This window comes from Canis lupus, chromosome 26 (assembly GCF_048164855.1).
Source record: "Canis lupus baileyi chromosome 26, mCanLup2.hap1, whole genome shotgun sequence".
Lineage (NCBI taxonomy): Eukaryota > Metazoa > Chordata > Mammalia > Carnivora > Canidae > Canis > Canis lupus.
This window is the reverse complement of record NC_132863.1, coordinates 45,438,121-45,579,328: the sequence shown is the minus strand read 5'-3', so window position 1 is coordinate 45,579,328 and position 141,208 is coordinate 45,438,121. Positions and strand designations below refer to the sequence as shown.

The following is a 141,208-nucleotide window of genomic DNA, read 5'->3' as shown; positions in this document are numbered from 1 at the left end:
TTTTTGAGACCTATTCATTTTGTAGTATGTTTCAACAGATCATCTCTTTTTATTGCTGAGCAGTATTCCGTAGTATGGGTATTCCATATTTTGGTTATCTGTTGATGAGTTGATGAACGTCTGGGTGGTCTCCAGCTTGGAGCTAGTATGACGATCTTTCATGAACATTTTGGTTCAGAGTTTTTGTGCATATACATTTTCATTTCCCTGGATGAATATCTAGGAGTGGAATGGCTGGATCACGGGGCAAATGCACCAGAGAGTTTCCCAAAGTAGTTGTACCATATTCCATGACTTTCTGAATGCCTCCCCTCCTAGTCACGTACCATATGTTGACTGGGTCCCCACCATGTTCATTCTTGTATTCCAAAATATTTATTGATTACCTGTATGTGCCAGGCACGGTTCAAGGCATGAGGAATTCAATAGGAAAAAAGGACTCCTGCTCTTATTCTAGCAGGTTATTGTTTTTTCAAAGAAATTGGTGAATTTATATGTTCATGCTAATGTCCAAATTTAGAATACCCCAAAACATTTTGAAAAAAGAAGCATAGTGTTGGAACACTAACGCTACCTGATTTCAAGACTTACACAAAGTTTGTTTGTTTCACAAAAGACAGCCATTGAGATTGTGCATGTCATCAGTGAATGAATAGATCCAGGGAATCAATGAACAGAGAGCTCAGAAAAGACAGCCTTTCCACAAGTGGTGCTGGAACGTTTCTGGCTCTGTCTCAAGCCCCTCACAGCCCTAAAGTACACACACAAAATACCTTTACCCATACTTCATATCACATATAAAAATTAACTTGGAATGGATTATAGACCTACTTCTATGAAAAAAAAATAGGAGAAACTCTTTGTTACCTTGGGTTGGAGAAAGATTTTTTAAAAAAGAATAGGATGCAAAAAATATGAGCCATAATAGAAAAAAGTTGATCAATTAGACTCCATTGAAATATAGAAACTTCTGTTCTTGAAAAGACACCGTTAAGATCACGAGAAGATAAGCCACAGACTGGGGGAAAAGATTTACATGACTGATAAAGGGCTCGTATCTGGAATATATAAAGAATTTTTGCAGCTCAAGAAGAAAACAACACAATTTTTTAAATGGGCAAAAGATTTGAACAGACTCTTAATCAAAAAAGACAGTAAGACAATAAGCACGCTTTGAAAAGATGCTCAACATCATTAGTCATTAGGGAAATTCAAATTAAAAATTAGAACGAGATGCCACTACACACTCATTAGAATAGCTAAGATTTAAAACCAAAACACCAAAAACTTAATACCGAGCACTGGGAAGGATGCAGAGCAGCAGGAGCTCTCAATCATTGCTGGCAGGAAGGTAAAATGGCAGAGCCACTTTGGAAGATGCATTGGTGGTTGCTTAATAACATTAAATGTTCACTCCCCACCTGACCCCCCCATTCTGCTCCCAGGTATTTGCCCAAAAGAAATGGGAAGTTAGTTCCACACAGAAACCTGCACATGAATGTTTACGAACATTTGCTCATAATCACTGATAACTAGAAGTACCACAAATGCCCCATTAACTAGTGAATGCAGAGATCGTGGTACACTGTAGAAGGGAGTGGATTGCTCACGCGGGCAGTAACGTGGAGAGCCCCCAAAGGCATTCTGCTGGACACGAAAAGGTGACACACTGGGGCCATTTACATGATATTTTGGGAAAGGTGATGCTATAGGGACAGAAACCAGATCACTGGTTGCCTGGAGGTTGGCAGGAGGGCGGTAGATTGACTGGAAAGGCACTTTTGAGGGTGATAGAAACATTTCGTGTCTTGATTGCGGTGGCGGCAACAGGACTTGTACGCATTTGCCAAAACTCGAAGAACTACACAGCTAAAAACAGGTAATTTCACCCCACAAGAGTTGTACGTCCATAAGCCTGGCTTTAGAAAGCCCCTGGCGGGGCAGCCCCAGTGGCTCAGTGGTTTAGCGCTGCCTTCAGCCCAGGGCCTGATCCTGGAGACGCCAGATCGAGTCCCATATCGGGCTCCTTGCATGGAGCCTGCTTCTCCCTCTCCCTGTGTCTCTGCCTCTCTCTTTCTCTCTCTCTCTCTCTCTCATGAATAAATAAATAAAATCTTTAAAAAAAAAAAAAAAAGCCCCTGGCCTCAGGGAGCTTCCTATCTGTGGGCACCGTCCTGGGTCTCTGGGGTTCTGTAGCTCGCCGCCTCTCTCTCCCCTCCACCGATGTACATGTGCCTCGATTTTTAAGATGACCTGTGGGGGTGTGTTTGTGTCTGTCAAAAGGACATCATCTTTGCTTTTCACTTCCCTCTTCAATCCTCCAGGTCCTGTTTGGACGTGGTGGAAGTTGCTGGGGTTTGGTATCGTTTCTGGTTTGTGCTTTGCCTGGTGTTTCTTGCAGGAATGACCTGGCTCAACGTCTTGGCTGCTGGGCACCTGGTGGCCTTTGGATATTCCGAGCTGCGTGGAAGCCACCTTCTCCTGAGGCCTGTGAAATTCATCGTCTGGCCATCGGACCGCCTGCTCGCTTACTGGGCATGGGTGGTTGCCGGGAAGACTTCCCTGCGGTAGGGGATAGTCCTCCTTTCAAGGCTGCTCTTTGTTTTCCTAGCCTGACTGTCTTAATACCCTAAAAAAAGGTACTGCCAAAACCAACAGTCATCTTAAAAGGCCTTTTTCAAAGATATGTTTACCAAAGGTGGACAAATGTAAAACGATCTTCCATATGTCATGCATGATGCAGCCTGTGCTTTGGGAGTTGCTTTTGATGTTGAAGAGCTGTGAGCTTAAAGGAAACCAAGAGGCAGAAGGAAACGCAAGAGAAAGCATGCTTTCTGATCCAGCTAATATCCCGGGACGATGCCCCAGTGAATCTGCTGTTTGTTCACCATCCTAGAGGGTGTCCTGTTAGCCTGGTGTCTTTCGAAGTGCAGTCACATTTGAATAATACAGAACAAAGTGGATTAATCCAGCAGACCGAAGGCTAGTGGAGTCATGGGTCTGAAAACTGCAAGGGACTGTAGGAGAGGCCTCCTACAGGTGCCTCCCTCCCTCTCCCGTCTTGGGTCGGTAAGACTCGAGGTTTCCACGGGTTGGAGACAGAGAGGTGAGGGGCCAGCCCAGCACCGTCAGCTAGTCCCAGAGACCCTGGGCTCCCATGTCCAGACTCCCAGCGCTGGTTCTTTGCGTCATCTGCCACTCTCTGTGCACAACTCCTCACTCAGCCACACGTCAGGACTCCACTCGGCGTAGTGGGGTCATTCTGCGGAGGCCTCAAAGCCTCGGGTCGGCCCTCAGAACACTGGCCTTCCTTGGCCCGAAACTTCTGAGTGATTGCCTGTCAAATAGACCAGCCTTTACTGTAATGGTGACATTCATATTACCAATTTATCTTATTGCATCTCCGTGGGCGGCGACACCACAGTGTCCTTTACTGTAATACATCTTAGAATTTCATCCTCCTAATGGCCAACAGGACTTCCCAGATAAAAATCACTGGTCACGAGGGTGGGAAGGAGTCTTCAGAGATGACAGGGTGCTTTGCAGATGAGCACACCGAGAAGTGGGCAGGAGAAAGGCAGTGAGTGGCTCCTGGTCCCTCCACTCTTCTGCTCCGTCCTTGACACAGAAGATTCCTCTGTGGGCTCCAGGTTGCTCATCACGTTCCTTGGGGAGGAGCGTGATCAGATCTCGGCTGACGAGCATCCATGAGGCCGTGATGACAGAGGAGCGGAGACGGTGCAGGCTGGTGAGGCCGGGAGGGTCGCCGACCAAGGGCTGGCCCGTCTTTCCACCTTCTCTGCGCGGGCAGCGCGTGTGCGTCCCCGGGCGCGTCTCTCGCCCCCCACTGCCAGATGGTGCACGGTCTCAGCAGGTCCCGGCAGGTGTCGGCGAAGCCCCTGGAATGCTCGCCAGCTCAGCCCAGGTGTGGACCGGGGGAGCCGAGGATGCACAGCCCACGTGGCATGTTAGGGAAACAAGGCCAAACACACAGGAAAGCTGAAAGAGCAGCGCCCGCTTACTCAGATCGTCACTGGTGGTGCCACGTTGCTCTCCCTGCATTTGTCCACGTGTGTGTATTTTCGTTAAATCACTGGCAAGAGAGGAGCGGACCCCAAGGCCTTCTACGTGACCCAATGGTCATCAGCACACCCTCCGAAAGGTCACTCCAATCCCCAGCGTCGTCTGGGACCCGGGGCACATTCTGACACGGCTGCTCCTAGACTACTGTGGACCGTGGACAGCTGTGCCGTGACCACTGGCGTCTGGGCCCAGGATGCCATCCCAGGTCACGTGCCACATTTGCCTGTTTTGCTAGACTCCTCATTAAAGGGACATTGAGGAAAGCCCTAGTAAAAATTGGGAAAGCATCATTCCCTCCCAGGGAGAATCCAGGACCCGGTGAAAAAGGAGGAGGGGGTACAGGCCCCGGAGTCTCCGCCCTGCGGCCCAAGGTCAGGTCAAGGGCGGGGTGTCCTCCAGCCCAGCCTCCCGGCCTCAGGGCCCTTCTGCGTCTGGGCCAAGGCACTTCCGCAGCGTGCGTGGCTCCGGGCCTGTTTAGCGAGGGCGGCGCCCTGGGTTCTGCCCCAGTGCAGCTCTCACTGGCTTCCTTTTATGAATGAAGGAAAAGGAGAAATGTGTTTATTTGAACTCTTGCCTCTGAGTGACAGCCTGGGTCGGGTTCTCCTGCTTTCCTGCTCTCGCTCAGTTTGTTAAGAAAATATGTGAGAACACATCTCTCATCTCTCGCAGACAAGTTCAGAGCTCCGGGGCTTAGCGCTGGGGCCGCGGGGGTGGGGGCTGTGATGGAAGGTTCTCAAGCCCACGGATTACCTGTCCCACCCCTGTCAATCACCTCCAGTTTTTACCCCACGGGGAAGGCCAGGGCGGCTCTTGGCATGAGTCACCTCAAGGCATCAGGACAAGGGGAGACCACGGCTCCAGGGAGCTGCAGATGGAAGGCCTCAGCCTCCTCGTTCCCCTAGAAAGCCACCAGTTTGGCAGGAAGGGGAGCAGAGAACAAAAGAGCCCCAAAGGATGCAGAGCAAGGTTGGCCCAAAGGAGACCTGGCCCTTCGCAAACAAAGAGGTGGCCTCCCCAGGCACGGGCCACAGGACTCCTGGCTCCTCTGGCCTGCCATGCAGCCCTCCCAAAGGACATACCCTGTGAATTCCTGGAAAAGGAAGGAGGGGGGGGGGGCCCTTGGGATGCCGTGCGTTTTGTCTTTCTGCTAGTCCAGTGACAAATCTTCCTGAGCTCTTAGGCCCGTCTACACGGTAGCTGATCTGGAGGCCACCAAAGCCTCAGCATCCAGGTGCCAGAAACCAAGGAGAAAGACGTCTGATTTCAGGGGCTCAAATGGACAAAAAGGGATCTTCAGCCACAGGATGACAACCCTTTAGAAATCACAGAAACCTCAGATCACATCTCACCCCTCTGCTGGATGGAGGAGGAGTAGAGCTCCCAGTGGGTCACCTGCCAGGGGGCCGCTCCACCGGCTGGGCACAGGGCAGGACTGACCCCAGCCCTTCTTCCCGGGGCCTTTTCGGTGTGGCCACATCCTCCAGAGTCAGGAGCTTAGTTTTTTTATCCCCTCAGAGTCTCAAATCGTGTGGCACGATGAGATCTTGAGTGACGCTAACTTTGTAAACACAGAGGAAGGGCAAGGGCAAAAGACCGGCCACAGTCTCTGCCCACCTCTGGGTGAGTGGCAGCAGCCCTGTGGCCATGGGGGACAAGTTCAGCCGAGAGTCCAAAGGAGAGGCTGTGTAACTTCTGTGCAGAATCGGCTCAGCCCTGCTGAGGTGCAGAGGTGCAGGCCACCCCATGCAACTCCTGTCCACCGGCCTTAAGCTCGCATCCTTGTTCAAACGTCTGCTCTCCTGGCTTGCCGGGTAGCCTGACAGTGACAGATTATTCATCTGGTACTGAACGGGTCACCCAACAGCCCTGGGTCCATTTTCCTTCATTGATGGAAGCAACGGCCCAGAGAAAGGACCTCACGCTGTACTTTAACCCTGTGCCAAGGGCAAGGGACAGAGTCGGTTTCAAGGGGATAGCACCATCCATTTCGGTGGTGTGGACCAACATTCCAGAATTCAGATATGCCACCCCCCAGCAAACTGCGTCCCTTCAAACTCCACAGCCTCTCCCCCGGAGATCGTGTCCAGCACCGCCAGGCTTCCAGCACCTTGTAAGCATCTGTTCCCCTACAGGGTTTCCATGGTTTGTTGAGTGTTCTGTCCTCAATCTGTTGAGCTAAACTTGGTTTCTATGCTCTGCAGGTTTACGCTCTTTTGGAAGAAAGGGGGGTGGGGGGTGGGAAAGGATTCCTTTTGAGCAGCTTGCTAGACCTGTCTTGTTATATGAATGATCAATGCAATTCATCTTGAATTTTGATGCAAAAACTGATAGTGACATTTTACCAACAAAGATGTTACCACAAAGTTGTTACCTAGGCTAAGATGATTCCTTCAATTTATTTTTTTGCACACGGAGGGGTGCTGGGCTGTTGGAGCTGTCTTTAGGCAAGGTGTTGGAGCACTGGCAAAAAGATCAAGTCCCAACTGGCCACCATGAAGCCATTAAGTTGGCTCTGCTTTTCCCACCCTGGGAGCACAGGCCTCCCAAACAATCTGCCATCTTCTTCTTGCTCATTTCTTTCTTTGATACAGCTCTCCCCCTTTTGCTTCCTTTCTCTTATTTTTGAATTTCACCATGAGGAAGAGCCTGGGTAAGACTGGACCTATGCCAGTGTTCAGAGTGTGGGGAGCTAAGTAGCTATACATGCAGGTCGATCAGTGGATGGAAGTGACAGAAATTGCAGGGCTGATTCTTCTAGCTCAGAAAACAAAGTCAGAGCTCTTGAGTGTGGTGGGAACATGAGTTTCCCCTGGGATGACCCATCACCTGATGTAATTCATAGATGAGAAGGTGATGCTTTGAGCCTTGACAGCTCAGACCCCCTTTGGTTTGCTTTGGTTGAACTCACTGTCCCCCAAAAGTCCACTTGCTTTCCTGGGTCTGAGCCCGAGTCCAAGCTGTCCTGGTGCTACTCTAGTTGGCCAGCACCATGCCCCGTTCTCCGACGCTCTATGACACATGCACCCCTGGCTGTACCCAGGAAGGTGTCCGGTGGCACACATATGAGTATATTTTTGCTTAAAGGTCCGGTTAATTATCTTAATGCACATTTGAGGGGGGATATTTAGACCATCTAGATAGTGATTTCAAGGATTATCGCTTAGGATGAGGCTAAGTTTAAAAGGCGAATTGACTTTCATCAACTTTAAACAGTAAATAATATTGGAGAAACCATAGTGTGTACATGATTGAAGTTGGGGGTGGTGGTTACTGCTTCGCTGCTGGCTTAGGTGTGAATTCCCAAACTGTCTAAGCTCATGAAGACTCCCCAACCTGGACCCCCCCCCCCAATCTGAGGTTACCAAACCCTGCTTGTAATGTGCGCCCCATCTTCTGGAGCGGACAGCAGGTTGGCGCTCTCGTTTCCCCCACCGCCGATCCTGGGCAGCCCCTAGGACAGCATCCTGTCCACCTGGGTGCACGAGATGTTGGCTGTTGGGCACGGCGGCTGCTCTGTGGCTCTCTCTAGCTAAGGGGAACTTGGCAGCGGACGTCCGGGCGTCTCTTGCCCTGCCCCGGGATTAGGGGAAAAGGCAAGCACAGAGACTGACAAAATGGCAAAGGTGTTTTGACTGGTGGAGAAGAAAATGGCTTTCTCTGTTTGTCTTCAATTGCCAGGATGGAGAAAATCAAAGCAAAGCAAAAGAAAATTGCTGCTCTGCAGTGAGCCCGCAGGAGTCCTGACGGCTTGGCGGTTACTGTGAGCCGCCTGGCCGCAGAGGAGGCTGCGAGAAGGGTTTGCGTCAAAGGCGACCTGCCCCCAGTGGTCCTGAAACAGGGACATTACACCGACCCGCCCAGCCCCCAGCCCCTCCGGGAGCCAACAGGAACACGGCTCTCTCCCTTCAGGACCGGAATAATGGAAGTGCCCTTTTGTCTGACGCATCTCAAGGCTTCAGATTTGAAATTGTGCTTTGAGGTGAAATTCTGAACCCAACCTGAAGTCGCAGTAGGGACCCCTCCCCATTTGCAAAATAAAAACACCCCTGCTCCACAAGTGTTCTTTCTGCTCGAGCCCTGGCTCTCTGGAAATCTGTGGATTACTTAAATAACATTTTCTGCCTTCCAGTTTTGAGGTTTTTCAGAAACACGATTTCCCCAAAGGGCCAGGTGGCTAAAGAAGAAAGGCGTTTCATTTTTTATCGGTCACGAAATAAATAAAATATCTTTCCAAAGTTGTTACTTTTAAATTGGACTGGATTTTTCTTTTTCTTTCGGTTGAACAAGTTGAAGAAAATAATGTCATCTCTTGGCTACCGACCACTAAGATGATTCTGTTTTATCTGGCAATTTATATGCAGAGTGTGATGTATGGTTTAACCTTCCTAATTGGGGGACACACTGTCTGAATTAGTGACAAGTCTGAATTATGGTGCTTTTAAGAAAAAAAATATTCCATTTGAGTACTTTCAAGTCCATGAAACCATTAGAACTGGTCTTCCGAAGTAGTGTCCAGTGAAGTCTCCCTGCGAATTTTCTTGAAGCAAGGAAAAGAAGAGCTTGTCAGCTTACATGCCAGGCAGAGCACACACTTGAAAACAGCATATTATTTTAGGGTGTTTGAACAACTCCTTTCCAAATTTTATTTGCATGAACTCATTTGTCCAAATGACTAATTTGGTGAGGTGGGCGGGTGGGGGGAAGGGTGGTTAATAAGCTCCCCTGTGCTGGTTCTGATTTCTTCAGTAGAAGAGTGAATTGTATTCCAGTCCCCTTCTGAGCGACCACAACCTGATCCAGTGTGGTAACGGCCGATAGCTTTTGGGGGTCACCTTTACTGAGGTGATGTCAGCGTGATGGAAGATGCTCAAGAGGAAGCATGGCAGCAGCCTTGGGTGAGGCATCCTCCCAGTAAGGCAGGGAGTGTTCACGGTTGCCTGGAGCCGAGCCCTCTGGAAGACCCAGTACTGGGGGCCAGTTGGGCCAAGTGGTTCTCCTCCGCACCAGCGTTCCCTGACGAGGGCCCACTCTCTGGGAAATGCCTGTCATTTTAAACAAGGATGTGGCAAGGAGGCAGCCAGGTGGCTCACGCTTGCCGCCCTGCCAGGGCTATTAGAAACAAGAAGCTGAGCGCCTGCCGTCGGGGGCGGTGGGGGAGCAGGACCCCCTCCACCTACCGGGGGCCGCGTGCTGTCCTGCCGTGAACGATGTGTGCTCAGTGGCTCTGAGCTTACGCAGCAGAGACCAGAGGTCGGAGATTCCACGGCTAACAAGGTGGATGGATAGTAAAGGGAAACAGGAGTCCACAGGGGTCTAATGTGAAATATCAATACTCATACATAATTTAAATCCAGTTAGGGAAAAAGGTAAACCCGTTTTGATGGTGCTCACTTCTGCTGTAGAACGTGCCAGAAGGGAGGAAGTCTTACGCTCAAAACGACATGCCCACCGTGTCGTCGAGACATCCAAACTTGTCTCAGGCACGGCCGGACTTGTCGTGAGGTCTGTGGGCAAAGGAGCAGGAGGGAAGGTGTTCCAAGGCTTTTGAGGACACATTTCCAAGCGATCCAGGGGGTAGCCACGGCTTCTCTGCGACCCATGGCAAGGAAGAAGAACCAGCTGGAGGAGCCGAAGCAGAAATGAAAGACAATTAATTGGCCAAAGTCCAAAACAGCTTTCCAGGTGACTTTCCTTTGAACCGGACTCCAGGGCGTGTGTCCATGCAGTAGGATGCCTCTTGTGGTTTGAGGGGCAGTGAGTGAGCATCCCCCTACCATTCGGCGTCAACTGAAACGTGTGTGTGTGTGTGTGTGTGTGTGTGTGTGTGTGGGTGATTGGATCCACACGTAGATGTCAGACATTGTCTGAACAAAAGGCCAAGAGCTGAACTTCAGCCTGGGTTTATCTGGATTCCATTGGGGAATTTCTTTTTTTTTTTTTTTTTAATTTTTATTTATTTATGATAGTCACACACAGAGAGAGAGAGAGGCAGAGACACAGGCAGAGGGAGAAGCAGGCTCCATGCACCGGGAGCCCGACGTGGGATTCGATCCCGGGTCTCCAGGATCGCGCCCTGGGCCAAAGGCAGGCGCTAAACCGCTGCGCCACCCAGGGATCCCTCCATTGGGGAATTTCTAATGGTAAAAAGAACCACCGTTGCTCTGGAGGCCTGCCACGGTGGGTGCTCGGGGTGTGACGTTGACGGTGCCTTCCCTCCGAGGGGCTCCTTTCCAACTCTTGGGAAAAATCGGAGGCATCATGGGGAAGCAGATCAACTGGTCGTCTTGGTGCAAATGACTCATTGTCAGGGACACATGCAGGACCCCGTGGAGATCAGGGGGGTCATCCACCATTATCTTTGGGGTTATTTCAGACAGAAGGATAAATTCTTTGAAGAAATGTTTTAATCCTCTTCTTTGCTATGCCTTGGTTGCATGTCTCTGTTGCACTTTTACTATTTAGGGTCTTTTTTTTACTTAAGTGTGCATTTGGTCAAAAGTAATCACTCAGAAAAATATGGAAGAAAGGGAAAAAAATTCCATGTATTACTTGCTCTTTTCTCCTGTCTTAAAGGATCCCTTTTACTATTTTTTTGCAAAGCCAGAACTACTTAAAGCAGACCCAAGAAAGGCTGTCACCCCGTTTTAGCCTTTATACCAAACAGCGCTGGCTTTTCCGGGAATGAAGAGAGAGGTCATGCAGCGAAATTCCGTTTGGGGTTGACTTTGATGCTCCGACGTCTAGATGCAACTGTAAACATCTTTTAAATTCACAAACCACTCCTAAGAGCCTTTTCTCTTCTAAAAGGAAATTACTTGCAACAAATATGACATGGATTTTCCATCTCCCTTGATTAGTCTCATTTGGTCTGATTTTTATTATTTAAGGCTTACCGACAACGAGAATATACAGTTAGCAATGGTTCTAATTAGATTTTGTGACCTTTAAGGAAGAAAAGGCGGGTCTGGGTCCGGCTGGGCCTGAAACCGCCCGAGAACAGAGCCGGGTTTATGACTGCGTGTCCGCCAGCTCCCGCGGGGCGCTCCGTGTCGGCTCCCAGGACGAGGAGGGGTGCGGGAGGCGAGGGGAGAGGTGCGGGAGGGCCAGGGCGGCGCCGACGCCGAGGTGCTGTCGCCAAAGCGGGGCTTGTGTGCTGACTCCCGTCAACAGATGGTCCGCTAGGAAACAGTGGCGTCAAACAGATCTGGCTTGTGACTGGGTCCATTGAGAGCAAGTGGACTGAGCAGGAAAGATGAGGTCATGGGCACATATAGGAAGCATAGGGAATCTTTTATACGCGCTGATGAAGGGGGGGCATTATGGAGGTGTCCCCACAGCTGGGACAATGGGATATTTGCTGAAGGGCCAACTTGTTAGTCTGAGAGACTGGGGTTGGGGGTGGGATATGCATTTTTCCAAGCCTGTTTTCCATAATGGCTTGAGCTTTGGAACGCATTGACCGGACCCAGCGAGAGATAAATATGTGGTCTGTCGAGGGTCCAATCTTTCCTAAGTGAGGCATTCACAGGAGTTTCAACCCTGGGCCCCGACGAGCAGTAGACAGGAGCCAATACAAATTGGAAAGGCTTTCCTCTTTAGACAGACCTGCTTTTCCTAGCATCTGCAATGACGCTCAGGTGATTCAACATTAATGCCTGCAGGGTACCAGCGCCCCCCCAAAAAGTGCCCACGGTGTTACGTATGGCTAAGGTGGACCGTGATCTCCACGGCCCATCGACACACCCGCCCTGGACATACAGATAGCCCTGTTGGGATGGAGCAGACGTTTATGAAAACGTAAACCAAAAACAGATAAGAATCCCTAACCTGGCCACCTATCTTTGTTTTTCTTTGGTGTGATTCAGGGCTGACAAAGTCATGAGGCCGAAGCTGAAGCTGGAGCACAGAAGTCAGATGAACCCAGTAGACGTGTCTAACACAGAAGTAACTACAGAAGAAAAGGCACGTTTTTAAGCCCGTGCAGACCTCTGACAAGCTCACTCGGGGATAAACCTGGAAGATAGAGTTCAGAGACACAAGAACCAAGTAAAACCTGATCCTAAATACAAAACTATTGAGCTTTCCAGAAGGCACTCAGCTGAGTGTGCCCCAGTGTTAGCAAAGTAAGAGAAGAGAGGGGCACCCCAGCCCTTCCCAGCGTGAGGTGGGCCTTTGTTTCTGTAAAACGTGGTCTTCAGGGGCCAGAGTGGACCTTGGCTCCCTCAAAGTGCTTTCCCACTCACAAACCCATAAGAGAGAGGGCCGAAGTCACCCATGTCCCTGGGCTTGAGGAAGATGAGCGCATCTTCATGCGAAGATGGCAGCACTCAACCCAACAGCTGGCCTCACCCCGGGCCTCCCATTCACGATCTAGACAACCCCGGATTCTCCGCCCAGGTAAGGACGGTGATCCAGAGGTTAAGGAGGTTAAGTAACGGCTCAAGACCCCTCAGCTGGAACGTGCTGGATCCAGACTCAGACCCGGGACGGAGCACCAAGGTGGGCCTCCTGCTGGACACGCTCTTCTTCTGGCTCATCCCTGCCCATCTATGAGTCAGCCTTCCCAGAGTATCCCATTCCCGCTTCGTGATCTCCTAGGATCCTTCCCTCAGAGCGAGTTTGGGCGGCCCGGGATCAGATCCACCTCCACCCTCACTGGCTGGTGTGATCTTGGCTGAATCACTTAATTCTCTGCACCTCAGCTTCCCCGTCCGCACAAGGAGGCTTAACGAGTGACGCTAAGTCAGAGGGGGCTGCTGTAAGATTAGAGGGTCAAAACAGAACCACCCCAGCACCCGGTAGACAGTAAGTGGCCAATCAGTGTTACTTATGATGCAGACCTTCCCACAGCCGCCCTGTCCTCAGGGGGCGGGCGGGGTGAGGTTGGCTAAGGGCACCCCGAGAATGTCTCTCAGTTCTGTCCCGGTGCCCGCGGGCTTCACCTCAGCTCCCACTTTGGACAGGAGCCTGGGTCGTCCAGGGAAATTCCTCCCAGCACAGGGGCCCCCACCCAGCGCTCCCGGGTCCTTAGCCGGTGGACCCGACGGATGTCATTGCTCTGTCTCTGTGAGGCAAGTGGACAAAAAAGAAATAGTGACGGGCTTGGTGGGCGTCTCATGGGCAGATTGTCACCGATCCCCTGGGCCGGGTTGGTTCTGTCACCAGCAGTGGCAAGTTGATGAGCCTCAGGAGGCTCCCTGGGATCCCTCTTGCCCTCTGCCCGCAGAGATCGTGGCCCGCAGGCCGATCCCCGAGGTGCTCCCAGGCGCAGGGTGGGAAGGGGGGTCCCGGGGTCCCGTGTCGCTGTCGCGGTGGCCTTGCTGGGGAAGCATCGTGTGTGGTGGCGAGCTGTCAGGAAGGCAAGCCTTGCAACGGCAGACATGGCTTTCTCTTACGATATCAATTTCTTTTAATTATTCCATTCCAACAACTTTGAAAGTCACTCTGTAAGCTGACAGATGATTTATACCTCGCATTAGCTCCTGGCGATGATGGCTGAAGGCCTGGGCCACCGCCCTGCCGGCTCTGTGCGCCCTCCCCTCGGAGGGCTGCAGCCCCGGGGAACGGCCACCTGACGCCAGGCCTCCTGGACCCGTCCTGGGGGCCTCCCTGGGGTGGGGGGTGTCCCTGTGATGGAAAGGAGACCTCCCCCCTTCCTTCCCCTCCTTCTCTTCACTGGCTTCTCTCCATGGTTTTCCTTAAGGTTATGAAGATCTGAAATCTCTCTGAAGGGAAGAGGCTTCCACGGAGAGCCCCCTGAGACGCGGAGGCTCCCCCTTGCAAGAGGGGCCACAGCAGACCTGGGACAGGAGGTGGGGTGCACCTAGGTACTCAGGGAGTTACCTGAGTCTCAACACCTGCTCCAGGAAGACACTCGATCGCCTGACAACATGGAAACATAAAGGGCCATAGAAGAGCACCACAGACACAAACGGGACTACAGGCTGGCCCCCCAAGAGCCACCGGGGGGGGGGCCCTGATGGTGGCAGCAGGTACCCGCTGCCCCAGGAGCCTCCCTGCCCCTGGAGGGTCGCAGGTGAGGGGCCCCCTGAAATCTCTGTCTCCCTGAAGGTCAAGACTGTTTTGTGGGCCAAGGACGTTTATAGAGCTGTAAAAGGGATCATTTTTGCTAATGCCATGAAATTACCCTCTGAGTCGAGTAACAGTGGCCCACGGCAGGTACAGAAGTCATTTTCCTCGAATGTGAAATCTGGCTTTTAGAGAAGTTGGAAGCGGCTCCAGCTGATGTTGACGGGGTCCCTTTTTCTGTGCACTTTAAGTGATGCAGACGAGAGCTGTAACTTTGTAAATGGGCCACTTTAAAAAGTTGCCCGGGAGGGCTGGATGGAGCAGGTGCCATGTGCACACCTAATGGTAGAGCACGAGAGAGGGCCGTGGGGAGCAAGGGGGCCTGTCCCGGAACCTTCCTTCTGTTGCTCGGTGGCCAAGCGTGGCCGAGGCCTTGCAGGATGGAGGGAAGTGCAGACACCTGGCCACGAGGAGCCCACCCTGGGTGGGGATGTGTGCGGGTCCCCGGAATCAGGGCAGGAGCATGAGAGGAAGGCAATGATGTTATCTCTGTTTGACAGTGGAGGAAACTGAGGCCAGACAGCACCTGTTGGCTTGCCCGAGGTCACACCACCACCATACCCTGCTGCCTCAGTGCCTCTGGGGGGTGGGGTGTCTGGGGGCTCCGGGCTGCCTGTCCCCCAAACCAGGCCACCACCTGGTGCCCAAGGACGCTGGAGAAATGTGTCTGCCCGGAGACCGGAGCCGCTGCTCCCTAGGAGGCCAGCTGGCTCCCAGCCCATCCCGCGGCTGCCGCCCCGATCCCAGCTCCTGCTCAGGCCCCGGGCCCTCAGCTGGCTCACGAGCCCTTCGTGCGCTGATGGGCATCTTACTCCCGGGGAGCTCTGAGTTCTTCGAATTGTGAAATGATTCAACTTGTGCCTGGAGTGTCCCATCCCCAGGCGTCTCTGCCCGGTGGGGCTTCCACCCGGCCTTCTGGACCAATCCAGTCCCCCCTCCAGGAAGCCTCCGGGCTCTCTGCTCTCCTTTGAAGTTCCGTGCCATCTCAGCAGTGGCTGTCATCCAGACCTGGGGCTCCAGACCTTTGCGTGTCCCCAGGACGCCTCTGCTCTCGGCGACGTGCGCCTGTGCAGACAGCGGCCTGCTGTGTTCGCGCCTGTGCCTCCGGCGTGCGGTGCCCGGTCTAGGACACAGCAGCCTCTCGGTGTCAGCTGGTGGCCTCGTCAAACAAAGTGATGCAGTGTCCGTGGATAACGCAGGAATAAACCTCAGACCGTCTGAGCGATCACAATCTCCAGATGAGAGAGCCTGGAATCATTTAAAAAGTTCAGAATGCCCTTTGATGCGAGTGCAATGGATGGGCTATCAAAGGGTTAAAAAAAAAAGATGTCTTTAGGGTCTAGAGAGGCCACAGGGATGGTAATGCACGTTTTCTGGGGGCCAGCAGGGGGGGGGCGGCCCCAGCAAGAAGATGAGGAGGAGCCGACCCTGGGCAGGATGTCCCTTGCAGGCTGCAGGCCAGTGGGTCTCAGAGGCCCCCTGATAACCGGCGGCTTTCCCGTTCCCTCCCACCCATTTCGAGAATCCAAGACCGGCAACACTAGCAGAAAGGCTCCTTTCAGGGTGTTGCCAGCTAGTGATGGGAAACTGAAGAGGCAAGAGTGATCTGTGACCCAGGTCAGGGACCAGCACGTTTCTCTCGTCCAGTGCGGCAGCCCAGACTGCCGTCCTTGGGTTGGCCCGTTAAGCTAGAGGCTGTAACGCTAGACACGCTAGCAGGCAAAGCAAGTGGTTCTTTGAACTTGATTACTTGTTTGAAAATACTTTACTCAATAGAGAAATTGTGAGCAATTGAGCTTTTTTGCAAATCACATATTTTTTTTTTAAATGCATCTGGGGAGTGCCTGTTAAATAGAAAACTTTATGGCTGAGTGCTCCGGGAAAGTGAAAAATTGCTCCCCGTGTAGAGTTTGGGAAAATGGTTATGTTTACTTGTTGGGGTTTCTCAAGGTGGGGCCGTGCCCGCCTCAGCGAGGGCAGGGGGCCTGTCTTTGCCGGAGGACTCTGCACCAGGTGGTTGTGTCCAAGCCTGAGATGCTGTGCACGATGCCGAGCTATCCCGTGACCCTTACGGGTCGCATGCTCCAGGCTTCCTCCGTCCTCTGTCTTCCCCCCACCCCCACCCAAGGGGCCACACTTGCAGGCCCAGGGCCCTCCAGATGCTTTCGGACGGCAGCAATCCCTTACACAGGCAGGTGCCAAGGGGAGGGTCCCTCGCAGACACAGCTCCCGCCGACAGACGAGGGACGCCACCTACCACCGTCCCCAACACCCCGCACACCTTCAACACGACCTCACAGCTGCGGGTCTAGTGCTGGAATCGAGTTAGGATGCGGAGGGGCAGAGTCCTCAGGCTGTCTCCCTCCAGTGCTCACGCTCTCCCAAGAGTATGTTTGCTTTCGGGAGTCCGAAGGAAGTGATTTAAGGTGCTCCCGCGGCGCCCTGCACACAGGAGGTGCTCAGCAAACATTTGCTGATTGATCCCAGTGGGCTCTGGCCACGCGTGTTTCTAATATTTTGATTTAATTTTATGTTTTGGCATCTCGGACATGATTTACCACCTGCTTTCTCTCTGGTGTACTTTCTGACTCAGATGCAACATTTGTAAACTTGAAGACAGCTTGTCCGCGAAATTAATTAGAGCAAAAGTTAAGTGCCAGTCATTAGGTTCTTTCTCCCATCACATCATTTTTATAAGGCTGTCTGAATGAACTATTGGTCCCCTGCCCCCAAGCGTCCTGGGCGGGGAGGAGGGGGCGCCTCCTGGATCTGAGGCCCCTCCTTGGGAGTCACTGGAAAACCCTCGCAGGGGCAGCCACTAGCCCTGGCTCTCTCTGCTCAGGCTCCTTATGCTCCGATACCCTAGCACGGCATGAGGTAGAAGCAAGATTTGCACTGAAAAAAAAAAAAAAGAATAAATGCCATCACAAAGAATATTTTAATCCGCTGGAAGGAATGTGCTTTTAAAAGTCCGTGCTATGTTTTTTTTATTGTTATATATAAATAGATCCTCCTAATTACAAATGAAACATCTAATTTGATTTACTGCCTATTGCTAATTCCAATAAAATTTAATTCACCTAAAAGTACTCCTATAATTTTGACTTTTGGTTCATACCCTCTCTTGGTCTGGCACATCTGCATGGTTTCATGTCCTGCCCCGTCCTCTGTCCCACTGGGGTCTCTGCACAGGGGTGTGTCCCAGGTTGTCAAGAGAGGGGGCAGCGGGCCTAGCAAGAGGCGGCTGAGGTCGTTGACTGGGGTCCACATCCCCTGCCACCACGTGGATGGACAGCTGCCAGGGGTCGACAATATCTTGACATGCGTGGCCTCTTCCTAACCCCCCACGGGACCCTGGGGCAGTGGCCGAATCACCCCAAGTCCTGCCAAATCCGAGGTGGTTCTCAGGGTGAAACCCACCTGCTCCTGCCCAGGGCCCGGGAAGCTTCAGCTACTGTGCGCGGGGCCCAGCTCCGGATGGAGAGCACCGAACAGGGTGTTTTGTGGAGAGGGACCCACAGACTCCTGTCCCAGGAGGTGCCCCGTCGGGGGTTTGTGGGCCCAGAGACGGCTGTGGCGTCTCCGTTCATGGTTCACCTGAACTAGGGGGCTGATTGTCCTTCCCTGCGTGGACTGACCAGCAAAAATATGTGTTTCTGCTTAAAGAGTGATGGAGGGTCCCAATGGCAAGTGCCCCCCAGGCCCTCCAGGCCCACCCCCTGATCTTACAGACGAGGAGGCCAACAGGCAGAAGGTAAGACGGGGGCCTGACCCCACCGGAACAGGGGCTCTCCACCTGCAGGCCTGACCCCACACGGCCCAGTGCCTCCCACCCCTGAGGGGGGGCCCCCTAGGCATGAGGCAGTCTACCTGGCTAGAGAACCTGAACTTTTAGAAGTTTGTAAACTGAAGCATTAAAGAAATCCCAAGACGCTGCGTGTGCAGCTTTCCCTTCCCTGGTTTGGGATAAAGAACGGCCTCCCTCCCTGCGATGCGTGACAATCCAGCAGCGTTACCAGGTTGGGAACTTGGGGGTGAGCTTTTCCTCTTGCCAAAGGAAACAAAGCCACTTTTGAGCATTTTCAGCATAAAAAAGACAATCTCTTAAAATCACTACCCCGAGACTCGCTTGGGAGAGGGGACGGGCTGGGAGCACCGACTTAATCTGCCTGCCATGCATCAAATTGATTTAGCAGGCAACAAATGTCAGGAGAAATTAGAAAGCGGGTAATAGCTCAAAGAAATGAAAGAAGGCTGAGCGGCCTTCAGCAGCGTCGCATGGGGCCAACTTGTGTATTCACGGTGGTTTCTGTTTTTTTTTTTTTTTTTTAATTCCCCTTTAATCTCTAGCCTCTGCTGGCCACCAGAACGATCCCTTATGTTTACGAGGCCCGCCCGCACACACCAGGTGCTTTCCCGGGCCCTCACTTGTTCCAGGGCACGTGTGCGTGCATGCGCGTGTTTGCATCGGGCTGCTTGCCAGGAATTTATCTCTTTCTTCTTTTCTTCGTTAGGCCATTGTTGCGGTCAGATATTTTTTGCAGTTTGGACTCTTTCCCTGGACCACAAAACGACATGCTGGCCTCACCAGGGAGGAGCTATTCTCTCTGCCAGGCCTGGTGGGGATTGGACGGGGGGTGGCTGTGGTCGCTCACCTGCTTGCTGCCGCCCCCCTGGGCTTCCATTCTTCCCGGGCCGTCGTCTCTGGTCACCGAGGCGCGAGCTGGACCGACCAGGGCCAGAGTAGTGGTCCCGGTGCTGCCGATGAGGAGGCCCTGCCCCGGGGCCACCGCTGCAGACACTGTGCGTCCTGCGTGCCTGGTTCAGCATCTGGCTGCGCTGTTCCCGGTTCCAGGGTCTTCTCTCTTAAAGGGAGTTTTAAATGATTAGGTTTGAGGCTTTCCTGATCCCTGGCACATGCCTGCAGGAGTCGGAGCATCTCACCTCGTGCGGCCCTTGCCCGGTGCCCGACCCCGGGAGCCGTCCTTGCACCCCAGGGGGCGCCTGCCCCGCCGGTCTCCGAGCCCCCGGCTCCCTGCCCATGCACTGAGGCCCTCTGCCCGGGTCCCCTTCCTGTCCAGGGACCTATTTCATGCCTCTCTCCTCTGCATCCTCCCCACCGAAGCCTGCATGGCACCGGGAGCGAGGCTGGTCTGAGAGGTTGCCCTGTTGCACAGAAGGCGGTGCGCCCCCCGTTTCTGGAGCAGCCTGCAGAAGCGTCCTCCTGCTTCTGGGTCCTCCTTCCTCTCTGGCCTTACCGCCTCCCAGTTCCTCCCAGGCATCCCCCGGCCAGCTCTTCCCTGCAGGTGCCAGTCTAGGTGTGGGGACACAGCCATGAGAACAGTTCACCATCAGCTCCTAGGTTGCTGGAATCCCAGTGTCGGGTCCCAGGAGCGGAGGGTGAACCTGCACACCTCACACCTGTTCATCATCCGGGGACCCTCCTGCGGCCACATTCCGTCTGTCTGGTTTTGGAGCAGCCCCCAGAAGAACGTTTTTACGAGACTCTTAGAGCCTTTGCTGAGCATCAGACTAATTGATTGTTGACTCTGTGGGTGGCCAGGGTGGAGAGGCGGCCGGGCTCTAAGGCCCCCTGAGCCCTGAGGCTGAGGCCTGCTTGCCGGCCCCTCTGCCTGGCAAGGTCTGCTTCTGCGAGGGGTTCAGGGCCTTAGAGCCGCCCTTGTCCCTAAGAGGCAGGGTGCACATCCTTCTGATCCTTTCTCCCTCCCTCCTGCAAATGCCCCTGTGTCCCTGGCTGGCATCCTTCTGGCCCCTGGCTGGCTTGGGAGCAGGCGTGTGTGGTCTGCGCCCCATGCGGTAGTGGCAACGCCCCACCACCTGCCTCATCCCTCCAGGGCTTGGTGCTATGGGACCAGCCGCTGGCTGACCAGGCTTGTTGCAAAGAACAGAAAAGAACAGAAGGAAAGGAAGCAAAGCTGGCAGAGGGGCTCCAGGTGGTGGCCGCCTCCAGAGACAGGCCAGGCAGGACCAGTCATCCCAGGAACTGCCACGGCCGCTGCCACGGCCACTGCCAACCCACTGCTGGGCTTCCTGTGGGGGACAGTGGGCCATGCAAAGCAGGTGTAGGTTTGCCCTGAGCCCCTGACCTTCAAGGTCTGGCCCAACGAGGAACACTCATTAGTCTCAACCCACTTGTAGAGTCTGGAAGAGTGTGGGCCACTGGGACCCCCAAGCCCCTGGGCTGGGAGGGGTCTGTTGGCCACCGCAGACTTCCTCCTCGCCCCATGACATGTCTGTCTGCCAGCTTCCCCACCCCACCAGGCTTCTTCTCTCTAGCCTGTGGTCCAGACCAGACCCCTTGGGATCAGGGGAGGCAACAGAGCAAGCTCCTGTCCCCAGCCCAGATGCTCACGGAAGCCATGTGGCACCGGTCCCCTTTCTCCCAGCCTAGGGTGGGGAGCAGGATGGTCCTGGCTAAAGCAGCTTCTGAAAGAAAAGGTCAAGGGGAAGGTCTGTATCATTGTGTCTTGCCAGAGGTTCCCCAAGACCCAGGATCCAGGAAGAGATGGGGCCTCGTAAGGAAGTCCCCATTCAGACAAAAGCAATCCAGTAGAAGGATGCTGATCTAGAAGCCACTGGAGAAAGCCAGGAAGCTGATCATTAAAAGGTGATTAGGAAAGCTCATTCAGGAGCGGTGGGAGAGCCGAGTCTAAGAGGAAGCCGATGAGGTGGGAGTCTCCCCCTTCCTCACGAACCCCTGGCTCTAGGTAGAACTGACCTGAAAAGCAGAGGTCCACAGTTACCACGGAGCCAAGTGCTCCTGGGAGGAAGACCTGGGCCCTCAGGTCTTAGAGATGGAGTGGAGCTGGGCCATGGGAAGAGCAGACATGGGAGTCAGGTGCTAGGCTTGCATCTGCTGTTACTGAGAGCACCCACCCTTCTGTCTTGCTGGGCCCTCTGTAGGACTGCAGAAGACCATGTGTTCATCTTTGTTTTTGTCCAGGCCTTTGTCAATTCGTACTTGTCTCCTTCTGTCTGTCCAATCATTCATCATCTAACCGTCTTTGATCTGGGCAACCACCCTCCTTCTATCTTTCCATGCTTCCTCTCTTTCACTGATCTATCATCTCTATTCCAATCCAACCATCTATCCATCTCCCCAACCACTGGGCCACCCACCTTCCCTTGCACTTGCCCACCAATCCATCCATCCATCCATCCATCCATCCATCCATCCATCCATCCACTCCTCCTTCCATCCAGCCATCCACTCATCCATTCATTCATCCATCCATCCATCCATCTACTCACCTTCTATCCATCCACTCATCCATCCATCTATCCATCCATCCATCCATCCATCCATCCACTCATCCATCCACCCACTCACCTTCCATCCATCCACTCATCCATCCATCCACTTATCCTTCCATCCATCCACTTATCTGTCCACCCATCCACTCATCCTCCCACCGGGTTCCCTGTCTGCCACCCTCATGTTCATCCATAGGAGTTCCTGTATATTGCAGATAATCACACATGTGCATAGTATTTTCTCATTTCTAGTGCTGTTTCGTATTGACTCCAAAATATTATCTTCAAAGCCACCCCATGGCATAGTCAGGTCAGGGCTCATCATCCTCATTTAGCTTGGAAATAGAACAACTTACTTAGTTTCAAACAGTAAGGGTTAGAATCTGGTAGCATCCTACCACACCAGGCTGCATCTGACTTGCCTTTGGGTGAGACCCTAGAGATTTTGTGGTTGGGTTAGTTATGAGGTTTGACTAGGAGCAACCAGTCCTCATGGAAATGAAGGTATTACGAGAAAGAAGCCTAGCATTTGCTCAGAGGTTGGTCCCTGAAACCAGAGCAGCTTCCTTCTGTGCTCTTTGGAAATAAAGGTTTTGGGAAAATGAATCAGCTTTCCCACCCATCAACCAGCCTGGTGTGCAACATGTGTGTCCTCATGTTTTTGGTGGAGGCACTCAATTTTGCCATTATCCTATTTGGCTACTGGGCCTTCAAGGTAAGCCAGTAAGCCCTGGGCCCACGCATCTCTCCCCAGACTGCTAAGCTTAGCACTTTGGTTTTCTGGGAACAACTGCCCAGAACTCTGGGTTCACGGAGCTGCACTTCCCCTCTGTTGTTGGGGGGCAGGGTGGTCATCAGTTGTCTTTAATAACCCAGGAAATGACAGTACAGCTTTGCCATTGGCTGTCTTAATAGCAGAGAGCGGTCTCTCTCTCTCAATCTCTTTCTCTCTTGAATAGCAATTCCACTGACTCTATTACCGAGATGGCTCTTGCCTTCCATGTCCTGTCCAAGTTGCTATGTCGTTCTTTTATTGTTTCTCTGAAAAGCTCTCTCTAATTAAGGTAAAAGCCAGACACAAACCGGGCTGGGCTGCGTTGTGAGGCACCTGGACTGAGCTGACTGCACAGGCTGCCTTAGGGGCCCTGCAGCTGTCACTTCCTCTTTGTCCAGCGCCTCTGGCCTCCCTTGAGGATCCATTGAAGCCTGGGCCGTCACCCCAAGATGTGGGGGGCATTGGCCAGCCAGAGCGGGTCTGCTGGAAGAGACCGGACTGCCTGTAGCACCCTCCACTCTGCCTGTGTTCTGTGGCCAGAGGGCAAGGGGGGCGGTGACCATGGGAGCAGACAGGGTCCCCTCCAGCTTTGGATCTCAAGTGTTATGTCCTGTTCTATGTCTTGAGGTTCAGAGAAGTGTCAAAGGCACTGAACTGAGGAAATGGGACAGGTGTCTGGGAACAATAAGCCAACAGTCCAAGCTGGAGAGCATCCAGCACCCTAGGGCCAGGAGGCTGGTCAAGGTCCTGGGGCACTCAATGGATGATGGCTCTGCTTAGGGACAGGAGAAGAAAGGTCAGGGGTTTTTCTGGAGTCAGGAGACATTAGAAGAAGACCTTGAAGATCAAGTCAGGAGAAAGAGACAGAGAGAGCACGCGAGAGCAGGAGAAGGTGTGAGAAATGGATCCCCAGCAGTTTTTAAGGAGCAAGGGAAGGACCACACGCATGAAGGCTCATAGGGCAAAAGACCAGCAGGAATTGGAGGTTGGTGCCCAAGCACAGGTTGGAGGGCGGTGGGGACTCCAAGAATCCAAGATAAGAAGGGGACGTCTTCTGAGTCAGGAAGGTGCACTCAGCCCCGGGTTCCACTGCTCAGCCGCAGCCCCCCTCCTAGGCCAGCCCTCTGGTCCTGGTAGAAATACTCAGCCCGACATGGCCGAGTCCCCTTGGAGGACAGGGTGGCTGAAGCATTCCTGGTGATGGTGCTCATCCAGTTTGGCACAATGCTGGTGGGCCAAGCCCTCTACCTGCAGAAACCCTTGCTGGGGAAGTATGCGTCCCAGGTCACCCCAACCTCAGCACCCACTTCCGCTCTCCCTCCTGCCCCGTGTCACTGGGAGGTATCTTTGCTGGCCTGTCGGTCCTCCCTGTTCCCTGTCCCCGGGAAGAAAAAAAGAGACGAGACCCACCTGCCAAGGAAGCATCTTGTAATTCCAAAGGAGTGAAAAGCCAAAGGCTCGCTGCTCATGTGTCTCTGCAGCTCCCCCAGCCCCAGCAGCTTTGTAAATAAGCCTGAGGAATATTTATCAGGCCTCGTAAACTTCCCCCAGAGAGATTCCCCCAGGGACCACCCTGGCTCGGCCCAGCTGCACGTTGCTCCCTCCCTACAAAGCAGGCTGGCTGGGGACACAATGAGCTGTCCCCGGGTCCCAGCAAGGAAGCGGTGGGGGGACGCAAGGTGGTGTCACCTGCTGCCCTCCTCCTCCTCTAAGCCCAGATTTAGAGGAGCAGTGCTACAAACCCTCCCTGATGGGGGCCCCCGGGGCCTCACCCTAAACTCCTCTCAGGGGGAAAAAGATATTTGCAGGGAGCTTACTGGGGGGCTCGTTCCTCCCACTTGTCCGGAGCTTCCTGAAGCCCCTCCGATCAGATGGTGTCCATTGGCCCAATGAAGAAGATTTAAGGATCATCTTAATAATAAATCAGCAACCAAGCAGCAGACAGCCCCGTAGCGGCGAGGCTTTAGCACCTGCGGCCGGGGCTGCGGCTCCTTTGTCAAGAGTAGATGAGGGGGAATAAAAACTCGATTTTTTCAGGAAAGCAAAGGGAGCCCAGGTGTCCCCAGGGGCCATCTGCCAGCTGAATCATTTGGGGAAAGGTAGTTTTATGGTTTTTCTTTCTCCTCCAACTAACAATTACTCTTGAAAGCAAAACCTCCTTTTCCCTCTCGGCTTGGCTGAGCCCAGTGAGCTACGGGGGTTCCCGAGGGGTCAGGACAGCGGAGCACCGAGGCCCCGAGGCCCGGGCCCTGGGGGGAACCTGAAGGCCCAGTGGCAGTGGGATCACCAGCTCTCCGGGGCATGTGCAGGGCCTTAATCTCGACTGTGTGGCTCGGATCTGCACGGGATGAAACGCATCCACTGCGGCCAGTCTGCCCCTGCAGCCACCAAGCTGGATCCGTGGCAACTTCCTGACCCAAAACTTCAACTTGGTCAACCTCGTCTCGTTCCGAAGTGGAGGGGAGAACCAGCTTCAGATGCACCGGCTGGGACCTGCCAGGGGTGCGTGTGGCCTTCCCCGGGGCCACCTCTGGGCCCAGGTCTGGACGACTGGGGTCTGTTTGATGGGGTCCTGGCCTGAGCAGGACCCGAGACCTGAGCGCAGGCTGAACCGCAAGAGGGAGAGGCCCTGTTCCCATATCTTCTTGCACTGATTGTCCCCCTACTGGATTCAGACTGGGCGCAACGTGTCCTCCACGCCCAGAGAAGCCACCAGGCATCAATCAGTTCCCACCTCGGCATCTCTTCCCCCTACATCCCTACCAGCCATTTACACTTGATTAACACCACAGTTATTCAGGTGGGATGGGCTCGGCCCAGGAAAGGGGCCGCATCGTGCCCTGAGGCAGGGTCCCCCCGCTGCCACGCAGCTCCTAGCAAAGGACAGACCAGAGGACATCATTCTTGCAGATATCATCAGCCACGCCACCGGCCACTGGCCCCGCCAACCGAGCAGCAGCGGTCGGGCATCCCACGCCACCCCATCCACATCAGCACCTTCTGGACCAGTTGGAGGAAAAGGCATCACCCAGACCCTCAGTCCTGTTGCGACTCCCCAGCCGAGGAGTTCTGAGCCCGCGCGTGGGCAGGAATCACAGGGACTGACCTTGAATGAGGCCGCGCGGGGCTCAGGCACCGAGTCGGGCCATCCGCGCGTCCTTCCTTTCTCCGCTGCTCTTCTCTCCTCTTCCTTCTTTCAAAAAACAATTTCTATGTTAAATTTATCTGCCGTTTGCCAAACCTTTCTCTATGGTTAACTTTGGAGGATTTGTTCTATTTTAAATTCTATAATAGTTGAGAACCATGGAGTCAAGTGTATATACACTCATGTATGCATAGATATATAAAGTAAGTGCAAAGGGGGATGCATTTCCACAGGCCGAGCACACGTCGTAACTGGCACCCAGGCCCCGAAACAGACCTTGGCCATATCCCGGAGCCCCAGTCGTGCTCCCCTCGGCGGCTACCTGCCCCTCGCGATGGAACCCACCGCCCCGACTTCCAACAACGCAGATTAGGGTTTGCCTGCTTTAAAAAAAAAAAAAATCAGTCGCTATGTTTTGCTTTGTTTTACTTTGTGAGACAGAGTACCATTTGTTTTCTTTTTAATTACACGCTTAGAAAGAGCACGTTTTAAAAATGGACTTTCTGAGGGACAAACAATATGTTACTTGTCCCCAAAATACGTGGGCAATATGTTAATAGACATTTTATTATCGTTTTGCTCTATGATCTGTTTTGTGGCTTGTCGCAGATTTTCTGAGCAGTGAATCTGGAACATTAAAGGGGGTGCGCGAGGGTGCGGTGGGGCTCGCTGCAGGGGGAGCAGCAGGATGTATTTGTGGTAGCTCTTTTATCCAGGCAAGAGTTACAGGCAGTAAATCCACACACAAGTGCACAATTTAATGAGTTTCGAGTAATGCGAATGCCCGTGCACCACCACTCCCAGCAAGCCAGAGAACATTTCTATTGTCCCAGAAAGTGCCCTCGTGGTCCTTCCGGGTCACACCCACCACAACCACTGCTCCCATTTCCATCGCTGTTGATCACTCTCCCTGCGCATGAACCGCATCCACGTGTAACCAGAGAACAGGTGCTCATTTACTTTCAGACTCATCCCTACTGTTGCATGTATCAGTTTATTCTTTTTTCTTCTACATTGAGTATTTCATTGTATGAACACATACAATGTGTTTTACGTTAATAGACGTTTCAGTTGTGCCCATTTTTCGGAGGGACGTATATTCTTTTCTCTTGATGGGATGAAATTGGTCCGTGATGGGCTGGTTGTGCGTCTACCCTTGTAAGAAGCTGAGCAACAGTCTCCAGAGTGGGTGGGCCATCCTGCAGTCCTACCAGCACATTCTTGGGGAGTTGTTCCCCATCCTCACCAGCAAAACATACGATCCGTCACTTGGATGTCAACCATTCTGACCGATGCTGAGACTGTCTCATTGTGCTTTTGTGTTTGCCCGGTGACCGGTGAGACCAAGTGAGTTTGCATGGGCTTATCGCCCATTTGCGTGTCTTCCCTGTGAAGTGTCTACTCAGGTCTTGTTGTGTTTTTGTTCTATTTCTCATTGAATTTTAGGAATTCTTTATTCTGGATAGAAGTTCCTTATCAGATACATGGATTGCAAATGTTTCCTTCCTCTCCGTGACTTGCCTTGTTACATACTCGGTGTTGACTTTGAGTGAGCAGAGGTACTTGTCATTCTGAAGAAGCCAAATTGGTCAATACTTTATTTTGATGGTGAGTGCCTTTTGGATCCTCTCTAAGAAATCTGCCTGCCTCAAGATCATGAAGATACTCTTGTATGTATTCTGCTAGAAACTTTATAGTTCTAGCTTGTGTGTGTAGGTTCTCTGATCTGCTTCAAATTAAATTTTATATGTGGTGTGAACTAGAGGTCAAGGCTCATTTTTTCCTATATGTTTCCTGCTTTTCCTAGTCCATTTGCTGAAAAAACATTTCTTTCTCATTGAAGGTGCCACTGCCCTGACACCTCTGTAAAAAAATCAATTGACTGAATACATACAAATCTATCTCTGGATTCTTCATTATGATCCATTGATCTATTTCTCTGTGATTCCATCAATACCACACCATCTTGATTACGGTAGCTTTGGATGCATTTTGAAATCAGAAAGTGTGTGTTCCCCAGCTTGGGTGTTTATTTTCAAGATTGTTTTGGCTATTCTAGGTCCTTTGCATTTCCATTTTAGAAACAATTTGCCAGAAATATTCTACAAAATGTCTCACCGATATTTGGATTGGAATTCTGTTGAAACTATAAATCTCCATAGTTCGGTTTGAAAGAACTTGTGCCTTGGCAATACTGAGTCTCCGAGCCATCCACATGGTTTATCCATTTAAGATTCTTAATTTCTCTTAGCATTGTCTTCTACTTTTTTATATGCAGATGCAGGTTGGGACAACTTTTTAAAAAAAATATTTATTTATTTGATAAGGAGAAGGAGTGGAAAGAGAATGGGAGAGAAAGAAGCATGAGCTCTGGGTAAGAGGCAGAGGGAAGGGGAGAAGCAGACTCTGCCACTGAGCAGGGAGCCTGATGTGGGGCTTGATCCCAGGACCCCATAATCGTGACTTGAGCTGAAGGCAGACATTTAACCGACTGAGCCACCCAGGTGCCCCTGGTGCCCAACTTTAAAGTCATTCTCAAGTATTTCGTGTTTTTTGATGCTATTGTCAATGGAATTGTTTCAAAATTTCATTTCCAATTATTTGCTGCTAGGATAAAAAATATAATTGAAGGATCCCTGGGTGGCGCAGCGGTTTGGCGCCTGCCTTTGGCCTAGGGCACGATCCTGGAGACCAAGGATCGATTCCCACGTCGGGCTCCCGGTGCATGGAGCCTGCTTCTCTCTGCCTGTGTCTCTGCCTCTCTTTCTCTCTCTCTGACTATCATAAATAAATAAAAATTTATTAAAAAATATATATATAATTGATTTATATATTTGTATCCTATGGCCTGACTAAAAGTACTTATTAGTCCTAGTGGTTACTTTCACATATTCTTTTAAAAATTTTTTAAATTTAGGGAACCCTGGGTGGCGCAGTGGTTTAGCGCCTGCCTTTGGCCCAGGGTGTGATCCTGGAGACCCGGGATCGAATCCCACGTCGGGCTCCCGGTGCATGGAGCCTGCTTCTCCCTCTGCCTATGTCTCTGCCTCTCTCTCTCTCTCTGTGTGTGACTATCATAAATGAATAAAAATTAAAAAAAATTTTTAAAAATTTTTTAAATTTTAAATTCAATTAATTAGCATATAATGGTTATTGGTTTCAGAGGTAGAGCTCAGTGATTCATCAGTTGCATGTGACACTCAGTGCCCATTACATCATGTGGCCTCCTTAACACCCATCACCCGGTTACCCCATCTCCCCGCCCACATCCCCTCCAGCGACCCTCAGTTTGTTTCCTATGATTAAGAGTCTCTTATGGCTTTGTTTCCCCTTTGATTTCTTTTTTTTTTTAAAGATTTTATTTATTATTCATGAGAGACACACACAGAGAGAGAGAGAGAAAGAGAAAGAGAGAGAGGCAGAGACACAGGCAGAGAGAGAAGCAGGCTCCATGCAGGGAGCACAATGCGGGACTTGATCCTGGGACTCCTAGACCACACCCGGAGCTGAAGGCAGGTGCTAAACTCCTGAGCCGCCCAGGGATCCCTCCTTCTCTGATTTCATCTTGTTTTATTTTTTCCTCTCTTCTATGATTCTCTGTTTTGTTTCTTAAATTCCCCATATGAGTGAGATCATATGATAATTGTCTTTCTCTGACTTATTTCACTAGCCTCTAGTTCCATCCATGTCATTGCAAATGGAAGATTTAATTTCGTTTTGATGGCTGAGTAGTAGTCCACAGTGTGTGTGTGTGTGTGTGTGTCCCCTACATCTTCTTTTTCCGCTCATCTGCAGATGGACATCTGGACTCTTTCCATAGTTTGGCTATTGTGGACGTTGCTGCTATAAACACTGCGGTGCAGGTGCCCCTTCAGATCACTACATTTGTATCTTTGGGGTAAATATCTTAGTAGTGCAATTTCTGGGTCACAGGGTAGCTCTATTTTGAGCTTTCTCAGGACCCTCCACACTGTTCCAGAGAGGCTGCATCAGTTTGCATTTCCACCAACAGGGTAAGAGGGTTCTCCTTTCTCTGCATCCTCGCCAACATCTGTCATTTCCTGACTTGTTAATTTTGGTCATTCTGACTGGTGTGAGGTGGGATCTCATGGTGGTTTTGATTTGTATTTCCCTGATGCCGAGTGATGTGGAGCATTGTTTCATGTGCTTGTTGGCCATGTGTAGGGCTTCTTTGGAGAAATGTCTGTTCATGTCTTCTGCCCATTTCTTGACTGGATTATTTGTTCTTTGGGTGTTGAGTTTGATAAGTTCTTTACAGATTTTGGATACTAGCCCTTTATCTGACCTGTCATCTGCAGATATCTTCTGTTCTGTAGGTTGCCTTTTGGTTTTGTCGACTGTTTCCTTTGCTGTGCAAGAGCTTTTTACCTTGATGAAGTCCCAATGGTTCATTTGGCATTTACTTCCCTTGTCTTTGGAGACGTGTCTAGCAAGAAGTTGCTGTGGCTGAGGTCAAAGAGGTTGACACCTGTTTTCTCCTCTTGGATTTTAATATTTTCCTGTCTCACATTTAGGTCTTTCATCCATTTTGAGTCTATCTTTGTGTATGGTGTGAGGAAATGGTCCAGTTTCATTCTTCTGCATGTGGCTGTCCAATTTTCCCAGCACCATTTGTGGAAGAGACGGTCTTTTTACCATTGGATATTCTTTGCTGCTTTGTTGAAGATTAGTTGATCATAGGGCTAGGGTCCATTTCTGGGATCTCTATTCTGTTCCATTGATCTCTGTGTCTGTTTTTGTGTCAGGACCACACTGCCTGGATGATTACAGCTTTGTAATAGAACTTGAGGTCTGGGATTGTGACGCTACCAGTTTTGGTTTTCTTTTTCAACATTCCTCTGGCTATTCAGGATCTCTTCTGGTTCCATAGAGATTTTAGGATTATTTGTTCCAGCTCTGTGAAATAAGTTGATGGTATCCTCATAGGTATTCCACTGAATGTACAGACTGCTGTAGGTAGCAAAGATATTTTAACAATATTTGTTCTTCCAACCCATAAGTATGGAGAGTTTTTTCCATTTCTTTGTTTCTTCCTCAATTTCTTTCATGAGTATTCCATAGTTTTCTGAGTACAGATCTCTTGCCTCTTTGGTTAGGTTTATTTCTAGGTACCTTATGGTTTGGGGTGCAAATGAAAATGGAATTGATTCCTTGATTTCTCTTTCTTCTGTCTCATTGTTAGTGTATAGAAATGCCACCGATTTCCGTGCATTGATTTCATATCCTGCCACTTTGCTGAATTTCTGTATGAACTCAATTTTGGGGTCAAGTCTTTTGGGTTTTCCACATAGAGTATCATGTCAGCTGCGAAGAGTGAGAGTTTGACATCTTCTTTGCGAATTTGGATGCCTTTTATTTTCTTTTGTTGTCTGACTGCTGAGGCGAGGACTTCCAGTACTATGTTGAACAGCAGTGGTGAGAGTGGGCATCCTTGTCGTGTTCCTGACCTTAGTGGAAAAGCTTTTAATTTTTCCCCATTGAGAATGATATTCACTGTGGGCTTTTGTATATGGCTTTCTTGGTATTGAGGTGTGTTCCCTCTATCCCTACACTGTGAAGAGTTTTAATCAAGAAAGGATGCTGTACTTTGTCAAATGCTTTTTCTGCAGCTATTGAGAGAATCATATGGTTCTCGTCTTTTCTTTTATTAATGTAGTGTATCACATTGATTGATTTGTGGATGTTGAACCACCCTTGCAGCCCAGGAATAAATCCCACTTGATCGTGGTGAATAATTCTTTTAATGTACTGTTGGATCCTATTAGCTAGTATTTTGCTGACAACTTTTGCATTCATGTTCATCAGGGATATTGGCCTGTAATTGGCGAGGTCTTTCGGATCAAGGTAATTCTGGCCTCATAGAAAGACTTTGGAAGCTTTCCTTCCATTTCTATTTTTTGAAACAGCTTCAGAAGAATAGACATTAATTCTTCTTTAAATGGTAGAATTCCCCTGGGAATCCATCCGGCCCTAGACTCTTGTTTGTTGGGAGGTTTTTGATTACTGCTTCAATTTCCTTACTGGTTCTGGGTCTGGGCAGATTTTCTATTTCTTCCTGTTTCAGTTTTGGTAGTTTGTGCATCTCTAGGAATGCATCCATTTCTTCCCAATTGCCTAATTTGTTGGCACATAGTTGCTCATAACATATTCTTATAATTGTTTGTATTTCTTTGGTGTTGGTTGTGACCTCTCCTCTTTCATTCATGATTTTATTTATTTGGGTCCTTTCTCTTTTCTTCATAAGTCTGACCAGGGGTTTATAAATCTTATTAATTCCTTCAAAGAACCAGCTTAGCTTCGTTGATCTGTTCTACTGTTCTTTTGGTTTCTGTTTCATTGATTTCTGCTCTAATCTTTATTATTTCTCTTCTCCTGCTGGGTTTAGGCTTTATTTGCTGTTCTTTTTCCAGCTCTTTGAGGTGTAAGGTTAGGTTGTATATTTGAGATCTTTCTTGTTTTTTGTTTTTGTTTTTGTTTTTGTTTGAGAAAAGCTTGTGTTATTGTATACGTCCCTCTTAGACCATCTTTGCTGCATCCCAAAGGTCTGATTATTTTCACATATCCTTTAAAAGTTTTTTACATGGTCATGACATCTATATGCATAGTGACGTTTGTGTTTTCTTTCCAATCTACACAACTTTTATTTTTTCTTGCTTTATTACACTAACGGGGAATGTCAGTACAATGGTGAACAGCCAATGGTGAGGGCAGACATTCTTGCCTTGCTACCAATCTTAGAGGAAAAGCCTTCAATGTTTCAGTAATAAATAAAATGTTAACTAGGATTTTCATATATGTGTATCCCTTATCAGATTGAAAAGGTTCTCTTTTTGTCCAATTTTGGGAACAATTTTGGCCATGAATAAGCACTGAACTTTGTCAGATACCTTTTCTGTATCTTTTGAAATGATTTTACCCATTTATTTTGTTAATATGGTGAATATTGGTTGATTTAAAATCCTATACCAGCTTTGCATTCTTTGAAAAGACTCTACTTAATTATGATGTATTATCATTCTACATGTCACTGAATTCAGTTTGCTAACATTACGTTGGGATTTTTGCATCTGATGCATGAAGAATATCATGTGTATAGTTTTCTTACAATGCCTCTGTCAGGATTTGGTGTCAGGATTACACTGACTTCCTAAGATGATTTGATAAATATTTTTCTTTTGTTTTTTTCTAAAGGAGTCGTGTAAAAGTTGTATTTTTTTTTCTTTGTGTGTTTGGTAGAACTCACCAATAAAGCACTTAGGGCCTGGAATTTCCTTGTGTCATCTACATATCTTCTTTGGTAAAGTATGTGTTCAAATATTAAAGCTATTTAAAAAAATTTTTGTCATATCATTAAAGAATTATGAGTCTTGGGGATCCCTGGGTTGCTCAGTGGTTTGGCACCTGCCTTTGGCCCAGGGCGTGATCCTGGAATCCTGGGATCAAGTCCCGTGTTGGGCTCCTGGCATGGAGCCTGCTTCTCCCTCCTCCTGTGTCTCTGCCTCTCTCTCTCTCTCATAAATAAATAAATAAATAAATAAATAAATAAATCTTTAAAAAAAAGAAGTATAAGAGTCTTTATGTATTGTGGATAAGAGTCTTTTGTCAATGATGTGTTCTGCAAATATTTCTCCCAGGCCATGACTTGCCTTTGCCTTTTCTTAACAGAGTCTTTGGGGAAACAAATGTTTTAAATTGTGATGAAACCCACTAGGATAATTCTCTCGTGATCCAAGCTGTGGTGTGTTTCAACAGCTAGGTCCTTTTCACTGCTGAGTAGTATTTCACAGTATGGACATACCACAGTTTATTTAACCATGCTTCCAGTGAAGCCCATCTACGTTGTTTTCTTTTTTTTTTAAAGTAGGCTCCACACTGAGCTCAAATGTGGAGCTAAAACTTACAACCTGAGACCAAGACCTGAGCTGAGATCAAGAGCCTTCACCAGCTGAGCCACAGAGGCATCCCCATGTTGTTTCCTTTTTGTCTAGTATGAATAAATCTGCCATGAACATTTTTGTACAGGTTTTTGCATAAACGTTAAGTTTTCATTTCTCTGGGTGAACAAACGTCCAAGTGTGCGACTGCTGGGGCATGTCGCAATCAAGGTTCGTAAGAAACTGCTACATCGTTTTCCAGATTGGCCGTACCATTTCGCATTCCCACCATTGAAGTACGAGTGACCTGGTTTCTCTACATCCTTCCCAGCATTTGATATTATCACTATTTTTTAAGCCATTCGGATAGATACACCATGATAGCTCATTAGAGGTTTCATTTGCATTTCCCTAATGGCTAATGGCGCCGAGCAGCTTTCCATGTGCTTATTTGCCATCTATATACCCTTTTCAGTGAAATGTCCATTTATGTCTTTGGCCTATATGATAATTGGACTGGTTGCTTCTTACAGTTTCAAGGATTCCTTATGCATTCTAGATACAAGTCATTTGCTGAATATGTGGTTTGCAGTTATTTCCTTGCAGTGTGTAGCCCGTCTTTTTATCCTCTTAACAGTCTTTTGCAGAGGAAAATTTTAAAATTTTGATGAGGTTCACTTTATCAGTTTTTCCTTTTACAGATCATGCTTTTGGGATCAATTTGAGGAACTCTTTGCCTAGTGCTAGACTCTGAAGATTTTTCTCTTCAGCATTTTTCTAAATGCTTTATGTATAGTATTTAGCTCAATGTTCATTATTTTGCCCATGGAGATCTAATTGCCTGTCTAGCACCATTTGTAGAAAGGCTGCCCTTCCTCTGTGAAACAGCTTTTTCACCTTTGTCAAAAGTCAGTCAGGCATGCATGTGCGGGTCTATTTCTGTGTTCTCCATCCTATTCCACTCATCTATGTGCTTTTCCCTCCACCGATCCCACACTGTCTTCATTCTGTAGCTACAGCACAAGCCTTCATATCCGGTAAAGTAATTCCTCCCGCTTCGCTCTTCATTGCTGTTTTAGCTACCCAGGGCCAGTACCTACGTAAATTTTAGAATATGCTTTTTTTTTTTATGTCTATCACACAAACTTGGACTTTGATAGGAATTGCATTAAACCCATAGATCAGTTTGGGGTGAACTGACATCTTTATTACATTGAATCTTGCCATCCATAAATATGGTATGTTTCTCCATTTAGTTAGGTCTTTATTTCTTCAGCATTTTATAATTTTCAGCATATAAATCATGCCCAGGTTTTGTTCCGTTTCCACTAAGGATTTGGTTTTCCTTGGAGCAATTGTACGTACTACTGTATCGTAAATACTTTTTTCTAGAGCAGTTTTAGGTGCACAGCAAAATCAAGCAGCAGGTGTAGAGTTCTCATGTGACCCCCCGCCCCCGTGCCTGCTACACACCCCCGCTACACGCACAGCCTCCTTCATTGCCAATATCTCCCAAGAGTAGTACCTTTGATGCAGTTGATGAGCTACCCTGGCACGTCCTTACCACCCAGCATCCACAGTTTATAGTAGGTTTACTCTCAGGTTGTATGTTCTATGGGTTTAGACAAATGTGTAATGACCTGTACCACCACCCTAGTATCATACAGAGTAGTTTCACTGCCCCTCAAATCCTCTGTGCTCCATCTGTCCATCCCTCCTTGCCCCCAAGCCCCAATAACCACTGGTGCCTCCATAGTTTTGTCTTTCCCAGAATGTCATATCGTTGGATGTAGCCTTTTCAGATTGGCTTATTTCACTTAGTAATATGCATTTAAATTTCTTCTTCGTGGCTTGATAGCTCATATCCTTTTGGCCTTGAACAATATTCCATTGTTTGGATGTACTACAGGTTATTTATCCATTCCCTCACTGAAGGACACCTTGGTTGTTTCCAAGTTTTGGTCATTATCAACAAAAGCTGCTACAAATAGTTGTGTGCAGGTTCTGTGTGGAGGTTTTCAACTCATTTTGGGTAAAATACCAAGGATCATGATTGCTGGAATGGACAGTAGGAGTACGTTTAGGTTTCTAAGGCACTGCCTACCTGTCTTCCAAATGAGCTGAGCCATTTTCCATTCCCACCAGCCGTGAGCGAGCGCGTCTACTGCCCCACATCCTCGCCAGCATTTGGTGTTTTCAGTGTTCTGGATTTTAGTCTAAGAAGTGTGCAGTGGTATCTCACCGTTTCAATGTACATTCCCCAGATATGATGTGGAACATGTCTTCATACGCTTATTTGGGCGTATGGCACCTTCGGTCAAGGTCTTTGGCCCATTCTGAAAACAAGAGGTTTGTTTTCTTACTGTTGTGTTGTAAGAGTCTCCTGTATATTTCAGAGAACAATTCCTTTATCAGACATGCCTTTTGCACATAATTTCTCCCAGCCTGTGGCTTATCTTTTCATTCTTTTGGCAGTGTCTTTCACAGAGCAGAAATTTTTTAATTTTAATGAAATATAGCTTGTCAGTTTTCTTTTTATGAATTATCCTTTGGTGAACTTCAGACATGCTTCTCCTTTCCCTCCCTGCCCCCCCCCCCAAGTCCCCGTCTACCAGTGGGACAGAATGGCTCTTTTGGGCTGGAGTCAGTTATTCCCTTCCTCCAGATCAGCAAGGCTCAGGGTAAAACCCCAGCAAGTTAGGCTCCGGTTAAGTCGTTTCTCAGAGGGCTCGCGTTAGCGAGGAGAACACGAAGCTCTGTCTTATTTTCAAATGATTCCTACCCCTGCCAGGAGGATGAGGACATTTGTCTCTGATACTCACTGTGAGGACCTGGCTGACCTGAAGATGGAACACACAAAAGTGGGGGTGCCCCCAGCGACTAGATCCCCTTGGAGTCTTTATCTCTAAGACTCGCCCACACGGAGTCAATCATAGCTTGGTTTTCTTTACTTTGACCATGTCTCCTGTGGGGGTTTGTGGTTGCGGGTTTCTGCCCTGGTGAGTTGTGATGCTCCCTACTTGCCTGTTGGTATCTTCAGTTTGGGGGGGGGCCCTACAGTTTGCCCTGTGACCTCACTTCTCTAACAGATCAGAGAAGACTTGTTGATCAGTCAGCCTGTTCATCTGGGTCCTCGGTGTAGGACACAGTGGCAACTCCCAGCTTCTCACTGCCACGCTGGAAACCAGGAGTCGAGCGTTCTGTTTTAAATTTTGGTTTCCACGCGTCCTCCGTTAACGTTTACAAATGTCATTGATTTTTGCACGTAGATATTGTATCTTGCAATATTGCTGAACTTATTTATTGCTATTCAGAGGTTTTCGGGGGTGGGGGTTGGAGTTGGTTTCAAAGGTTATACTCAGATGCTCAAGTCATGTGCAAATAGAGACCGTGTCATTCATTTTTTGCACTCTGTATGCCTTTTCTTTCTTTTCCTTGCCTTATTACAGTAGCTTCAACACCCAGCACTATTTTAATCTTAAGGAGGAAACCCATCTTTTACTGTAAATTATGATGTTAGCGAAAGATTTCTGTTGTTCCTCATTGGGTTAATATCCCTTCTATTCCTAGGTGGCGGAGAGTTTTTACTGGGTATGGATATTGAATTTTGTCCAAGGCCTTTTGTGTACCTGTTGAGATGATCATATGCTTTTCGTCTATGGTCCATGGATATGAATTATGTTGATTTATTTTCTAACATCAAGGCAGGCTGAGTTCCCAGGACAAGTTTCCCCTCGTTATGAGATATTACATGTATATATGAATGGATTCAATTTGCAAGGATCTTGCAGGGGAGTTTTGCGTCTATGTTTATGAAGGATATTGTTCCGTCGTCCTCTGTTCTTGTAATGTTTGTCTGGTTCTGATTGCAAAGCACCGCTGGCTGCATACATGAGCTTTGACGTGCGTGCTCCTCTTCTATTTTCTGGATGAGTTTGCATGGAATTGGTATTATTTCTTCCGTAAATGTTCAGTAGAATTCACCAGCAAAGCTATTTGGGCCTGGAGTTGTCTTTGTGAGAAGGTTTTAAAGTTCAAATTCAATTTCTTTTAACAGTTCCAAGACTGTTCAGGCTCTGTTTCACCTTGAGTGAGTTCTGTGGTTTGTGTCTTTTAAGGAATTTGTCCATTTGATCTCAGTTACTGAATTTACCGACAAATCGTTGCTCCTAATATTCACTTGATGACATCCTTTTCACCTCTATGGGATCTCTAATTTTGATATTCTGATCTCTAATTCTGATTTTTCTCTCCCAATCAATCTGAACAGAAGTTTATCAATTTTACTGACTCAAAAAATAAACTTTTGATTTTATTGACTTTTCTATATTGTTTTTCTCCTTCCTCTTATGCTTTGGGTTTAATTTACGTTTTTTAAAAAAATGTTTTTAAGGTGGAAATTTAGGTCATTCAAGTTTTTTTCCCCACTTTTCTCATATATATTTGAAGTTTTCTTCTCAGTTCATAAATTTTAAGTCATGTTTTTTCATTCAGTTCAAATATTTTATCCTTTCTACTGTGAAATTTTCTTTAACCCATGAATTAATTAAAAGTATATATTATAGTTTTAAATATTTGTGATATTCCAGGTATTTTGATATTTATTTCTAATTTAAGTCCACTGTGGTCAGAGAAGATCATTTGTATAATTGCAATCTTTCTAAATTTATTGAAAGTTGTTTCATGGCCCACAGTGTGGTCTAATTTGACAAATGTTCCACATGCCCTTGAAGGGAACATGAATCCTACTGTTATTACTGACAGTACCATTCAAGTGTTCTAGATCTTCACTGACTTTCTGTCTGTTTTACCAATTATTAAGAGAAGGCTGTTGAAAACTGCAATTAACTCTGGATTTGCTTATTTTTCCTTGAAATCTGTCAGTTTTTGAAGCTCTGTTCCTTGGTGCATACATATTCAGGACAATTAGTTTTTCTGGGTAAATAGTCCTCCTTAGGGGCGCCTGGGTGGCTAAGCAGCTAAGCGTCTGCCATTGGTTTAGGTCGTGATCTCAGGGTCCTGGGATCAAGTCCTGCATCAGGCTCCCTGCTCTATGGGGAGTCTGCTTCTCCCTTTGCCTCTGCTCCCCCTGTCTCTAATGAATAAACAAATAAAATCTTAAAAAAAAAAACCAGTCCCCTTTATCCTTTAATATTCCTCACTCATCAACCCATGTTGTTATATTTAACCGGGAAGCTCCAGCTTCCTTTTGGTAAATTCTAGAATTGCTTCTTTCTCCATCCTTCCATTCTTCTGCATAAATCTTGCAGTAGGTTTTTTACAGTCAGTACAGAGTTGAAATTTTTTTTATATCCACTGCTACAGTCTCTTCCTTTTAACTGCTGTGTCTAGACTATTTGCATTTAATGTGAGAATTGGTGTGGTTGAGCTTAAATGATCTTGCATGTTTTTCCATCTACCCTCTGTTTGCCATTTCTTCTTCCTCCTTTTATTTATTTATTTATTCATGAGATACACACATAGAGAGGCAGAAACACAGGCAGAGGAAGAAGCAGGCTCCGTGTGGGGAGCCTGATGTGGGACTCGATCCCAGGACCCCAGGATCACGACCTGAGCCAAAGGCTGATGCTCAAGCACTGAACCCCTCAGGTGCCCCTTCTTCTTTTCTTGTGGCTGGGGAGCCTCAGGGTCACAGCACAGGGAATGGGGATGCAGACAGCAGTCCTGCTCTCCATGAGCTGAGCAGAGTTTGGGGATCAGGGAGGCCAGGTGGTGAGAATCTGTTCCAGAAGAGGGAGAGAAAGGAGAACACGGAGAACACATCAGGCATCAGGAGGGGGTTCCCCTTGAGCCTAGCCAGGAAGCGCTGGAGGCGGTGGAAAGCCATTGGGGGAAAGCCTCAGGGAGATGAGTGCCTGCAGCTCAGGCACGGCCCCCACCATGGGAACAGTCTCACGGTTGCGCGGGGCCCAGAGTACGGCACCGTGGACCACCGTCTTATTGGTGGCTTGTTTCTACGTGACCGGTTTCTGCCTTTGTTACTACTTTCTTTATCCTCTGACATGGCAGTAATTTGCTCTTCTTTTTCTAGCTTCCTGAAAGGTAAAATATATCACAGATTTTTAAACCTTTCTCTCTTTTCCAGTACGAATGAAAACAAACAGGTGTCCCTCTACCCCCTGCGCAGCCACGTCCGACAAGTTTTGACATGTTGAATTTTCATGACCATTCAGTCTAGTATTTAAAAATTTCCTTTGTGATTTTCATCTTTGATCCACGTGTTATTTAAATATGTGTTGTATCAGGGCACCTCGGTGGCTCAGTCAGCAGAGCATCTGCCTTTGGCTCAGGTCATGATCCCTGGGTCCCAGGGTCGAGCCCCACATGGGGCTCGCTGCTCATTGGGGGGTCTGCTTCTCTCTCTCCTCCCTCCTTGTGCTCTATCACTATCTCTGTCACTATCTCTCTCAAATAAATAAAAAAATCTTTAAAAAATTAAAATAATAAATATGTCTTGCATCGTTTCCAAATATTTGGGAGCTTTTCTATCTTTTTTATTGATTCCTAATTATGCACTCTGATTTCTATGCACTCTGTTCATAGAAAAATAAGACATCTGCGCAAGTTTTCAATCTTTTGAAATTTATGGAGACATTTTATGGCCCAGCATAGTGTCTATCCTGATGCATAGGCTTTGCTTGCCTAGGTCTTTCCACATCTACAAGGAAAGAACGTATATTCTGGAGTTGCTGGGTATGCTGTTCCACAAATGTCAAATAAGGAAAGGTGCTTGATAATGTTGGAATCTTTAATATGTCGATTTTGGGGGTCCAGTGTTACTATCAGTTTCAGAAAGCAAGTATTAAAAATCCATCTATGAAAAAAAATCTATCTATGATTGCGGACTTCTCTATGCTTTTGGTTCTGCTGAATTTTTCCTTCATGTATATTGAAATTTTGGTATTAGGTGCACATGCATTTACGGTTGTTATGCTTTCCTGATGGACTGTGAAATGTTTTCATTATCATTATGAAATGTTCCTTTTTATCTCTGGTAATCTTTCCTGTAGCCTACTTTGTGTGATATTAATGTGACCAGGCCAACTTAATTGTGCTCACTGTTTGCATAATCTATTTTTTCTATCCCTTTACTTATAACCTGCCGTGTCTTTATGTTTTAACTATTTCATGTACACTACATACGGTTGGATCTTGCATCTTTAAATCTAATTGAACAAGATTTGCCTTTTAATTGGAGTGTTTAGTCTACCTGTATTTTAATATAATGATTGATAAGGTCGGTTTAAATCTACCCTTTGCTAATTTGATTTTAATGTGTCATTTTCTCCCTTCTCTGCTTTTTGCCTTCTCTTGGGTTAACAACATTTTAAAAGAATTTTTAATATTCCATTTTAGTTTCCTGTTATTAAAATATGCATCTTTACACTTTGTTTTTAATGTTTTTCCAGGGATCATAATATGCACTTTTTCCCCTCAATTTTTAAAATTTATGGTAAAATATACAAGCATAAAACCATGTATTCATTTTTAAGGGCACAGTTTCAGTGGCATTAAATACATTCCTAATGTGCTATGGTCACCACCATCCACCTTCAGGGCTTTCTTCATCTGCTAAAATGGAAACTCTGTCTTTTACCACTAAGTACCATGTTAGCAGTAGTTTTATTTTGTTTTGACTTTTGTAGATGCCCTTTACTGGGTTAAGGAAGCACCCCTCCATTCCTTGTTTAAATAATTTTTGCCAAAAGTGGATGTTAAATTTGTCAAATACTTTTCCCTCAACTATTGAAATAGGACTTTCCTTCTGTAGTCTGTGAATATGGTCAATTGCATTGATTTATTTTCTAAAGTTCAACAGTCTTGCGTTCCCAACATAAACCTCATTTGGTAATTTGGTATATTATCAATATTATCATTTTATATATTGCTGGATGTGATTTACCAATATATATTCTTTTGATCCACCAATATTTTGTTGATCTTTTTGTGCATATATATTCATGAGGTACATCGATCTTTAGCCTTCTTCTAACGTCTTTGGTGGTGACATCAAGGAGATGCTGGTGCTGCAAATAAGTTCGAATGTGTTCTCGCCTCTTCTATTTTCTGGAAGAGCTTATGCAGAATTGGTATTATTACTTCATTAAATATTGGGAGAACTTGCCTTTGAAATAAGCTGGGCCTGGAGTTTTCGTTGTTGGAAGATTTTAATCTAAAAATTCAATTTCTTTAGTAGATATAGGCATATTCAGGTTATCTCTTTTGTCTTGAGTGAGTTTTGGTGTTTTGTGTCTTTCAATTAATTTGTTTGCTTCATCTAAATTGAATTTATGGCATAGAGAGATCACCTTACTATCTTTTTAATATCTGTAGCGCCTGCAGTGATATCCCATCTTTCATTTTTTTATATTTACAATTTATGTCTTTATTTTGTTCAGTTTGTCTAGAAAGTCATCAAGTGTACTGATCTTTTCAAATAACTTTTGGTTTCACTTATTTTCTCTATTTTTTGAATTCTCAATTATATTAATTTCTGCTCCTATATATTGTTTTTTCTTCCTTTCTTTCTTTGGATTTAATTTGCTCTTTTTCTAGTTTCTACAGTGGCATCCTAGATTATTTACTTAATACTTCCTGTGTGACCCACAGGTTATTTAGAGGTATGCTATTTAATTTCCAAATATTTGTGGATTTTCCAGTTGTCTTTCATTGATTTCCAGTTTAAGTCCCCTATAGTCAGAGAACATATACACTGTACAATTTTAATTCCTTTAAGGTTAATTTTGTAATGGCTCAGAATATGATTAATTTTCATGAATGCCCCATTTGCACTTGGGAAGAATAAGTGTTCTGTTACTGTTGGCGGGAGTGGTCTATAAATATCAACTAGGCCAAGCTAATGTGTTGTTCAGGTCTTCCCAAGCCTTGCTGATTTTCTGCCTTCTTCTATCGATTGCTGAGAAAGAAATGATTATGTCTCTAAATATAATTGTGGATTTGTCTATTTCTTCTTTCGCTTCAATCAGTTTTTGTCTCACCATGTCTGGTACTCTGCCATCGGGGGCGTCTGAATTTGGGACTGTTAGGTCTTGTGAGTTGATTCCTGCATCATTATGTAATGGCCTGTTTCTACCCGGTAGCTTTTTTTTTTTTTTTTTTTTTGAAGTCTTCTTTGTCTGCTATTAATGTAGCCACTTCTGCTTTATTTTGATCAGTGGTAACTTGATATATCATTTTCCATCCTTGTGCTTTTAATCTACCAACACAGGGAGCCAGCAACCTTTTTCTGTGAAGAACCAGTAAATACATATTTTAGTTTTTGTGGCTACATATGGCTTCTGTCTCCTCTTCCTCCGCCTCCTCTTCTTTGCAACCCTTAAAACTTGGGAAAACCCAAGACAGGGCACAGGCTGCATGTGGTCTGTGGGCCAGTTTGTTGCTCCCTATACAATTATATTTAAGGTGCATTTCTTACAGGCAGCATCTAACTGGGCCTTTTTTTTCTCTTTAATCCAATGTGGTGACGTCTGTTTTTAATCACCGTGTTTAGATCGTTCACATTTAATGCAATTATTGCTATAGTTGAATTTAGGTGTTTACATCTTATTTTCCTATCTTTTTCATTTTTTTCCTCCTCTGTTCCCTTTTCTGCCTTTTGATTTATTTGAAAAACTTTTTTAGTATTCCATTTATTTTGTCTATTGGCTTTTGGCTATATCTCTTTGTGTTACTTTTTAGTTGTTGCTTTAGGGACAATATACGTATCGAACATCTCACAATCTATTTAGAGTTGACGTTTTACCACTGCATGTAAAACACAATCATAGAATCACCTTTACTTTCTCCAGGTTACACCCTCACCTTCTCTCTGTTATAGTTGTCAAAGGTATTGTATCTACTTACATCCCATCTCCCAATGTCACGTTTGCTTTTTAGTCTCACATATTTTAAAGCACTACCAGGGGAAAAAAAAAAAGTAGTCCATTCACCCAGATATTTAGTTTCTTTGTTGTTCCTCTTCTTCATTTCTGATGTTCCATGTTTTATCCTGTATCATTTCCCTTTTATCTGGAGAATGTTCTTTCATATTTCTTTTGGGGCAGCTCGGCTAGTGAATGAATGAATGCCTTGGGTTTTGTTTCTTTTTTTCTTCTCAGTGTGTCTTCATTTTGCCTTCATTCTTGAAAAATACCTTTGCTGGACTTTGAATTCTCAGTTGACAGTTCTTTGGTTGCACATTTTTAAAGATGTTCTGTTTCCCTATCTTTCACCACTGTTTCCAATGACAAATCTTCCGTCATTATTTCCCTGCAGGTAAGGGATAACTTTTTCCTGCCTTCAATATTTTTCTTTATCTTTGGTTTATAGTAATTTGGTTTTGATGTGTCTGGGTGTGGTTTTCTTTGAGTTTATACTGTTTGGCATTCCGTAAGCCTCTTGAACCTGGAAATTTATGTCTTTTGATGTATTTGGGAAGGTTTGGTCATTATTTTTTTCAAAAACGTATTTTTTTCCCTTGGATGTTGGTGGAAACTGCAAATTTTGGGGCCATTTAAAATAAATATGTTCTGAAGATCCACTGTGATACAGAGGGCCTGTGATTAACAATACCGTAGTGTATAAACAGCTTGCTAAGAGTGTGAATCTTATAGGAGGTGCTCTTACCACAGAGGAGGACAGAGGAGATAGGGGACACTTAGAGGTGATGGAGGAGGTTGGCGCTGATAGTGACAATGCTGTCATGAGCATATGCTGAGCTCCAAATACACCAATTATCTATAGTTTATAATTTAAAATAGAATCTCTTACAATTTATAGATTATAAATCTATAATTCAATTCATTAAATATATATAGCTTTTTTTGGGTCAATCATACTTCAAGAGGGTGGTTAACTTTTTCTTCTGCACCAATTCCTTCCCTTTCAGGGGTTTCAATGGTAAGAGTGTTGACAAGTCCCCAAGATGCTCAGTTTTTGAAGTACTATTGTTTTTTTGCTCAGTTCTTCAGATTAGACAGTATCAATTGATATATTTTCTAGCTTCCTGTCACCTTCATTCTGCTACTAGCCTATCCAGTGAGATTTTTTACATTACATACTTTGTTTCCCAGTTCAAAAATATTGATTTAAAAAAATAAAATAAAGTAAAATAAAATAAAATATTGATTTAAAAAAATAAATTTCTTTCATAATAATTTACATACAAACATACGGAGTGTTTCCAAACAGCCCTCACCCCGTTTTCCCTAATGTGAGCATCTTACTTGGCCATGTCCTGTGGCATGTTTGTCAAAACTAAGATGCTAACATTGGCACGTGACTATTACCTAAACCCCAGACTCTCTTCAGCTTTCACCAGTTTTTACACGAATGTCCCTTTCTCGTTCCAAGATTCAATCCAGGATACCACATTGCATTCGGTTGATTCTTTGTTATAGTTTGTCTTCCTTTGCCAAAACTTCTATTTTTCCGTTCATCCCAAGGCTGTTCAGCTTTACCTCATGAAGGATAATTAGGACAGCTGCTGCTGAGTCTGTGTCTGCTAATTCCAACATCTGGGTCATCTCAGGGTTGTCATCTCTTGATTGCCTTGTCCCTGGAGGTTTGGTCAGATTTTCCTGGTTCTCGGTATGCTGAGTAATGTGGATTTTCATCCTGGACGTTTTGTTTGTTTTTGTTATGTGAGAAGACTGGATCCCGTTGAAAATGCTCTAGAGGATGTTGATCTCTCTCTCTCTCTCTCTCTGTCTCTCTCTCCCCGGCCTCCTCTTCTCCGGCCCTTCGGTGTCAGCAGGCGGTGTACCCAGCTGGGTTCACACGGCAACCCCCTGCTCTCCCCCTCACCCAGGAGGGGCACTGGCTCGTAGCGGGCACCTCCCCGTGGGCCCAGCCTGCAGGGGTGGTCAGCGGGGCAACCGGGAGGCTCACACTTTCCCTTCCCTGGCCTCTGGGGTCTGAAAATCACCGCTTTCTCTGTGAGTCTGGTTTTCTTGCTTAGGGGGCCAGGATGAAGCCGGTGCCTCAACATCATTGTGGCTGGAACGGAGGTCAGACCAAGCTGTACGGGGGTGCTGACCATGGACATTGCTTCTTTGCCTTCAGGACATGCCCTGGCCCCCGTCACCACGGCCGTCCTCTGGCCCCGCAGCCCCGAGCCCCACCCTCTCACCCCCATCCCAGGAGGACTGCGCCCCCTGCGCTAAGGGCTGGGGCCTCCCCAGCGGAGGAGTCACCTATGGGGCATCCCTCCCATGGGCTCGCCCCCCAACCGTTTCTTACCGCTCGTCACTCATCAGTAACTCCCAACGGTTGTGTGCTGTTTCTCAAGAGTTTACACTTGCTTATCCAGGGGGTTTTCTATGACCACCAACACAGTTTTGACCCTCACAACCTCCTGCGAGGTGGACGTTAGTACCACGTTCTCCTTTTCCTGGTGAAGGGGCCGAGGCTCAGGGCCATGAGGTCACACGACCAGGCAACAGCCGAGCAGGTGCCGGCAGGACCACAAAGGGCAGGGATCGTGGAGTGACCACCGCGGAGGTGGAACGTGGCTTTTAGGGTCAGGCACCTAGGAATCAAAGCCCTTCAGACGTTTGCTGTCTTAGAGCTCGGGCCTTCACTGGAGCTGGAGTTGGTCGCAGTTACTAGTGAGTGTTGTGTTGGGGGCAGACCCCTGGGGAGCTGGAGACACAGGGCTCTCTGAAAGGTGTGAATTCAACCTGTCTCTTGTCAGCTCAAAACTCCTCAATGGCTCCCATGGCCCTGAGAATAGAAACAAGTCCCGCCAGTGGCCTGCAAGACTGCGTGTGCTTCAGCCCAGCTCATCGCACCCACCCCTACCTCTCCGTACACCCACCCATCTCTCCTTTCTGGCCAACTGACCTCCTGTCTGCTCCTCTAGCTTGCTGTGGCCCAGGGCCTTTGCACACACGGTTCCCTCTACCTGAAATTATTCTTTCAGGTTCTGCATCATTTAAAACTCACTCATCCTTGCAATCTCAGTTCCGATCTCATTTCCCCAAGAAAAGCTTTCCCCAGCTGGCCCTCTCCCTTGCTGTGCCTGCCCCCTCTATCAAACCGCAGTCGGTGGGTTGTTTATTTACAGCACGTTTTCTTACTGGAGCCAGGGAGGAAATGGGACTGCGCTGTCTTGCATCCACAGGAGCAAACGGCCCTTCCTCGGGGGCCCAGCAGCCTGGCAGGACTGTGTTCACCAGGCCCTTCTGACCTAAGGCCCATTACCCGTGGATTACATTTAACTGGGCTCTGAAAAATTTCCTCCAAAAAAAGAAAGAAAGAACAGAAAAGAAAAAAAACAAAAAAAAGCCCTTTGTGGCCTGCCTGTGCTCAGAACCTCCCCAAGACGCTTTCCAGTGGGCAGCTGGTGGCGAGCGTGGGTGCCTGAGTCTTGCTGGTTAACCGAACTGCGGTCAAGCCACCGTGAACCCCCACTTGGAGCAGCCGCAGGTCGGCAGGAAGGCTAGTGTCCAGGCGCATGGCGGGCAGTGGGAAGCCAGGCTCTGACCGCCCCACGGCCTCTGCTGCGCCGAGCGTGACCCACCTGGCCTTCCTGCCCCCGGGAGCCTGCCCGCGTGCCCTCTCGCCGCTAAAGGAGGCGCAGGTGCGGCGAGGCCCATGGGAGGGCGCGCACCGGGCTGGGCTGCGCTGGAGGCAGCCGATCAGGTGCAGGGCACTGGCCACCTGGGTTGAGGGTCTTGACACCCGCCCCCCATCCTGACGCACAGGCCAGCCTCCACACCCCACATCCTGGAGGGAAATAAGATCGTTTGCTACGTACTAGGCCGACTGCTTATGAAACCTTAGCTATTCAAGTGGTTGCCAGTAAGACCCTCGTGGCTGGTGCAAGAAAGTGAGCATTGGAGGTAGGCCTGCGGAGTCCTCCTGGCCCCCGCGCCTCACTTGGCGCACACCCCTAGGGTGCTGGGGGCACGGTCTCCTTCCCAGCACTCCCCCCCCCCGCCCCAGCAGGGCTGGCTTCCCCTGTGAGGCTGCTGGAAACTACCTTGGCCAGAAGCTGGGTGCCCACAAGAGGGATGAGCTTTCCAGGTATTGCACACAGGTGGCATCTAATAAGTACTACTGGATGAGGAGGCCGTCTATCACCACGCTGGACCAGCCATGCTCATGGCCACCACTGAAAGCCACCCAGACTGTGGGAGGAGAGGGACTGTCTCGTAGTTGGGGACTCAGGGGCCGGGGGCAGAGTCCCCGCGCAGCCTGTCCCATCCACTGCTCGGCCAGAGGCCACCGCTTGTCCCCATCGTGCTGACGCTGAACGTAAACCAGGCCTCAGAGCTTTCCAGTTTGGGGATTTGGGTTTTGATTTTGTTTTCCTGCCCGAAGAAGGCTCTCTGGACTCCTCCCAAGAGCTCTCAGGACCACAGCGGGAACCCACTGGGAAACAGCCCCCCGGTGGGAGTGCGTGAGGATCTGTCCACCTCCTGGGCAGGGCTGGCTTCCCTGATGCTGATGCTCCCCTATGCTCTCGATGCTCCTGCGCTCACATACCTGGCCCCGTGGACCACCCCCGGCGGGGGGAAGGGAGGGCAGGGCAGGGGCGTGAGGGGGCGGCCTGGCCCAGGGACAGTGCGTTCTCAGAAGCCGCGCCTGGCTCGGGGCGTGGGGTGCGGGGCCGCTCCGCTCGCTCCAGGATGACAATGCCTCACATGTGCGTGGGGCCTGGTACTTTTCCAAGGGCTTTAAATGCATTATCTTGTTGGCTCATTTGAGGCAAGGACTCAGAAGCAGACTGGAAAACAAGTGATTTACTGAATTCTGAGTGGAGAGGAAGCCGAATGCAACGTGTGTGTGTGTTTTTGCTGAATTTCAAACCAAAACAACCTTTTGTTAAAGAACAAACAAATAAACAAAAATGCTGAACACCAATTCACCAGGGAACACAGTCTGAACAGAGGTTCTGGGCAGAGAATCACGCAGCAAATCTGAGTGCAGCGAACATGTGCTGGGGGAGGGGCCGCTGGGGCCCCGGAGGTGCTCCCGAGGGCCCCCCGAGAGCTGTGAGGGGGCATCCAGCGTGCACCGGGACAAGGCTGGCGCTGCCAGGCGACTGCAAACACGGGGTCCTTGGGGAGGGAGCCGGGGGGAGCCCCAGGGGAGGCCCTGCACAGGGTGAGAGGAGGGGGTGCATTTGGGGCCCCCGGCCATGCTGAGCCTGAGGGACCCTGCGCTGCCTATGGGGGCAGCACCTGAAGGTCCTGGGGCCCCGTCAGCGCCACTGGGAGCACCACGGGAGCAATTCCTCGGGGGCCGTGAGGGGCGGTGGGACGTCCTGAACTGACTGGTCAGCATTCCCCGAATGGGGTGATTTCATCCGGTTTGAATTGCTTCTTTGAAATAAGTCCATTCCCCCGATTTTGGGGGGCACAGAAATGAGAAGTGACAGCTGGAAAGGTGTGCGGGTGTTTGGGGGTCGGGCAGATCCGTGACCCAGGCCAGGCTGGAGGTGCAGTTGCTCGATGAGCCATGCTCCCCGAGCTGTGCCAAGGGGGGGCCCTGACTGTGGGGACCCTCGTCCCACGGGCACAAGGTCCCCCTGAAGGCCTGTGGTTTCTCCCCGCTGGAGGCCGACATCCCGAGGCCAGCTGCTCGGGGAGTGGGGCGTGGGCGGACGGACAGACAGCCTGGCTCTGGCCTGGGCTCCATGGCCCTAAGAACCACCCCGAGCCCTGGGGTTTTCAGACCTTCCTGGGCTCTGCCCACCGGCTCCCCAGAACTTTCCTGGGAGGGAGAGGGAGCTGGAGGCCTGTGCTCCCGACACCCTGGAAACCCGCTGGCTTCCAAGTAGGCAGGGTCTCGGCGCTGCCACAGAGGACGGTGCCACCCGCCCGCCGAGCCTGGGGGAACCGGGAATCCTCTTGGCCACTGCTGTCCTCTCCCCCAAAGAGGCATCTCCAGCGACGCCCGCCCGCAGGGCGACCTGGGACCTTGCTTCGGTCCAAGCAGTTGCCGGGGTCCCCAGGCCCACCCGCAGGAGGCTTCGGCCGCCAGGGCCCCTCCTTGCTCCTCCGCCCCCGGCCCCCAGTGGCGTGGGGCCGCGGCCTCCTGTCCCGGGGGGCTGCTGAGGCCTGCGGGGCGCCCCACCTCCGCAGGCCGAGTCCACCATCCTGGGTGCGCGGGGCTCCGCACCCACCTCCTCGGGACCACGAGCTGGGCGAGCTGCACCCTGCACCCGCCAACCTTGTGCCGCTTGCTGGAAACCACGATCAAGGGGACCCGCCGGCGCTCACCTGCCCCCCCAGCGCCGGCCGCCCCTGACCCTGCTGCTGGGGCTCCGGTGTGGCCCGGGGAAGCGGCCGCCCCGTCTTCGAGCCCTTTGGCCCTGGGCAAAGCGAGGCCTTTGGCTCACCCCCCACGGCCCCCTGACGCCCGGCGTGCGGGCCGGCCTGAGAGCCTGCAGCTGGTCCCCAGCTGGGTCCCCGGCCCTGGGGCTGCCTTTGTGCCTGCACAAGGGAGACTCAGTTCATCCCCTGCTCCTTGACCCTGCATCCTGCAGCCCCCTGGTGGGGGGAGCCGACAGTGCCAGCTGCCCGGACAGGGAGAGGGAGAGGGAGAGGGAGCCAGACCTCCTCCGTGACCTCCGCCTCCTCCAGGGCGGCTGGGGAAGCTGGAGAGAGCTGCCTAGTGCAAGGCCATTAAGCAGGCTAATGAACCGTGAAGGCTCCTGGCCCCTCCGGCCCCCCACGGTGCCTCCCCTCGGCTCACAGAGCCCGCTGCCCACCTACCACCTTGTGACTGCTATTATTGTCACTTAGCGTGTCGGGCCATGGTTTTCCCAGACAGGGCCGGGGCCTCGGAGCTGCTCCTTGCCTTTTCCGGGCCCAGCCAGCACCGCGCGCGGCAGGCAGTTAATAAATATTTGTGTGGGATCGAGCCCACAAAGTCACCTTGATTTCCAGAGCTGGGGAAGGGACTTGGGAGTCTGGGGACCCTTGAGCAGGGGGGAGGCGGTCAGTGGGCCAGGGCACAGTCGGGTGACCCGCGTCCCGCAGCCGTGGTCTCCACCTCCCTCCCAGGGGAGGCGGTGCCCGATCCCCCACACCTTCCTCTCCGTCCAGGCAGCCCACCGGGATGGAGCAGCGCAGGGCCCTGCTCGCTCTCTCGCCCCAACAGGGGGAAGCTGGCTCCCAGGTGCCCTGGGGCCTGCCTCACGTGCCACACGCGCACCCGGGAGGGGAGTGTCCGGAATCCGTGTCCTTCAGCACCCAGGCTGCGCCCAGGGGGCCTCGACACGCCTGACTCCATACAGCACCGGCCCCCTGACGAGCTCAGGGGGGAGCACACCACAGGGGCGCAGGAGAGCCCCCCAGACAGCCCCGGGGGCCTCCAGGGGAAGTCTGCTCCATGAAACCTCAGAAAACCGCCACAGCCTGGGCCAGGCAGCCACTGATGGAGACCCGGGCCCGCTCCGGCCCCCTCCCGGGCCCCAGCGCTCCCAGGAGCAACAGTGAGGTCACGCAGCCGCATCTCCATGCTGGAGGCTGGTTTTCAAGAAGGTGCGAGTATCTGGAGCCTCAGAGCCATGGACAGGCCTCAGGGTGAGAGACAGAGGAGGCGGAGGCAGAGGTGTGATGTGATACAGCTGTGTTTACTTCAACCTCCAGGGAATCCTAAGGGCCCAGAGACTCCCCTTGTGCTGTAAGATTGTGTCCCTGAAACAAGTCACCTCCAGCCTTCCAGAGGGGTGGGCTGCCTGGAGGCAGTGGCACGGGCCTGGGCTCTCTAGAATGTGGGTGCCATGGGCGGGGTCTGGGGCCGAAGACAAAGCCATGGGCACCCACCGTGTGTACTGAGCAGGGGCAGGAGGCCCAAAGGGCCACCCATGCCTCCAGGAGCCTCCGCAGGAGGGAGCAGAGTCTGTAGAGGCTCACGGAGAGGCTGGAAGATCACTGGAACAGCAGCAAGCCATAGTGCTCCCCACCCAGCAAGCCGAAGTGCTCCCCACCCATCCCAGGCCATCCTCCAGACCCTAAGCTCTCTTCTACGACAGAAGGAGCTGTTTCTACCACTGTGACAACTACAAATAAAAACAAACCAAAGCCTATCTTAAGATATAATCTTCCAATTGCTTAAAATTAATCAGTGCAAAGTGAGGTAAAGAGCCTTGTGTCACAGGGGGCCGGGGAGTGCCGGCCTCACACGAGCCTGCGCCTCTTGGAGTCCCTCTCCACGTCCCCCTCCTGGGCATCCACTTCGCAGCCGAGTGGGGACACCAGGTTCAGCAGAGGGTCCTCAGAGGCCCGGCCGAAGAGCGCCAGCAGGAGGGCGACGCCGAAGCCCGTGGCGCGCTCACCCTGGGGATGAAGGACAGGCTGGAGACCCTCTGGCAGGCTGAGCGCGGCCTCGTCAGCGAGCCCAGCTCTGCGGGAAGGCGCTCCGGGTCCAGGATGAGGGCGCACACCCCCCACTTACCCTATGGCCTCCCTCCTGCTCTCCTGTCACTCCCAGGACCCAGTGGGGGACAGGGTGGTGGGATGGCTCTGGGCATGCTGGCCCCAACCCCCAGGTCTTCTTGGGTGGGACAGGGTGAGCTGAGGGCCCTGGGCCTCCAGCTGACAGGCTGGCTAGAGAGGGGCCGCCACAGCAGCCACTCTGTTTCCAGGGACGAGGAGACCAGAGACTGGGGGCGCAGCTGGCCGGAGGTCAGGCCACAGGCAGTGTGACCCCAACACAGAACCTTCTGAGAGCCCAGCCTGGAGCCAGAGAGGGGTTCTGAATGCATGTGGGAGTGGGAGCAGCCAGGGCAGTGTGTGGGGTGTGCAGGGGGGTCTGGGCAGGTGGGGGAGGAGGGCACGGGGTAGGGGGGGCTGGACTCACGGCGTGCACTGGAGCGGCGATGTCCAGGTGGACCCAGACCCCAGGCCAGTCAAAGCCAATGTGTGAGGCGATGAAGAGCCCAGCACAGGAGCTTGGGCTGTTGTCCCGGTCCTGGGGGGGCAGAGAACACATCGTGACCTTTCTGTCCTGGGCAGTCAGGACATGGGGCAGGGGGTGCTCCGCCAAAGTGCATCCGGGGCTGCCTCCGCTTGGACTCGTGTGGACGCCCCTGTGCCCTCTCGGCCACCGCCCTCAGCCACGGCCTCCCCCCGGTGGCTACAAGAAGGGTCCTGGGGGTGGGGGCCCGCTGCCAGGACACTGCAGAGAGGGACCCCAAGGACCTCGCGCGTGGGTTGAGGGGTCTGCCTTCACCTGGGGGCCACTGGAGCCAGTGAGGCAGCCGACCCAGAGAGGGGGCACCCTTGGCTCCGGTCACCCTGGACGCGCCGGCAGGGAGACCAGCGAGAGACCCGTCCCCGCTCTGGGGGCTTCCACCCTGAGCATGGATCTGGGGCGCCCCACTATGTCCGGGGTCCCCCGGGTTTCCCCAGGCCGGGGCTCGGCGGGCGCCCTGCGAACCTACCGCCACCGAGTTCTTCATGTCGGCCACGGCCGAGGTGAACTCGCTGAAGTGCAGCTCGGGGCAGTAGACCAGGGGATGCACCAGGTCCCCGCACCTCCGCCCGGCCTTCACGCAGGCCGCCTCCCACTCGGCGCTGTTGGTGAGCACGGCGGCGTGGTACTTGCCGGTGGCGATGCCCTGGCGGGGGGGGGGGGTGGGGGAGCACAGGCAGGAGGCGGGTGAGAAGCAGAGCAAGCAACCAGAGCGTGAGCGGCCCCCCGGGGACGGCGCCCCTCGGCTGCCCGGCGCTGGGACCCAGCCCCCCAGCTCTGCCCCCCCCAGCGTGTCGAGCACCAGGGACCTGGGGCACCCCCGCCTCCTCGGCCTCTTCGGCCAGGCCGCCTGGGTTAGGACAGCTGCAGCTCCGCCTCTGGGGTCCCAGCGGCCCACCTGAGCCCCGGTCAGCGTGGCCATGTCCAGGATGATGTCGGCGCCCAGGTCCTTGCAGGCGTAGGACACACCGTCCGCCAGCACCAGCCTGCCCTCCGCGTCGGTGTTGTTGATTTCCACGGTCCTGGGCGCAGCAGACACCCCGGCTCAGGTACCCTGCTGCCTGGGGCACTGCGGGGGAGGCCCCTGGGAACCGGGGAGGCTCCACTCCCCCCTCCCCCACTGTCCTCCCCCGGGAGCCAGGGAAAGCCACCCAGCCCCCGGCGCCTCAGTTTCTTTGTCTGCAGGATGGGAGAGCAAGGCTGTGCGGGTGGCATAGACGGCACTGGGCCAGCCCTTCCCCACAAGGCCAGACGCTGGGTAAATGTAAAAGGAGAGGCATGTCTCGGGGTCACCCTGGGGACCAGCAAACCCGGATGGGGAGGTGAGTGGACTCTCCTACTGTGAGCCCAGGTCACCTGCTCCTGGGCTGCACCCGCACCCTTCTAGGGGTGTCCTTCGGCAGCCAAGAAGGAGCAGTCCCAGGGCTGACTCACCCGGAAGGGCAGGGAGGGCCCCCACAGAGGGCCTCGGAGAGGGCAGGGCTTCAGACCCACCAAGACCTTAAGGTCAGGAGGGGCTCATCCCACCACGGCAGGGTGGATCCTATGCCAGGCACCGGGAGGGAGTCCCACACCTCCACCTGCCACCTGCCTGAGAAGCGGCCACTTCCCCTCCCCCAGGGAGCAGGTGGCCTGCTGCCTCGGGGGGCGGGGGGGACAGGGCATCCTCCCCACGGGATGTCCCCAGGCTGGAGTGAGCAGGGTGAAACCAGCCCCCCAGCTGGGCGGCCCTGACAGGGAGAGGGCCCCCCTGCGAGCTGTGGCAGGGCCGGTGGCGAGGGGAACAGCCTTACTTCCCCGAGTACAGCAGGTGGATGTCGTCGGGCCTCGTAGCGTTGGGACCCACAGAGTTCTCCGCCAAGCAGAACACGGCGTGGAGGTTGTCTTTGAAACCCTGGAGGGAACAGGGGCAGAGGGAACAGAGGCTGGCCGCGCATGGGGGAGGGAGGACGGGCCGGAGTTCTCCACGCCCCTGGGCAGACGGAGGCCCGGGGGGCAGAGAGCAGACTCCCCACGGTGGGGGGCCGTGCCTCCTCCAGCAGAGCCCCCACGATGCAGCAATGAGCCAGGGGTGGGGCTGGGCTCCCCGCTGCAATCCTGGCTCTACCACCCGGCCGGGCGTGAGCCGGGCTGGAAGCTCAGTCCCTGCGGCCCGTCCACAAAGCGTGGTCAGCGGTCAGTGTCCCCGCGGCACAAACCCCCGAGCTGCGCACGGCCGCACCAAAGCAAGCTACACTCAAGCAGAGGCGTGGGGGCTGGGGACAGCTTGCCTCACAGAAATTTAGGCACGAGGTCAGGGGTCTGATGCCAAATATGACGTTTGTACGCTGAGAAGTGTGCAGGAGGCAGGCTGAGGCAGGTTCTGCCGTCCAGGGGTCCTGAACCCACCCCAGGGGGCAGTGGCAGGGCCTGGGGGCCCCACGTGCCGTCCCTGCCGGTCCTCTGCTCCTGGACACCAGCCCTTAACCGGGACGCGTCTCCTCTGGGCACCAGGCACGCCAGGCCCCCTCCTGCCCCCTCCAGCCTTACAAACAGCTCCGCCAGACACGGCGGCGTTCCCTGCCGCAGGTGCCCCTAACGCCACAGGTGCAGTCCTTCGCCTGCTCCCAGGCACTGCCCCACTCGGGTTCTAGCAGCGGTGCTCGCTCTCACCCGAGGCGGTAGTCACAGTGCTGCCTGCCCCGCAGCGACCTGCTGCTTCCATCCCTCCTCTGCAGCGGGCAACGGTAGGGGGCTCTCGAGAAACAGCGCTCCCTCCCCTACTTACTCATTCGACGCTTGGTTCGTACTTAGGGATGTACAGGTTCTTAGTTTAAGTTATAAGCCATCGCCACCATTATTTATTTTGTGGCTCACGTCAAGGTCTACAGAATTTGGAGTTAAGAGTGGAGCCTCTAGGCCGTGGCCTTTGCGGGGTAGGGGACCCTCAGCACCCCGCTGCAGCACCCTTGGAGTCCTGAGACCATTCGAGGCCACCAGCTGATGAAGCCGCGCTGCCAAGTGGCTCCCTATGAACAGGGAGTCCGAGCCCTGAGCATTCTACGTGCTGGGGCGCTTCCCAGACAGCCCGTCCTGATGCCAGGACAGACCTGGCCACTCAAGAAGAGGTGCTACTTTCAGGAGAGTGACAGCCCCAGGAGAGGTGATACTCAGGTAGTGGAGCCCTGGCGAGAGGCAGGCAGCTCTGGGAGCCCTGGGTGCCCCATGTGACAGTGCAGAGGTGGGGGAGAAGCATGGAGCCAGGGGTCATAGGAGCACCTGGGCAGGGACCTGGGGGAGGAGGGTGGACAGCTCACACCAGGGAGCCCCCCTCCGAGAGGACTGCAGAGGGCGGGGCTGCACTCACCTGCTTGATGGCAGCTCTGAAGGCCCCCAGGACGGCCGCGGCACCTCCGCAGTCCCTCTTCATCCCAGGCATGGTGGTCTGGAAGGGGCACAAAGAGCGTGAGTGGATGTTGATCTGTGGGGCCCGCTGCCAGGTCCCCACAGCACACACAGAACCCAAGAAACTCCCCCTGGTCAAGTGGCTGTTGCAATGGGACAGAATGGCCCAGAAGCAATGGGACAGAATGGCCAAAGGCGATGGGCTCTTTTTGCTGGAGCAGAGCTTTGGGGTTACCTGATGAACCAGAGGTGGGAGGGGATGGGGACCCGGGGCACCGTGGCCTGGCTCCTACGACACTGCCACCCTGGCCCGTCTCCGGGGCTGCCAAGTACCCCTGGGGTCTGTCCGCATCGGCCCTCTCTGCCCCTGTGCCCGGACTCCCTCCCTGATGCCACCACCGAGGCGGCCGTTCTGCAGCACCTCCACCCCGCCCTGGCCACCAGCCGCCGGGGGAGCGGCCCGCAACCTGCCGCCACCTGGCCTCAGCGACCCCTTCGGCCTCAGCTCTCTCTGCTCCTGACGTCACTGCCTCAAACAACCCGCCGGGGTTCACGTGAACCCTTCCCCAATGTCGCTGTCGCATCCCCATCCCACCCCACCGCCCGCCCCGTCGCTGTCTAATGAGGGCCGTGAGTGGCGCAGGCTCCCTCCCGCTGCAGCGGGAACTGTGATTTTCTACAAACCGGTTGAGAGTGGTTACACATTTTTACATTTTATAGGTTCCCAGCTCTAATTGACAAGTTCATACTTTAAATTAACAACAGGTCATCGGATGTAGGATTTGGGTTTGAAATGTACGGAGTGATTTTTTTTGAACCCTTATCGGATTACACGAGCCTCAAGTTTTAATGGAAAGTATTTTTAGACATAAACCGAGCTGCTTTTACAATTAAGTTGAGTGAAAATGACCCAGCTAGCACTATTGAAAATAAGCTGTCTCTTTGACCTAATCGGTGAGAAAGCACAGAATTGTTTAAATGGAAAAACGGGGCCTCAGATCTGGAATCAAACCACTCGCAAAACGGCCCCTACGGAGTAGCTCGAGGCGGCCACTGAGAAAACGGTGTCTGCCTGTCACCGGGGGCCTCCCAACCAGACAGAACAAACGCCAAACTGCAAATGTAACTCAATTGACTGTGTGAGCTTTGCAGACTGCCCCCCCCCCCCAGGTTACTCCTGTGTTTATGAAAGACACGATTTCCGGAGTCACTCGAAGATGTCACCTCCCGTTTCAGGGGGTTGACACCTGCCCGGCGCAGCAGAGCAACGGTGGGCCGCAGCCCCGGTGGGGACGGTCCCTGGCCTCGCCTCTGCTCTCTAGGGAAATAAAGTACCACCGACCCCACCGGAGTCTCCTCGCTGAAGCAGGAGAATCACCAACCGTTCGAAAGCTCAAGCGCCGGACGAAGGTGTTTTCAATATTGTGTGTGATGGAGGGGAAGGTTCGCGCACAGCGTCCCCCGCTGTCCCCAGGCACTGGCCGGGTGCGTAGAGCGGAAGCCTCGGACTCCACAGCACCGTCATTTCTTCAAACAACAACTGCCACGCGATGGGTTATTGGGACTCGGGTATCTAGCTGATGTCTCCTCAAAGAAGAGCAAAGTGAACCTCTCCCTTCAGGAGAACCGCTGCTGGAACTGGTGCCAGTGGTAACATTTGAGCTTTCAAGCAAACAAACAAAAAAATCGCAATCTTGAAAAACTTCTATCTGCGTCCGTGACAGCTTCTTAATAGCGATTTTTAAAATGAGGTGGATGGTGGTACCAAGCGTGACTTCCAAAAATTATCCCACGTTGGGCCAAAATGTGGAGGTTCCACAGAACTCCGGGAACCATGTCTTCTGAAGGACCCGTGCGTATTACGAAATCATGTATTCAAAGCTCAAGGTAGACCCTCGACGCTAGGGTAACCGTACAGATTCACTGTTGGTTTCTGGCCCACACGATCACTCACCTTTCAGAGCTACCCACTTGTCGAGTTTTGGTGTAATAGCAAAGAAGAATGTCCTTCGTGATCTGTAAAGGGCACTAAAATATTTCTCCCTTTTCCAACTACAAAGTGAGTGAGGCCAGATTTTCTTTTTCTATTTCGACTAAGACAACATATCACAACAGACTAAACACAGAAGCAGATACACGATCACAGCTCTCCTATCAAGGCGGATGTGCGAGAGAGATTGGCAAAATGTAAAACAATGCCACTCTTCTCAAGAACTTCTTTTTGTTTTGGAAAATCTAGTTAATTTTCATGAAATTGTCTTACTGACATTAAAGTGCAATGGATTTATATACGGTTGTTTTGCAGTACATTACTACATATCTTTCCCGGTCTTAATTTCTAATATGGTAAATATCAATAGACATCATTCTTATGAAAAAAAAAATCTCCTTGGGATCAATGCTTTCTTAAGAGAGGAAGGGGTCCTGAGATTAACACATTTGAGACCTGCATTCACATTGACTCTGGTTTGGCTTTGACGTCTTTGGACATGGAGCGGCTTGTCCTCCACAACTGGATCGGGTGCCCTCCCCCCACAGCAAAATGAGTAACTCCCAGGAGCCCCCGCTTCTCACACTGGCCCTCCAACAAGCCAGCAGCCCAAACAAGCATCAGATCCTAGGAGGAAGGAGCTTACAATTCTACCCACCAGCACTCAGGTGCCTCCAGGGCAAGAGAGAGAGGGGTGGCCTCGTGGATGAGAGAGGGCTGCCAGGACCAGGTGCAGCTAGAGGGGGCGCATTGTCTGTGGAGGGTCTGAGAACTAAATACAAGTATATTTTGTAAAAAAAAAAAAAAAAAATCAACTAAAAGTCAGTCGGCCGCTGTCATTGGTGGCAAAATGGTTCTCTTGAAAAATCTGCTGGAGTGAGTTCTAATCAGAAAGGAGGTTCAAACCCGGCTGTTTACCCAGCTGGCCCCACAGGCACAGGCTCCTCCTGGCAGGGAATGGAATCAGAGCCACGTCCACGGTGCCTGCGATGCCACACTTCTGCCGCTAGCAGTGGACTCCCAGCAAACGCACGGGTGCGGGGAGCCCGGGACTCTCAGCTTCCCCCCGTCTACGGGAGCTACTGGACTCAGGTTTAACACATCGGTACTCCACAGACCTGTGAAGGCCGCTGGACTCAGGCTCAAAGAGCTGAAGACACAGAGGGGATCAGGATCTCTGGCGTTTCTCGGGAAATGCCAGCCTCTGCCAACCGATCCTGATGGGAAAGCCTTCTCCTGGGTGTCTGTATCCTGACTGCTTCAGGCAATAGAAACTCTGCAAAATTAAAACTGATCGGGTTGTGGGACCAACCACGAGTGCAGACAGACGGACACATCTGATACCTCTGTCCACGTAGTGAATGTCAAGATGCAGAAAAGATCAGTTTTGATAAAGTCAGTGACAAATCTGCAGAAGCGACAGGCCTGAAAACAGAAACTTGGAACGCTAACATCCGTTTTACCACAATGGACCAGTAGGGAGGCATAAGTTCTTTCCATCCCCAACATCACAGTAACGTTATTTAAAAGTGTCCCAAAAAAAGTGTCCACCCGGTGCTGTTTTATGTGCACTGTAATACTTATATATTCATTTACCTATTTATTTTAAAGATTTTGCTTTTAAGTCATCTCTCCACCCAACATGAGGCTCGAACTCACGGCCCCAAGATCAAGAGTCACACACTCCACTGACCGAGCCAGTCAGGAGTCCTTGTGATATTTATTTTAATTTTTTACCAGCATGATAATATGTATGGAATTCAACAAGGGTGAATTCACTATTGGCGTTTGCTTCTTTACACCTTTATTATCGGATCATTTCCTGATTAGTCCTGAAAAGACTAATTGCTTATGGGGGGAGGGACGTTAAACAAAAGACCATCCACTCTAGGTACCAAACACACTCGGCTAATGGTGCAAATGGTCGCACACAATCTCTCCCTCAAATAGCGACTGACACTGCGGTTCAGGTCAGAAAGTGCTAGAACTGCAGCGAGCCAGACCGTGCAGGCTGCGTCCGTGGGGTGGCGCCTCTCAGCTCCCACGGGCTGCCACCAGATACCCTGAGTTTCCAAAAGGTCAGACAGCCAGTCTTCTGTGAGCATTGTTCCTGTTTTTAAAATATTGGTAAGTAATTCAGATTATAGACCAGCCCTGGGGCCAACAGGACACATCTGTGAGCACGCGGGCTGCCAGCCCTCGATGTGAGCTTGGCTTGTCTTCTCTCTTCTAGAGCTTTCTCTCTGGGAAGGCTGCCCCTCTTCTCCCAGGTCTCCAAGGGCACGGATTTCACACGTCTGCTCCTTCCCGGGCCTTCCGGGTCCTGGCACCACAGAGCCCAGGCTGGGCCCGGTGCCCAGCAGTTGCTCAACCCGAGTGTGTGACATGAGCAGATGAAGACGTGTCCCTCCTCCCCTTCCTGGTGCCACCTTGGCTCCCGACGCACAGCAGGCCCGAATGTGCCGAGCGTGGAGGCGGGCAGGTGCAGCCACAGCCGGGGTCCGTGGGGGCCCAGCCTCCCGACACGACTGGACCTAGAGGCTCCATAGGAGAGACCCCTGTGGCCGTGCCTCCTGGGAACACGGGTGGGCGGCTTGCGTGTGGGCCCACGGCCCTCGGCCTTCACAGGGCGGCCTGCACGCCAGGCTGGCTCGTGCACACCGCACCAAGCTTTCTGTCTGTGCAAACCCTGACGGTCGTGGGGACAGTGGGCACCACCCGCACCCCTCTCTTCAGACAGGACCACCGATTCCCTAAACCTTGCCTCGGTAGGCTTGTTTTTCCAGCCTTTTAATCCTGATTGTGGCTTTTCTCTGGATCCTGTCCAGACTCTTTGTTCCCAGACGCCTGCATGGAGTGTGGACACAAAACTGTCTCCCCGTGGGAAGCGGGATCAGCCCTGCTGACTCTCCTGAACCTGGCTGCCCGGAGGCATGCCCCAATGCCAAGGTCCCAGAAAATTTGCTCGCTGTCTTCCTCTGGCGCCTCTGAGAGTAACGAGGCCACCCTGAGCCCTCCCCGCCCCTGGACCTGCCCAATCACTGGGCCCCCCAGCACCTCACCTTCCCTTTGATGCTGAGACCCCCGGTGTCATAGACGATCCCTTTGCCCACCCATGCAATGGTCTGGGTGGCTCCTTCTGGGGTGTGGCTGAGGACGGCCAGCGCGGGGGGGTGGAGGGCAGCTTTGCCAACACCATAGATTCCTACAGAAAGCACAGGGGGAGGGTCAGTTGGACTCAGGCTGAACTGAGCGGAGAACCCCCAGCAGCCCCCCGGAACCAACAGCTCTCCCCCCGCCCCCAAAATATCCACTGGCGTGTGAATATTTCTCCTGGAGAGTGTGCAGCCCAAGCCCGAGTTCCCCGCTCCCTCTCCTGCCCCCTGGCCAGCGTGGGATCGGGGAATGCAAATCAGTTCCAATGCTCTGGGACTGCAAACGAATTCTATGCGAAGTATCGTTAAGCAAGAAAACCCGCTGAGAAAAAAAACAAAACAAAACAAAACAAAACAAAACAAAACAAAACAAAACAAAACTGTATCATTCCCAGAAAGAAATGAACAGGATTGCAGAATGAAATGATTTTTGGATAATGCTTCAAGGCCACTCCAGCCCACGCTCGTTTTCCCCTCCCGGAGCCCTCGGTGCACTCAGAGCCACACCCCCCTTTCCGAGCCTGCTCCCCCACTGCCTCGCCGTTGGGTTCATGGGCCCCATCTTCTCAAGAAAGCCTCTTGTGGGCAGAGACCATGCCTCAAGGTCCCCCAGTAACCGAAATGAAGAATCACGAAAATCAGGATGAGAACCAATAATGGCCACCCGACAGACTCCCGTACATCCTGCAAGACCCGCTGCCAACGCCATGTCCTCTGTGAAGATTTCCCTGACGCGAGTAGCCTGTCCCTCCACATGTTGGTGCCTTACATGTTCCTTGGCAGGTCCTCTAGGAGAGTCCCCACCGATCCCCGCCTCTGCGCCTTCTGGAACACGTGGATCCCTTCACCCCAAGTGTGGACGGAACCTTAGGTGTCACTTCCCGACATGTTAGAAGTGCTGAGCTCCTACTTCCAAGATTAGTTTGCAAACAAAGACCTTGCCTCCCTCTTGCTTGCTCACTCTTCCTCTCTTCCTCACCCAGAAACCTTGCTTCGAGCGAAGCGGCAGCTACCTGTGAGCTGCTCACGGAGAGGCCCACATGACAAGGAACAGCCAGCATGGCCCCAAGGCCTGGTGACAACACTGTGAGTGAGACTGGCTGGGACCACATCACCAGCCCCAGTCGAGCCTTCAGATGACAGCCGACCTGATCAACACATCATTCTCCACCTGGGAGAGAACCCAGGCCCAGGACCCAGCCCGGCCATGCCCGATGCCCCTCGCACAGGACTGTGTGTTGCCTTCAGTCACTTCCTTCTGGAGAAGGTCGTTGGGCAGCCATGGATAAGGAATACGGTGACCACCCCAGCAGGACTGAAAGTGCCTTATCCTACTTGTCACCATACCTCCAGTGCCTGGGGGTGGGCAGGGAGGATGGGCCTGGTCAACAGGAAAGGCCCTCTGAGGAGGTGGCTTCGACCTGAGACATACAGGGTGAGATGGCCCCGCTGTGAAGTATCTCAGGAAGTGACTCCAGGGAAAGGGAGCTGTAATGATGAGGCCCTGATGTGAACGTGGGCTTGTGTAATCAAGGAGCAGAAAGGTCCCGCTGAGTTGGCCCAGCGAGCCAGGACAACAGCCCTTGTGGACAGGGAGTGGGCCGGAGAAGGACTTGGACACGGCAGCTTCCAGAATCTGAATCAGTGCCTCCTTTCTCCCCTAGAGATGGTCTGCTTCCCAAGGTCTGGCCTTGGGGTTGGACACAGGCTGGCTCCTTTCAAGGGAAGCCTGAGGCAACATAGCATGTGACCCACTGCCACCCTGCCACCCCCAGCACCCAGGACCAGCCCCAGGCCACGGCCCACAAGGCCTAGCCCGACCCACCTCCAAATCCTCTGGTTTTCAGCTCCTCATCCCGGATGATAGTTGGGGTGATCCCCAGATCTTTTCCAACTTTCTTAATCTCCTGGACACATTCGTGGAAAAAACAACACAAAAGACACGTGAAGATGGCTTAAATCAAGGCAAGGCTGAGGCTCTGGGCCAGAGATGAGCCGACGCCTGCGTGGCAGAGAGGAGTGGGCTCGGAAGCCAGGGCCTCAAGTCTCTCAGCTTTGAGCACGATGAAATCCAGGACAGAAGGTTCACCCTCCAAACTACAATTTCCTGCAGATCATGGCTGCAGGCCTGCAGAGAGGCCTTGGGGAGGAGGCTCTGTCCCCCCTCCACCCTCAGCAAAGGCCGGGGGGCCCCTCACAGCTGAGTGGACAGCAGGACCCTGCCCGCAGCAGCCCCGGGTGTCCCCGGTGCCCTCTGACTTCCGGGGGCTCCCACCACCTCTCCCACCCTGGTCCCACCCTATGACTCCCTGGGGCCACGAACCTCGAGGAAGGTGTCTGTGTTCATCTCATTGCAAGGAGTGTCCACGATCCGGGCAGCCAGCCGCACGCCTTCCGTGGCGTTTGTTAAGCACTGGGGGGAAGAAATCAGAGGCATCACTGGGGACCTAGGACCAAGGAGGAAGAGCTGTCCCTCCCTGTCCATTCCCCCGGGGACCAAAGGCATCGGCAGCACATGCCACTGTGGGGAGGTTTCGGGGCTGCTGACAGGTCATCGAGGGGCAGGTCAGGGGGAAACCAGAGCCACGGTGCCTGTGACCCACCCCGCCATCTACGGAGAGATCAACACAGCTCCGTACCTCACCTCCAGGTTACACAAAGATCCTTCGGCCTGGCATCCCCACCTGCTGTGAGTGGGGCCCCCCTTCCTTTCCAGGGCTCTCCTGCTGCTCACTCTGCTCATCCTGGTGGCAGGTGGTCCTCATACCTGGCCCTGAATGCATGCTGTGCGCTTCCACCTCAGGCTTCCCTTTCTTCCCTAGATGCCACCAACTCTCTCGGGGGAGGTGCTGTCCTTTGCTATGGGCTGAATGCCTGCACCGCCCCCCAACTCATATGTCGGAGCCCTAAACCCCGATGTGATGGAGGGTGGGCCCATGGTGGGATTAGCGTCCTCATAGGAAGAGGGAGGGCACAGCCAGAAGGCCACCCCTGCAAACCAGGAAGGGATCCTCATCAGAGCCCACCCTGATCCCAGACGTCCAGCCTTCAGAACTGTGCAAAATAAAAGTTTGTTGGTGAAGCCACCCCATCTGCAGTGTTTTGCTGTGGCCGCCCCAGCTGACCGATGCGCCCTCCCTTCGCCTCTTGTCAAGATCCTAGCCACCCTTGGTGGCACTTAAAGGCCATGCCTTCTGGAAGCTTCCTCCCAAAGGAGTAAACGTTCTCTTAGTCCTGTGCCCCTGGACCTGCTAGTCCCCCTTGTGGCCCTCTGGCCAGGGGGTAGCATTTTTCTCCTGTGGGAGTGTCATAGACTTTGCCCTTGCGCAGCTCGCACACTGGCCCAGAGCCTAGAAGGGGACAGGGACCCGACCCCATCCTGCACCCAGCCCTGGAGACAGACGTATGTGCTCCAGCATGGGGGCCACACAGGAACCCCCCCCGGTTGTCCTCCCCGGCCCCCCTGCCCCCACTTTCTGCAAAGAACCTCCGTCCTGCTTCTGCTTCGGCAAAAACCACTCCTGGAGGTTCTTGGCCCTCTCGCTCGTCTCCGCCCAGCTGCTGCCCACGGCGCCCCGTCTGCACCCCGATGCCCGCCCCCACCCCCAGCTTCGGACACGGGGCATGCCGGCCGCCTCTCTCAGTGCAGGGAAGACGCAGCATCCAGAGGGCAGAGCCACACAGGTGGAGCGGAGGCGCCGACGGCGTGGGCATCGTCGCCTTCCCGGCACCCGGCGCCCCGTCCTCTGTGGCAGCCCGGCCACCTCCCAGGCCCGGCAGGATTGCTCCGAGAGCTTCTGCCCTCCCGAGGTAATTAAACCCCAAAGCCTCAAAGGCAGAGACGCAGGACTTGACAGCTCGGATATGAGATGTGACCGTGTGGTCTCCGCCGCCTGCCAGCGGGCTCTCCTCTGGGAGGCTGAGGGTCTCTGTCTGTGGGCGTCGCGGAGACCGTGGCTCATCTGTGACGCAGCCCGTGGCTGTCTGGAAGTGCGTCAGTGCCCTAAGGCTTGTCTCTAAGGAGGCCCTCCGTGGGCTCAGAGCTCCCGAGGCAGCGCGGCCGGGCCAGAGCGCAGCCGGCACCTGCGGGGGAGGCTGGGGGCGGCCAGGGAGGCTCCCGGGGACCCTCTGCCACCATGCAGCCTCATGGCCTTGGGGAAGAGCTTGTGCCTCGTCGTATCCCAGGGTCGATCATTCATTCATTCATTCATTCATTCATTCATTCCATTCACGTTTTTATGAGCACCTACTGCATGCCAGGCTGCACACGAGACTCGGAGAATTCAAAGATGTCTAAGGTTCTCCAGTCCAGCCGAGAATCACAACACATCAGTCCATCAAACACTCCAGGGCAGGAGGGTATGAGAGACCGCAGGGACTCGGGGGGAGGAGGCCCCCAGAATATGGAAAAGGCTACACAGGGTGGCCCATGTTCCAAGACAGACAGGAGAGCAGGCTGGCGGGTGGTGGGCGCCGTTAAGACCTGGCTCGGCCTCTGGCTGGCATGGGCCCGCTCAGTCACCAACGTCTCTGAGCCTCAGTCTGCAGAGCCCTACGACGGGAGGAACAGCAGGTCCCATCTCCGAGGACCAAGCAGCTGCCTGCGTGTACACCAGCGAAGAGCAGCGGTGGGAGGGGAAGTGGAGGGAGGGCACCTGGAGGCAGCGAGACCAGCAGGGCCTGTGGGGGGTGTGGGTGGGGGCTCCCCCAGGCCGCGGCGGCACCCAAGCAGAATGCACTGGCTATGGGGGACAAGGAGACCCACCGACCCACCGGCCCTCGTCACACAGTGGGTCAACGCTGGGGCCACACACTGGGTCCTTGTCCCCGGAAGCTCCTGTCCCAGTGCAGGCCACAGAAGCTAAGCAAAGATGTGTCACATCAGGTGGGATGGCACCCAGCGGGCAGAGGGCCCGACCCCGAGGGAAGCCGTGTCAGCCCATGGCCAGCTCCCCCTGGAAGGACAGAAGCCGGATGGAGGCCAGGCAGGCCCGGAGCAGGAGGGGCCTGGAGAGGGAAGCTGAGGAGGATGGAGCCTGGAGAGGCCCTGGGCCCCGGGGTCTGCAGGGTCATGGCCCGGAACTCAAAAGGAATTCCCTGCAGCTAGAGGGCAGGGGTGGTCGTCGGCGCCCGTCGCTGGGATGGAGCCCACAGGCCCTCCAAGAACCCAGAGAAGAGGAAGCGAGCCGGGAATGCCAGACTGCTCGGGAAAGGCGGCAGGCTGGAGGGGGCATGGGAAGCAGGCACGACTCGGGGAGGGGGGGGCAGGCCCTGCAAGGAGGGATGACAAATGTTCATGTCCAGCAGACAGGGCCCTTAAAACAATGTCAGGAAGCGGGGTGGAAACTCGATTTTGGTGGGCTGAGGGGGGAAAGGGGAGGTAAGACAGACAAAGCAATTAGACCATGTTTTTTCAGAGTTTGGAGATCAGTGGAAGAAAAGAAAAGGAGCTGTTGCAAGATGGTAGACACGGAAGCGTGTCCTCTCCTGCTAGAGCAAAGAATCCAGGCGGAGGAGGCGGCGGGTGAGGGGTGCCGGCGGGACAGCAGCGCGGGGTGGGGTGGGAAGGGCAGCCGGGCCGGCCGGGAGGGTGGGGCCCCGGCCGCGGGGTCTGGGAGAGTCGCCACCAGGAAGGCACCCGATGTTGGGCCCACACCGGGACTTCTAACCCGGAATCCCTCCCCGCCCTGCTGGCCTCAAAAGGATTATTCTGAAGATCCAGTGAAGTAACACATGTCAAAGTGCGCCGCAGAGGGAACCGTGGTCCCCGCGCCGGCAGGATGCTCCGATAAGCAGCAGCGTGCCTGGTGCGGGGCAGGTGCTCGGGGGCGCCTTGGTCTAAGGCCCTGCGGTCCTGCCCAGGGCCCGGCCCGGGTCTGGAAAGGCCTCCGGGGCCTCCTCGGGGACGCCACAGCACGGCCGGCCCGTCCTCCCCGGCTCCCCTTCCAGCCGCCCCAGCTGGTGTGGGGACGCGGCGCGAGCTTGCAGACACCCACTTGCAGAGTGGACACCTCCACCGGCCCGTTGTCTTGTCCCACCAGGAAAAACTCTACCGTCACCGTCTTCTTCTCCGAGCGGCGCGAAGCCCCAGAGCGGTGGGTGAAGAGCGGGAAGGCCCGGGCCAGGGCGCAGGCGGAGGCGAAGGCGTCCGAGCGCTCGCACACCATCTGCAGCACAGAGAGGCGCCGTGACCGGGGGAGGGGGGAGGCCTGGGGAGCCCCCCGCCCCGCGAAGTGGCCTCGGTGGGGACAGTCGGGGCGGGGCGGGGGCGGCAGAGCCGCTGCGCGGGCCCTTCCCGGGGCCACCGTCTCCCCGCGGGAGAAGGCACACGTGGGCCCGGGCCTGGACTGCCTCCAAGACGGGAAGTACCACGTGGAGGGGCGTGGGCGCGGGAAGTCTGGGTCTGGGTCTCGGGGCTGCCGCCAAAGCTGATCTGGGGTAAATGGCCTGGTGTCTCTGGCCTCAGCGTCCCCGTCTGTAAGCAGGGGTGCCGCGTCCTGGGTTGGGGCCGCACGGCCTCCCCGGAGGGCCCGAGAGCCGGGGGTGCCCGGCCCCGCGGGGGGCTGAGCTCCGGAGCGGCGGGCTCCCCAGCGGCAGCAGGGCGGCCCCCGGCACTCACCAGAATGCACCGATGGGTCCCGGGGGGCAGGCAGGTCCGCACGAGCCGGGTGACGAAGTGGGCAGCCGAAGGGCTGTTGTGCCGGCTGACCCTGGAGGGCAGGGCGGCCACGGTGGCATAGTTCAGGTAGAGGGGACAGCTGTCCGTGGGGTTGGGGTTGAGCGTGCTTAGGGCGGCCTGCCAGAGCTGCAGGGGGAGACAAGGCACGGGCCCTTCACCGGCGCATGCGGGGAGCCGGGCCCTGCACGAGGCCGCTCACTGGGGCACCGCCCGCCCGCGTGGGCCGAGGCCCTGGGCATGGGGCGGCCGGGCCTCGGGCTTCAAGCGCTGCGGTCAGCCCTGCCGGCCCGGCCAGGTGCCCCGGGCGGCTTCCGGAGCTTGGCGGCTCCCGCGGGGCGGCGGGGCCCGAGGGCAGGGGGCGGGGGCCTGGGCGCCGGCGGCCGCTCACCTCCTCGGTGACCCGGGGCTGCAGCTTCCCGCGGACGTGGCTCCAGGGCACGCGGTGCAGGTGATGCAACTGCCCGAGCAGCAGCAGAGGCCGGCTCTGCGGGTCGGCGTCCCCCGCGCTCGCCTGGAACTGCAGCCCCACGTTCGCCATCTTCGCCGGCCCGCGCCCCCCCGCCCGCCCGCCCGCCGGCCGCCGCCCCGCTCCGCTCGGGCTCCGCTCCGGCCCGGCCCCGGCGCCGCCCCGGCCCTGCCCGGCCGCCCCGGCCCCGCCTCCCCCGCCGCTCCGGGCCGCTCGCGAGACGTGCAGGGCCCGCCCGGGGCGCGAGGGGGCGCGAGGGGGCGCCGGGCCGGCGGGGCGGAGCGGAGCGGCCGCCCTGACCCCGGCGCCACCGGGCCCGGAGAGCCGGGCGGCCCCGACCGCAGCCCCGGCCCGGGCAGGCCCCAGGCGCGCAGGCCCGGCCAGGCCCCGGCAGGCTGCAGGCCCCGGCAGGCCGCAGGCCCCGCAGATCCCCGGCTGGGTCCGCCGCCGCCCCGGGAGCCAACAGCTCTCCAGGCCGCCTTTCCAGGAAGCAGCCCGGGCCCCCCAGCGCCGGCGCGGCCCGGTGGCCCTGACCCCCGGCAGGTCGTCAGCAGACCCAGGCCCAACCCGAAGTGCACCCCGGCAGCTCCCGCCGGGCACCCAGCAGGCCCAGCTTCGCCGGTGGACCTGGGTGGCCCCCTGCGCTGGCAGGGCCGGCCCTTACCACACTCGCACCGCCTCCCCGGTTAGGATCTGCTCCGTGATGCCTTGGATCCGTGCCAGCTCCTGCCTGAGGCCCCTGGGCCTGGCTGGCCGGGCGGCGTGGGCAGGCCCTCTCTCCTCATTTAATGGGCTCCTTGACATTGATCGGCCCCCCACTGTTTTGCAGGCACCGTCCTGGATGTGAGTCGGGGGTCAGGATGTGGGTTTCCACCCAGGTTACTGCTTCTGGGTCGGCCGATGAGAAGCTCGGGCATCGGCCCGGCCGGTGGAGGGCCCTGCTCCCACCCACCCCCGCCAAGCTGCCCCCTGGAGCCCCCCCACCGTGCCTGGGGAGAGAGGAGGAGACAAGAGCCAGAGGAGGGGGCAGCACCAGAGCCACTCTCACCGAGGGAAGGCTCGTCAAGGAGGGTACCCGGAGGGAGGGTGTCGGGGGCGTGTGGTGGGTGGGTAAGGGGCGAGGGGGCACCTGCTGGGCGGCGGGTGTGCCGTTGGTGAGGGTCCCGGCTCCCGCTGTAACTCAGATGCATGGTTCAGGGAGTGACGGCCTAGCTGAGGAAGCTCCACCGGGACTCGTTTAAAAATAAAGATCCTGCCCACATCCTGACTGCTCAAGGGCCTGCTGGTACCCCTCTCCGTTATCTCCACGTGCCACTCTTCTCCTTTTGAGTTTCTTTTTCATTATCAACCTTAAAAAAAAAAAAATAGCAAAGCCAACTCCCGAGCATGGCCTCCAAGGCTTTCAGCCCCTACTTCCTGGCACGTCTCCCCCACTCCCTGACTTGCAACCCACCCTTGAGCCACAGCGTCATCTGCCCCGGCAGCTGCCCTGTGTGTCCCCCTCGGTTCTGAGCCAGGGTCCCTGGTGCCCGGTAGATGGTGGAAAACATCCCCGGAGACCGGAGAGCCTCCGCATTCTGAAGGCAGGGCTCGTGTCTCCTTTCTCCTCCAGGGCCTAGCACAGGGCAGGTGCCAAAAACGCAGTTGTTGAATGAGTGAAAGGAATTCCTTCGAAACCCACTGCTTTTCCAACATGAAAGTCGACGCTAATTGGATCTTATTTTCCTCAAAAGATTTTTACAGCAGCTGAATGTTTTCACACATTTGTAAAGGGTATGAAGAGCATGTATGAAGATCTATCACTCTTTCTTCTGTTTGCAAATACGCTGCAGACAGGCACAGAGCACTGAGGCGGAGGGGCCAGGCCGCAGGGGATCTTCTCGGAGGGTGAGCTCTGCCCCGATGGGTAAAACAGAACCCCCCTCAGACAAACGGGGCGGGGGAAGGCATTTGGGGAAGGGGGAAAAGCCTGGAAAGACAGCGGAGACCCACAGTGCCCACGTGGCTCTGAATCCCGTGGGTAGGAACGTGGGGTTAAGCCTAATTTTGGATGCAATACACTGAATGTTTCAAACAGAAAATGGAGTTCCTTTTACTTGGGTATGAATTTCTGAATGCAAAACAGATTTATTTTTGTTTTGATAGCTTTGGATACCCTGTGCATGGCTTCGGGACACCGGCCCCGCGGTTCTCTTCCCAGAGAACAGAGAAGGAGTGGGCTGTGGTTGCAAACCGGGGATTCACTCCACAGACTCGTGCACGCTAGGGAAGGATCCAAGACGTGTCTTGGCAAGCCAGGTCTGGCAGTGTGACGTACAGGGAGTTGGAGGGGGAGAGAAACTGTTGGTGGAGAGATCATTCTGGAGATTTTCCTTTTATAATTCTTCCATATGTAAGAATAACCCCAGCGACCCCACGGAAGGATGAACGAGATGACTCAGTTCAACCAGCATTTCTCGAACACTTATGATACACAAAGCAAAGGAAAATGTGAGATGCTTGTTAGAAGCAGATAATCCTGATTTTGGGTCTAAGCACCACCCTCCCTCCCCACCCCCCTGCCGGGTTGAAGAAATCCAAACTAAACAGAAAGCTAAGGAATTATTTCACTTCAAATGCCTGCCAATTTCCTCAAGATGTAGCTTGTGACAGATACAAATATATTCCAGGAAAGTACTTTCCCCTTTGCACTGCAGACTTTCCAGACTTCAACATAAATAAGACAGGCAGCACTTTGTTTAGATAAATTTTTATGAAGGTATTAATCCGCAGCTTGGTATATATTTCACTGTCAATGAAAAATCCACCTCCATTTAATTTTCTTTAAAAAGTGAAAATTCAAAACAACTCACCAGATCTTTAACGCAACCCAAGAAGTAACTCCTGTTTTTGATGAGGTGCGACTCGTTCTGAATTCAACCGGGCGTTGAGACTTAGCAGTTGAGGAAACAAGGCTTCAACTGCACGGAATCAGAATGAAGTCCCCAGGACTTATTAGGAAGCTTTTGGTACAGTTCACGTTCTAGAACACATTTCTGAGATCCTATCATGTAAGATGGCCCTGGGTGTACGAAGTGCGCGTTTATGTATTAATTTCGCGCCGGGAGAAAAACCTCCTCTAATGCCTGCTCGGGCTGATTGCCTCGAGATTCTCAGATTCCATTATTCTGATGTGAGAAACACTCATCCCCTTGGAGCACTTGCTGCTGCCTTCTGGTATTTTCACTCATTCCTTTATTCAATATATTTTTGTTGAATATCAGTTCCCAAGAGCTCTAGGCCAGGTCAGGCTGTGGGATCCACTGGTGCGTGCACAGCCAGGGGAGCAAATACAGCGGTAAAACCCAGCAGTCCAGTCCCGGGGAGAAGAGTGAGCTTGGATGAGCGATCCAAGGACGAGTCCAGGTGTCCCAGGCAGTCCGATCCCCGACAAGGGAGTTGTCCACGCAAGGGCTCACAATACTAAAGGGCCTGGTCCCCTTGGACCCATCACAAGCTCGTGTGCGCACACATAAAATGCTCTTGAGAAGTGGGCTGAGCCACGGAGTTTGAATTTGACCTCGTGGGTGACAAAGCCAGGGGAAGTGCCTCCGTCAAGACTAACATGGACTCGGCAGCCCCGGTGGCTCATGGTTGAGCATCTGCCTTTGGCCCAGGGCATGATCCTGGGATCCTGGGATCGAGTCCCACATCGGGCTCCCTGCAGGGAGTCTGCTTCTCCCTCTGCCTCTCTCTCTCTGTCTCTCATGAATAAATAAATAAAATCTTAAAAAAAAAAAAAAAAAAGACTAACATGGACCCAAGGTAGGGTTCATTCCTGGTGGATGGCGAGCTGCTGCTGCACATGCCAGAGGGACCAGAGGCAGGCTCAGCTCCATGACCTCCCTCCTTGGAGCAGCTGGCCTAGGTGAGGATGGAACACCTGCACGACTTCCTTCTGGGATGTGGCCTGGGGTGTGGACGTCTGCGCCTTCCCTCGCCACACCAGCGGTGGCTGCACGTCAGGGAGTGCCTGCCTTCCCTGCCTCAGTTACACTCTGTAAATTGTCAGGTGTGCCACCCAGAAGATTCGTGCTAAATGTTCCCTGAAGGGTTGAAAAGGAACTTAACTGCCGTGAAAATCTCACATTTCTCTAGAAACTTTTTTTCAGCAATGCATTAACTTATGGAAACGTTGAGGGCACCTGGGTGGCTCAGTCGGTCAAGCGTCTGCCTTTGGCTCAGGTCGTGATCCTGGAGTTCCGGGATGGAATCCCAGATCGGGCTCCCTCCTCAGTGGGGAGTCTGCTTCTTCTTCTACCCCTCACCCCACTCATACGCACGCTCTCTCTCTCAAATAAATTAAATCTTTAAAAAAAAAAGTATGGAAATGTTGAAAAATCACCACAATGAATACTTGTATACCCTTTACCTAGATCAGATGTGTGTGTGTGTGTGTGTGTACATGTATTATTTTCTGCACTATTTAGTTACCTACACTTAACCTTAAATACCTCAGTGTGAGTCTCTCTTTTAGGAACAAAGACACTAGCCCACATAATCACAATATCCTGATCAGACCCACGGAGAATTAGCATCGAAACAATGCTATTATAGAATACACAGTCCACAGTGAAATTTGTTTAATTGTCCCCAAAACGTCCTTCCTTGCCTTTTCAAAATCCAGAACCTAAATCAGGACCAGGCGTTCCGCCTGGTTGTCAATTCTCTCGGTCTCCCTGAATCCAGAACAATCCCTGCCTTTGTCCTTCCTGACATTGACATGTGGTGGAGAAGGTCCCACAGTCTGGATTTGCTGGACCATTTCCTTATGATTCAATTCGGGTGCAACACCTCGTGGCTGCCCCTGGACCTTGTCGGGAGCCTCACGACCCACGTCTCCCGTCACCCGCCAAGGTGGGCTGTTGGCTCATGGGGGCCGTCCAGATCCCTGCCCGGTAAAGGCCCGTTTCCCGCTGCGTTATTCAGAGCATTCAGCTCGGCGTCCTCTTCAAAATGCATGGAGACTCTGAGGCCGTGCAGAGTGTCGTCTCCTGACCTCTCCCCCAGAAGCTTCCATCTGATCTCTGCCTGTTGATGATCTCTGCCTGAATCAAGGTCTGGTTGCAACAGGGGGATTTTCCAGCTGGATCCTCCCTTCCATGCTCCCCTCCTGGAAGTCTCGAGTGGAGACCTCCCTCCCTCCCCTCATCCCCAGGCCCAGCTCCCATCATCTGGGGGCCAGTGCAAAAAAAGAAATCGCAGGGCCTCTTTTTCAAGAGAGAAACTTCAAGATGGTAGCAACGGGGGATTAACCTGAAACCGGGCCTGTGTCACGGGGTGGTGGCTGCAGGCTCCGGGGCTGGCCTTGCCCCAGTTCTGTCCCTATGTCTGGATCTTTCACGGTCACTGGCCCATCAGGCCAGCCAGGGCCCCATCAGGTGGGCACTCGCGTTTTTTTCACTTGTTCCTATCAGTCTCCGAGGACTCCTGTCCTCCTGGGAACAGGAAGATGATCCCAGGCTCACGCTGCTCCTTCCTCGCCCCAAATCGAGTCGGCTGGGCCTCCCAGGAGCCCTGTCTCCTGGCGATCGCGGGGGATGGCGGTTCGGATTCCCATCTGGAAATCCAGTTGGGTGTGTGGAGCGTGCTCACTGCTCCTTTGCTTGGCTTCTGATCCTTTTAGGGGAATCTGATTCCTCGGATTTGAAGCCCGAGTTGGTTACAGGGCTCTTCCTCCTGTGCCCTCCCCTGCCTCAGTGCTTCCCTCCCCCCAGTGAGAACCGGAGCTCCCAGCACTGTCCACGGACACTCGGGTGGTCTTTCCCACGGCACTCCCCACAACAAACCCACTACCTTGAGGTCGGGGGTGTTCTTGGACCGATCCCACTGGCATAGTCAACATTTACTCGGCTCTTGTGTGGTCTGTCCGTCTGACAGCTATCTAGATTCCTAGGTTTCTGTCTGTACTGAACCAGAGGGTTTGATGTTTTCTTTTCTCTTTCTTTTGTTTTTTTACATTTTCTTTTCTTAATTTGTACGTTTATGTAGCTCAAAAGTGGAAACTGCAGGAAGGGAATGCTCACAGAAGTCCCCCATCCCTTGCACTCCTTTCCCACTCATCCCCCTAGAGGTAACCATTTTTATCAGGTTTTGGTTTATCTTTCCTGGTTCTTTTTGGAAAGAAAAAAAAAAAACCCGCTTATGCACATTCACGGATCTATACAAAAGACAGCACGTTGCATGTAATCTTTTGCACTTTGCTTGAAAAGCACATTCTGTGATTTCATCTAAAGCGCTTTTTACCTTCTGATATCAGCGCGATGAGAGAATGGTGTTAATAAAAATGTACTGGAGGAACCACTTATTAACAACAAAAAGCGTTCCTTCCCACATCAGTTTTTAGGACTTTTCGATAAAATGAGGGGTTGAGCTAGTTGCTCTGGGCAGTCCCCCGCTGTTCCCGCAGTCTAAATTATCCTCCCAGGAAGGCCACCGTGTCGGACAGTAATAACCCTCCTGTCTCGGGGACCAAATTCTTATTTACTTCTGAACAGCAGCAAAATTATTTTTGTAGCTGCAGAAGTTTTCAAGGGCATGTGGGAGACCTGGGGCCTTGGGATGGGGGGGCGGGTGCAGGCAGGGAGAGAGGTCATTAACCCACCAAAGGTGGCTCTGCGTTCCTTGAGGCTACTCAGCATATGGAAATGCAGGTGTGTGGAAAGGCAGCGGGAGGGGGGAAAATGTTTATTTTGATCGAGAGAAGTCTTTTCTTTAGGAAAACCTTCACCTACAGGATCCTTTTAAGCTGTCTGTTTCTCTAGTGCGTCAAAAAAGAAGAGTCAATCTTCAAAAAACCCGAATCACATTTTTTTTTTTCTCCAGAAACACCCTCGTGGAAAGCAACCTGTCTGTCTGCATCATGTCAGTGCGGATCTTTTACACAGCAAAAACAAACAAACAAACAAAAAAACAGTCACAAATCTGTTGCTGAGGCTCGGGGCAGCTGAGCAGCATGAGCAAAGGGTGGGGGGCAGAAAAGCTAAGCAGGAATTGTTAATTTTTCTTAAGGGCCCCAAGAAGGAAATTCAATATATAGATATGTATACATATTTATCTATGTATCTATTTATATTTTTTTTCCTCCTAATTCTAGAAGGTTCCATCTCTCAGGCTGGTTCATAGTTATGGATGGATGGAAAGCACTGGATTGGAGCAACCGTACCTATGTTACAATGCAGGTTAAAATGCCAGATTGGAAATAAGATCTCTTATCCCTGGCTCAGTGATTTACAAAACTGGACTGACCTTATAACCCAAACAGAATAAAAAGCATTCCAACCGGGTTCCTGGTTCTCCTGACATCTTCCTAAATCCAAATACTTAAACGTCACCTATGAGAACCCCAAAAAGACATCTTGAAGTCCTTTTAGGAACACGTGGGGAACATGCGGTCAATACACAGTGTAAAGGACGATTTTTAAAACATGATTTCTTTGCCACCTTATAAACTCACGTGAAACCGAGTGCTTCCACGTGTACCACCCCCCAAGGGTATACACACACGAAGAACTCTCTTTTTCCTCTTTAGGTGAGGTTACTTGCTGAGCGGGGACCAGGGCTCCCCAGGGTGGGCTGTGGGAACCGGAGGGGAGGAAGCGCCGGGGCTGGGGGCGGCCTGGGGGCTGCCCGGGCCCGGGGTCACGGTCGGCTGGCGTGCGGGCACCGCAGCTGGGGACTTCGGAGGTGCATTTTTGTGCAACACGCACGACGTCTGCCTCCGCAAGGCACGATGGAAGTGCTCGAGTTCTGTGTAAATTTAATTATTAGCATGAACTGAAGGTACTGTCATTGTTTAACTCAGCCGACCTTTTAAATGGATAACCAACCTTGAGGCTTAATTGGATTTAAAAAAAAATCAATTTCTAGCCATTGCATAGTGTGGAAATGAAGTGCTACATGCTCAGGCAATTGTACAATCAGTTTTCGCTCCAGCCTATTTTTTATTATTTACAACTTTAAAATGACATCCTCTGTCTTGGGAAGCGTTCCGTGTACACATATGCCTTCCGCAAGGGCTCACCCAGACCCATGCACACGCGCCGCGTCATGTCACCCAAGAGTCACAAGAGTTCAGTGGCGGGATTAGTCAGCAGCAATCTCTTCACACCAATTACACGAAAAACTGAACTAAGGATAATGACATACCACTGTTTGCAAATCTCTCCCAGCCTCAGTCTGGTCTCGTCTTTGTAATAAGGAAAAAAATCCTTGAGGAGCCTTTACCACATCCCATCTTGACCATTAAATCTTTCTGGAAGAAGGTCATTTAATTTTATGGAAAGAAATGAACAATTAAAATGGCATAAGCAGCAATAGTGCTGGTCTGGAAATTAGAAAGTTGAAGATTCTGGTTCCTGCCCCGGGTTATACGGGTTGTGTGACCTCGGCGGGCCCACCGGAGGGCCTCAGTTTCCCTGCTTGGGGAAGCGGGGGTTGGGGCGGGGGTGGGGGAGCAGGGTTAGATGGTCTCGCTGCCCAAGCAGCAATGGGAAGGGAGATCGCGGTCATGGGGTCCTGAGTCGAACACCAAGTTAAAAAAATAAACACGTGATTCCCTCAGCACTTCCTCCGAGACACCAAATGATGCAAACCAGAGCCCCTTTTGCCTCCATTACATCTATAAAATGAGAAATAGTGATTACTAATGGCAGAATTGGGATGATTAGCTAAAAGCAATTTCAGAATAATAGTTGACAAACAGAAAACACTAAACCCAGTGGTCTACTTTCACTAAGTCTAATTTAAATGTACATTGTATTGAATGGAGTCTCATTTAAATGGTCCATTTTAGCCAGATTACGGAGCTGAAGTGGAGGCCCACACAATTATCCTACGCATTCAGGACAGTCCAGAGAGCTAATTTGGACAATTGGACAAATGATTATTTTCTTTTGCCTCAATTGACCAGATAATTGTGCACAAGTCTCTGCCATTTGACTCCATGGAATGTCCCTTTGTTGGTAAGAAGGCCTGGCCGGAGACCGGTAGAAGGAGGTCGAGGGTGGTGTGCAGCTGGGGACAAGGCTGACGCCCACGGTCTAACTCCGAGTCCCAAGTCTGGAACGCCTTCAGACGAGCTGGAAGTCTCTCGGCACGCCCACCCAGTGTGCACATGGGCTCACCCAAATACCCATTTCCCTCAATTTCAAAACAAAACTAAATGGAAACATCAGGCAACAGGGTCAGAGGTGGCATCTGGATGGTCAAGGGAATCTGGAGAGAGAAAATCAGAGGAAGTTCTGAGAGCTCACACACACCGAGATATACAGTTCCAAGCCCACGTTTATACGGACACACACTGCTCCGTTTCAACGGTAGCCAAGAGTTTGCCTACCTGGTGCTGTGCTGTCCTGCCTGCACCTGCCTATCGAACACCCGTCTGTGAAGCCGCTCCCCAGGCCTCTCCACCGAGCCCCCACGGGTTTTCACGGGGATGAGGGAGCCTGGAGAGCAAACTTAAGCCAGCGTGTTAGGATAACGCTCTCTCCTACTAAGCTGACCGATACATTACGCCAGGCTGGCAAGTCATTTTGCTGTGGCGACAAGAGACCAGCGAGAATGCTAGGTCGCTCAAATTTGGGGTGACGATCAGAGCTCTTGGAGGAGGGGTGCTAGACTGAGTGGACAAATCTACACCCAGCTGTCCTCCTACATCGGCGTGGGCCTTCAAAAGGAGCGAGGTGGCCCACGCTCCTGTGCCTCTGGGCAGGTCGCACCCGAGGGCCAGGACCGAGCCTTCGTAGTGCTCCGCTCCCCGGCCAACGTGGCTGGCGGTACCTGCACACGCCTGCGGTGCCACCCAAAATTCAGCTGGAAACACAACCCATGAGCTGCCCACAGAGGAGGCACACACACCCCCTGCAGAGCCCACAGGCCATTCACACACGTTGCCACTTACACGACCGTCCCATCATCCCATCAGGGGTGGGGGCTTTCTTCAATGCTATCGCTGGTCAGAATGTTCTTGAAGCCTGCGGTGAACGTCTATCCTTTGAGAGGTGGGTTTGATGCTTGGACAGAGCCAGCGGCTTTTGAACAAGTTGAGGAGATAGAATTTCTGGCCAAAAACCAAGGTGAGAGCACAACCAGAGAAGGTTGCTCCCTTTATGTGGTTCATCAACAGGCGCTGGAGGTAATTAATTGCTCTAAGCAACAGGAGCATCTCAGGACGAAATGCCTGGCTTGCCAAGGTGACTCCTGGGAAAAGCCCGCTCCCATGTAGTAGACTCTGGTGTTTAACTACACAAAGACAGACCTCATCACTCCTGGATGATATGAAAGGTAACGCTTGGGTGACAAAGATGCACCCCGGCCTTTGAGGAGGAGCCGAGACACAGGGACAGTCAAGGGGAAACACAGTCCTTGCTCTGACTTCAGCTGGCCAAGACCATCCCCAAGGTTTTCAGTGTAATAGAACAGGGAACATCCAAAGTCACTTAGAAATTCAAGTCTCGGGATTCCCTGGGTGGCGCAGCGGTTTAGCGCCTGCCTTTGGCCCAGGGCGCGATCCTGGAGACCCGGGATCGAATCCCACGTCGGGCTCCCGGTGCATGGAGCCTGTTTCTCCCTCTGCCTATGTCTCTGCCTCTCTCTCTCTCTGTGACTATCATCAATAAATTTAAAAAAAAAAAAAAATTCAAGTCTCCCGGAGCCTGGCTATGACTTCTCAGCAAGGCACACAGACTAAATTTTATTGGAAGATCTCCAAATATTTCTTGGTATGTATATGAAGCATACATTTTCATAAGAAAAATAATTGTCTGCCTTTTAGGCAGTTTCCCTTTTGTATACTGGATAGCAGACAGATTGGTCCCTCTGCGAGCATCCATTAGGCAGATGGATGGACTTTCAGACACTGAGGCAAGGCCTCAGACACAAAACAAATAGTCATGGGCCCAAACGATCACAGAATGGACCAGGCCCTCCCGTAACACAGATGCATTTGAAGAAAACACGAGCCCCATCGTTAAAATTAATACTAGGATTGCAGGATGTTCTTTAATCCGCATGATTGCTTTATTGTACAAAAAGTTTCCAGTAACAGTAAATTAGTTTTAAAAAAGGACAAAAAAAAAAAGTCATTTTGGATAGAAGCGCTTCACTAATTGCTTTATTTAAGCACACAAGAAAAAAAGTCTTATCTGACCAATTAGGTTGGAAGGGTTTTATTACCTTTAAGAAGCCATTAGCTAGGATAAAACACTGAAAGCACTTGTGTCAAAACAAATAAATAATGCTCTCTCAATTAGCAGAGAAAGCAGTAAATCCGTTAAATTAGAGACATACACTGCTTCACGCCCATGGCAAAGCTAGCACCCCCACCCCCAAATTAATACAAGAGACAGTAGATTTCAGTTACGACCTAGGGAAAGATCAGGAGCTTTGGAGACCTGACAGTAAACATTTACTTCTCTCGTCCCCAGTCCCATTCGAGGAGCCACCCCAGGACACGGAAGGGAGCAGGTGCTCAGTGGCTGAGCCCAGAGCTGCCCAGAAGGAGCTTTCCCTGCTGGCCCTCTTCTCTGGTTGCATCCCAGGAGAGGGGAGGGACCCCCCCCACCCCCACCCTGGAGCCCAACAGAGAGGGATGGCTTGGCCTTCCCACAGACAATGGCTGTCTGCAGGAAAAGGAGCCCCCATCGCCTTCAGCCGGGAAGAATGACCCCAAGGGTACTAGGACTCCATTACCAATTTTCTCTTACTTCCTCCAAGGCTGTTGATCTTTCCCTAAGTAAAGGCTCAAAAGAAAAATACAGTGTTTCGCACAGGCTCTGGGGCTGCTTCCCGCCTTGGGACAAGGGAATGGCAGAGACAGCTGGGGCTTTCGCTGGCACTGCACTGGCTTCACACCATTCGAGATTCTTAAAACCACTCCTATTTAGATCTATTATTTTACCCAGATGGGTTGGGGGGTGCAAAAACCAACCCCTATCACCCCCTATCAACTGAAAATAAATATAAATAAACGGTGAATTTTTTTTTTTTTTTTTTTTTTGGTGATCCTTTCTTAAAAGGTCACCTTCCTTCAAGGGAAGACTGAGCATCTTAAAAGCTTTACCAATAATCCAGCACCACCACTGCAGACTGTCAGGGAGGGAAGACCCCTGATCCTCAGGCCCCGTTCCTCGGAGCGCTGGTCTCGGGGATCGGGGATCGCCTCGACTCTGCCACTGGATTAGAATCTGCTGTGAGCAGACAATGCCTCGAGCTATTCTCAAGATCTGTAGAAGCCCCACATTTCAGGGGTGATCAGGTAGGTGGTGGATTTGTTTTCCTGACCTTTCTCCCTAATAAATAATTGTCAGGGAATACCATGCGATTTCCCGAAATGCCAGGGACACCCTTAGATCATTCCACAGCCACATCAGTAATGAGAAATCAGTGGGGGCCTGAAGTCGCAAACAACTTGGAAAGGGAAGGCTGGAGCGTGGGTTTGGGTATTAATACCATGATCTGTTTGGATGACTTGAACCTCTGGACTTGAGTTTAAGTTTCTGGAAACAACTTCAAAGTCAATTCTAAAGAGACATTTTATGTGATTGATCCAAATAAAACATAGCACATTTAATGAGGTCATGCTCTTCTTAAACGTTTTTAGGAGAGGCAAACAACAATGGAAAAGCCATCGAAAATTATACAAAGACCATTAAAAAGATACCGTTATCTCAAGACCAAATAGAACATGAACAACTTCAGCTTTCAAAGTTACCATCACCTTACACATTATTCTACAGTTCCAGGAATATATTCGAGCACCATATTGATAATAGGTAAGTAAACGGCAAAGGCCTACTTTGGCGATCTGATTCATGCTCATACAAATGAGGGATTTCCTAATCAAGATTTTCAGAATCTGCAGGAACATGCCTACTTTCGGGGCATGTTAAGTAGCAGTGGAAGAGCCGATAAATCATACCACGGTGGAATATTTTACTTTGAAATGGAGTGATGTTTGGTTAATAATTTGAGATCCACTAATCCTAAATGGGGTGACCCATTTAGAATGGCCTCTGTGTAAATTCACAGTTCATTAAATGGTGTCTGGTTTGAACAGGCCATTATGTGGTTAGTATATAAGTAATGGATTGAGCAAGGACGGCTGGGGACGAGTACAGGGACACACTGGCTGACTCTGGTGACTTTCATGACACTGCCAATCTTCTATTTTCATGTTTTCATGTGAGGTTGGTTCAAATCACCAACTTTTAAATTTAGGTGGTTTTGTGAGTAACCCCTTTTGGTTTACAGTAGAAAATGCAGGGCACAAATTCTAGATGAGGAATAGTCCATTTACAATTAATTTAAACTTATGAAGCTGTTTTAACTGGCCCATCTAAATGTGTTAATTAACATCAATGATGGTTTCTTATTTTTCACACTTTGTTACTCTGATCATTAACAGTGATGGAAAAGCTAAATTAAGTTAATGGGGAACGGATTATAAATTCTTAAAGGACTTCTCAGTTTGTTTTCAACTGGAAAATATACAGAGAAAGATGAAGAGGCATTTTTGCCTCTACTCATAAATTTTTGGTACCAAATTTTTTAAAAACCACATGGTTTTTAAAAAAATGTTTCCAAAAATTATTTTAACATGCTGCTCAGACATGACGGCTAAAAAAATAGCATATGCACATACAGTATCAACCAGCTTGTGGCGTGCCTGTAAACATTCAACTCATTTTCTCTTTCTAAAAAAAATATATGTTATAACCGATGACAGAGCTCAATCTCTATTCTGCAGCAGTAGCAAAGGTCCTTAAATTCTTGACCATGAAGGAAAACCAGAAGCCCGTTCCCTCTGCTTGAGCACGACTGCGAGGAGTCCAGGCCAGTGCTCGCTGCCCCCACGCGGTCCGCGGCCCGTGCCTCTGCTGTGCCCGCAGGGCGGCCGAGCCCCTCGCGCCGGGAGTCCAAGCAGGCGGCACACGCAGCCCCACGGACGCCTAGTGAGACTTCACGCCGATGAGGACAACAATGAGGACAACGATGAGGACAAATAATATTAAAATCACAAGCATCTTCCGATTCTTCTTTTGATACTGCTCTGCCTACAGAGAGAGGGGGGAAAAGGCCGTCATTTTCCCAAAAATCCAAAATCAAGCCTCGCTTGCTTCCAGTTCTGGGCTTGCAGTCTGTCTGTGTCACTGGCATCTCTGCTACGGGCTACGTCACATCATTATAATCCCTTCTACCAATTCAAGCAAATTTAATCAACACAGCGGACAACTTCCATGACCCTGGAGCCACCTATTTACCCCAGATGCACTAATGCAAGGGGGGGAGGGTGCTGGAATCCACTCTTAAGACAAAGGCTAGCAGGAGGAGTCCAAGGATTGGCTACGTGGCCCCGCTTCTCCTACTTCCACTGACTGGGAGGAAGCCTTCTTTCAACGAAAGCCTCCCGTCTCTGGATACAGTTCTTTGGATGAACGCACACCTCCTTCACTGTGACGTCAAAATACTGGCTAAGGTTACCCCAGCCAGCGCGTGTAGAACTGGTGGGCCCGCGGGGGGCCGTGTTCTGCCTCCCCTGATTTTGGAAATAAGAACACACTCCTCCCTTTGAAATAGCAATGGGAAGAGTGTGCCCCATGGCTCTCAAGTGCAGAAAGAACCGCCCTGAGATAATCTCTCGCTGTGTTTCTGCTTCCAGCGCTCAGCATCCTCACAGTCCTCCCCTGCAAACTTCAGCCTGGATGCCCCGGGCTGGGGTAAACCCTCAGTTACACCATGCCTCTTGTGCACAAATGCAAAAATGCCTCACCTGGGTTCCTGGGAACTGACCAGAGAAAGGAGCGTGGACAAGGAGGAGGTTCTGCGGGTGTCGCTAACCATACCTAGGGACAGCATGCCCTGCCCTTCCCCAGGCGGGGCCCTTTCCCAGGGAAGGACATGAAGGAGACAGCTGGATGGAAACGTCTGCTAAGAAAATCCAATCTTTTCTGCTTTACTTCCATGTTTCCCCACCAACCTCCTGACTGGTAGTTCTGTTACCTAAGAACTACACCCACTGGGAGCCACTCATCAGCCAGGAGGAAACATCAGGATGGACAGGTTAACCTGTCTGGAGAATCTGGCCTGCATGAAGCCACTCCCAAGGCTCAATCCTCCTTCGATGAGGTGACTGCCAAGGAAACGGCCAGCCATGCCACTGACAGCAATGTGACTTGAGAGATAAGACGGAGCATGCTTACTTTTCTAATAAGGAACCCAGAACACCAGGGAAACCAATACTAAATGATATACTTTAAAGCCTCTCAAAATGATTTATAAAGTAGAACCTAACACAAAATTTTTAGTTCCCACTAGATTTGTACACTCCTGCGGAGAAAGCTTTGCCCTTTATCTGTGCTTTATTACAAAACATGTTTCACTAGTTTTTATTTAAGAAACTTCAAAACCAATGCATAATTCAACAGCATATCAGAAACTGGATATTATAGAGTGGAAAACTCAAGTTAGTTATAACTGTTTTCATACACAAGGCTCGGCAGCAAAATGAATCTAAATGCTTAAAAAGCCCTCTGCCTACCAGAGGCAGGCCTTTTCTTTCCATCGTGCGTTAGAGTCTTATTCCCACCCTGCTGCGGCAGTGAGCACACGAAAGAGAAAGCGAAGGGTTTCTGGTCAGACCTCAGTAGGTCGGTCTCACTTTCTGTAAACCTGACACCATTCTCAGACGGGGCTGCCGGGGCTGCCGCTGCCTCAGAGGGCAACCAGCTTCAGAAAAGCGACAGAGCAGTACATTAGTGGACTGGAAAAATGCTCATTATATGGCTACAAATATCACAGGGTCTCAAAGATACAAGAAAATGGACAGAATTTATTTTACTTGTGAAGTATTAGCATTCCTTTTAAAGAAAACATGCACCCAATTATATACGAGATCCACTCAGCAGCATATGTATGTTTCTCATCACTGATGACAAGATTTCTAAGACGCTTCCCGTTTATTTTTAACAAATATCATGAAAGATATTCCGGAAATAGCTACCTTATTAGCAAAGAGTAAGAGAGCTACTCTCACTTCAACAAACTATTCTTTTCTCAAGGTAGCACACAGATATACTGCAGTAATTAAAAGGGAAAATGAGATTTTTATCTGCTCCAGAATGATCCTCTACCAGCAATTCATCAGAAAGGTGTCACAGCAAGAGACCTGAGTCAGCAGCAACAAGCACACAGAACGTTCAACACACACCTAGCAGGTGCCCATTCCCTTGATTCCCTAAAGCAAGATGATTCAAAGAATCAAAGACTTTCCAAAAGAAAGAAATGGCCAAATCTTTTATAATCTATCGTCACAGAAAGGAGTTCTCGACAACTTCAAATCGAAGTGCGAGGTGTACCTCGAACCACTCCCCACAGTACAATGGCCAACAACCCACGTGATCAGCTCTGACTAAAATGACCCCGGACACCTGGACACGTACAACATTACCTTGTGAAGCTGTTTCAAGCCATCTTCAGTTTTGATACAGGACTGCTCAACATTATAGTCAATTCTATCAAGGACTGTACCCTGGGTGATAAATGACAGTTACAGACGATCAACAACTGCAACTGGAAACGTGGAATTTCAAAACTGAGATATGCAAATTGCAGACATCATTATCCACAGGATTATCTGTTTTACTTAACTGTTGCTGTAAAGGTACACACGGAAAGCTCTGGAATCCATCATCAAGCAATATTAGGCACTCAATGGCAGAGCGCTGTGTTAGTCACAATAAAGTATAACTCATGAGAAAGAAATACTGACAAATTGAGGTTTCTTTTTTGGATTTAGCCACTCTAAGATATGCCACATTCAGACTTACTGGGGCTTTAAAAAAATATACGGTTCAGTGGAAATAGGCTCTGAGAGGCGAAAGGCTGGCTTCTGTGCCCATTTGCCGCTTAAATACTTGGATTCAAGTAAGCAGAGAGAGCTGGTTAAGCTAGACCCGGTTATGATTAGGCCTGGAAATAGACTGTCCTGTCTATAAACGTCAACACAGGTTTCCATGGGTCAGAGCAAAGACGGTGAGCTCCAATCCACCATGTAAAATTACACGTTTGCCTCAAGGAGAATTTTGTTTTTAATTGTTTAATCTGTCGGTTCAAACAGAGAGAAGGGAACACCAGGCTATGTGGAAGAACAGGGCTCTTAATGGAACACACTGTATCAGAAGAGATAGCAAGAGCAGTTCCTTGGGAACCGTGGGAGTAATTACTGTAACTAGATCTTCCATGGCCTCAACACTCCATTGTGCAGCTGGTTGCAGGGGGATCAGGACCCAAATCCCTGCTGGCAAGATAATAAAATACCCTAATCAGATTGTAACAGTGAACAAACAATTTAATTCTACTTGAAAGCTAGTGGTTCCAGTTGCCCTTACACAATAACCTGCCAAAATTAGCAGGGAAACCTTATCTATTGCCAGAATCATTGCTGAGTGGGGGCAGAACCCACCAGACCCCCGAAGTAGGGTGGTCCCATGAGCATCCTTGGTGTATGGGCAAAGAATCTGAGATCTTCTACTGATACCTATTTTTTACTTAAAAAATAAAAGGTTATCAATAGTTTTATAGGGAATGACATTAGTATATGCATATAATTTGCATATACAGATCTCTGTGCGGAGAAAATATACACATATTTGTGTGTGCATGTACACACAAAAGTGTGAGCACACACAACATACATACATACATACGTGGAAGGGCAGGAGGGTCAAATTTTGTTTCCTGACAGGAATACGGAATCAAAAGTCTCAAGAAGGACCAGATGTCATGGCAGGAAAACTCAACGATGAGGAAGGTAAACCACGTACCTGCTCCACAATCATTGCTCCTAAGTCCCTAAATATTTCATTCAGGTCAGAAATGGACTGCACGATCTGGCGAATTTCCCGCTCCCTCTCCTCCACCATCAGAGTGTTCTGCTCCACCAGCACTAACTGGTCATCTGTAAAACCCTAGCAAAACAAAAAGTACAGGATTTGTGTGTCAGATTCTCTTCTCCCACCTCCAGAAAGGTATGGTGTACCGCTGTAGGTATCATTTAAAGAATGAATTCTGAAAATACTTCTATAAAGCACATAAACACAACACATAAGCACTTATTTTTCCCTAATGGGAAAGATCCAAATTCCTAAAACAAGCAGGACCTAAAGCACTAGTGGCCAAAGCAGGGGACACGAAGAGAACCCATGTCTGCAGCTACACAAGGGCTGAGTAGCAAAATCACCAGGGATAGCCTTGCACTTCTCTGGGTTCTTCCCAATGAGGGGTGTGCAGACTGCTTTCCCGAAGGTTCTGAAAGGCAGATTACAAGGCCTCCTTGTAGCCTATAGAAAGGAAGAAACAGTATGGCCCCCATGACTGTTCTTCCACTTGCTGCAAAAACTACTTGATGGATGTACAAGTCAAGCAGTGCTGACCCATTTGCATTGCACAGAAGTTACAGGTCTATGAAGAGAAGGAACAGAACTGAGCGCAAATGTACAGCAGTCAACCTTGCAGCCCCTTCACGTACCCGATCATAAAGAGTATTATCGTCTCCATCATCCATTAGTGGTACTGATGTATCAAAAAAATGCTGGGATCTTTCCTCTCGATTCTTCATGCCTATCATAGATAGGAATTCACTTTACTCGAATATGTAAACCATCCTGGTTACTGTTCCACCATTAAAAAGGGGAAATCTAGAGTAAAACTCAACAGTCAAAATGGAGATACTCTTAGCTTTACAGGAAGCCTATCTCCAACAGAGGTGGGGGGAAGAGTAAAGGATTATAAACATATAACAATATGCAAGCATTGGGGGTTATTCCAGACAAAATCACATTATAAATGTGTACTATTCACTTGATGCCAAGTGAGTGACAAAATGACACTTAAAACAATCTGAGAATCCCTAAGAGAGGCAGAAATATTTAATCTAACTGCTGCTACAAAACATTTTTTTAAATCAATATTTCTTTCCAGAAGCATCTCTAGTAACAATTCCAAATGACCCTAATCGAATTTTAGAAGTAATAAAATTAAAATACAAATATGCCAGTTGTCAGAGGGAGGGGCAATTATTATTAAATTTTTTGGAGTGTGTGGGGATATTATTGATTACAATGGCAATATAGGAAAACCCAATTTATGAGGTAATTTGAACACAGATGTGGCCAGAACCGGACTTTTCACGGCCTCCGAAGAAAAGGTAGGCTGAAATCACTTGTGCCAAAGCAGCAAGTGGCTCAACTACTCCCAAAAAAGTTTTCAGGCATTCAAATACTTCAGTTGTTATGCAAATATAAAGCTTTCATGTGATTACAACTTATTTTACTTATTTGTTAGTAGCTTCCCCCAACCCAACATCTGGAAAGCTCCATGTTTTATAAATGTGCTAGAATGATTTTCAAATTTTTGAAGCTCGACACAGAGTACGTTGTGTTTTGTTGTGTGTGAACTATTGCAACCCCGGTCCCCAGCCTCCGTCCATGGGGGCGGGGCGGGGCCAGCTGCCAGTTGCCATGGAAGGTGTGAATGTGCTCAAGGGGTTAAGGATGAGGGTACAGGAAGAAACGGAGAACTAGCAGCAAAAAGGAAGGATGAAAACAGAAAGTGGCCCATAATCCTAGTGCTGAAACTTTCATGACTCAAAATCCCTGAAATCAGCCTGGTGACACTCACGTTTGAGGTAGCCCGACTGTGCACGCCGGAAGCTGGTGGACAGCTCCTGCAGAGCCTGCGCCAGGGAGGCCACCACGTTGCGAAGGAGCCGCTCCTCCTGCTCGGAGCAGGCCCTGCGGGCCCGGCTGGGCAGAGCCTGCACCGCACGCTGGCACCTGTGAAAGAGCTGGGAGAGGAAGCACACGGCTCCCAGCGAGCCGTGAAGGGAGACCCTGAGTGCTAGTGTGTCTGCACTCACGAGTCTGAGAGACATCAAATGCTCTGTTCATCTGTTCACACGGATGAGCCTCGAGAAAGGTGACCAGATCAAAGTGATCTGAGGCCTCACTTATATGCACAGAAAGACTGATCGGGATGTGAACAAACGCTGTGTGCTTGTGCGCTGTGTGCTGGGGCACTGTGCACACATTCTCAGGCTCCATCACCACGTGTTGCTCTATTATTGCAACCTTCTCATTTAATCCCTATCACTACCCTGGGGCAGGTATTAATATTATTGTTCCCATTTTATAGACAAGAACACCAGAGTCAGAGGGCTTAAATGAGAACCACGGTGTTGTTACCCTGCTAAGAGCTGGAATTCAAACATTGCAACACCCAGGGCTTTCCTACAGCACATCACCCCTTCACCGATGACCAGCATCAGGAGACGAAGACAAATAAAAAATGTACACACTAAAGTTTACACGCTAGTCATATAATTTAAAATTACTCAAATTTAACATTTTACAAGGAATTTTTCTAAGGTACTGAGTTTCTCGAGGATACTAATATACTCAAGCCTAGGGCAACAGCTCCCAATCTTTTCCAATTATGAGGACCATTTTTTAAGATGAATAATTTTTAAGCACTAGCGTACAATAGAAGTTAGTCCGTTCACAGTGGTAACTATCACAGCTGAGAAAACAGTCTCCATTCCTCTAAGACCATGCTGATACCTGGGGGAGCTCAGGTCCTCCTGTCCCTTTGTGAACTTCAGGTTGGGAAGTGCTGCTCTGGGAAATTGGCGTGTGATCTGTTTTACAGTCTATACTTCGTGATGCCTTTTGAGGGGGTCATAAGAAGGTTGGGAAATGCCCCTTCCAACCTGGGGACCCATTTTCATCCTCACCTGAGTAATCTCTTGGGTGGTTATTTCAATGGCGTGCTCCTGCTCACTGCTGTCATCCAGGGTGGGTCTGTTTAAATGCTGGTCATGAAGGCTGGCTAATTCCTTCATCTTCAGTTTAATTCGGCCAACATCGTACTGTATCTAAACAAATGAAATCACCAGGACTCCTCTGACGCCTGCCAGGCATCTGTCTACCTCCTAGACAATTAAGCTACACTCAAGTACAGAGTTCAGGCTTCAGTCAACTTGTAGGGTAGCTGATGTGTGAGCAACTTTCAAGTCCGGTACCACGCCTCATTATACAGTTCCAGTTTCTCTCTATAATCCAAGTAGTTACTACTAACGCCAAGGTCACTAACATAACATCCCCTTTCTTTCTTGTGGTGGGTGAATTAAATAAACCTAAAGCAAAATATTTCTAGGGACATGCATTCAAGTGTAGCCAAATCAGTTTTTATGGCAGATATCTTAACAAATGTTGGCGTCATAATTACTTAAAGAAATAAAGTATGAAACTAATTCAACTTACTTCATCCACTCCATCCACCCATTTAGGAGGTGACCGTTTTGTCACACCAATTGCTGCTTCTGGATCTAAGCTAATGCCTGATACCAGAGCCATACGGTCATCAGCAAGCTACAGAGAAATAAAGGGACATTAAAAAAATTATTCATATTCCATTTTCATATGCATACTCTTACACCCTCTTAAATCTCGCTCCCTAAGAAGACAAAGAAATGGAGGAGTAAGTGCACTTGCCTGATCATAAGCTTGCTCTGATACTGCTAGGATTTGGGACTGTTTTCCTATCTTTTCATGCACCAGTTCTTAATTTTCTTGGACATACTTGTGAACATGAATTTGACTTGATCTGGCTATAGAAATGTAATAAAAAAAATCAACAAAAGATCCTTAACAGAAAGACCTCTTAGTACTAGTACTACATTTGACAGGATGGCATGAACCTCAACAATTAATGCGATCAGATACAAGTTAAAAAAAAAATACTAGGCTACAAATGGAACTCACACAAAATGTTCAATAGGAGCAAGGTTCACTTACACACATTTAGCTTATTTTGGAAATGGGGCTGATCCAGTTATCTTGGTCACAAGATCATTAACCGTGTGTTAAAATGTGTGAAAGAACTGCCTAAAACGATTAGCAAATTACCCACCATTTGGTAAAAGCAATCCTGAAAAACCTCAATGCAATCCTGACTGTCGCTTCCTTTCTTCGGCTCAATGTCCACCGGCAACGTTCTCACTTACTTTGCAATGATACCGAGAGCTCTCGTTGATTTTCCCTGTATAAGACACTGCCTTAGAAAGTCCTGAAGATGGGGAGGGAGATCGTGGGTCTGGCTTGGTTAAGCTGTTCTCTTGCCTGGAGGCAGTGAACAGGTTGAAAGAATCTTGAGGTGCCCTCCGGAGCTCAGAATTTATAATTGCCAGTTTCCAAAGATCCAAATCATGATAAAAAAAATAATGGAAAACAGTATATAAAAGTCTTGTACAGGTAATACTTTGTAAATTTTCTAAATCATAGTGTAGAAATGGATAAAGAATTTATATTGCTTTTCTCCCCCCCTTGCATTTATCTAAATTTATTTTTTCATTCATTCAGCAAATACACGTTTGCTTTTCTAATTAAGGAACACACAAAATTTAAAAATCCACAGATAAAGGGAAAAAAATAGAACATAAGGAAAAATCTACATTAAAAGAATTCTTCAAGTAATAAGCCCTAAATCCTCAACAGTTTATAGCAAGATTCCTACAAGCAAACTGGCATCTTGCATCTGCCCCCCCCCCAAAGGCCCCCACTCCCTCGCCCAGTTCTGCCCCCATGGGCTTAGGGCATTCTGTGTGTTCATGGATCACCCCGCGTGCAATGACCACACTGAAGGGACCAGAATCCTCAATAACTACTCCCAGAGCGTCTGTGAGTCGTGATTAAGTCACCAGCATTCCGCCGCCGCGTGGACCCTGCAGGACCACAGTGTCATTTCAGGTCGTAAACAAATGGTGTGTCATCCAACCTGCACGATCTGGGGCTCTGAGTCCATGAAGCGGTAATTCTCAACCACGGCCACCCTGTTTGTTTTCAAGAGTTCACTAATAGGGATCTTTGATTCTTTTTATTGTTTTAATCCTCATAGAAACTAAGTGAGCTAGGAACTATTATTTCAATCTATAAATGAGGAAATTGAAACTCAGAAAAGTTAAGTAGCTTGCCCAAGGTCACAAAGCTATTATGTGACAGATTAAAACCGGGTCGGCTGACTCCAGAAGCCCCATCTACTCCACAAGCTGCCCATCACTTTGGCAGGCCTGTGAAATATAACTGCAATTTGCTAAGAAAACAAATCAGGACAAGTCTTCAGAACGAAACACCACCAGGAAACACAGTCCTCAGACCCTCTCCGCACCAGCAGTTCCAAGGACTACAGGTCAGGCTCCCAGTAAGCGCATGTGCATCAACAAAAAGCACCTTCCCTCCCTGACCATCCACGGGTGTGGCGGTGAGGTTCAGACCTCATCCTACACAGAGCAGGGACAGACAGTGAGAAGCAGGGCCACTTATTCCTCCAAAGTCACCAAAAGATATGCAACTCTGTGCCAAGGCACAGTGACCAAAACGGGAGAGACAAACCAAAAAAGCCAATCCCAGCATCTGCCAGCTGCACAGCAGGTGCTGGACACAGAGCTGTGGGCCCTACTGGAGCAGAACTTAAACCTCAACCTCCAGCTGTTTATACCAAGCAAAACCCAAAATTGCTAAGGTACCTCTTCATGGGTCACGGCACTTCCAACGACGCCAGCTTATTATTGAATCTGCTACATTGTATTATTCTATCATTTTCAATAGAGTAATAATTTGTTTTGTTTACGGCTTTTAAATTCACAATCTCATTTTGTACCGTTTTTACTGTTTATACAAATACATTAAACTAAAAATGATATAGAGGTGATATTTACCTAAATTTATCTAGATAGTAATTAGTATCAATTTATCTGAAACAAATGAGAAATGGCAATCACACATGAAAAGTCACTTGAAGCAGATTCACCTTTTTAAGTAGTACTGAATTTTACATAAGAGTTGTGCTCCCCCCAAAAAATGCATGTAAATTAAAACTGGGGCAAACACTCTCTTTAAATGTTCTAAGGAAGCCTGTTGATGAACAGACCCCTACCCCAAGGGGACAGATGGCAGCACACGAAGCTGGCCCTAGCATCCCCGTACACTGTGTCAGGGTTTTGCCAGTAAGATAAGATTTTTTGGGACTGCCAACTTGAAATATAGGAAAAGTTGTCCCCTTTTTAATACAGTGTATAGCCACAGCTCATCAGGAAAAAGAAATTCAGCAGTACTCAAATGAAACATGTCATTTATTTTACCAGTATGAATTTAAAATTAAAAAAAAAACACCGTTTCGAGAAGGTAAACATAATTGAAAATAAATGTCAATTATTTGAAATAGGAATATGAACATTAAAAATATGTATTTTAAGTGCAAAATAATCACCCTTTCAGTTTCTAAAACCTCACTTCACATTTAAAAACACGCTTTCCTATTTTTTAAAGACCCAGGACACATCATTTTTCAAACTACCATTCTAGTCAATACAGGCTTTAAAAAAAGAAAAAGCCCAATTTTTAACTCTCTTTACTTCTCCTTGCTGAATTTTGGCTTATCCCCTCTCCGAATATAGGATACTGGTGTCTTTAAAGCTTTTCTCAAATGAACTTGTGCTTCTGCAGTAAAAAAAATCTTTCCATATTTTTTAAATTAAAAAAAGCGTTAACAGAAATTGTACGTATGAAAAGTAAGAATTTCAGAATTCTTGTCTCTGATTTGTGGCTGTGTCCTCCTAGAGCTACAGGGGTGTGCGACCCTAACCTCGATTCACCAGCGCAGGGAAATTGCAACCGAAGACCAACACAGCACACCCAAAGGCTTCTTGCTAGTCTCACTGAAGTTATCTTTTGCCCTTGGTCCACTTTAGATGTTGACATTTGTCCCTTTAAAGAGCACCAGACAGTATGGACAAGTTGTTGATCTATGGAAGGAACGTGCACACTTACATACTCTTATAAATCTGGCTGCTCCAAATATAGAGCCCTTCTACTCTTAGAAAACCCTGCCTTTACGAGAAGGCTGATTTAGTGTCCTGTAAGATTAAGGACATGGCAAAGCCTCTGTTGAGATTAGCATAGTCAGACACTCCCAGCCACCCCAAACCCACATCTAAAAAAAAATAATCTAAGTTCAACCATAATGCATTGGTAACAAGAAACAATATTGACAATTCTGGACTGTTTGTGGCAATAACATTTAAGAAGTCCAGAAAGGATGCTGAAAATCATAGCCTGGCCACTCACGCTTCCACGTGAGACTCTAGGAGCGCGTATGATGAAGTCAGGCCACGGGCATAACTCATGGGGCACGGACGGCTCGAGGACTCTGCTAATAGACAATTAGGCTTACAAAATCTCAGTTTTTTGAAGGAGTAAATAAGCACATGGATAAAAGAGAATCAAGAGATGTCAGCACTACATTGTGCTTTTAAAAATCTGTGATAAGTTTTTAAAATCGTGATTACTTTTTCTGGTTATGAAACAATAAATGTTCAAAACAGATATTTTTAAATGTACAAAAAATAGAGTAATAAAAAAATCAGAGAATCATATCATCCAGACAGATATAAATTTTGCTATTGCACTGATTTTCCTTTTTTCTCAGTTATTACACACACCCTTAAAAAAAAAATCCGTAGGGGCAATGATGGGCTGTGCTGTCGGTACTGCCCTTCCCTTCAACAAGTCTTCAGAGGGGATTGTCCTCTGAACATATTGTGCAAATATGGACACTGAGCACCCCCCACCCCTCGCCGCCCACAGCTCCCCAGCAATAGAGACTTTCTGAGCAAGAAACCAGCGGGCCCAGCCTATGGCCTGTTTCCCCACTGTATCACTTCGCCCTGCCCAGGCTATGTGGTTTGAGAGCTTGACATTTACTTCTTGTAATTTTTTATTATGTCCTATTATGAATTTAAAAAACCCAACAGCTTGGGAGATGACTTTGTTATAGGAAGGGAAGCAGATTAGAGCAGGAGCAAAGGCGAGGGGCAGATTCTTCTCTGGATAAGAGAGTAAATGGTGAGTGAGCTTCCTCCTTAGGGACACCTCACTTGGTACTTCTGGAAAACAAAGAGTAGTATCCCCAGGGTGCAGATTTTCAAGTTGATTTGAGTAGAATGATGATCTAACGTGGACACACTGCAGGATGCTACCAGATGGCTTTACTCTGGGAGACCCAAGGGATGCAGTCAGGAAATTCTGCTCAGGTCTCAACTACAAAGAGGTGGGCTTCCATCTAACTCATGCCCAGAGCTGGAGGGTCACTCTCAGTGTCCCCAGAGGGCACTGATTTGAAGCCCCACTGCAGCTCTGGTGAAGCAAGGCTCTGGATACCATTCCCAAACATTCCCAGCTCCTAACTCAGCACCTGGGAACTTAATAATGATAAATATACAATTATTAGCTGAGTCAACAAACAATAAACAAATGGAATGAAGTAAATAAAATACATTATCATGTACAGTTCTAGAAGCTATACTTCAAGATATAATGGCTCTGGATAAAGGACATGAAGGGCCAAGCGAAGTGCTGAAGAGGATGAGGTGGCCATGTGTACCCAAAACAGTGACTGGACTTTGAGTCCAGAGAATTCCAACAGCATGTGAGTTGTGTGTGGCAAACTGGCTTTCCATGTAGGGTCTCTAGTGACAGAATGTAGGGACCCCCTTTAAACACTCAGAAGCTAAGAAGAAGAAAAGCAGAAGGGCCTGCTGATTCCTACAGTGGGTGCTCAATTTGTGAAGAAGTAGGAAAGACTGGAAATGGGCTCCAAGGACAGAGCCCTAAGTAACATAGCTAGATGTGCTCCTCATCACACACTTCTTTTTGGGGGGCCACAAGCCCTGCATCTCCCAACTGTTCAGGAAGAGATAATACCTATTCTATAAGACCCACATGCATCCTATCTGCTGTGCTCCAGAGATGCTTCACTTCACTATGTGCTGCAGTGGTTTCTTCTCCCTCTAGGGCCCAAGGGCCCAGGCTCAGGCTGGGTGCTAGCAGGGAGCCCATGGTACCTGGCTCAATGAGCTACCCATTTAAGAGTAGCTGTTTTTAAATCCTACTTGTTTTTTTTAATAACAAAAGTAATACACGCACATGTTTGAAAAATAGATATCTAACCTAAGAAAAGGGCAAGTAATAGACAGGAAGTTTCCCCTCCATCCCACACCATTCCTGGAAGATGTCCACTGTTAATTGTTTATTGTATCCTTCAGAAATGTTCTAAGTACATACAAGCATCAGTGTGAGTTCTTCTTCTCAAAATCAAAAACAGAAAGAGTGGGAATCACACGTGCACACTATCTGGCAGCAGGCTCCTTGGCACTTAGTGATGGGTCTGGGAGCTGAGTCTGCTGAAGCCCACAGGGACAGGCCATGTTCTGTAAGAAGGACGGACAATCAAGACGCTACCTCATTTATTTAACTAGTTCCCGATGAAGGATATTCAAGTTGGTCCCTGTCTATTGCTATTATCAAGTAGTTAAAAAAGATTTTAGAGCTTACAGGCAGATCTTAATCTAGTTAGGAGCCTCACTGGTTTTGAAGACAGTCACCCTAATCCCACACCTCACTGGTCACACTTCTAAATTAAAACATAGCCAAAAATCACCCCCCACCACCACTCTTATTAAAAAGCCTACCCTCTGGAAAAATATTTTTACCCCTTCACGGCTGAAATAGGTAATGGAGACACGAAACGGACAGCCACAGTTCAGTCTCCTTTTTCCTCAACCCTTTCATTAGTGCTCCTAGCATAAAGTGCTATGAGTATGCACCCTCTCCATCTTCTCGGTGAACTGTTAGTAAGTCAGGAAAAGGCCAAAAGTGTTCTGCGGGAAGGGTGCAGAAAGTGGACCCCGCAATGCCAAGTTCCGTCAGCATGCACAGTGGGTCACTGGCTGCACCCCAAACCCAGGGGCCGTGAAGCCTCCTTGGCAGGTCCAGGGGGTCTAAGCCCTCCTTCCTTTAGGCTCTCCCTAGACATTGTGTCCTTTTGCACTCCACATGAGTTGCACACATAATCCAAAAAACAATCTGGCTTTTTGGAAGTTCAAGAAAAGGCTCAACCATTACTGTTGCCAAGGTTGAGACCCTTTCCTAAGAGCAGTAAATAATAATAGTTCCTTAAACCCTTCTCTAAACCACCAATTTACCTGGTGTGAAAGCATAGTAAATAAATCCTGAGGATTAAACTGTTAAACACAACAATTATAAGTAATCAAAATAAATGCTAAAATACATTTAAGCTCTGTTAGCATTCTGTATATGACCAAAGACTTCAGAAAAAACAGACATAATTTTATTAACATACAAAAATATTCAAAACACAATACCTCATCCAGCTCCTGAAGAGAGATGTTGTTCCCATCAGTCCCATCCAGTTAGGGATAGCAAAGAGAAGAGAAGGATGGGACAGACAGATAAGGTATGGTCAGTTGAGAAAATATTTTGATCTTAAACAACTCTGAAGTTGACTAAAAATAAAGATCTACTAACCAAAGCATTTAAAAAATCTCCCCCTTTTGATTGTTCCTTTAAAAAAAAAAAAAAAGCTACATCAATATACATTTACTTTTTTAATTTACTGTGATTGTTATTTCGGTGAATGAGATAGGAAACAAACAATAAACAATTGTAAAAATACAGCAAAGCAAATAAAATACACTAGCTTTAGTTTCACTAAAATATAATGCTAATCTGTTTCATAAATATAAAATATCACACACAATATTCTAAATTTCCCTTAGGAAGATAAAAATAAGGGAGCAAAGCTAAAATGCCGTTTTACTATGTCAAATAAGTGTATATTTTAGGATGCAAATCAACCCTGCAAATGCAGCAAAATTAGAAAATGAACAACCCACAAGAATCGTCTATGGCTGTATTCAGATAATATTTGAGTGACCACACATGTAAGGTCTCCACAAATTCAATCCCGCAGACACGGCTTTATCCGTGGTAATAAGCAAGCCGAGAAACCATTCTTCCCCGGAGAGAGACACAGGTGGTAAAAGAAAAGAAAAACTCTTCCCATTTGCTTGCCATGTATTATTATTAGTCTAGAAAGCACATAGTTATTTATAAAGCTATTAGAAAAGCCAGTAAACAAAACAAAACAAAAAGATTAGGAGATTTTTTTTTTAAGGGGGGTAGGAAGGAAGAAGCACCGGCAGCCAGAGGATTAAGTTTCAATTTAAAACTAAAGGTTCTTTTTCAAATCAACATGGAACTCTATCCTCTGAACAGATATTTACTAATGATAGATAATCTAAACAACTAGGTCTTTTTTTCTCTTCTACAGTATTGATCAGTGAAATAATTAGTGGTAAATTTCAATAATAAACTGTGTGGGTTTTTTAATGCTTAGCAGTACATTTAGAAAATTAAAAAACGTAACTTCCTTATTTAAAAATTAATAGTGCAAATGAAACTGGTCTATCAGGGCCAAAATATTATTAAACAATGACAGTAATAAAAAGTGTCATCGAGCAATAGTCCTCCATGTAAAAATTCAATTAGCTGATACTATAGAAAGCTGAAAGTCCTCTTCATTCCTTCCACAATTTGCTGAGAGCAAAGAGAATTATATTTGTATACACACCCTGCCCTAATAGTAGTACTAGAAGATTTTAATAGAGTAGATAGTGTCAAATGGAAATCTGATTTAATTACCTTTTACTTTAAAAAGAAAAAAAGAAAATGTTTTTATTTTTTAAAAGCTTAACATTTTTCATCAAGAAAGCACTAAAATATTTTTGTTAATAAAACAAGGCACAGGACAAAACCCCTAACTCCGGTATCTGCCTATCCATCTGCCTGTTGTGCAGCAGCTCCTGGGCATCTAATCTTTGAACAAAGTATTACTGCAAACCACGCCACGGTGAAGATCTCTGCTACACAGGAGCCTGTCCTCCTAGATTATTAACCAAGCACACACTCTGATCTTTTGGTTTCTACAATTATTAGTTGATAAGAAGTGGAATCAGAATCACGGGCTAGATAAAGCTCCTTATGTTGCAAATAAGAAAACTAAGCTTCAGAATGTATAAATCCATTTCCCTAAAGTCCCAGGGCTTAATGGCTGAGATGAGGACAGACCCAGGTGTTCAGGCCTCCTTCCACCCCACCTTCCAGCATCTCTAATGTATTAACAATTCTGGGAACTACTAGCCATAGGCACCTACTACCATACCACATTGGGAATTAAATTCAGAAGGTCATCTTTTCAAAGAGCTCCCCCCACCCCATTTTGCTACTTAAAAATAGAAGGCCTTTAAAACTCCCCCAGCCATCAAATTACCAGAAAATTCTGTCAAGACCTAAATTAAAACATTTAGAATTACCATCAGGAAAAACCAAAATACAGCCAAATGAAAACACCTTACTATACATCATCACCTTCTAAATCTTTATAATGTCTAAATCTAGGTTTCTGACCTGCCCATGGCATATAATCAAGCAAATATTGAAAACTCCAAGCAGCATGTGGAATTTATAGTCTCAAGAACTTTCTACATAAAACTGAAAAGTAAGTGGAAACCCATCTGTGTTTACTCAGGAAGTCTGGGAAAGTTAAGCAAACGGAGTTGGAAGCACAGGTCTATGCTATAGTGCTATTTACTTTATTTCCGTGACTGCCCAAATCAAAGTTTGCTTCACTTTTATCCAACAAAGTACCCTTATTCTCAAGTAAGCCTCACTGCTCATAGGGAATCTTTAGAGGCAGGAAAGCAAATGGATCTAAAGAGAAATATACAATGATTTCATACTTGGATTCTAAAGACAGAGAATGAATTTTCCAGCAGACTCAGTATGGACTAGAACCTTCAATATGCTGGTAAAAACAGACCCTGTATGGTTGCAAACTGACATATAGAAGATGCTAACCTCGTGTAAGAAGGAAAAAAAAAAACATACACACACCAAGATTTAAACAATGGGTCCTTCCATTTTGCAGGACCTGTACCACCAGTTCTGGAAAGGAAGTCAACACTACTGTGGCCCAGTGGGTTAGCACAGGGCTCTGGGGCCAGGGCCGCCAGGCAGGTGACACTGGGCAAGCTCCCTGACTCCTGCAAACCTTAGTTCCCTCATCTGCATCACGAGGAAAACAGCAGCACCTATGTGAGGATGAAATGAGGCTGCACGTGCAAAGGGCCCCTGCACCCACAGCTCAGTGCCAGGCACATGGTGAGCACTCAGTAAAACTTGGCTAATACTACAGTCTTGACTGAAGAAGGACTTTGGGTTTCTTACCACCTTAGTTAATCCTTAGTATCTTTTTTCCCCCTAAAACACACCATGTTTTATTAAAAATAATGTGCTAGTTTCAAACTAATCTAAGACCAATTAACTCTAGCTTCCATTTATAGATTATGCATTATTTTAAAGCAGAGGATAGATCAAGTGGTAAACACTAAACAAGTCGCCCCAATCCCTCTATTAGATCCATTCCAGATCAAAGGCAATCACACATCCGACAGCACCTCGTCAGATCCGAACAGCAACTCAACTACTTTTTATTCATGTCAGACTCTACACATTTTTTGGGATGATTATTTTACTTTGTAAATTCATTTCGGTTTCTTAAAGCCAAGCTGCCTATAACTGCTTGAATGAGGTGGTGTCTTAAAACCTGCACTTGGCTGAAACAATGTCAAAGTTATTTCTGCAAAGTACCGAAGCTGCTTCCCAGGATTTCTGCGTGACACTGGGCTAACGGGCACAGCGATGTTGTTGACCATTTCTCCTTTTCAAATTAAAGCTGGGGCTGTGTGCCTGGGTCAGGAGAAATAGTGCATTGGAAGAGAAATCACCTAACTCAAACTCCTCAACTTAAAAATAAGGCAAAAGATGTTAGGATTAAAAACCATGCCTACAGACACGTAATGGGTCAGCCGCAGAGCAGGACGAACCCCTAAATTCCCAGACTTTGAGTCCAGTGCTCTTTATTTCACACCTGCCCTGAGGTACAACGGTGATGGAGGAATCCAACACTGAGGCCCAAACACAATGAATGAGAAATGCCAACCACTGCATTTTGTTCCACATCTTAAAAAAAAAATTAAAAAAAAAAAAAAATCAAACCCCAGTCTAACAATTAGTTTTACTAGAATACAAGCAAAACCACAATTAAGTAGAATTTTGCTCAGCTCTGGGTGCTCAACTTGAAAGAGCAGACAGAAACACTAGATTTCATTCACAGGCAAGAAACTTAACCAGGCTGTCTGAGCCGGGGACTGCTGAGCCAGAGAAAGCTGTCGGCAACGCGAAGGCTGCAGGGTTATCATGCAGAAGAAGGAAGAGGCTTCCCGTGTCAGAGACCCTGAGGGCCTGAACGAGAGGTATGACCGCAGGATACAAGGTACAGGGTTGGGGATTCATACGGGCGAATCCTTTTTTTGGTAGCACAAGAGGTGGGGGTGAATGGCTGCTGGAATTTCCTATAGGCATCACGGAACGTGGTCAAGGACGGGAGGTAGAGGGGTTATCACAGAGGGGATGTTGGGTCAAGGACCTTTAGGTCTCTGCTGGCCCTCCGGACTTAGCTTGTTTTGTCACTGTACATCCTCCTTCAATTCCTGCTTAGCTGTGACATATTTGCCTGAATGCTGCCCAAATCTGTTTTAGTATGCATATATATAGGTCCACACAATAAGCCCACCATCACCATCACCCAACTTGTTTTTTTCCCTCTAACTAGGATGCAAAAAAAAAAAAAAAAAAAAAAAAAAAAAAAAAGAAAAGAAAGGCATGTTTAAGTTTCTTGAATGATAGGGCTTTAGGTGTACTTTGTTTTGAGGGGTGTGAGGTACATACGTGTATCAACTTTACAGTCAATTTCCACAGCCTTTTCCTTAAATAAGTTTGTGAAAATTCAGATTTAAAACTTGAAAACAAAACAAAACAAAACCTCCACAGCCTCCCCCCCAAAACTATCAGTTCAATGTGATTTAATTTGGGTTGTGTGTGAGGTAACAAGCACACTGAAATGAACTTCTGCAGCTTTTTTTTTTTCTTCTAATGAGGAATTAGAAATTTCAGGTTATGATTTTTTAAATCAAGTTAAACTCTAGAATTTGGTTGCTTCCTTTTTAATTACCTAAGTTTTAGATATTTACAAATTGTTTCTCCTTGTTTTATTCATGCCTTTAATGACCTGTATCTTTTTAAAGTTTTTACTTAAAATTTTTCAAACATACAGAAAAGTATGTAAAATGGAATAATGTCTCTCCACATGTTTCTCAGCAGACTTAACAATCAGTAACACTTTGCCTTACTGGTTTCATTTATGGAGGGTTAGTATATACAAAAGTGGCATTTTAACATTTGACTACTAAACATTTCAGTAGGTATCTCTAATAAAATTAACAAATTTAATTATCATTAGTTTAATTAATAATTTCTTAGTACCACCTAAAACCTAGTTCATGTTCAAATTTAATAGCTAGGATTTTGTTTGATTTGCTAGATGGTTTTGAAATTTGCAATTCAGAAATGAAGTATTAACATTGCTATGAGCTGGACATGCAGTGAAAAACACTGCATAAGTTATTTGATAAAGTTTTTAAAAACTGTGTTAGATGTGGCTTTCCCCCAAAAATGTTAGCACTTTCCCAACTTCCAGAAAAGTCCAAAGAATTATACCCTCCACTTAGTTAACGTCTTGCCATGTTTGATTTTGTGTGTGTTGTGTGTGCAGAATAGTTTCTGTTGAATCAACTGTAAGCAAACTGAAGATTGCCAGTTTGAATACTTTGCCCCTAAATGCTTCAGAAAAATCTGACATGCCATGTGTTTTTTTTTAATGCAAACAATCAAAAATACGAATGTGTGCTTTCTTTTTAAATTCTAACTCAAGCAAACCATTTTTGTTTAATTGCAAATTCTATTTTTTTTGATTCTCTGGACTACAAGAATGTTTTCCATGATCTGATTGCTTACAATCTGAGAAAGATTTCAAATAGACTAATCTAAGCATGTAACATTTTAAATGGTAAAGCATATAAAAAATATTTTTTAATGTTCTTAGATATGTATATTTAGTCTGATTCAGAAATCTGTTTTCAAGAAATTGTCTGAGTTTGCTATACATGTCTGTACCTTTTGTTAACATTATCTTCTTTTTTCCAAATTATATTCTCCAGCTATCCATATTTAATTATCTGCCTTAGCTTAACACATGTATTTTTTTAATTGCCTAACTTAGAAAACCATTTAAAAAATTGGTTTGACTTAGAAATGGACTTCTAAAAAGCTGCCCGGCTTAGACACCACGTTTCTAAACTGTCTGACTTAATGATTAATAATAATAATAATAAAAGTCTCATGTTACCCAACGGTTCAGGGTGTTTTGAACCTTATATGATTAAAAATTTAAAAGCAAACAACGTTTTTCAATAAAGTAAAACCAGTACCTTAGAAACATCAACGCAAGTTTTAGTCCTGTGGGGTTTTTCCCCCCCCCATCAGGTAGCATAAAATCAAGTCATGTAAGGAATATGCAATTTTGACATCTTATTTGATAAAACTAAAGTTCCATTGAGGAGTTTTATTCATTCCGTTTCTACTCTCTAATTCTTGGCTTATTTCAGAACATTCTTTCCAAAATCAGCATTGAAATTAGCCCGTGTCCACTTACACTTATTTCAGTATAGTACCATTTCTTTCAGTTAAATGCAGAAAAAAACCTTCAAATTCTCAAGTAAATAAAAATCTAAACACACTCCGTCCATGTTTTCTATGCTTTTTGGACCTGACTTTACATGATTTTATTCCTGAAACTGTTCACACGGCTTAAATTAGCTTTTCTATAGGAGCAATACGGCCAAAGACATTTTCCACTTGTGATTTACAAAAAGGAAAAACTGTCTTTGCGGATGCTCTGTCAATAATCAAGACCCATGACATGATTTTTCTGAAGCATTTAGCAAAGTCCTAAAGGAAAAAAATTAAAAGGCAATATGGTTCCTAAGAGGTGAAATAAGTGTGAGATCCCCACAGCTGTATATTTCAAGTATAATCCCTGAGAATCTGGTTTGGGGTGACTTTATTTCCCTCATCCTCCAAGCCTGTCTCTGTTCAAACCTAGCCAGTCTACAGCAAGGAGCTCCCACCCACTCCCTACCACAAACTAGTTTCATAACTTCACTTTTCAATTTAAGGTATTCCCAAGCTCATCATCGTCTTGCATAAACCATGCCTACCCGTCCCCTCATTTATCAGAGCAAGAAACTGAAGCTCAGAAAAGGAAAGGAGACCTCATCAAAAAACAAACAAAACCACCTCAGTCATCTTCCCAGGCCTTCCCTAGAACAGATTCTACCGCTGGACTAAAGAAAGGTTCAGGTTAAATAAATTAAAAAAAAAAAAAAAAAAAAGTGCTATTTTGAAGGTTAATTTTCACAGACACACATACACACCACGTTTTTTTCTTTTTCTTTTTTTTTAAGTTCGAATGGAGGGAAAAGCTTAATTTCCTGTGTGGGAAATGGAAAACGAAGAACCTAGCACCTTACAGGTCTCACAAACACGAGCCCCCAGGAAAAAAAAAAAAAAAAAACAGAGAGGCAATTATTCAGAGGGAACGCGGCCACACCGAGGAGGGCAGCGAGGCCATTAAAAGAAAACGGGTGGGAAAGGCTAAAAAAAAAAAAAAAAAAAAAAAGGCAAACAACAACACCAACCAAAAAAAAAAAAAAAAAAAAGGCGCAAAAAAAAAACCCACAACAAAACACAACACACACACACACACACACACAAAGCCTCCTCCTTTTGGGGGTGGAGGGGGTTTGGGAGGGTGTCTTTCATTTGCAAGGATCCGGGCTCTGTGATCCTGCAACCCCAGCTCTCAGAACCAAAGTGAGGCCCAGCGTGGGGGTGGGGGGAGGGGGCCTGCAACGGAAAGAAACAAAAAGGCTCCAGAAGGGCCCCCATTTCCCCCACCCCCACCCCCAATCTTCGTGTTAAAACATATGTAAATGGGAGGCGGCCAGTCGTGCGGCGACGGGCCCGAGCCCCGGCCCCGGCCCCGGCCCCGGCCCGGGCGGGGGTGGGGGTGGGGGTGGGGGTGGGGAGGTGGAGGTGGGGGCGGGGGAGGGGTGCGGAAGTGCGGAGCGCGGGCCTCCCGCTGGCGGCTCCCCGTCCAGGGTTATGGGCGCCCCCGGACCCTGCGTTTCCGGTGCCTCTGAGGCTGCTCACTCTTCTTTCCTTCCACAGAGAGACAGACAGACAGACAGACAGGCAGCCCGCAGTGCACACGGGCGTGCGTCGGGGGGGCCGCCGGGAGACTCACCGCAGCAATGCTACGTGAATGCAGAGGGCTGGAGGTGGTGTGACTACTCACTTGCTCGGCTAACAGCTGCCGGGTTTGGATGGAATTATTCCGCAACAACAAGAAAGCGTCGGTTAAACGCCTGGTGGCCATGCCTCACCCTTTGTGACCCCCCGCTCAGGGGCCCCCCGCCCACTTAGCGTCCTGGTTTGTTCACTTTCTTTCCGGCGGCCCGGCCGGGGCGGCCCACCCTGCACAGAGGCCGCGCGGGACGAGGCCTGGGGCCCCGCGGCGCCGCGTTGCGCCTCGCCGAGGCGCGGAGACCCCTCCCCAAATAACCTCCTAGGCTTGCCAATTGTCTGACTCCCCCTCCTCAAGGCCGGCCTTCGATCTCCAAGCGCCGGAATCCCCCCAATCCGGGCCTCGCTGGCCCGCGTCCCGGAGACCCCACCCCAATCCGGCCTCGGATCTACAAGCGTCTGGCCCGCCAATCCGGCCGTGCACGGGGAGGCCCTGAAGCCCCCTACCCCGCGGGCTCGGGGACCCCCGGGGGCCCGCGGCCCCTGCCCCCGCGGCCTGCCTCGGACTCAGTTTCCCCGCCAGAGGCCCGGCCCGCGCCTCCTGGTGCTGGGGACGAGCCGGGGCGGGCCCGGGCCCTGGACTCCAGGGCGCCCGGCCCCCCCCGCCCCTCGCCTGGGCCTCGTGCGGGCCTGCTCAGGCCCGGGCCCGGCCGCCTGACCCCTTCCCCTCCGGGGCGGCCTGGTCCTCCACTGCCACCGCGGCCTGCGGCTCCGGGAGGGCAGCGGGGCCTGCTCCCCGCACTCCTCACTCCCGTCCGGCTCCCTCCATCCCCGGATCTGACTGCAGCTCGGCCCCGGGCCGTTTCCGCGCTGTGGTCCCGGGCTCTGGCGTCCCCCCTGGCCCTCTTCCTGTCCGTCCCTCGCGAGTGCCCCCCTGCGACGTTCGCTAGGCTTGCTCGCAACGTTCCGGGCGCGGGAGCTCCCTGCCCGGCTGCCCCAGGGCGCGGGAGCGCTCCGCCCTCGGCTCCCGGGGCGCTCCCTGCCGGGGCGCTCCCTGCCGGGGCACGGGCCGGCCGCCGCCCGGAGCGGGCCCGGGCCCCGGGAGCGCGCGCGCGGGCGGGCTCGGGCCTCGGGGGCGCGACCCCCGGGCCGCGCGGCGCTGCCAGGGGGCCTGGGCGCGCACGTTAGAGTGGAGGCGGGCGGCAGGCAGATGCGGGCCCGCACGGAGCCCAAGTCGGAGGCGCGCGGACTTGGGGCGGGAGAGCAAAAGTTGGAGACGACTGCCTCTGGAGGCCGAGCACGCGCCACTGCAGGCCGCGGCGCGCGCTCGCTTTTTTTTTTTTTTTTTTTTTTCTTCGATTCTGAAAAAAGATGTATCCGAAAAACAACCAGGAGAGAGAGAGAGGGAGAGAGGGGGGAAAACACACAAAAACGAGCGCCAGCTCGGAGGCCGCCCGGCCGTCGGGGGTCGCGGGGGGCGCAGGCCCTCCCCCGCCGCCCGCCCTCTGTAGGGGGCACTGCAGGGTCGCGGAAGCTCGAGCCGAGAAGTTCCCCGAAGCTCGGCCGGACCCCCGCCCTGCGCGCTCAGCTCCGTCCTGCCGGGGGGCGCCGGCGCCGCCGACCGACCTGGGGGCCCCGCCCCCGCCCGGCCCCGCGCCCCCCCCCGTGCCCCTCACCCCGACCCGGCCGACCAACCCGCCCGCACCCGCCTTCCCGCGCCGGGCCCCGCGACCCCGACGCGCCGTCCGGACCGGGGCTGGGCTGCGGGCGGGGGCTCCGCGGGGGGCTCCAGGCGCCCGACCCCGACCCCGAGCCCGAGCCCCGCCGAGCGTCCGACTCGGGGCCGCTCCACGCGCGCCCCGAAGTCCAGGCCCGAGCGGGCGCCGTCTGGGCCCAGCGGCCGGGGGGTCTCGGAACCGGGCCGAGAGCGCCTCCCCGGGCCCAGGGGTCTCGGAACCCGGCCGGGAGCGCCTCCCCGGGACTCGGCGGTGGGGTCTCCGGGGCGGGAGGTCACCCCCAGCGTGCGCCGTCGGGGCCCAGCAGCCTTAGGGTCTCGGAACCGGGCCGGGAGCGCTTCCCCGGGCCTGGGGGTTTCCCAGAACCGGGCCGGGAGCGCGTCCCCAGGACTGGGGGGTCCCGGAACCGGGCCGGGAGCACCTCCCCGGGCCTGGGGGGGGTCTCGGAACCGGGCCGGGAGCGCTTCCCCGGGCCTGGGGGTTTCCCAGAACCGGGCCGGGAGCGCGTCCCCAGGACTGGGGGGTCCCGGAACCGGGCCAGGAGCGCTTCCCCGGGCCTGGGGGTTTCCCAGAACCGGGCCGGGAGCGCGTCCCCAGGACTGGAGGGTCCCGGAACCGGGCCAGGAGCGCCTCCCCGGGCCTGGGGGTTTCCCAGAACCGGGCCAGGAGCGCGTCCCCAGGACTGGGGGGTCCCGGAACCGGGCCGGGAGCACCTCCCCGGGCCTGGGGGGGGTCTCGGAACCGGGCCGGGAGCGCGTCCCCGGGGCTTCGCAGTGAGGCCTCGGCGGCGGGACGTCAAGCCGAGCGGGAGCCGTCTGGGCCCAGCGGCCCGGGATCCCGGAACCCAGCCGGGGGCGCCTCCCCGGGCCTCGGGAGTCTCGGGGTCCGGCCGGGAAGCCTCCCCGGGGCTCGGCGGTGGGGTCTCTGCGGCGGGAGGTCGCCCCGAGACCGGGGCGTTGACCCAACTTTGCCCCCGCGTGTGCCCCCGCGTGCTGCGCGCCGCGCTCCAAAGCGAGACCCCGAGGCCGGGCCGGCTCAGCGGGCAGCACGGGGGAGCCGGGCCGGGGCGACCCGCACATCTCCATCCCTGCCCAGGGGAGGACGTGCCCCTGCGGCGCTTGTGCAGCTAACAATGCCCGTGAAGAGCCCCGGGGAAGATGAAAAGGCGGAGCAGCGAGGGAAGGGAGCGGCCGGCAGCCGGGAGCAGGGCGCGCGCGGCGAGGCAGGGGCTTCGGCTCGGAGCCGGGGGGCGGCGGGGGGCGCGGACCCGGGGCGCCCCCCCTCCCCGCCCAGCCCGCGGCCGCCCCGGTGGGGGGGGGGTGCAGGCCGCCGCTGCCCGGGCGCCCACCGCACTCGGACTTCGGGGAGCCGGGCAGTGCGCACCTCCCGGGGCGAGGCGGGCGCCCCTTTGCCGATGGCGGGGCCCCCGGGCTGCGAGCCCAGGCGCGGGGCTCAGGGCCCGGTCCCCGCTCGGAGAGCACGTAGTGCGAATAACAACGGAGCCGGTGTTTGGGTTCGGGACCTCAGGTCGGGAATGTGGTCGGCGCCCTGCGCCTCGCTCTTGAGCACTCATCACCTTGCAAAGCAGAGACTTGTTTACTGGCACTGGCTCTCCTCCCCGGGCGGGAACGCGGTCTTCCTCCTAGCAGGGACCGTGTTTTATTCATCTTTGTACTCACTGCCATCTCACCTGGCTCGGAAGAGGCTCCGGATAAAGGTGTTTTCAATACGCCTATGAATGAAGGAGAGACCCACGGCTTAGTCCCCAAACTCTCTGACCTCCCTCGAGTGACTTTAAGCCTTTAGAGACCTCATCTGTTAAGAATGGGGGGGGGGGGGATGTGGGGTTTTAATAATCCTTGTAATCCGTGCCCTGTCTGCCTCTCTGGGGCTATCGTGGAGATCAAGTGGGATACGGGTGAAAACCTTTGTAAACCATCAGATGCTGAGCAAATAGTATATAGGATGGTTATTCATTCATTCCCTTCGCAGGGAAAGCTTTTAACAAAGTAATTCCTGGGCTTGTTTTTCAGCAGATGGTGGTCGCCCGTCCCGGTCAGTCTTAAATATTTATTGCAGGACAATCTCGTTCTTACATTTAGGAAATCAATCAGGCTTCCATTTCTTAGAGAGAAACGAACAGTGCTCGCGCACATAAATAATGGAAGAAAAATCCTCGTATTCCCAAAACAGCTACCTCAAGCAACCCAAGGGCCCGAGAGCAGGGAAATCATGAAGAATCCATGAGATTGGCATAGCAACTCAAAGGCAGTGCCGTACAGCTATAAGCCAGCCGCATCCAGGCATGGGGTTGTGTGCGTGAAATAGTGTTAAGTGAAAAGAAGAGAGCCCTGGATTGCACAGGCACACTAGCAGAGGTGGTGTCCATGTACGCCCTGACCCATATTGGAAGCAGAGGGGGTGGGGGGAGAGGGATGTAAATCATTATATTTGAATGTTCCTTGGCTGTTTTATTTTCCTGTCAAGTGGCTTAAGCCTGACTTTTTTTTTTTTTTTTTTAAGCATTCCCTCATGGCCAAGTATGTGTTTCCTTGGAATTGAAATCTAGGTTGATGGTTTTATATTTTAAAAGCTTTCATTGTGACTCATTCTTGGCCTAGGATAGGATTCTGTAATACTCCCCAAGCTCAAAGAGCCTGGGTGTCCTGTTTCTTGGGCTCTGTTAGTACCCACTTTCTAACATTTTGCCAATGGATCTAAGAAGTCACTCTTGGAGACAAGTGTTTCATTGTCCTCCTGTCATCTTAATCAGTGCGGAAGGGAACCATAAACATGGAATTTCCCGGCTGAAGCCAGACGACGGCAGGGGCAGGAGAAGGTTTTCAAGTGCTGACAAGTTAGTGGTTAGACAATATGGGTCAGCAGTGCGAGACTCACACCCTTCGGTGAAGAAGTGGAGATGGGACAGGGCTGGCGAGGCCCTTATTCGGGCCGGTGCGTAGTAAGTGCTCCGTAAATGGGCAGCATGGTTTATTACAGCAGCTGTCTTGCTGACACACAAAAGCTCTGCTCTCCCTGGAAGGGACCAGCTCCAAAGAGTAGGGCAGTGTGGTGGGCACTGGGTGCTCTCCAAGCACGTTTTTGGGATTTCTGCTCTGTTTGGGTTTCCAGATGTGTCTACGATGGTACTTTCACATGGACGTGGTACTCTCAAATGGACACCTTTTAACTTTGACCTTTCTAGTGCCTATTGAAAGACAGATGGTCATTCTTTTATCAAGATGAGCAGCAAAAGCCTGATAAATATCTCATTTGCACAGATCTGACACAACAGGCAGATTCTGGCCAGATTTGGGAAACAGGAGCTTTATGTTCTGTCTCTCCAAATAGCTCCTCGAAACCTCGAATGTCTCCAATCTCAGAGAACTCCTTAGCTCTGTCTTCAGCCGCGACACCCCCCGCAAGCAGAATGACTCCAAACGGAGGCAACGGTTTTTGTTTCATCCAGACTCTATTATACCAGGTCGTAATACCAGACAATTCAGTTCAATGGGCGTTTCTACGAACCTAGCAGTGGCAGTATCTAGCTCTTGCCGGGTGCTGCTAAAAGGGATGACACAGAGAGCAAAACCCTTGCCTTCAAGGAATTTGCAGTCTCTACTGACTGCGCCCGCACGCCGGTTCTCACTCTCTCTCCCACGGCCAGCCTCCCTTCCCCTCCATCCACTCTGCACGCTGCGGCCGTGTGACCTTTCCAAAGCGCAAACCTCATCATGTCACTGCCTGATTGAAGCCCTGAAAGAGCTTCCCTCTGGCCCACACCCGCGACACTCAGCAGAAAACAGGTGCTCTCTAAGCCAGGCCCTCACTAATAGTAACTAATGATGGTCTTTTCATGGTCGGCAGAAAAAAAATTAACTTAATTGATGGAATAGTCTCCATTTTAAGTGTTTCTCTCCTCACTTTTCTTAAGCCTTTGGTCCCTGCTACCACTTGGCTGTATTAGATTATACTAGAAGACTATATCTGGGGGGCACCTGGGTGGTTCAGTTGGTTAAGCGTCTGCCTTTGGCTCAGGTCATGATCCCAGGGTCTTGGGATCGAGCCCCGCATTGGGCTCCCTGCTCAGCGAGGAGTCTGCTTCTCCCTCTCCACCTGCCTCTCCCCACAGCTCATGTTCTCTCTTACTCTCTCTCTCTGTCTCTCAAATAAATAAAAAATCTTAAAAAAAAAAGACTATATCTGATTTGTCCCAGAATCATGAATTTCATGAATTTTTTTTCACATATCAACATTTCCCGTGTTCTGCATGGAGCTGTTCTGCTTTCTCAACACAGTGGAGTCTCCACTGGGATGGAGGCCTGACATTCAAGGCCATTCCCAACTGGCCCACCTAAGTGGTGAGCTTTTAAGTGCCTGGATTTCAAGTCTTGCCCATCAGCTTGTTTAACTCTTCCTTTAAGACTTAGTGCCACCTGTCCTCTGGTGTAATAAATATTTGTGGAATGGATGGTCAGTACCCTAAGAGGGTGGCATGGACAGAGTACAGTGGCCCTGTCTTCCCCATCACTTGCTGTGCTTTAGCCCCACTAACCTTCTTACTATTCCTCAAACCTTAGCACTTGCTGTCCCCTGCTCACCTAGGCTCTTCATGTGACTGGCTCCCTCTCATGATTCAGGTCTCAGACCACCCCATAAAAAGTAGCACCCCAACCTTGCCCATGCCATTGGGAAACCGCTGTCCTCTCCCAGAGCTCTAAGCCCTTCATACCATGGGCCCATGCTCAGTCAACCTCAAGACTCAATCAACATCTAACCTCATGGGTTTGGGTCTTTGAGGCCAAGAAAGAGATCTGTTTGGTAATAGCTCATGCCAGCAAAGCCTATCTTCCATATTCTTTTTTTTTCTCTCTCTCTCTCCCTCTCCAAGATGATGTTGACACATGTGTACTCAAATAAGCCAACCTTCCCATCTTAACCATCTCCCTTGGCAGGAACAATAAGTTGATGTGCCAAGTCAGGGCTGACCTGTATGACTCAACCCTTGAAAGATATAAAGGAAATCATTGTGTTTTCACCGTAAAAGGTAGTGAGGCACTGAACTCATCCATCTCGTTTCTTCCCATGACTGTAGCCACTGACCTGTTTGTGGTTCTCTGTGTGATGTGTGAATGCAGAGCTGGACTCTAGTCCTCGCCCGATGCCACCGTTGTAAGCAGCATTCTCTCATTAGCTGTGTGGCCTTGTGTGGATCAGGAGTCCTTTGGATGCAAGTAGCAGAATCCGAATCACATTGGCTTAAGCTTAAAAACAAATGCGTTGGCCCAAATAGCATTAAAAGAAAAGAAAAAAGAAAAAAACAACCCCCAAAACAACAAGTCAGCAAAGCTAGATCCGGAGGGTACACCGGTATCAACAACAGTCTCCCCGTCTGTCAGCCTTGCCTTCCTCTGCGCTGGATCATGCTCAGGCTAGTTCTCCCCAGGAGGTAGCAAATTGCTATCTGGAAGCTCTGCCCTGGCATCTCACAGCAGAGCAACCCCATAGGACAGACACTTCTCATCCCTAATGAGTCCAACAGAAGTTCTAGAATTAACTCTCATTAATGAGAGTGATGTCTTGAGTCACATCCTCATCTCTAGTCCTGAAACCCTAAACTGAGGCTGGGAAGTAGGGATCACCTAATTGGCCAGGGCTGGGTCGTGTGACCACTTCTGGACTCTGGAAGGTGAGGGAGGCCGGGTCAGAGCCACCCAAACAAAATGCTCTACAAGTCTTCCTTTCTTGAAATCTGCGTTGGATCCGAGAAAAGGGACTCTAAGTTGCTCAGATGGCGACAGATTTCTGCCTTGGGCAAGTTTTCAATCCTTCCTCCGGGCCCTTCCCACATTGCCATCTGCCTTTCCTGAAACTCACTCCTCTGGCTTCTGGAACTTTGGTGGAGACGGGTCATCCTTCACAAGCTCTCCATCACCCCGCCCCCAAATGTTGGTTTGCCTCTAGTCTTTCGTATTGGCTTTTCCTACCCTTCACCTGCCTGTGGTTTCAGGTGCTACCTACCTGCAAGCTATCTCTGCAAATGCCACCCTCTGCTCTCACCTCTCATTCTGAGCACTCCATTCCAGCCGCATGAAGCTGCCTGGATGTCCTACACATCCCACAGCGAACCTCACCTTCCCATCCAGGTATGTTCCTCCTCTTCCTCTATTACAGGGCTTCATCAATGGCACTACCAGTCATTCAGTCCCCAGAAACAGAGCCCCACCATTCCAACTCCTCTCTGCCTGAACCGATATATCATTCCTGACCAGAGTAGGGGAATGTCCACAGCCCTTCCTCCTGTCCATCCCTAGGGCTGCTCCACTGGTCTTGTCTCTTTTGCCTGGAAAATCACAACAATAGCCAGGCTACCTGGTCTCCATGCTTCCAAAGCTGGTCCCTGCTGTAGGAGAAATGATCACCTTTCTGAAAAGATCAATTGTTCACGTTCCTCTCCTGATCAGACACTTGCTTTGTTATCCCCCCACCTACAGGAAAAAAAATTAACTCCTTAACTTTGCCTCTAAAAGCTTAAAGTGCCCGTGGTCTCTCAAATCACACCTGCTGCAAATCCTTTGCTTGTGGAACATTCTCCACCCACTTCATGCTTGTGCTTTTTGTCACTTCTGACATGTACTGTCCTCTGCCTTAGGTTCCCCTATTCCCACCCTCTTCTCCTGGAACGTTCTCACTCACCTTTCAAGATCATGATGATGATGTCATTGATGAGGCCTTCCCCTTCCTCGAGGGAACATCAGTCATTTTTGCTTCTCAGAGCACAAAGCACCATGTTCATTAGTGGCTTGCAGGGTATACCACCTTGTCTTGGGTTTTCCCATGTGTCGCCTCCACTAACCGGGGAATTCGAAAAGGGCAGGCGCCGGCCTATCCACCACTGAGTCTCCAGCGCCTGCCCATGGAAGCTCTCACTCATCCTGCACCACCTAATGAATGACATGTGAGCCTCCCTCTCGGGGGATGCAGAGTGAGGTGGGCCCACCAGGATCAGAGAGGGCCGGGAGGCATCACAGGTATTCTGGTAGGGAGAAGGATCCTGGTTTACAACCACAGCCCCAGGGTCAGGATGTGAGGTTTCTGAGGCTGGGCCAAGCAGAGTCCAGGTAAATGTCTTTAGGGCCTGCTACTTGTAATCGGGAGCCATCCATAAGCCTCAAGGCCTCAAGGGGTATCTGGGCTAATGAGAAGGTTGTGATGAAGAAGACAGGGAAAGAATCTAGCTAAATTTTGTGTCTCCAATTGTCACATCTCCTCCTCCTTTTGAAAGGCCAGTTCATCCTCAGCTGGCAGTCTAAATCAATTTGAGTCTCAAGGTTGGATTGTCGGTGATAAACACATGTCCCTGGTACTCTCTTTTTCTTTTTTTCCTTCCAAAGTTCAGTAGCAAACCTAGTTAAATGTTTTCTTTGGCTCTATTAGATGTGACTTCACTATTCTCCCCTGATGGGATCCACAGCCTGTTTCATGTCTTTTTGATGGAAATAAAGACTGATTGAGTCAGACTCATGTCAAATTATCTCTGGAAATATGACTGGACGTGGGGTCTGGGTGAAGCTCATTCGATTCTCTCTGGGTGCTCCATTTCTCACGAGGAGCCAGGAAAGCAGGATGCATGTTATGTGCACCTTCCGAGGGAGAGAGGTTTTTGGGCCTATGGGGACTGCAGAGTGGTACACCTTGACATAACTGGGAGTCACTTGTGTGGAAGGCCCAATGCAAGTAGGGTGGGGAAGGGTAGGATGGGTCTAGAGAGAAGCCAAGCGCCCATGGTCTCCTCTGCATGGGTGGTATCTCCTACTACAAAGGCTATCGTGATCATGACGTTTAGCGCCTCCTCATTGCCCCGAGGACCATTTCCAGCAATCGGTATTAAGATCTGAGCCAATCAATGAAGGGACCAATTGCTTTACCAATACGGAAGAATTGAACAGCCACAATGAGCCCAGCATTGCGGGAGATGCTAGAGCTGTGTAAGACACTCTGCTCTCAAAGAACTCACAGCCTAGCTGGGGACACAAAGCCAACAGACGGGAAACAATTAGTGAGCAATGGAGCTTGAAAAAATATGCCAAAGTGACTATAAAGGCAGCAGCAGTTCAGAAAAGGGAGAGATTGATCATCTCAGCGGAAGCCTCCTTCATGAAGGAGGTAAGAGGAAGACCTACGCCTCGAAGGCCCGGAAAAAGCTTCAGAAACCCAAGGGCATGGCAGAGATGGGGGTGGGCGTGGGCCAAGCTGCAGAAGCAGTGCTCAGGGGAAGGCAGGTGAGGGACGAGGGGGGAGTGTGACAGAGCTGGGACGGGGTGGGGGGGGACCAGGTGGTGAGAGAGGAGGATGCCCCCAAATTACAGGATCTGGAGGGCCCTGAAAGTCAAGGCTTTCACTCTGATGTTTATTCAGTTCACAAACATTTATCACGTGCCAACTGTGCCCGCCACTGTGAACGGTGCTGGAGATTCAGGGATGGACGAGGCACCAGGACAGTCAGACGCGGGGACCCCTCATAGTCAGTGCTACCATGGAGGAAAGCATGAGGGGCCTGGGAGCTGAAGAGGAGCAGCCAGCCTGACTCAGCAAAGATTTAAGCAGGCCTCGTGGAGGGAATGTCAGAGAGTGCGAGGGATCGAGGGATCGGCAGGACATCAGAGGGGCAGAGGCAGGACCTGGGCAGGAACAAAGATGTTCGCTGCAGTATTGTTTATCAGAGCAAAAGAGTGAAAGCAATCTGCATTTCTAACAAAATGTGACCAGTTAAATCAATTATGGTCCCCCCATAGGAATCCCATGGAGCAATTCAAAGAATAAAGCAGTTCAGCATACATTGACTTGGAAAGGTCTCCAAGACAGAGTGTTAAGGGAAAAAACCCTGCAAGATCCAGAAAAAAAAAATACTGTTTGCCATCTTTCATGTGAGAAACATACATATAGATTTCGTTGGCAAATGAATAGATTTATCTGGAAAGAGACACGAGAAACATGGAATGATAATTGTTCCCAGGGAGGGGAAGGGAGAAGAGGACAGGGGAGGAAGGCTCATGTCACTCAGGCTCCACGTGAAATGATTCCATAAGGAGATGGTGCTAGAAATCTGAATCTTAAGAGGTGCTGAAGCCCACCCAGGTGGAAGGGCGAGGAGCAGCATTCTGGCACGGGGGACAGGCCAGATGTGACCCCTGGGGAGGGTTGGGAGGAAGGTTCTCTTGCGACAGGCGGCTAGCAGGTCAACAAAGGCTGGACCACAAAGAGAATGAGGTGCTGGGCTGAGTTCACACTTGGGTCTGAAGCCACGCACTCACCCTGTTAGCGTTAGGTGGACCTCGTAGGATGGCTTCCCCTTGTGTGAACTTGCGGTCTCACTCTGGCTGGGCTGCTATAACAGAGTACACAGACCAGGGGGTTTATAAACGGCAGAAATCCACTTCTTGCAGTTCTGGAGGCTGGAAGGCCAAGACCAAAGTGGCAGCACAGCCACATTCTGGTGGATGGAGCCGAGGAGCTCGGTGGGGTCTCTTTCATAAGAAAGGGCACTGATGGCATTTGTGAAGACTCCACCCTCATGACATAGTCTCCTCCCGAAGGCTCTGCCTCCTAACACCATCACATTGGAGGTCCGGATCTCAACAAATAAATTTCGGGGGTGGGGGGCACGCAGATGTTCAGACCACAGCACGTGGCCATGCTGAAATGCACTTCCTAGAATTTCCTTCCTCCTGTGTTGACAGCGAGTACAGGCTACCAGGAGATGCCTGCAAGATCTGGGAGGCACTGTCCTGTCCCCACCTTGGGGTACAACAAGAACAAACCAATGTGATGCTTGCCTTCCCACGGTTCACTTTCTAGCAGGGGGAAGCAGAAAATAAGCCAAAAATAAATAATGTGAGCTCAGAGATCGAGAAGTGCCAGGAGAAAACCAAAAGGGAGCTGGGGGCTGCTCTAGACAGGGAATATTTCAGGGGGGCCTCTCAGAACAAGCAACGGAGCCAAGGAGGGAGATCAAGCCGGGTGAGACCAGAGCCAAAGGTTTTGTTGGCCTTGGAAGCCAGAGTCAGGAGTTTGGATTTTATTCTAAGAGCATCCTGGAATCAAGGCATCTTTCAAAGTTGGCTGCGTGAAAGTTCCCACGTAGCTTTTTCTTTGAAAAGTGGGGATGAAACGGGGTTTTGGGGTGTGTGTGTGTGTGTGTGTGTGTGTGTGTGTCAGGGCAGGGGGTGGTGGGAAGATTTCATGTCTCTGCCTTTGCCTGGGGTTGACCTGCAGCCCTTTCCATCCTGTATCTGTGTGAGGAGGACCCGACTCCCTGCTGGTCTCACCAGAATTCTGTCTTTCCAAGAAAATCAGACTTCCTCCCGCTAAGGAGTTTTTTTCCAGGGCCCCTGATAAAAGCATCATGTGGAAGCTGAATTACTCGTGTGGTTTTATGCTTCATTTCCCTAGGATGTCATTAGCAACATCAGGCACTTCTGTCTTCATTCGATAGAATTTCCTACCCTGTTCTGCCTGGAACAGAGGGAAAACAAAAGGAAGACGTGGTGTCGGGAAGTTGGCTTGGGAGCAGTGGAGTGGCCCTTTCGGGGCTTCAGGGAGTCCAGCAGAGGGAGAGCCCCTCACAGCATGACAGATGGCAGCCATCGTCCCAAGGGGTCACTGGTCAGCCCCACGTACCCTGGCTCCTGTTCCAAACCTCTTGGCCGTAGCATTTCTAATTGATTTAGAAATAACGAATGTACTGGCTAGACGCCCAGAGACCACGCAGGCCAGAGAAGCGAGGCCATTTGTCCAAGGCCACACAGCTGCCCAGTGCCAGCGTTGGCCTTAAACCCAGTGCAAGTCCCAGAGCAGCCCTTTAGTGCACTGCCACGTCCCTCAGAGGAGAATTAGCGCCTTCCCAAAGTCCACTATGAAGACCAGTATCTCCCATGTGTGATTCTCTGGGACAACGGGCGCCGTTTCTCAGTCTGGAGACGAAATCGCTTAGACCACGATCTAGTTCAGAAGCAGGGCCTGGGGTGAGGTATGTAGGTCAGAGGGAAGAGAAGCAAAGAGCCATTTATATGCTGGTAAAAGGACTCAGACCCTCTTGCCAAGCCACCCATGTTAGAACACATCCAGCTTTCCTTGGAACCACCCGGTGTGTAGTAGGTCTTCACCTAATGTGGGGTGGATGGGTCAATAGGTGGCTGACCACCCCGTGGGAGTGCTGGCTGCACTCAACTCGTCTCCCGTCATTCAAAGACCTAAAGCTCCACCTTCACGAAGCCTTCCTGGATTGATGGAAGAATGCATGGATTCTTTGGCCTTGACTAGTGTTTCTGGACTCATTGGTCATCCCAGTAAAGGTCCCAGAGCTGAGTCTCACTGGCCTGACTTAGGTCACCCAACCCAATTGGTTGTTCTCACCCGGGGAGTGAGGCTCCGTCTGGCCCGGCCGGGTTCACCTATTTATCAGAGAGCCAGAGGTGGGCCGGCTCCCCCCGACCGCCCAGACCGAGGCAGGTGAGGGATGCTTTCCCGACGAAAATCACAGATTGCTGCCAGAAGAAGGAAGAGCAGGTGCTGGGCAGGCCAGGAGCTGTGAGCCCCAGGAACCGAAGGCAAGCACTTCCTTATCTCCCTCTCCGACCACAGAGAGCCGTGGGACTGTGTATACCCAATTCATTTCTATATTATGCTCAAGCAGAGTGAGGGCTGTGTAAATATTTGTTGAGTGAATGAAAGAATAAATGAATAGCAAATGAATGAATGAACCTCCTGAGAGCAGAGGCGGTCCTTGCGGTGGGAATAAAGCAGGGCCCCAGACCAGAGGCGCAGGGAAGGGCCCAGACCCCCACCGGGCCGCCCGGTGTGCGGAGAGCATGCGGGGCTGCAGCGGCTGGATCGCTCCCCGCGAAGGCTCTTGGGCCTGAAGTTCACCGGGAGGCCGCGCGAGCTGGCAAGCGGGGGGCAGGTCTGCGGGCTTAGGGTGCAGTGTGGTGTGAAATGAGGGGCTCTCTCCTCAAATGCCTCCGCCTTGGCCAGTGGCCCCGGTCCTGGAGGAACTTTCAAGGCAACAGATGGATCCGGAGTGATAGGAGAGAGCCCCCGGGCGTGATAATTTCCTTGCTCCTTGGAAGCTGAGCCCTTGCCAGCCCAGGATGGAGGATCATCGATAGGTATTTTTCTTGAGTCGGGGGATGGGCTGGTGGAGGCCCACATCGCATTGCATCCCGCAGCCCCGGCCTGGACGAGGCCTCCCTGGGTGGGCCTGGCCCATGTGGGCTCTCTGGGCCTGAATGAGAGCAGCAGCGCTGGGCAGATGTGACAGTGATGGGACCTGTAATTCTTCAGTTTCCAGGAAAGGGAGCTGCCGTGGACAATCGTGAATATTTAACGTTTGGAAAGGGTGAGAGGCGGGGCCGTGCGTGTCTGAGGCCGCCCTGGGATGCTTTCCCGCAAACCCCAGGGCTCGGTTTCCCATGTGGAGGGAGAAGCTTTGTCACAGCTCCTTGATCTTTGAAAATGAGAGGCACATGGAGGATGGAACAATCTGGTGGCCCCCCAAGGGCCTACTAGGAAAGGAACATCCCAGCCTCTCGGCTCACGAAGAGAAAGCACGTCGGTTTCTTGAAAACACGCCTGGCCGTGTGCCTTCTTGTGTGCATGTGTGTGTGTGCTGTGGGGGGGCTGCTGTGGCTACAGCAAGGCGAGGCTCCCGAAATGCATCGCCTCCCACAAGTGAGAAGCCAGGGCTACCACCCCCCCCACCCCCCATTTAACAGACGGAGAAGCAGGGGCATGTGACTGCTCTGAGGTCTCAGAGAGGCAGAGCCGCGCTGGGGCTCCGGTCCCACTGGCTCCAGAGTCCATGCCAAGCCCCTCAGTCATGCTGTTTCTGGCGGGGGCGGGGGCAGGGGAATCTACTCACAGCACCTATGGCGATATCAGTGAGGCCCACCCCGCTGAGGGCACCTTGTAAGAAAGTCCTCCGAGGACTGACCTCACAGAGTCCCCAGCCACAGGAGTGGGACTCAGTCATCAACAGGTATTGACTGAGCAGCGACTACATGCCAGGCACAGAGCTGGGGGGACCCCATGGTCAGCACGACCCAGGGGCCCTGCCTCAGGGCACACAAGGAGGCTCATAGGAAGGGTGATCAGGGAAGGCCTCCCAGAGGAGGTGACATGGGAGCAGAGAGACTGTCATGGCTGAGGCTATCACAAGATAGCAGGAGACAGGGGGGCAATGGGGTGAAAACGTAGCAGGGCCCAGAGGACGCGGAGCCTAAGAGGCTGTGGGAAGGGCCTTGGATTTGGCTGGATGAACCGGGCCGCTGGGACTCCTGGGGTGTTTCCATGTGGGTCCTCTCAAGCTGGGGTGCACCCAGCACCCTGAGGACGGAGGTTCCCAGCGGCACGTCCTCCGGCTGGAAGCAGTCCTCCTGGCCTTCCAGGCTGCACCCGCGGAGAAGGTTCTGAGTGGGGCGTCAGGGTGGTCTCCCTGCCCCATCCCTGCCCCTGGGCCCCTGCCCCCGCTAACCCCTGGGATGCATGGATTCCCAGGCCCTCCTCCCGAAATTCCTGTGGACGCGCTGCCTGAGCACCCGCAGGGGGCTGCTGGGCGCTCTGGCCTCTCCATGCGGGGGAAAGGCCTCACCTAAACACTTCCTTCCTGCTGGTTTCTGGGCGTCTCAAGCACACAGTTCCCCTGCTGGCTCTACTCCCCTTCCTCTGCTGCGGAAGGGGGCGGGAAGGGTTCTGGGACTCTCTCCCTCATTGGCCTTCTTGCTGAAGGTGTCCCGGGCCACCCATCCCCGGAGTAGGGAAGGGAACGGGGTGGTGGTGACGCCCGCAGGTGAGTCTTCCTGCCCACCCGACACCTCAGTTTGCTCCTGCCACGAATGGGCGTGGCTGCCCTTGACCCACGGCACAGTCCCGAGGGACGCGATTGCGGCAGGTGTCCTGCTAAAGGGAGGCGGGAGAGGACGCTCCCTGGACCGGGCCCCACCCCGGGCGCTGCGGGGCTGCGTAGTGCCCTGTGGTGTTTAGCAGCATCCCTGGTCTGCATCCATGAGATGCCAGTGGCTCCCCCCGGGACTGGGACGGCCCAAAGTGTCTCTAGACACTGCTGGATGTCCCCTGGGGGGGCAGCCCCCCTACCCCGACCGGGGTCCAGACCCACGGCTCTTCACGTCCGGGGCTCTGGATGGTGGCCCCGTGGCTGGTAACTGTCTCGACTTGATGCTCTTCAGAGAGGCTCCTGGAGACTCGGGCGCTGGGGCAGGGACACTGACCCTGCGAGGGACCAGGGAGGACTGTGGCCCCCTCACCCGCACCCTCGTGGCCATCAACCCGGACGCCTCTCCCTTGGTGTTCCTTGGCGTCCCCTCTTCTGAATGCTCAGAAAGGCGCTCGGGACACAGAGAAGGCTGCCGGGAGCATCCCGAGCGTGGACGCGACCCGAGCCGCCGGCAGGGACCGAGGGGAGTCTGCGGATCAGTCCATCCGCTCCAGCCGGGCGCGGCCGTGCTCGGGGCCTGGGCCTGGTGGGTCTTCGACGGAGCTCCCTGCTACGTGGCTCCCCAACCTGGTGGGGATGGCCTGACCTTTACTTTCCATACATGTTCAGTTCTAATTTTTTTTCCTGGTTTCTTGGCTCTGGAAAAAGTGGAAAAAACGTACACAGTGACCATACTGTTGATGTCTTGGTCAGGGAGGAGGAAAGATTTCACAGTTACTGAGAGAAAACACTGGTTGACATGTGGGCTAATAAATCACGCCCACATTTATGCATTTGCGGGTGTGGGTCTATACGGTATTTTTCCTTTCTCGAGAAGAGAATTTAAGCTCTAGACTCTCTGACAAGGCCCCATTAAATAGGGCCTTTCTCCCGCCTGCTGAGGGCTGCTTTTATAAGAGTGTTTATCAAACAGAACCTGAGCCCCCTTTCCCCTCCACCGGGAGGGCACCTCTGGGGGAGGCGAGCGCGGCTCCTTGGCATCAAGTTCACAGAACCAGAGATGGCAAAGGTGCCATCCCGAGCAGGGGCCGCGGTGCCCGGCATCTCAGACAGCACCGGGCGTCCGTCGGCACTCGGTTGGCGTAGGAAGAACGACTGCTGGTCTCCGGGTTGGCAAGAAGGTTGGCCTTTGCCCTCAGCACGTTGCCTGTCTCCTCCCTGGCAGCCGGTCCCTCCACCACCTCGCTCTCTGGTCCCCTCTCTTCATCCAGCCTGTGGTCGGTAGGCTATAAAATGACTGCTGAATAACTATCGATCAAATAACAAATATTTTTAACATCTATCATGTATATGCCACTGGGTTAAGACCTAGAAAATGTATGGGGCTTTGGGGAGGGGGAATGAGGTTCTCAGTTATGAATGATGGCGAAAACACGGCAGGCCCGTGCCCACTCTCCCCTCCCACGCTCCGAGCAGACATTGCTAATCAATCACTGTGCGGGGAGCCCCGGAATTCTGTTTGACACGGGGCCCCCGGCGGCTCCTCCCTGGGAAGGTCTATTAGTACAGAGCTCTGGGAGATAAGGGGTCACCTGCTCAATCAGCGAGAAGTGTCACATCAATCTTGGGGGATCAGCGGGATAAGAGACATCCTGTTGCCCTATTCTATCTTGGGAGGATAAGAAACCCACGTCTCGTAACATAAGGAACTTAAGAGGTGAAGCTGCAGGTGATGACGGCTAGATGAGGCTGGGAGTGGGGGGGAGCAAGAGGCCTAGACGTTCTGTGGTCCTGACACTCACCTCCACTGAGGCCACCCTGAAGGGCTTCCTGGAGGAGGTGACATGCCAGTATGATAGCAGTCTCACCTCTCCTGGGGCATTTGTCTTTGATTAAATGGCAAGCCTTCATCCCTGCCCCTCACTGGGGCCCACGGCTATCCAGCCATGGTGGTCTTGGACATATTCCTTCCAAGGGGCCCTGGCGTCTTCTGTTCCCTCTGCCTGAAATGCTCTCGCCCTCGCTCAGCCCGTGGCTGGCTCCTTCCCATTCTCCAGACCCCAGCCTGAACGGCTCCTCCTCAGGGAAGTCCTCCGGCGGCCCTCTGCCAGCAGGTCTGCGCATAAGCCTCTATCTCAGCCCCTTGGTGAGCCTTCTGCCCGCCGTTGCGGCCCCAACACCGAGCGGCAAGCACATCATAGATACTCATAAATATTTGTCCAAAGAATGAACAAGTAATAAAGCCCAGAGGGTTTCGTGGAAGGCACTGGGGACAGGGCGGCCTTTGCAAAACCTCTCCGTAGAGTAGCTAATTACAGTACATATTTCATGGAGCCCGGGTCGTACTCCGAAGCTGCCAGAGCTCTTGCGCCACAGAACTCACGCCGGAGCCCCCGTCCCCCTGCAGTGAGTCACCGGCCCTCTGTGAGGTTGGCTTCTGCATGTGCCCTGCCACCTGGACGCTCTAGGAGCCCGGCCCACATGGGGGCGAGGTTCTGGGGGATTGTCCATCCATTTCTCCCAGTGTCACCAGCCATGGGAGCCCCAGGCAGCCCAGAACAGTCCCCACCACAGCCCGGTCCACCCTCCCCTTTGCCGCTTCCTCGCCAGGGCCCAGTGCCAGACCCGAGGGTCTCAGATTTCTGCAACTTTCTCCCAACCAGGTTCAGATGAACTCCTTGGGGTTATCTTAGTTTTGTGTGGCTGTTGTAACATTGTGCCACAACCGGGTGGCTCAAGACAGCAGGGGTTTCCTCCCTCCCAGCGCTGGAGGCCTGATATCCAAAATCAAGGGCCACACAGGGCCACGCACCCTCCGCGGGCTCCAGGGGAGGGTTCGTCCATGTCTCTTCCAGACTCGGGGACTCCGCCCCCACCTTCACGAGGGCCTCTTCCCTTGTGGCTCTGGTGTCCCCTCCTCTTCCTCTAGGGACACCTGTCATTGTATTTAGGATCCACCCTCACCCAGGATAGTTTCATCTCAAGATCCTTAACTAAGTATACCCTCAAAGATGCCACTCCCAAAGAAGGCCACTGAGGTTCTGGGCGGATGTGGGATGGGGGTGTGGGGAGCACCCCTTGGTCCACTACCGGGGCATTGGCAGCCGTGGGCAGAGATGCCTAAGTACCCAGGGATGCCTGCAGAACCAGGTGCCCCCGGGGAGACGGTGGCAGCAGCAGCCAGGGCTCCCGATCCCCCCAGCGGCACACTCTCAGAGGGGCGCTCTCTCTTGGGGTGGTCTGTGCGTACCCTGTTCTCCGGGATGGCCGCGGAAGGGGTCATCTGCAGGGGCCAGCTGGAGGTCATGGCACCTTGGATTTCATCAGCATCATCACCAATTTTCACTGTTTTCATTGTGTGGGTGTGTGTTGAACTTGTTTTGTTTCTTAAAAGGCAGAGTGGGGCCAGGAAGGCGTCTTTAGGTCCTTGTAATGTTCCACGGGCTGACAGAGGATCCGTTGTCCGCAAGTCCAGGGGCCCTCTGGGGAGATGTAGGTCTCTCTCCTTCTGGGGCCTGGGGCTGGTCTCAGCTGTCCCCAAATCCGGATTTGCTGGGAAGTGGGCTGCAGAATGGACCCCGGGAGAGTCATAAACCCCAGGCAGGAATGAAGCGTGGTTTAAAATGTGAGGATTTGAATGGAATAATATACAGCCTGGGAGATAAGCCTCTTCTTATTCCGGGCCTGGATTGCTGTCACAAAGCCCGCAGATGGGATTACTGCAAAGAACGGAACCAGGAAAGAAGCATAATGACCTGCCTGCCTGCCTGCCTTCCAGGGGCAGAGACGGTCAGCCAGCCTCACCCGCGGGGGCGTGGGGGCAGCGGGGCCGGGGCCAGGGAGCCCGCGTGGGGGGAGGTCGGAAGGAGGCCTTTGCCACGTGCCAGCTTCTCTCCATCTCTTCTGCCCTGCCCCCCGCCCTGAGCTCCCGGGCACCCCCCTGCGCCCCCCAAACATCCTCCACACAGGAACCAGAGGAAGGGCTTAAAAATCGGGTGAGGGGGGTCAAATGGGCGGAGCCCCATCGGACGGTTCAGTAATAACCACTTCACGGAAAATATCAAGGATGAGTTATCTTTTAAAATATATTTAAAATATATTTCATATATTATCTGTGCCACATACATGTATATTTTTATGTTCTATCCATATGATGCTTGGAGTCTATCTGGATCTCCCTCTGGCCTGGGCCAGGAGGAGTAGATGCAGGCACAGGGAAGGAAGGTCTGCCCCCCACCTGGCAGTGAGCAGTGGGGTCCCCCCTCCCTGCAGCCCCCCGCACGCAGGGCCTCTCTCAGCTCCCCCAGGCCAGAGCACTCCCACTGCGACCCCTCCTCCCTGCTGGCCCTGCTGGGGAGAAGCTGATGCGCATCTCTGCCTACAAGCCCTCTACTCTTCAAAAGTCACGCACAGCTCTTGAGACCAAAACAACCAACTTGGCCCAGGTTTGAAGGGTCCTTGACTCTGCGAGGCCAGGGAATCAATGCATCCCTCAGGAGGGAAGAGCACCTGGAGTGGCCACCTGGATTCCAGAACACTCCAAGCAAGTCCATGGGCACCCTGGTCAGGTGGCTTCTGGAGCACCTGTGTCACACCTGGCACAAGAAAGGGGCTGATACATACCTGAGAAGACCAAACAGCAGAGACATGAACAATAGTGCCAATATTGGTGGCACGAGCAACCAATGGGGGAGCACTTCATTCTTCACAAGGAGACACGCCCCTCGGCCAGATGGTGGCAAGACCAGGTGCCTTTGGGTTAGGGGCAGGGGAGAGAGATGTGGGCCCATCGCCTGGCCCTTTGGAAGCTCACATCTAGTTAGAAAGACAAGATATTGAAAACCTCACCGCTGATAAGGGTTAAACAGCCGGTCAATACAACAATAGGAAAGATATTCAAGACATTACATGATTAATTGCCTGGAGAATCGTAGGGATGATAAATGTTTTAGGAACTCAGGGGAAGGAGCCTTTTTTTTTTTTTTTCCCAAGCTGGGCAGAATGGACACCATGGGGGCGACTGTGCCCTTTCAAAGGGGGCTGGTGGGGCTGGGGCCTAAGGGGGCCACTGTCTGGGGGACTCCCGATGGTGGGAGTTTGGGGGGAGAGCTTTATTTTTAAGGAGTGGGTCTGACATTCAGTTGCCCATGGTGGAGTCTCCAGAGAACCAGTGAATTTGTGGAAATGGGGAGCACGTCGAGGCTTGCTATTTATCGGCCGCCCCCCAGCTGTTTCGGTCTCCCCAGGACAAGCCACCCGTCTGAAATCTCCCCTCTGGATGAGGCACCAGAATTCGGCGTTTGCACTGTGGGAAACAAGGGCAAAGACGCAGGCTTTGAGCCCCGAAAACAGCTGGGGCCTCTCTCCCCTGGCAAACGGGTCCCACGTAATATTACAAAAACACATCGTTTTCATGGTTGTGATAAGACTGACAAGTGTTTGGATTTTGCCCCAAAATTTCAAGAGGCCAGAGCCGAGAAGTTTCTTTGAAGCTTTCAGAGCTCTGGATTGTGTTCAGTTTGGGTATCTATTAAGAAAACAGCCATTTCATCACGGCTAGTACCGTAAATTGGTTCGTGGATGCCCAGGGCTCTATATCATTAAATCGTGTCGCTATCTCTAAATGGCATTCGGGCGGTTTCTCTGGGAGCAAGGTTATCTGCCCGCTTAGAACCTCCAGCCCGGATTGGCGAGGCGCAGCTCTCTGCAGCCCTGGGCGAGACAGGCGGCGTTCCCAACCCCGCGAACAATCCAGAAAGGCCTGCCGTCCTTCCAGGGCCGGATGGGGTCAGGGTGCAGCTGCCCCTCGGCCCGCGGGCCCCGCCCTGGGCTCGGGCTGTCCCCGCGGTGAGAAAGCAGATGGCTGAGCATGAATCACGGGCTGTCATCTGCAGGGGCGACGTCACAGCTGGGGAGGGGGCTTCTGGAGCCAGAGCGACCCAGAGAGAAATGTGCTGGGCCCTGCATTAGCCGAGGTGCCTCCCTCTCCCGCTCGCTTGCTCTCTTTTTCTCTCACCCCTCGAACCTAACTGACTCGAATCCCTCATGAAATCCCTAGCATCTCCAGAGGGCATCTCTGTCCCCGGTGGGAAGCCGTCGGCCTGCGCCTTCCCCAGCTGCGCCTTCAAAGGACAGAACCATGGTGAGCGGTCCCACAGAGGCCGTGGAGCCGGGGCTGGGACAGAGCCCCATGGTGCAACGCCGGTTGGGCCCGGCCCCCCAGCTTCCCAGCCTGTGAAATGGGTTTGCGGTGGGGATGACATCCAATAACGCGCCTCAGCGGAGAGCCAGTCTAGACGCAGGTGGTCCTGTCCCCAGGAGAGCAATTGTACTCAGGCTTTTCCTCCAAAGCCCCTCCAAAGGCTCAGAACCCGGCAAGGGGAGGGAGAGGGGACAGGCTGGGGAGGGAGGAAGGTGGTTGGTTTGCCCAGAAGTCAGAGACGTGAGGAAGGGGGAGATGGGAAGGGTCAGCGCGTCTGTGGGGCTTTCCTGGTCCCGCCAGGGCCTTGGTGCAACCCCTGAGGCCTGGGGAAGTTTGGCCAAGCCAACGGGGCTGGCAGGGGGGTGGGGGTGGGGGTCGGTGGGGAAGATTTTCCAGGCTGGACAGAGCTACAAAGCCCCAGAGGTAGCAACAGTCCCATGTTTACGGGACAGCCAGGAGCGGTGGCAGCAGGCAGGGGAGGGGGGGAAGGAGGGAGTCTGTTGTTCTATGAAATTAAAAATAAGTTCTATATGTTGATGGTCCCCAAGGAAGGCGGCCTGGCCGCTCAAGGCCCTGGCAGGCGTTGGAAGACAGGCTCTCCGAGGGACGGGGCCTGTGGGGGGCACGCCACCAAACACGTCGTCAGCTGTTGGAGCCTTTGGAGGAAAACAGTATCCCGTGAGCTCCCCTCCCCGGCACATGATGCTGTCGGGACAGTAAGCTGGAAGGAAACAAGCAGAGGAGAGTCTTCCAGAGACCCCAGACCGGATGCTCCCCAGTGACAAGGCTGGTGAGAGAGAAGTTCCCAGAACCAGGAACAATAGCCGTCACTCTGCAGCCCTGAGGTCCTTCACCCCACTGGCCGGCAGTGACAAGACGGTGCCTTGCCCAGTACAGAAACTTTGAGGGGCTGCCGTCCCCACTCCCCAGCCTGCCAGGGAAGTCCAAACCCGTGGCCTGGTTTTGCAGGCCCTCCCCTGGGAGGTGGAAACCGCGATGGAGAGTGTGGCTCCGGAGCCCAGGTGCAGTAGGACACGGGCTCCACCACCATGCTCGGTGGCACCGCCCCCCGCACCCCTGTTCTTCCCCTGCCACCTGGAAGCCCTGGTGGAGAATCCTTCCATTGAGCCCCGGTCCTGAGGACTGAACGGTACAACATGTCACACGTGCCAGCCACTCAATAAATGTCTCCTGTTGTTCCGTTGCAAGGGAGGCACCACGTCCCCCTCTAAGTGGTGGGGAAATAGGATCCAAGGAGCTGAGGGGCTTGCCTGAGGCCTCCCAGCCAGAAAGCTGTGGAGCCAAGAGGGAGCCCAGGTCTAAATGTTCTTGCCCACCTCACTTCTTTGTCTCCCCCGGTCACCCTTCTCTTCCCCCACAGCCCTGCCGCACGCCTGGGCAGCCCACCCAGTCCCTGGCCTGGCCCACTCCGATGCCACTTCCACCCAGCACCATCTTGGTTCCCCACCTGGATCTGGGCTTCTCTCCTGGACTCTTCCACTGGCCACGCCACACTCCGCCTTGCATCCGGGCTGCCTGGGGCTGTGTCTGGCTCTCTCCTGGGAAAGTGAGCCGCCCCGCAGGTAGTTGGCACCCAACCTATGTGTGGTAAGTGGAACTGGGCATCACCTTAGTCTCGTGACCCTGGGTGGACATCACGGTGCAGTTGGCCGTGTGTATCCCACAGACTCTTCTAGAAAAGCAACTTCAGCAGATGCAATGGATCCTCTGAAGGAACACAATTCTCACTCTGAGACCAATCAAGGCAAGGGATCTGCAGAATCCACTCATGTCATGTCTGTAGAGTTCCTTGGACTCAATGCAGAGAGAGGAAGGGAAAGAGGAGCAGAGGTGGAAGGGGGTGGAGAAGAAGTAATAGAGATAAGGAAGGTGGGGGAGCAGAGGAAGCAAAGCAAAGACCCCAGAAGGAGGGCGCCAGAACAAGAGGGTCAAAGGGAAAAGTTTGAGACAATCAAGAGAGATGGAACAACCTCTGGTGGTTGGAGCTCCGCCATCTTGCAGGTTCACTCAGGAAACCCATATCTAATCCCAAAGTTGGACCATCCCTGAGTCAGGCACAGCGCGAAGCCGAAGAGCGGAACATCGCCGAGGTGCTGGGCAAAGGGAAGGCTGCGTGGCAGGAAGGCCCACGGCCACGGTGTGGCTTTAGCTCCCAGGCCCTCGAGGGCAGGCACGGGCATTTATTCCCAGCACAGCATTCTGATCAGAAATATCCGACACCCAAACCTTTCAAAGCTTTTGCCGTTAATAGCGTGATTTCTTTCTCTGTCATCAGTGGTAACAAACAGATCTATAAAGGGTTTTAAAAGTGCTACAAATAGCTCCTCCAGTCCCCCGAAGTCAAGCTCATTGGGGAAATGGCTGATTGTCTTTCTCCCCGCCGGTCTGGGTGTTTGCACACGGGTGATAGACGGCGCTCACCTCTGCGGTCTGCAGGCCGGGTGTGCCCCCCTGGGAGTGGGGGCGACTCTCCACCCCCCCCACTCTGCCCCTCTGTCCCCTGCCTCCTTCCCAGGGGTAGGGGGCGACGAGGGCGAGGCAGGCCAGGCTGGGAATGTAAAGCTTCTGCAGGTGCAGGGCCCGGCCCCCACCGGCGGCGTTCACGTCCCGGGATGTGAATAAATGTGGACGGTGTTTCCAGCGGTCCCAGCAGCTGTGATGGGACGTGGAGCAGCGCCTCTCCCCGTCGGTCTGTTTTTTGTTACATGTCTGTCTGTCTGCCCATCTGTCTCTCTGTCTGTCCACCACCTGTCCCTCGCACCAGCCCCGGGCGGCCCACTCAGGGCACGACGCGCCCCCAGGACCTCTGAGGGGACCCACCGGGGCAACGCATCCTCCGTCTCTAAGCCCATCTCTCTCCATCCTACCTCAAGAGGTGCCACTTTCAACACGACAGCAAGTGCAGGCGTGGGTGTGGGCGGCCAGGTGCGGGGGGTACAGGGGGGCCTGGGTCAAGAAGGGAGGCCAGCAGGGATTCGGTGCCAGCGCGGCCCCCACATCTGCATTCAGACGGTGAGTGACTCACCCGGCAAGCGGTGTGACTCAGCCTGGCCACACACCGATGAGACCGGCATTAAAAATGCACAGTGATAATGGGCGAGCCAGCAGATAGCCCCGGACGATGCCACACACGCACACTCACACACATCTACCTGTGCACACTCACAGCACACTCCTACGCACCCACCCATGCACGCTCTCCCACCCGACACACACATAGGTGTGCACACACACAGCTGCTTCCTTTCCTTCTTTTCCTACCCCACCCCCTTTCTGTTTCTTCCCAGAGTTGTCCCTCTCCCGTCCCTCCCGGGGACGTCACACCCCAGCCCACCACATCCCGGCCATCTGTGACCGAGACACATTACTGCAGGGCCGGGTCCCTCGGGCCCTTGTCTGTGAGACATGGAGGCTTACGAATGCCACCTCCTGCATTAAGCTCTGTGCCCAGTACTTGGAGCAAGGCCGGGCACACGGCGGGTGCCCGGGGTTGGCCTGGGCCCCTGCAGCGAGGATCACCGGTGGAGTCCTCCGTCCAGCGGGCGCCTACTGGGTGCCTGGTCTATGCCAACCATCCTCCACAGGCCCAAGGGCCGTGCGCGGAGCCGGCTGCTAAACAAGCGAATTACATGCAAGGCGGCGAGTCAATTACAGAGCTTCCCGGCTAAGTGGGGGCGGGGGGGCGCAGCAGGCCGGTCCCCGGAGGAAAACCGCAGCAGGATCGGGAGGCGGCAGCGGGGCAGGCGGACGGCCCCTGGCAGTGCCAAGTGCTGCCTGGTTTGGTTACTCCTGCAAATAGTGCGGGGACAAGAGTCCGTAGGGACTCAAGAGCTGGGGATGTGGCCTGTGGCCAGAGGGTGGGCCATCAACCCTGAGATGACCGAGGCTGGGTGGGAAGAGCACCCGCTCCCTGGGACCCTAATTTTTGTGATTCTTTGGGAGGAAGTGCAGGATATCTTCTATGAGCGATGCTCCTTTGGTTGACAAGAAAAGAAACCCAGTTCCATGGGGCTCAGGGAAAAATGTGGGATTTCAACTGATTCATGAAAGTGCACATCTAGAGTGTGAGGGTGGATTTCAGGCCCGGTAAGATCCAGAGACCTCAAAGCTGCCATGAGCATCTTGCTCCACTCTGAGCTCTGGGTTTCCTCTGCATTGACTTCATTTCTAGAAGGCTCTAGGCACGCATCACCTGCACAGTGGCTCGTGACAGGTCCTGTTTTATAGACTGTCTGATTGGCCAACCCAAGGAAAAGCCTTCCTTCATTACAGCCCCACTCAGAACCCCATGACTGCATCTTCTTGACCCACTGGGTTAGGTGCCCATCTCTAAGTGAGCCACAGTGGCCAGAGGATGGAATGCTCTGACTGACTGACCAGCTGGGGTCATAGGTTCCATGCAGACCTCATGTATTACAGATTGGGGAAGGGTAGCTCCCCTCAACCCCAAAGGAAAACCAAGGCACCACAACCAGAAGAAGGGGAAGAGATGCTGGACCATCAGAAGCAACAATGTCTTCTCCTCCAGCAGCAGGGTGACAGCCTGCCTCTAAGGGGGTGATGGAAAGCAGCCGGAGGGCGGCTGAGAGCAAGGGGGCAGAAAGTTGAGAGGGGCACCAGGGGGCAGGGGGCAGGCTGCATCCCCAGTTAGAGACTGGAGTTCAAGGTGAATGAGGATGGGGGACTATAGTGAGCCGATGGCGTTCCTTGGGGTGGGGGCAGTAGATCCCATAAGTAGGACTGGTTTCTGAGGGCTGCCAAATGACCACAAACTGCAAGGCTTTCAACAACAGAAATATCTTCTCCCACAGTTCTGGAGGCCAGAAGCCCAAAGTCAAGGTGTTGCTGGCAGGGCCGCGGTCCTCTGAGGTGTGTGGGGAAGGGTCTGTTCCAGGCCTTTCTCCCAGCTTCTGGTGGCCGCCAGCAATCCTCAGAGATCCTTGGGTAAGACGCATCGCCCCACTCCCTGCCACCATCGCAGGGCTGCCTTCCCGAGTCTGCACGTCTCCTCTCTATCTCTTATGGGGACTCATGGCATTAGCTTTGGGGTGCTCCCTAATCCAGAGGACCTCATCTCCAGACCTTAGTCACACCTGCAAAGGTCCTTATGCCGGATAAGGTCACATTGTAAGGATCTGAGTGGATATATCTTTTGGGAGGAACAATTAAAAACCCGTTCCAGGGGGCTTGATTTTTTTTTAAAGATTTTATTGGCTCCCTTGCCGATCTACCCAAATGTTACTAAGCATCAACCACGTGCATACAGTGTGTCCGGCTCGATGAGGGGGTGGCAGTGGAGGTGGTGACACCCTACCCCCCCTTGCTGGTGCTCGCCCACCAGCTGGGGGTGTGGACACTGCAACAGAGCCAATTCCAGGCACGTATGTGCCTCCCTGGCCAGTCAGCAAAGCCCCTGGAGGAGGTGGCGTGGCCAGGGTCAGCCGCGGAGGGAGGGAGAAAGTGTGCAGGACCGGATTGAACCCGGGGGACCGGGGCGGGGGGGGCGGGGGTGGTGGTGGTGTCTGAGAATAGGAGGCGCAAGCGGTGTGAAGGAGACCAGTCCCTCAGCAGGTGGGTTGGAGGGTCGGATGGGGACCCCCATCTTCGGACGGTCGCGGGGGCCTTCTGGAGGAGGCGGCTGGGGTCCAGGGCTGTGATTTCCATAGCAGCTCTAAGTGCTGCGCTTACAGCTTGAGCCCCCGGCGGGAGCCCCTGGAGCTTTAGAAAGTGTTCGCTGTGGCGCGCCCGGGCCAACAGAACGAAACTCTACACCGAGGTCAGACCCTCGTGGGGACCCAGTCTTCATTTTCTTGGGCTCCAACCTGGTGGGTCTCGTCAGCAGTCCAAGACCACCTTGTGAAACCAGAAGGCGTGACAAAGGCTTCCTGCAGGGTTCTGGGAAGCCCTGGGTCGCTGCCCTGAGCACTACCCATCTGGCCTCCCCAGGCCCGGGGAAGGAGGGAGGAAGAGGCCCCCCGACAAGGAGGAGAGGCCCTCAGCGGGGAGCTCTCAGAGCCCCAAACCCACCCCATGAGGTGGCTTGGCAAAGCAGGCTCGCCCTTCACCGGGATTCTTGTTGCTCATGGATACCGAAGGGTTTGGGGCGATCATCTCTGGGACCACCCAGGAGTGGGCCAGGTTTAGATGCCAGATTTATGAAATAGAACAACACACACATACTCACACACGAATATGCTCTCATGCTCACACATAAGCACACAATTCACTAGACAGTTCCCACTCACAGAAGAACGTGAGAGGAGAGAGGAGGGAGAAGGAAGACAAGTCACCAAACTCTCGAGATCACAAAGAACCCGCTCCTGTGAGGAGTTCCTGCAGATCTTAGATTCCCAGATGCTCACTGGGGCCTGCTGACCCATCTCCATCCCCTGATCAGGGGAAGGCTGCCTTTCAGGCCTGGAGAGAGGTGACTCTTGGCGTGTGTGTAGCCATGCCCTAGCTAAGGGAGCATCCACGTGGCCCAGGGACACTTCTGTCTCTCTCCCCAAGGCTCAGAGGACGGAGATCCCACCTACCACCACCACCTCCAAAGCAAGAACCAAAGGGGCAGACTTCCCACCAGGGCCCACCATGGCAGGGACCAGGGACCAGTCATGCTGGTTGTAACCATGCCCTGAGCTCCTCCTCACATCACACATGGGCCATAAAGGTCCAGAAATAAGGCTTGAATGAATGATCCACCTTATGGGGTAGGCAGCATTTATATTGAGGACAATGACATGTGTGTGAGGCTCACCTAAGGTCACAACCAGTATTACGTGCTAGAGCCAAGACACAGACCCAGCTCTACTAACTCTGAAGCCGTTCGTATGAATTCCCTGTTGCTGCTGTTCCAAACTACCACCAATGTAGTGGCTTAAAACAACACAGATCTAGTATCCTACAGTCCTGGACGTCAGAAGTCCAACATGGGTCTCACCAGGTGAAGCCAGCTCTTGCCAGTACCAGTTCCTCCTGGAGACTCTGAGGCACAGTCCATTTCCTTTCCTCTTCCAGATTCTAGCAGCTTCCCACATTCCTTGGTTCATGGCCCCATTCCCCCACCTGCAAATCTACAGATGTGCATCCCTGACTTTGCCTCTGCTGTTACATTTCTGTTTGACTCCAGCCTGGAATGTTCTCTGATTTTAAGGATCTGTGTCATTAGATTGGACCTAACCTTTTAACCCAGAATAATCTCCTCATCTCAAGGTCTATAATTTAATCATGTCTACAAAATTCCTTTTCACAGGTTCCAGGGATTAGGATGTGGGCAGCTCTGGGGAGCCAGAAGTCTGCTCAGGATTGTATAGCCGTGCTCTTAGCTGCTTCCCAGGCAGCCAGAACCTCCAGGAGCCTCCTGACAGAGCCCAGCTCTATCTGTAGGACACTCGGCCTAAAATCCAGGTGGAGCTAGCATGAACAGGTCACGCTGTCCCACTGGAACCCCCCCAGCAGGGCCCTGGAGGTGCGAGGCAAGGTGTCGGCAGTGAGGCTGGCAAAGAGGAGAGCAAGCATGCTGTGTGGGAGGCAGAGGGCATTTGGGGAGCGCAGGAAGGTCCCTGTGCTGGAGAGTGGGATGCAGTGCTGGCAGTCCATCAAGAGGAGGGAAGGTGGGGCTGCCAGAGGTCAGTAGAGGCTGGACCACAAAGGGCCTGTGTTGTATTCCAGAAGACTTGCTGAGGTGGTGCTTGGAGAGGGCAAGACTGGAAACTAGGGCTCCTCCCAGGAGGCTCCAGGGTGATTGAGAGGTGGGGGCAGCTCCAGGCAGGTGGTAGTGGTGGAGGTGGAGATAGAAGAATGCTTTCAAGAACTGTCAGTGGGGGAACTGACAAGTCTTGGTGATTAATTGAGTGAGAGGGTGGTCTGGGAAAGGGGGGTCAAGGACTCAGGCTGGGGCTGCCCAAAGCAAAATTGATTTGGGGATAGAACAAGTGTTTCTCCCTTTTATGAGGCAATGAGATACAACTCTGCTTGACTTGGTCCTCCAGACAAGATAAACTAGCCCCTTGACCCTAAGAACTGGGTCTGGGGAATCTGCTCCTCCTTCCTTGAGTCACCTCTTCATTTTGCTGTCCAGGCTGCACACCATGGGAGGGCTGTTATGGAGACGTACCCCATAATGACAGTCTTAAAACTCACGTGAATTAATGTTTGTCTAGGTGAAAAAGTCCTCTGGTCTTGGCTCTGAATACCACTCAGTGACCCAGTCATGCCCAGAATGGAAACCCATTCTATTCCCAGGAAGGGGTGAGAGAGGATGGGGAAAGGGGAAAATATGTATTTTCTTTCCCAAACGGACCCTAACTCAGCCTGAACCTGAACTAATATTAAACTTGATCCCAAGCCCACTGGAAACCTAACTGCAACTCCAACCACAATTCAACCCAACTCGACTTGCAGTCCCAACTCTAACTCCAGCCCTAAACCCAACTCAATTCAACCTCAACCCCAAATGTAGCCCCAATCCTAAACCCAACCCAATTCAATCTCAACCCCAACTCTAGCCCCAGCCCTAAACTCAACCAACTCAACCTCAACGCCAAATCTAGCCCTAGTCCTAAACTCAACCCAACCCAATTCATTATCACTCCAAATCTAACCCTAGCCCTAAACCCAACCCAACCCAATCCAACTCAACCTCAACCCCAAATCTAGGCCCAGACCAATCCAACATAACCCAACTCAATGTTACTCCTCTCTAAATCTATCTTAAACCCAACACGACTTTAGCCCCATCTCAACCCAACCCAATCCAGTTCTAATCCAAACTTCACTCCTGATCCTAAATCTTACTCTAACCCTGACCACAACTCAAAGCTTACACAATTCTAATTTCAAGAAGTTCTCCATTGGTGCTTTCTCAGAAAGCAGCTCCCTGTGCATTGAGGTGAAGCACACAAGCCCTATTGGCCTCATTCCCCCAAAGATAAAATGAACAAAGAGGTCGTGAGCCCCAGGAGCACCAGGACTGAAGTTCTGGCCCCTGGGACCAATGCTGGAGCCACATCCAGGACTTGGTGGGAGTCTGCCCTGGGCAGAGCCCCGGCACCTGTCTTTCGCCTCGATTGCCCGTTGGATCCTGCACCCTGTTGCTGAGACTCCCTGGCTGGGGTGGATTGAACCTCACATCGCCAGGCTGACCAAGGGAAATGGGATGACCTTGGGCCTGACTTCATGTTTTCGACAAGCTTAAGGAAGCTGGGAAGGGAGGTACAGAGAGGTGCAGAAGAGGAGCTCTGGGAAAGAGAGAGTTAGCAGTGAGAGTAGACGTGAGAGCCCTTCCAAAGGAAAGAAAATTGGGCTGTCACCAAGACGCTATTATCCTGCTTCCTCCAATCTGCTTAATCCTCTGAGTGGGGAGCTGGGGGGAGAGGAAGGCATCCAAAAAGCAGACACCCAAACCAGCATACTTCCCCGCTGAGAGAAGCAGACGAGAGTTCCAGATGCAGGCAGCAGCTGCCCATCCTCACTGCCTCCAGGCCCACGGCGTTTATCTAATCTTGGCTGCCAAGCACACGCTGGTACCTGCCGGCCCAACCGTCCCTCCCATGGGCCACCTCCTGGCCTGCCCATGGCCTGCTCTGAGGGGCAGGGGGCCATGCACACCCACCCTGGGGCAAGGTTTCTCTCCAGGGTGGGGGTGATGGGCCTGGGGCTTCTGGCCTGGGCCCCAGCATTTGAGGCATGCGCATTTGCTTGCAGGCAGCAGCCCTGACATATCTCACTGTCCTCGACCAGAGGGAAAGGTGCAGGCGGCTGCATGTTTTCCACTGTTGTCCAAGGCGGTTTGGGAGCACGAGTGTCCGGGTGTCCCCTACAAATGTCTCAGCTTCAATATAGAGCCTGAGGGATGCTGGCAGTGGCCTGCTCTGCCTGCCTGCTGCCGGATAGAACAGGTCCTGTGCTGGCTGGCCTGACACAGGACCTGCCTGGAAGAGAGGTCAGGCCTGAGCTGAGAATCCTGCCTCCACCACCAAGTCAGGAGTGTCATGGGCCTCACCGTGACTGGCCTGGAGCTACCCTACCCTCGTCCCAAGCAGTAGTGTGGGGATGAACAGGGTTGGAGCTGAGCTGCTGCAGGGGGTTGAGGGGGTCCCCACAGGCCAGGAGGGGCTCAAAGCTTGGTCCCTGCCCTCAGGGAAGAGTTGGCATCTGCACTTTATTTACAGTCTGAAAAGCATCAGCTCAGGGCATGGCCTGTGCTCGAAGGACGCTGATCCTGCTCCCAAAGCTCTCCTGGCTCTCTGCACCCACCGGGAGACACGGGGAGATGAGATCATGATAGTGCTCGCTCAGCCACCGCTCCCGACGTCAAACCAGTCAGTACACACAACGTCTGCACAGATCCAGCGCTTACCACACTACCTATTAAGCACTCAAGAAATTACTGATTATCACTATTATTGTTTTTGTCCTTGTTCCTCACCCTTTGTGGCGCGGTAAGATTGGCGGTCTCCGCCACCTTGCCTGAAGTGGGCAGGCTTTTGCTATTATCCCTCATCACGTTCTTTTCTTCTCCTTCATGGCACGTTGCACATTTGTAATTATATGTTGACGTGCCTGGTTCTCTTATTTTGTGCATTTCCTCCACCAGACTGGGGCACCGGAGGGGACGGGCTGGGTTTTGCTCCTCACTGCATGGCTGGAGCCCGGCGCAGCCTCAGTGAGCGCCGGTCCCAGTAAATATTGAACACTAATAGTATTTACCCGATCAGATGGCCGGTCCAATTTAGTAAGGGAGGGGGTTGGGGGTGGGTAGGGGTGCCAAGCCAGCTTGGCCTCACTGCACGGTGACGACCCGGCCACCTGCCTGGCCCATGAGCCCTGCAGCTGCTCTGGCCATTGACTCCAGCTCATGGGGGCCTGAATTTGGAGAAGCTTGTCCGAAGTCCAAGGCATACACCCCCAAGTAGGGCCCATGGGGAACAAATTTCTCAGTCAATACCCCAGCAATCAAATCATGCCTCAGCCCCAAAACACTGTGCAGCATCTCCAATCACACAGCCAACACATCAAAGCTAAGACAGGTCTTGAAATATGAGTATGAGCCGAACCCAGTGCCTTTCTCCTCTCGAGGTCTCCTGAGCCACCTGTGTGGCTGAAGAGCCCGGCGGCGGCCTTCTTCTTCACAGACCACAACAGGCAGAACTGCTTTCTTTGCTGAATTTGCTCAGGGCTCTGTTCTCTACAACACACCCGTTGCAGTTTCAGGGAAACAGGAAAAGGAAAGAGCCCCTCACATTCCCAACACAAAACAAGCAGACTTGCTTTTCACGGAAAAGTCCTAACAGAACAGGGTATGCTGAGTATCCAGAAAACAGATAAATCACAAGTGAAAGCCCGAAAGACAGTAAGCAGATGGCTGGAGATGTTTGCACGGTTATTACAGTGAGACTTTCTGTAAAGCTCAGGCACTTGGCAGGAAGCCAGAGGGTGACCTCGGATGGAGGGTGTGCTTTGCCCAAATCCCTGAGCTGCCCAGGGAAGGGAACTGTGCTCCAGGCCCTAAACTGGACCGAAGAACTGAGACCTCAAATGCAACAATCACACAGAGAGAGCTACTTCTAAGGAATCTGGAAGCCCCGTCAAATAAAAACACCAAGGGAGGGGCTTCCCTAAATGGACCCGCTCCCTCCGTGTCCAGGGAGCTTATATTACCAAGATGGAAAGCGTTGAGATCTTAACACACTGCAGAGCTTGGTGCTGCTTGGACAGACCTGGCTGGCCCCGAAAAGGGACTTGCCACACGTACGCGGGAGCAATTAGAAGCCCACTGCACGGGCCATTGTGTTTAATGGTTACAAAGGCGCTTGTGGCTGCTTATGTGTGTCCACTCGGTCACAAATGTCAGCTGTTCCCATCTCCATGATTTGCATGAAATCGCTCTAGACACAAGCTGGCCTGCAATTTAGGGACTGCTCACAGCTGGAGGGATCCCGTGGACTGCGAAAATAAGCTTGCCCTCGCTAGGTGCCACCTTCCCCAGGGCGGAGAGGGGGGCGTGGGGAGGATGACACAGCCCCACCTCCCATATTCACAATGTCCAGCACACAATCAGTGATCAGTAAATAGTTGGCAAAGGAGGAAAGGAAAAGTGGAGTCTCTTATCCCTCCCTCTCTTCCTACAAAACCTTTCTTATCCTTCAGGGCCCCTTCAAGGACACGATTCCCTGGAGCCAGTGCCCCTCCCAGAACTAGCCATGCCACATGGAGCTGGACGTGAGCCCTCGTCTTCACCCCAACCTCTCAAGGCAGGGCCAGACACGCAGCAGGTGCTCGGTCAAGAGCTGTCCATTGACTGTGAGTAGGGAAAGAAGAGACGTGGTCTTATCTGCTCGGACAGTCCCATCAACGCTGTGGAGTCCCGCTCGCGCAGGGCTCACGAAGCCAATGCAGGGAAACGGGAAGGACGGTCTCTGCCTTCATTTGGTAGCGGAGGAAAGGCCGTAAGTGAAAAGTGGCGGGTCCGTGCCAATCAAAACCACAGCGAGGTACCGCATCGCACCCTCCAGGATGGCTAGAATCCTAAAGACGGGCGAGAACCGGCGTTGGCGAGGGGCGGACAAACCGGAAGCCGGTGTGTTGCTGTGGGAATGAAGGAAGGTGTAGCTGCTTCGGGAAACAGTCTGCTGGTTCTTCAAAAAGTTAAAACACAGCGTTGCCCTATGATCCCGTAGTTCCACTCTCGGGTATATGCCCAAGAGAACTGAGAACACGCATCCACACCAAAACCCGCGTGAATGTTCCTAACGGCGCCGCTCACGATAGGCAAGATGTGGAACCGCCCAAATGTCCATCCGCTGATGCACTAAGAAATAAGATACAGTGTATCCACGCATTGGGATGTTATTCAGCCACAGAGGGACAGCGTGCTGGTACCTGCCAGGACGCGGAGGTACTCGGAGAACAGGACGCCAAATGACCAAAAAAAAAAAAAAAAAAAAAATCACAAAAAACCACATGTTGTATGAGCCCATTTCTAAGTAGTGTCCAGAATCCACAAGTCTCCACAGATAGAAAGCGGATCAGTGTCAGCTCAGAGGTGCAGGGGACATGGGAGAGGAGCAGGGGGTGACAGTGGGTGTTTGGGGGTGACGAAATGCTCTAGAATTTCGGTCATGCCGATGGTGGCACACCTCTGTCAGCAGGCCAAAAGCCACGGAACCGTATATTTTAAATGGCTGAATTGCATGGCTGGTGAGTTCCGTCGCAATAGGCTGTGAGAAACGAGGGATGCGGGTTCGTGTCTTGCCCTGGCCACTTCCTGACTGCCTTGAGCTCCTCACGGCATGACCAGGACGGCCATCCTGTGGGTTTGCTGGGAGATGAAACAAGAGGCGACCCACAAAAGACTTAGCTCCCTGCCAGGCACAGAGCGAGCCCCCCCTTGACGTACGTGGCACCGGCTTATGGAGCGCTTCCCCCCACCCGAGACTGGTGGGGGTCGAGACAGGGGCTCCCCTCTCAAACTGACCAGTGGCCACAGGCGCCCTCGGCTGCACACTGCCCTGCGCCTCTCATCTCCCTGGACCTTCTAAAGGACACCGACCGCCAGAGAGGGTGCCACACTTTTGGCCAAGTGTCGCCAGGAAGAAAGGCCAGGTGGGATTTAGTTAGCAGACACCCACCCCCCATCTGAGACCCCTGGAGCCCTGAGGGCAGAGGGAACCGTGGCCTGTGTATTCGACATTTCCCTGGTGTGGCTGTGGCTTCCCCACCCCACACCAGGCTCGGCCCCACACGGCCCCCTGGGCTGCGTCTCTGGCCGCACCTGGCCCAGCAGCTCTGAAGGGCAGTGACCTGCCCTGGCCTGCCCTGCCCTGCCCAGGCCTTACTCTGCCCTCGCCCCCCACCCCCCGTCCCGGGGGTGCCTACCAACCACGTGCATGTGCGTGTGTGTGCTCTGCGCCTCCTTTCCCTCATCCCATTGGTCACGGAAATCATGTCATGCCAACCCCCCTAAAAATGTGTCACAGCTGGGCCCTGGCGCCACCGTGAGCTCTCTGCCCACCTCACCTTGCTGTTCTTTTTGGGAGGAAATGCATTAAAGGAGGAAGAGCGTGCGGACAGCTCCTGATTACCATTTCCTGCGCTGCCAGCAAACACCAGCCTCAAACCCAGCCCGAGCCCTGGTGAGGTCTTTGGCCCAGGGAGCGTAGGAACCGCCTGCATCCTGCAGACAGGGCATCCCAGGGAGGGATTTGCGCCTGCCGCTTTCCAGGGGACATGTATGCAGGGTCCACGACGACCAGGAAAGCAGGCCGCGGGGGGGCCCGGGGTGGGGGTGGCGGGGGCGGGAGCGGGCGCTGCGTTGGCGTGCCCCGTGTGCGGTGCTCCGGTTCCTCATCTGTGATACAGGGATGGGAGGGCCCAGTGAGAAAGGTGTGCAAAGCCAGTGCCCCGCACCCAGAGGGCACAGCGAGTGCCGGCGGGGCCGTGGCCGCATCTCCCATTTCCACATACACAAGCTCACCTGCGGGCCCGGTGCTGGGCAACCTGCGTGTAGGCCTGGGACCCCAGCCCACCGGGGGGGGGGGGGTGCAAAGACGAACAGGGATCTTGCCCATGCCACCGGCACGGCTGGAGGCACTTCACACGTGGGAACCTCCACATCCCCGCGGTGACCCCGTAAAGCGGGGACTGCTCTTTGCCACATTTTCACAGGTGAGCAAACAGAGGCAAAGAAAGATTGAGTCATTTTGTCCAAAGATGCACAGCTCGGAAATGGCAGCGAGTCCTGGAAACTGCCTTCTAACAAAAAGCCAGCTCCCCGCCCCTCCCCTGCACTATTTATGAGCCTGGTGACTTTAGGGTGTCCCCTGCCCTCCCGGAGGAGGTGAGCCTGCCCATTTCTGATGGAACCTCCGGGTGGAGGGTACAGAAGGGCTCCAGGGGCACACACGACCCACTGCCCTAAAGCTCAAGCAGTGACCTTGCCACTCGCAGGGTTGACAGGTGGGAGGTGAGTGGCCCATGATGACGCCCCCTCCCCCTCCCATGGAGGCTGAGCAGGGGGAGGAGGGGGCCCGCAGCCCAGGATGGTGAGCGAGCTGGCGAGTGCGTGAGCAGAATGGGACCGCCTGATGGGCATGGGCCTAGGGGGTGGGTGGGCCAGCCTCTGAAACAAGGGCAACCT

The 141,208-nt window shown here is 51.6% G+C and overlaps 2 protein-coding genes and 2 long non-coding RNA genes across 16 annotated transcripts; 2 read left to right on the top strand and 2 right to left on the bottom strand.

Annotated features, from left to right (window-relative positions):
- Positions 1-50,849: 50,849 nt before the first annotated feature.
- Positions 50,850-67,996, bottom strand: NPEPL1 (aminopeptidase like 1). 4 transcript variants are annotated; one of them, XM_072801582.1, is made up of 12 exons: positions 67,810-67,996; positions 67,362-67,547; positions 66,796-66,909; positions 63,066-63,155; positions 62,568-62,649; positions 60,650-60,792; positions 55,560-55,637; positions 54,007-54,107; positions 53,112-53,235; positions 52,683-52,859; positions 52,100-52,210; positions 50,850-51,576 (listed from the first exon to the last, which is right to left on the bottom strand). In XM_072801582.1, the coding sequence occupies exons 1-12, from the start codon at positions 67,957-67,959 to the stop codon at positions 51,418-51,420; spliced, it is 1,515 nt and encodes a 504-aa protein (XP_072657683.1). In that variant the 5' UTR covers positions 67,960-67,996; the 3' UTR covers positions 50,850-51,417. The 4 variants fall into 4 exon arrangements, with proteins under 4 accessions (XP_072657683.1, XP_072657682.1, XP_072657685.1 ...); XM_072801581.1 differs by having other exon boundaries at positions 66,739-66,909; positions 67,810-67,995; XM_072801584.1 differs by lacking the exon at positions 67,362-67,547.
- A 273-nt stretch (positions 67,997-68,269) lies between these two features.
- LOC140618712 (uncharacterized) lies at positions 68,270-72,271 on the top strand. Of its 4 annotated transcripts, none has more exons than XR_012018788.1 (4): positions 68,270-68,572; positions 68,717-68,958; positions 69,500-69,774; positions 70,033-72,271. It is a non-coding gene; the product is annotated as an uncharacterized lncRNA (long non-coding RNA). The 4 variants fall into 4 exon arrangements; XR_012018789.1 differs by having other exon boundaries at positions 68,278-68,572; positions 68,717-68,730; positions 70,033-72,268; XR_012018787.1 differs by having other exon boundaries at positions 68,279-68,730; positions 70,033-72,268.
- Positions 72,272-78,923: 6,652 nt separating this feature from the next.
- STX16 (syntaxin 16) lies at positions 78,924-105,057 on the bottom strand. 7 transcript variants are annotated; one of them, XM_072801574.1, is made up of 9 exons: positions 104,212-105,053; positions 96,200-96,211; positions 89,244-89,351; positions 88,715-88,855; positions 87,604-87,769; positions 86,453-86,544; positions 85,749-85,892; positions 84,374-84,454; positions 78,924-81,980 (listed from the first exon to the last, which is right to left on the bottom strand). In XM_072801574.1, the coding sequence occupies exons 1-9, from the start codon at positions 104,290-104,292 to the stop codon at positions 81,876-81,878; spliced, it is 930 nt and encodes a 309-aa protein (XP_072657675.1). In that variant the 5' UTR covers positions 104,293-105,053; the 3' UTR covers positions 78,924-81,875. The 7 variants fall into 7 exon arrangements, with proteins under 7 accessions (XP_072657675.1, XP_072657678.1, XP_072657674.1 ...); XM_072801577.1 differs by lacking the exon at positions 96,200-96,211 and adding an exon at positions 89,475-89,590 and having other exon boundaries at positions 104,212-105,051; XM_072801573.1 differs by lacking the exon at positions 96,200-96,211 and having other exon boundaries at positions 104,161-105,053.
- On the top strand, positions 95,651-104,282 carry LOC140618710 (uncharacterized). The gene is made up of 2 exons (XR_012018785.1): positions 95,651-100,210; positions 104,085-104,282. It is a non-coding gene; the product is annotated as an uncharacterized lncRNA (long non-coding RNA).
- Positions 105,058-141,208: the final 36,151 nt, after the last annotated feature.

Excerpts from the sequence above, each read along its gene's own strand:
- NPEPL1 (XM_072801581.1), bottom strand. The coding sequence starts at position 67,959 with ATGGCGAACGTGGGGCTGCAGTTCCAGGCGAGCGCGGGGGACGCCGAC. Across the intron at positions 67,548-67,809 it reads AGCCCCGGGTCACCGAGGAG|CTCTGGCAGGCCGCCCTAAG; the intron begins GTGAGCGGCCGC and ends CTCCCCCTGCAG. Across the intron at positions 63,156-66,738 it reads TGGAGGTGTCCACTCTGCAA|TGCTTAACAAACGCCACGGA; the intron begins GTGGGTGTCTGC and ends TCTTCCCCCCAG.
- STX16 (XM_072801573.1), bottom strand. The coding sequence starts at position 104,292 with ATGGCCACCAGGCGTTTAACCGACGCTTTCTTGTTGTTGCGGAATAAT. Across the intron at positions 85,893-86,452 it reads ATAATACTCTTTATGATCGG|GGTTTTACAGATGACCAGTT; the intron begins GTACGTGAAGGG and ends TTGTTTTGCTAG. Across the intron at positions 84,455-85,748 it reads GAGCAATGATTGTGGAGCAG|GGTACAGTCCTTGATAGAAT; the intron begins GTACGTGGTTTA and ends TTTATCACCCAG.